This window comes from Lissotriton helveticus, chromosome 5_1 (assembly GCF_964261635.1).
Source record: "Lissotriton helveticus chromosome 5_1, aLisHel1.1, whole genome shotgun sequence".
Classification (NCBI taxonomy): domain Eukaryota; kingdom Metazoa; phylum Chordata; class Amphibia; order Caudata; family Salamandridae; genus Lissotriton; species Lissotriton helveticus.
The window spans coordinates 323,382,480-323,526,658 of NC_136065.1; the positions used below are offsets into that span (position 1 = coordinate 323,382,480).

Consider the following 144,179-nt stretch of genomic DNA (forward strand, 5'->3'; position numbering starts at 1 on the left):
TACCAAGGTTCACGCACTGTGCTGCCCTCAAAGGCTGCCAATTCTGATGACGGCATTCCTGGAATCTTCACCACTACGATTGAAGAGTAGTGAAGTTCAAGATGAAAGCAGCATCGAACAGGTACGACCTTCTGTCAGCAATGCAAATCAGAATGTCAATGGAGACAATCATGCGCACGAATGCATGGTTACCCCTATTTCCGACTTAGAGGAACTTTCCCATGAAGCTGTTGACAGTTTTTTCGAAAGCCTGAATGATATGATGTTCTCTCCGGAACAGAAATAGAGACTTTTGAGTAAACTCGCACACGGCGTTCCCTGAATTCGGCCTTCAACTTTAAAAATAAAGTCACATGAACAATTACAATCCAGTTCACGGACAGCAACTTTTTTCAGCAAGCCCTTAAAATATTTTTCTATATATTTTTTCCCCGGGACACTGATCTTCTGCTTAAAGTAAGAAAACTATTCCTAGAGAACTAAGATTTCTATTTTTAGATACTTTATAGAATTTATATAGACTTTAGCTGCCCGCTGGTATGTTCACAAAATATATTATGTGATGAAATGGTTTCGACTTTCCTTTCTGTATAGCTATATTAAGAGCCATTTCATGTGTATTTTTCATATACCAAAAAGCAATAATGCATAACAATGCGTGTTTTATTTTGCATTTAATTCATAGCTTAAGTGCATACAATATATATGACTGCAATTTTTCAGTATATTTGAAAATTTCAAAATGCATTTATGTATTTTGGGGTGGTAAGGTATACACTATACTCTATAGTATGTTGTACTATGTTATACTATGCATAGATTAGTAGATATGACCATAGTTAGCGTGGAGTGGGTGTCGTGTATTTCTATAGGTTCTGAATCGATCCCCCTATTCCTGACCCTATTCTGGTTAAACTACCTAGCTAGTTAACTAACAGTCAGCCCATGAGGCAAGAAAACCCCCATGATGCAGATACCGTTATCTGACGCAGTCACACTACGGCACAGGAACGTGTTATCTGATTAGGTCATAACGCTTGAGATCTAATTAGACAAGCGACATTCCTCCAGCCCCTGATAAGGCATACGACGTTCTCCTAACAAATCAAACCTATGACAACCTGGATAATCCGTGCGGCCATTGTTTTGATTTCACAGAGAACTTTAGTAAAGAATGTGCTAACGAGCAAGTCGTATGACATCTTTATTGACGTACCTATGTCCATCCTTACGTCAATCCCGGCACCTTTAAGGTATAAATATTGCCGACCTTGCCCTATGCAAACACACGCGTGGTGACAAGACGGAGCAGCCATACTTGCCGAAGCCGAGAGCAGAAGCAGACCCCGCAGGCAACAGCCCCGCCTTCCTGACGCGCTGAGAGACGCGCTGCTATCTCAAGCCGAGAGACCCAGCACCGGCGCTTCCGGGTAGCCCTCGCAGGCAGCCTGGAATATCGAGAGCAGAGAAAGAGATACCATTCCTCATTCATCCTAAATTCCAGGTACAGAACTGAATAACCCCTCACAGAGAATTCTTAAGTTATTCACTTGGCAAAAACAAACTTAACTTAAACTGTAACTTTCTATTCCCGCCCACGCATTAGACTTAGGTCAGGTACACGGGGTAGGCGTATTTAGAAACACCAGTTGAGTACGTTTAGTCAAAATGTATATGTGTATGTAAATATATTTTAATCATTTTAAACATCATATGGCTCAGAAACCATATCAATGTTTTTACAGTATTATTTTATACTATTGCTTTTAATGTATGCACTTTACTTAACTATAAGTATTGCAATAATATCGATCCATTTCTCTTGTACGAGAAAAGAGACTGATCAATAAATAACATCTTTTATTGAACACGCCCGTCTCTTCCTTTTCTCTACATTCTGATGAGACTAAGAATGCACGTACTGACTGAGTAAAATAATTGCCTTGTGCTCACACGACTCTTGAGATTGACTCTTGATTAGGGGAGAGCAAAGTTGTCATGTTCTATGGTTGTCAGAAACTAAATCCCTTCTTGTCTAATCAGGGGAGTTAATCCTTCCTTGAACATTCGAGAAAGTTTCTAGCGAACTCTGAGCTTAGCTGGCAAACCCAAAAATTAAGTCTAGTATCGACAGTAGTAGACCTAGTTAACGTCTGGCCTAGGCCTTTACTGCTGTAGGTACTATTCCAATGCGCAGAGCCTATTGGGAAAATAGGAACTACACTACAAAACACATGTGTTATTGGATTTGCTTCAGGGAAGACTATCCAAGAATAGAATACCTCTGTCTGGTGATATTCATGTGCCTCTATCACAAAAACTATCCTACCACCTCTCGATGTTAGGCCATGTTTTATACGTTTTATAGTGATGGCTTTCTTTAAATTTAGTGGAATGCATAAAGCATCCTCGTCGGTTACATTAAACCTGAAAAGTTAAGAGCTGCACCTGAAAAGTTAAGAGCTGCATCGGCTGGATCAGCCGCAGCTCCACCGGTTTCGGTGTTGTTGCCGTTATTCAACATTTTGTTGACTGAAAGTTTGCAGAGCAACTTTAAAGGAAACAAAATTTTGGAACACTGTATCCTTCAACGCTGAACATCCCAAAAACTTAATACATAGGATTTTCGTCCTACTCAGCTATGGCAGATATTATCCCTTTACCCACTCCAGAAGTCTATTGGAGTATTTACAGAAAAAGGGGGTCTCTGAGAAAAGCACGACAGAGTTACTTTAGTATCTAGCATTAAATTAGTGCCTTACCATAGGTTGGGCACCATGTAGTGTAGTTCCTATATTCCCAATAGGTTCTGCGCATTTGAATAATATATCCTATAGATGTGACATAGGACTTTGGTAAGTATGTCTCTATTGAATATACTAAACTTAATTGTGAGTGCCAGCTAGCTCAGAGGTCACTAGAAACTTTCTCGAATACACAAGAAGGGATTAGTTGCTGATAACCACATAAACATGACAACTTTGTTTCCCTAGGACTGGAACACATTTCTTCAGAGTCGTGGAAATAATAGATAACTATTTTACTCAGTCAATCGTGCATGCTTCGTTTCTACAGAGTTGCAGAGAAAATAGAGAGAAGGGCGTTTCAATAAAAGGGGTTTATTGAACAGTCTTCTTTCTCATGCAAGAGAGGTGAACTGATACAATCGTTAGACAGAATGCAAAGTGTAATGTGTACAGCGAGAATAGCATTATAAAATAATACTGAAATAGCATTGTCTAGTGTTATGACATATAAAAATACATACATACATAAGACAGGCTAAAATACTCAACTGGTGCTTCTAAAATACGCCTACCCCAATGTACCTAACCTAGGTCTAGTACAAGGGAAGAAGTAAGTATGGTCTTTAGCATAGGTTTAGTTTTTGCCAAGAACTGCCAAAGGTTTCTCTAGGTTCTAATCAGCTCCATACCTTAGAATGAAGGAGGTTGGTCTCTCTGTCACGGACTCGATTTCCCAACACCCCGCAAGGGGAGTCAGAAACCCCGGAGCTGGATTCCCAGCAGAGGAGGACAGCTTCTTGTTAGTGCGTCAGCTGGAGAGTCGGCTTCTTTCAGCACTTGCTGTAGCGAGCTGCATCGAGCAAGTAGGGAGTCGAACTGCACCGAACCACACCGTGCTTAGCTAGAGCAAGTGAAGGTATATTTATACCTTGAAGGTGTTTAGGAATGCCAGCTTTGATGTAAAGTCGGGCATATGAACGTCATGGATGAACCCCTAAGGAACAATTGTTCATGCATAATAATGAGTTTCTTGGAGAAATCAATATCCAGGCTAGAGGAAGTCCCTTACAGCTTAAGAGTCTGGTTTTCCAAGAAATCGTTGTGACGTTGATGAACGGATGGAAGTAGCCATGCCTGTATTTGGGTAGCATGGGCTATGCCTAAATAAGGGCCTGATTTCTATGCCTATATAAGGGTAATGCAAATTGAACCTATATAAGGGCATGAATCGGAAAAATTCATTCGGAATCTAAAACGCCACACAACACTGGATTCCAAGTACATGAGGGGGAGCCTGTGGTATTTAATCTCCTGGAAAGGGTACCTCCTCAGAGGATGATTCTTGCGAGCCCTGTGGCAATGTTCATGCTCCAGCCGCTGTGCGTTTCTTCCAATTACGCCATCTGGATAAACGTTGATCTAGGAGGTGCCTGGGAGGAGGGCGTACTGTTAGGGGTTAGGTCTGATTGCGCCTACCTTGCCATGCCTTACGGAAGGAAGAGGTGGGACTACAAGCCCCAGAATTCCCATATGAAGAGGAGTGTCGGGCATATTTAAACGAATGACGCATGCCGAACGGCATGCGTAATTCTTGTTCTGAAGACGGACGGAGGCTGTGCGGCTGCACGAGTCTCGTATTTGGTGGATTCCTTGTTCCTCTTGTGGTTCTTGCTGAATGGGGTATTTGTTGTTGCAGGAATTCTCCTTCGCTGTCTTGGATCCCAGACGCTGCACGGCTTCACTCGCGGCAGACAGCTGTCTATGCGCTTGCGCTGCTAGGATTCTGGTAGTCCGGAGGGTTGTTGATTGCTCGGCGAGGAGAGCGGATGGCAGCCTCTCCTTTAACCACGCTACTCGGGACTGAGTGGCATTTTCTGGGACATCTCAGGTTTGAGAACAATATTTACGGGGTGAGGAAGGCATTTTCACGTTCCCGCTCCAGTACTTTGGTTCTTCTTGCTGTTGAAATACTGATTAAGTAATTAGTATACTTGTTTTATTCCTATGTAACCTTGGAGGTTATATTACATTAACTTTGGCCAGACATCTAGTGGAAAATGTTTGCATCATCTGTGCTTATCATCTGTGCTTTATATGTTTTGTTCTACTTTTCTCTTATACACTGGAAGTATCCCTCTGACATTGTGGATTATCTTCTTACTTTGGGTAGCAAGAACTGTTTTAGTCAGGATTGGTGCTGTAGGTCATGATTATAACCAGTATCCATTTGGATTATTTTCTTTTGCTCTTTCCGGCTTGTCCATCTTTTGTCTTTTGAGAATGAGAGAAGATGGTATGTAGAATCAATGTTTGGTGTATGCATTTGTAGCCTTTGGATATGAATGGTGGTATAACGTGGTTGTGTTTTGTTGTTGTAGGAGTAGTCTTGTTTCGTGAGAGAGAAGTAGCTCTTCTGGTTTGAAAAGGAACATCGAGATTGGGTTAACCTGGCTCACGGTACTAAGCAATTTAGTGAGACTCTTTTGAGAATAGCCATTGTTTATGGACTTGTATTAACGGTAGGCTTTCTCTCTACGAACTGCTGTTCCCACCCTAATTCCCTTTCCCTCGCTTGATTACCTCAATACTCTGTGTTTAATCTTCGGAGTTGAGGATGTCAAGAGGTGGACCTTTTTGTGCATCGTCCAGATTCTGAGGAGCTCCTAGGATCATTACAAACTTCTGTTTGAGCCGGAAAAATATTTCTAAGCTTTGCGTTTCCAACCATACCAGATATTCACAACTCCAATCCAGAGTCTCATCAGCACTTCACATGTGGGCTTCTGTTTATGAAGGATGGTTCTCTGCATAGCTGCCTAAAGAGCCTTAAGATAGCCAGTGCCCGACCAGAGAGGTTCTTAAGATAAGACATAAACTTGGTAGCTTTCAATTATTAGATGTTTACACTGCTGTCCATCAAAGTGCCACTTGACAGGAAAGCAGTCTCTGGATTAATTTTGCTTGCCTAAGGAAAGTTTGTTTCTAGGGTGTTATTTGCTATGTTAGCGTCTGCTCTGTTATTGGGGTAGAAGGGGAGCAGCACAAATCATTGACACTGGCTTTGTGTGAAAAAGGCTGTCTTATTGAAACAGGTGCACATCACATATAATCTGTGAGCCTTTCACCTTACAAAACTAAAACCTTACTATACAGATACGTTCACCTATATTAAACTATCCCGACCCTAAATGTCCCCCTCTCCCTACAAAACTTAAACCTGCAAGTCCCTACCTTTTACTGGGCTGATCTTCAGCAATTGAGACCTTTAATATTCTACACAATATCAGCCACTATATCACCTAATAACAAAATGGTGTCTGGCAAACTTAATGGCCACTCATCTGGGGGCTAGAAAGTGGCCCAAAACCAGCTCAAGACCCTGTAGCAGTCATTGGACTGCACCAACTCACCCAATGTTCCCGGGAGGCAAACCTCCCTCCAGTCGACTGCCCCCCAAAACTCACCTGCCATAAGCATTCTTAGTGGCATTAATGGCTAGAGTGGTCAACTTTAAAGCTGGGGAATAGGTTTCGAGTCTAGGCAGGAGGCAAATCAATCTCTCCTTCCCTAAAAATGAATGTGTCCGTCTGTAATGCAACCGGTGCTCATATAGAGCGCTCCTATACCTACACAAAAATACAGGGTGTTTTCCCACTATAAACCCCTGAAACATATTTGGGAATATACTGGTTTAGATATGAGGGATTTTGTGGTAGCTTTTCAGGAGCATAGTTTAATTTGTCAACCAACTTTAAACTAATTTAAACTCGTATTCTTACCAACCTGAATAAAATTGTCACAGGAGTGGCCTTGTTCAAATTATGCTCAGAAAACAAATTACTTTTGTGATAGAATTAACTTTACACATATATTAAACATGTAAATGCAGTGGTGTTATGACAGCCAACCATAATCGTGAATAGTTGAAACTGCTAATTCAGACAGCTATTTCCATTCACAAATTTCATCTATCAAAAAACTAAGGAGACTTCCTTATGTTTACATTGTGGTGTTCAGCTGGCGACTACTACCAACAAGCATTTACAATGCAACGGTCTCGCCTTTGCAAAAGTTAGAGCTATTGGCATTGTTAATGACAACATTTTTATTTATGTGGTGGTTTTGAAAACAGATAAATAAATGGCATTGTCATTTACAATGCTAATAGCTTACTCTCGCAGCCTACACAATGGATACATTCTACGTACAACCTCCAGATGTGTCTGCAATGCATACCTTCACACCACCCAGTACCACCTTCACACCAAAATCAATTCAACAGGTGAGCAACATGCCATCCAGAACTCTCTGCAAAGCTTCCTCACACCATCTAAAGCCATGTGCATACCCTCACCTTTACCAGAGGAGGAGTACATCCCCCAGAAGCTTTGTACGGCCCCACACACCTTCTAGTGCCCTGTGCACACCCTCTTACATACCCAACAAGGGATACAGCCTTCAGAACCCCGTGCGCGCCCAGTTCACAATATCTAGTGCACTTTGCGCGCGCACACACACACACTAGACCTGGGGTACAGCCCTCAGAACCCTTTGCATGGCCTACTCACACCATCTAGTGAAATGCGCACACACACACCAGACTAGGGGCAAAGCCTCAAAAACTCACCACAGGGCACCCTGTGCACACCCTCTCACGCGCCAGATGAGGGATAGACCGTGCTAAATTTGTAAAAGAAATAAGTTCCAGGGCCTTCATCAGGAGGCCACTGCAGCTTGCACCTCCCGTTGCCCCTGCCTGCTCTTTCAGTGACGGATAGGGAATGGGAGCAAGTCTTAGCCAGCACTACGCACATACCACGCATTGCAGAGTTGGGTTGATATGTTCAAAATTCTTACACGTTCCAACGCAACACTGCGAGCACCTCCTGCACAGCAGGCGGAACCTGCCGCCCGACGTGTCACCCAGGCATAGAGAGCACGCTTTACCCATGTGTTATCCTAACTATGACCGTTGTATTAGGCGCAGACCTCAAGTTCCTTAAAGATACCACACAGTCGGAGCTCTTGTCACACGATACCCTAACGTCCTTGCAGCCGTATAGAACGCAGAAGTAGCGGCCCGCGTTCACTGTTTGCATCTTAGCCTACTCGTAACTACACCCAGATGACACGCCGGACATTACTTACATGCTCCCTCAGTCAACGGATATCTCTTTTGTTTTGATTTATGATTTGTCTTTATTAGATGTGGTTGGATTGTTTTAAGGAAAGGTATCTAATAGGCAGATACAGCATTTACATATATATTGCTTTTGTTTGCCGATGAAATTTTATATGTTGCGAGCTAACAGTTGAGTCACGCATAAATAGCATACTTCTGTAAACATCAATGTATTAGCACATTATCAACCACTGTCATGAAGGGGCGTATTTAGCGGACTCACTCTGGCCCCTGTTTGTAGATGACAGTATGTTCAGGCCGTTGGTTATTTTTAAGAATATTGAGTTTGAGTGAGGGGGAGGCGATTTGATTTAGCCCCCATCCCGATATACTAAATATAATTGTTCAAAGGTCTACTTGCAGTTAGATGAAATGTCTTTTAACTCTGTTCAATTAGTTATTGCTGTAACCGAGCAGCATTTCATCAATGTGCTGGCAACTCGTGCGGTTTCTAGAAATTGTATTTTTCCAATTCTCAAGCCTACTTTTCCCGGTCCTTTGTGTGCAGTTTTGCAACAGGGAAGGAAGCGTGAGGAGTTTCAGAGTACCGCAGGGGAGGGGAGCTGACCTGAAGGAAAGATTTCTGAGTAATGTCATCCCCAGTAGGGCGCGCCTGCCATAGTGAGGGCAGAATGAGGCATCTCGATCCTAATTAATCCCTGCTCAGGATCCACCCACGCATGGTCCCACGCGGCCCAGGCAACGTGAGGGAGCGTGTGCAGCAGGATGGGAGAGTACGCAAATCATTTCGAGTGTTCCTGCCTCTTTTTACCTTACGATTATCAGACACCTTTTATTTTCATTTTACAACTTTACGTCTCCAGTCAAGCTGGGGCATCTTTATTTGTATGAAATCTTCGCCAACAGCCACGTCACGCCGCATAAAGGCCGAATCTGGGGCCCGCTAATCGTTTCCAGAAGCGGATCGGGCAAACAATGAGGCGTACTTCTGCACAGCGACTGACAGGAAACACTATGCAGCCAGTTCCCCTGGGAAGAGAGCACAACAAACCCCGTCTCAGCAGCAGCCAGGACAACCGCAGCTGCACTCTTGGGCCACAGCGGCCACAGTGTGTAGAACGCAGAGTATATCGACGCACAAGGGGGTTTGTTTCTTAAAATAGATCATTGCCTGTACCCGCAGCATCAAAGGCTGTGCACGCCGCACCCCGGATAGTCAGAGACCATCACAAAACAAGCCAAGGTGCCGTGACAGCGGGAGGGGGGCGGGAACGTGCACACGGACAGCGGGAGAGGGTGCGGGAACGGGCACACGAACAGCGGGAGGGGGCGGGAACGGGCACATGGACAGCGGGAGGGGGCGGGAACTGGCACACGCTGGTTCAAGACGGCACGGCGGAGCTTCTCAAGTAAGCTACTGCCCGGCCGCCATCTTCGGACAAATGACCAAAACAAACCTTCAAAAAAAAAAAAAAAACACCGCCGCAATGACGTTCTAAAAGGGGCGGGATGAGTAAAAATCTACGGAACGCCCACGAATCTGCTCCGACAATGATGGACAGATCTCTCTTCCAATGGCTAGCCTCCATTTATGGAGCTAGCCAATGGAAGAGAGAGGCAGGACAAAGCCCCATATTGTTCTAACATAAGATTTCGCCTGCACGAGCACTGCTGCGCAGTGCTACGCCAGGCGAAACCTAAGAACGAATTGTACCAAGTGAAACAAAAATAAAATTGCCCTTCTTATTGGAGTCTTATAAGCCCAATTTAAAGTGTATGTTTCTTTGGTGTTTAAATTCACTTGGGAGGGTCTTCTCGTCAAATGTTGAATGCTCTTCATATGTTCCATGAATTTCTATGCTCGCGATGGAGAGTTTGCCAGCATTTGTTGGTTAGCTCTAGTTGCTGATCTGTGATTCTCATGGGTAGTAGCTTTTCTCTAGGGACACTCTTATGGTAGGAAACTGCGATAGGTGAAGGTGAACGACACTCATGATAATACAATGGATATTCGAATATAGCATGCCTCAAACTCACATGCTTTGCTTACTAAAGCTTTATTCTACCACAATCCTCAGGTACGTGATGGGTGCACGATGTGCCTAGCGCCAAGAGACCTCCCCAGTGATCGTGCGCTCTATAAATAGCCAATAACATAACATAACAATCAATCCAGACGTCTAATAACACCGTCAGAAACATGTAAATATTGTGGCAATAGTGTTAGTGAATTTGCAAGTGCATGTGCACGCCTGTGTTCGTTTGTGTAATGTGGGTGCGTCTTTGTGTGGTGTATGACTGCCGTTTGTCTATACATGTATGTATAGCGTGTGCTTTCTGCGATGTAGCTCCTGAGTGTGAGGCATTGTGTTTGCTTGTGTGCGTGTTTTTTCTTTTGTTTGCAGAGAGCGTGTGTGTTTCATATATAAAAGTATGCGGTTACATTTGCATAAAATGTGTCCTACTGTGTGCATTTACAATATATGTCACATGACTAAGACACAGGGAAATTGAAAAATCGTGGAATCTTATTTCCAGTGATTGATTACAATATGCCATTTTTATTTCCTTGCAATTCAATGGATGTGTATGGTAGGTGTCTTCTTTTTTGATTTGTGCATACATAATTTTGTCACTGTGTTTTGTAAAGATGCTTCACAACAGTGCTAGCTTCTGTACAACATGGCTTCAATGTTTAAAAAAAAGTGCTGTGACATGGGCAAGGCTGACTGCGTCATAGCACTTTTAAAAAAAACTTTAAGCCATGCTGCACATCAGCTCGCGCTGCTGAGTATCATGTCTAAAAACATTGACAAATTTTTGCAGGCCAGATTGGGCCCCAAAGTCCCTAATGTTGGGAATTTGTTGGTTCGGTCTGAATGACACACATTGCCCCAGCGCTATTCCCCCATCATTCCTGCACCATATAGGGGAAGCTTGCTGTCGCTTCTGCACCCAGCCACCGTCTCCCCTGTTGCTATTCCTCCCCGCCTTCTGTCGTTTGTTTCACTCCCCACCCCCACCCTCTTCTCACTGCCTGTTTTGCTCCACCCCAATCCTGCTGCCCACTCATCCATGCGCCTCTCAATGTAGCCACTATAACTAGGCTGAGTCAACTAAGCACTATATGCACAGGCATTAGCAACAATAGTCACTTACACTTAGATTGATGACAGATTCATAGTCTCAATCACACAGAAGTACAACTGGCTACGTCAAAACGGAGGAAGAATAAGAGAGTGGGCATCTTATGGAGTAATCCTATCCATTTCTTGTTTTAATTATGTCGCTGTGACCACCAAATAAAGTTTCAGTGGACCCCGACAGACCTTTTTGGATCACACCCTTCACACCCTTTTGCACTCTGACCCTCATTCACAACGTCTCTACGCTCGTCTTCGGAGATAAAACACTTCAGCTACTCCCCCAGGGGAGTCAATGCTCACACTTCGGTGTGAGGAGGGAACCCAAATGATGAAGCATGTCACCTAACGGTGAGTGAGGGTTCTGCTCCTGAGGGAATCTCTCCTTTTAGGTCTCCATAGGACACCCTCTCGCTTATTCTTCCTCCTTTTTGCCGTAGCCAGTTGTACTTCTGTGTGATTGATAATTCCTTTGAGGGATCAGTACTTCCTGGCTTTCACAGATCCCTTTTGATCACAAGTGTGTAGAAGATTAATTGTCTCTGCAGCAGGAATAATGACCTGATTAACTACCCTGTGTAAGTGATCTGACTGTATCAATGGAAGACTCAATTTACCACCATGTTTCCTAGATGTGCAGCGTTTACATTCTGGACTTTTTCTTCATGAATACATTCACTCTACGCAGTTGTGATGATACATGTTTGATTCGTTTACAAAATACCAAGCGTGATTTACTAATACGATCATCAGTGGCCCTCACTCCTCCTCTCCATGTAACATAATCCTGTCAATGTAAGTGTTAACTTGTTGGTGATCAGAACAGAAGAGGATATTTAAAATTGCACATTGGTTTTATGTGTGTCCTTCCACTTAGCTAAGCGTCTCTTGGTGAGTGGGAGGTTCGTGGCGTAGCGCACGGCAGTGCAAACAATTCTGCATGGCAGCGCACGAGCTGTAAGCATGCAGCTGGCCTTTGGACTCACTCTCAAACCCCCTGGAGCTCCCATGCAGCCCTTTTGTTTGCTATTAAATTGCTCCTCTGTTCATGGGTTTTGTAACGTTCTTCCACTTCCGTGGAAATGCCTTGCACAAGTTGTTTTGCGCAATTTTCCATCCGAATTAATGTTTGACTTTCTAAGATCACATGGGTTAATGCAGCCATGTAGATGCTGGTGAAGCTTCTGTGAGATTATGAGAAAAGCACCAGGTCCAGTCATTCCCCGTTTAGCCTGCTTTTTGGAATTCAGTGGCGCATTGGATTATCCGCAGACTTCAATTTCTTGCAGCAAGCCATGATAAGATACATTTGGGGTTTCTCTGCAATAAAGATTCTCATCTGCCTTCTGAAATGACATTAGTCAATTTTGCATTATGAGGATCGGATTTGTGAGATGAATCGGGAGGTCAAGAGCAGGGCCGGCTTTAGCACTGGTGGCGCCCTTTGCAACAATGTTTGTTGGCACCCCCCCCAACGACCACAGCTGCCATAGATTCTCTCACTGCCACCATTTAACAGTGGCCCCTCAAATCTCCATACCAATCTCTCAGGTTCATTTAGTTTTATAGCGTCACTCATACCAGTGTGAGGTGTCAGAGCACTTTACATTATACACACATTTAACAGAGACAATCACATGTTAAAACAGGAACCCATCAGTGTATGAGAAATGTTTCATAAGACAGAGGACTACAAGATGTAGGAGTCGCAGGTCATCCATACTGGTGGACAGTACAGTTTAAGAATCTTTGGTCTGTAATAATTCTTTCTACCCCAATTAACCCTTTTTGCAAGATTAGGTTAAGGAAAGACCGGGCAAAAAACATGTAGGTCTACTATGAACCTTGCAGTTTGCATACAGCTCTTTGAAGACAGTTAATAGCTCATTGTTCTATATAAGGATTTTAACTTCTAAACTGCCAGTAACAAAAAAATCTCTCTGACAAAAGCAGTAACCCATTGACCTATTTACATTATATGCACTTTGTGATCTGCTTGACACACATTCTTAGCAGCAGCCATATTAACCCTCTGAGCCACCTTACGAGGAGTCAAACTTTCCTGAGACAAAACTCCATCTCTCTACAGGAAGAACGTTAATCACCGGAGTTATCTTGACATTTTTATTGATGTCTGAAAATTGCCGGAGGCAAGTAACATGGCAGCAGGTGGCTTTCAAGCCATAATATATTTGCAAACAGGGCACCCCCACCCCACTCAACTCCCGGTGTGGTGGAATCGATCACACCGCCCTAAAGCCGGCCCTGGTCAAGGGTCAAGAGAGCAGCGAGGCCCCTTATCAATGCTATATAAAGTGCTTTAGATCTTGGCTATAGGCTTTGTTAATGTTTTTTTAAAGATGTGTAAAAGTGCCAAAGTATGAATATCAACTTACCTTTTCCAAACTTTTGTTAAACCCCATGAACACTATGGTTTACTTTACATGAACATTAGCTACAATTGTCTTTGTGAGTTAAGAGTTAACACCTTTCTAGCCCCGAGCATGCTCTAAATCTAATTGCATTTATATAGCGCTTACTACCCCTGACAAGACGTTGAATCGCTTTTCGGCAAGTAGCATGCTACTTTGGAATCCAAAAAGGATCAGTGGTGAATTAGTATTGGAAAATATGAGATTAATTAGAGCAGTGGACACGTGAGTCTGTTAGTTGGACTGAAAAGAATAGTGGAAGGATAGAAGAGGGAAGGGTTTGCATTTATATAGCGCTGTATAAGACATGTGCACACTGGGTGTGTGTCTGTAAGCGTGTACTGGCCAAGCGTGCACACTGAAAATATGCCTGAGTGTGAACAGAGCCAGAAGATAGGCGACAACTATTGGCTTTGCCAATGCTTGTTTTACATTTGAAACGGGTTGGTAGTGAAGATAGTTCAGAAGACTTACCTACTAGTGAAGCAGAGGCCTTCGGCTGGGAGGCAGAGGCGAACACCTGTTATAAATGGTAAGCAGTTTTCATTCTACAGAAATAATAGGTGATAAATAAGGATACGAAAAGGAAGTGGTGAGGATGGGGGGGGGGCGGGGTGTCCAGGGTTTAGGAAGGCCGCCTGTTTAGTGGCTAGAAGCCGATGGTTAGGTGAGGCGCCTCCTGTGCAAGAGTCCCGCCGGATCTACACAGCCCCTTCCCCTCTCAGCAGGCTCAGAATGAGCACGTCGGGGGGCTATCCTTGAAATCGGTAGCCTCCCGCCTGAATCGGGAGGGTTGTCCTGCATGAACCGCTCCCCACTCCCTGTTCAGCATCCATCGCGCGGTCTCCAGGTCTGCGGGTGTGGAGTCCTCCGGTACCTGAGAGGGAAGCCGCGGCTCCGTCATAGTTTCTGCACGCCAATCCCGCAGTATCCTTGCGAGGACGACCGGGAAGTGCCCCTGGCTAAGGAGGACTGCGAGCCGGAACGCAGGCCTGCCTGCCCCAAGCATGCCCTTCTGCTGCCGGGGACGGTACCACTGGGGCAGAGGCCGAGTGCTGTTCCCTCTGACTCACTGTTGGCTCAGATGCTGTTCCTGACAGACGTCTTTACACACCACTTGGACACCGTCCAATCTTTCCAGGTTTATATAGGGAAGCGTGCCTCTGCGTGACTGAGAGCTGAAGGTACTACACCTGCTGCAGGTGAGCACTGCAGACTCCGCACCGGCTCAGTGCAACAAGAGGCATTAATGGCAGGTACTAACAACAAAGCATAAACCCCAGGGCAGCATCTTCCGAGCAATATCTCCCGAGGACAGGCCTGTGCTCTTCGAAGGAGCAGCATTTAACTCATAAGCGAAGGAGGCGCCCATCTGAACCTGCCCTCACCGACAGCTCCTGCATACATTGCTGATGGGAGTAGGCGTGGAAGCTACCAACACCCCAAAGGAAGGCATCTGTTAGCACAGGTGTCTACAAAGAACAGGTGCTGTCTGGTGGACAGCGGTCTGCTAGCTCCCCAAGGATACCAAATAATACAGCCGTGGCCCCCGAGAAGGAAGCGGGCACGAGCCCCCAGGTGAGCTGGCATTCTATCCCCCACGGTAAGGATAACAAGGCCAGGGTGTAATGCTAGTGTGTTTTCTTAGGGACCACATCCTACCACGTGAACACCCTTCCTTTCCTAAGATTGTTTGACAACTGATGTACAACAAGCATGGACAACTCGTGGCAACAGAGCTCGCTCTGAAAGAAATCAGAAGGTGACACTTGAGTGCCCTGCATTATGTGGGACAAAATTCACCCCATCTGCACACACTTGCTAAGAAGGGTGGTTTACTGGTGTCAAACTTATTATATGCTAGAAAAACATACGTGTGTGTGTGTGTGAGGTTTGTGTGTGTATGTATGTATGTATATATATATATATATATATCATGTGATCAAGGGCGGGATCGCCCAAAACTCGTAGTGGCAGAGCTGGCCAAAGAGAAATAAAAATATCTGCACATATTTGGGTCCACGCTCGTCTTTGCTAGGTGAGTGCAATTGCTGAGTTCGAGCAATATATGTATATATATGTATGTGTATATATATATATATATATATATATATATAACCTACTGGCGGTCGCCAGTAGGTATATATAGTTAGGATTTTTTCTCTATGGGATTTTTGAAAATTCTATGTCAAATAACGTTGGCGTTTGTGGATGGAATTGGCTGAAATTTTCAGGAAAATGGCACATTTTGTTTCTGAGCAGCCCCTGAAAATTGGGGGGGGGTTCGTCCAGGGGGGTCGAGAAAAAAGGGGGGTCCCAAAACGTGTTTTTAACATTGAGTTTTCCATAGGGCGGTTGGCCTCACTTTTAGCCCGAACGGCTGAATGGATTTGCACGAAACTTGGCAAAATTGTAGGGAATGGTAGCCCGATGTGCCTTTTGTAGGTCTCAATATATGTGCTACAGTGGATTTTGAGAAATTAACGTTTAAAAAAAGATATATATCTGTAACAGCGGACCGGGCAGCGCTCCAGTACGCGTACTTTTCGCGCAACGGAGCTTTGTGAAGCGAAGCTGATTGGTTCTCCGGCGTCTGTAAACATTCCAAACAGTCCGTAGCGGCCGCCATCTTGTCTCTCGGTAGGATCGAGAGACAAGAGGAGGCCAAAGCGAAGGGGCAAATGACCATAAGGGGGCATAGTAGATCCTCGCTGACCCCCTAGGTTTGATGTGGAGGTTTTAAAAGGGCCCCGCGGGGCAAAAAAAAAAAAATAATAATAATAATCGAACGGCTGAATGGATTTGCACGAAACTTGGTAAAATATTAGGGACTGGTAGCCCGATGTGCCTTTGCTAGTTCTCAATATATGTGCTCCAGTGGATTTTGAGAAATTAACGTTCAAAAAAAGATATATATCTGTAACAGCGCTCCGCTTCGCGTAACGGAGGTTTGCGAAGCTGATTGGTCATTCTGTCACTGGGCTATAGTTGGGCTACATCTGGCTGATATTTGGGCTACATTTGTTTTTTTTGTCTCTGGCGGCCATCTTTGGGCTACATTGGGCTACATTGGGCTTCATTGGGCTTCATTGGGCTACATTGGGCTACATTTGGGCTCCAACATATATATAGGCCAATGTAGCCCAATATATATTTTTCAAAGTTAATTTTCGTAAAAACCACTGGAGCATATATCTTGAGACATAGCAAAGGCACATCGGGCTACCAGTCCCTACAATTTTGCCAAGTTTCGTGGAAATCCATTCAGCCGTTCGAGCTAAAAGTGAGTCCAACCGCCCTATGGAAATGAAGGAAATGAATGGGTAATTTGTAATTAGCAAATAGCTCATCGCAAACTAGGAATGGTAAAGAATCGCTATTTATTCCTTAAAGTTCGCTATTTAGGAAATGCAAAAAACTTTGATGATACATATGGCGGTTCATCTCTAACAAGATAAGAAGCATAGGGATAGATTTATGATGACTGGCGCATCACCAGGGATGTGTTAGTCATTCTGTGCCGCTGTTCCGTCACCTATGGTGTGCTGCATTTACAATGCGGCGCATCATGGGGCAAAAACAGCACAGATGCGTGATGTATCTGTGCCGTAAAGGTGGCGCATTGCTGGAGTTGTATCGCAAGTGTGATGAAGCTCCAGCAAGGGTCGGGGGTGCCCCTGTCGCAGGGTTTCTGTTCTCACACAGAACTGTGGACAGAGGATTGGAACCTCGGCGAATTAGGGTGTCCCAAAACTCACCTTAGTAATCAAAAACCCCTTAGCAAGCTAGGTACAGTGTCACATTGGATATAACAAACTCTCAATGTTTAGACAATCCAGAATATGAACTTATAGTACCTCAGCATACGTGGAACTCATGAACAGTCGGTCGTTATATATTTCTTAGAAACCAGAACATGGAGTTAAGAAGAACACATGTGTATTTGAAATGTTTATTTACTAATGCCGTCTTCTCAGGCGTAGTATCTTAGATAATACAAGTACACATATTATCAGTAGCAAAATTACCAGCATAGTTACTAGTACATAAAAAGCGAATGGTGACAGTATGTTAACATGCTGTAAATGAATAAGAGTTAGCAACACTTATAAGCAGCCACGGGCCGTGGAGGGAGTTATGGTGGGGCAGGGAGGCGGGGAGGGGGAGGGGCAGGGTGGAGAGGGCTCCACCCTGCCCCTCCCCCTCCCCGCCTCCCTGCCCCACCGTAACTCCCTCCACGGCCCGCGGCTGCTTATATCTCACCCTCCCTAATACACATATTATATTATTTGCTAAGAAGGTCTGTTTGTGTTGGTTTAGGGCGTGCCCATACTTTAGTGTCTTAGATTTGAAGGAATCACATCAGCATACACCAGCTCTCTCTTCATGTGAACCGCATCAAGTGTTGTGTATGTGTGTTCGGCAAAGCAATATAAAACCCGCCTCATGCCCAGAATTGGCAGAAGCTGCACTTATGTTATGAGTATGAAGTCGTGGAGATCAGACCTCATAACAATTCTGTATCGTGTTGTTCTTGAAACTTCAGCACTCGCTGTACAGATATAGTTTAACAAGCAAAGCAGATAGTAGAGCAATAACATATTATTCTCATGTAAACCACGATGAACTACTAGGTTGAAAGCTAAAGCAACAACTAAGTGTCGTGTGCAGAAGTTGCAAAAAAGGAAAAATGGCGTTTAAACCGGTAATGAGCCCATGCTAACTTAACACGGTGTAAAGATATCCAGGACCTAGATGACACCTCCCCATGATCCGGAAACGAACTGAATAAGATAATAGAAGTGCCATCTCATGAGAGCAGATTGCAACTTTATATGTGGACGGTCCGCAAGGTAAAACATTAAAAACTAGGAAAATGTAATGCTAAAGAAAAATAAAACAGCCAAGTACTTTATTGAGTCTTAAGCCAATAGGCAAGCTAAATAATAAAAACTTGACAAATAAGTCAATGAATTGTCAATGAAATGCTAGTACTCAGCATATCAAACATGAAAAAGGTCTATGACATAACTGTGTATGCAAAATAAGCTGCAACAGCCTCCAATAGGAAGTCACCGTCTTCATCCGAAAAGAGTTCAGCCATCCAATTTAAAAGCGGAAAAGAACATACGTGCTCTCCCAGCACCGGATCCTCTATCACCATCAGAGGACAGCTCGGTGGGTTTTCAAGAAAGCTCTGTTCCAAGAAAGACTGTGTTGCCGCCAGTAAATTCCAGGGACCAATTAGTCCATGCATCAATGCCACAGCCATAATCCTTTCGCCAGGACAAACCAACTCGTGAGTAATGATAGGAGTCATCAGCTGATTAAAGTCGACGTCAGGAGAAACCGGTCCGCAGAGACACAAATCAATGGCCCAATCGAAATCACAGGTCAGGCAGTGAAATACAGGCTGGACACAGGTGAAGTAGGAGAATCGAAAAGATAATCCATATGCCGTGCTTAATATCGCCAACGGCATTGTGCCATAATATTCTAGCATGCGATTGCGGAACAGTGTCAGCAGCTGCAGGGCGGGAGCTTGCACAGGAGGGACATCCATATTTAAAAATGTAAAAAAGCACAAGAGCGTCCGCTGGTAATGCAAGTAAAAATGGGAATCCACGAAGCAGAGTGGAAAAAATAGAATGAAAGAAAGCAGGGATGACTCCAAAGATTTTCTCAAATGAAGTCACGAGACCACTGGTAACAACTTTAAAAAAGTGCGCCAGGGCCTTTGTGGAGGACGCGTTAAAGATAGTCCGAACCATGTCGCTGAAATGCATAGGCGAATCAGTATTTAAAAGGGTCTGCACCTCTGTACGGGTGTTCGCTATGTGAAGCACGAAAGTTTCACGGGCCGAACTCAAGGCCACCTCTCTCTGAGACAAAAGAGCTCTTATTCTTGCCATGCCGTTGAAATGTGCTCCCAAGGTTGGTATTTGTGGCCAGATTGAAAACTCCCTATGTTCATGTGTGGGAGGAAATAGAACATTTCTGCAGCAAATAACCCGTTCACTTACTGTTACGATAAAAGGAATACTTTTAATTAACCCAGAACAATCTTCATTATTGAGCATCAAATAACTACCATTTTCCAACAACTTGAACGTGGGGATGATAGCAGGAACTGGCGTGCCTTGCAACACGCAAGCCATATTTGGTCGGTGTTTGTTGCATGAACCGTGTAACTGTATGTGCCTACACATTAGTGAATGATCTGGCGTCTCAGTGCATTCCTCTCCATTCAGATAAACTTCTTGATCATCTTTGAAACATCTGTATGTGTATGGAAGTGACCAGACCTCATGAAGAAAAGCACTACCTAAAGGTTCATAACGACCTATTGGTATATATTTCATACAATTTGAAAACTTATATAAAGCAAAAGGCAGCGTTATTAAACCGTGGATAAGGCACGTTGCCAAAAAACCCGCAATCCTCTGCTGATGATGTCACTGAGCATGTCATTAATGATGTAATATGTGACATCATCAGCAGTGGATTACGGGTAATAGTATCTCTAGTTTACTCCCCTATAGCTGTCTTTCTTTTAACATAAGTGTCTGTTTCCTTCCCTTATACTTACTGTTCTTTTTTTTAAAAAAAATTTTGGGTTCACGTCCGGTTCGCGTACCGGCGAGCGAACTGGGAAGCGAACTACGAGAAATAGAGGTTGGCACAGTTCCAAATATTGTACCAATTTTTTAATAACGGGGAGGTAGTTCTGAAAAGAACTTTTTTTTTATTGTTTTTGTTGTTTTATATTTTTTTTATTATTTTTCTGAACTTTTTTTACTTTTTTTGAATTTTTCTGAACAGTTTTATATTTTGGGGGGTTTTTCTTGCAGGGGGCAATGAAAACGATTCATTGTAAAGGGCTCAACAGGAGCAACAAAACAAAAAAAAAGTATTTATTATTTGGGGCGTTTCGTACAAACTTGCATATGATAGTCAATAGCTCTGTTGATCAGAGTGATGCTTCTTTCTCCGTAGCAAATGAATCCATTGCAATGTACGCAGACGTGTTTTACTTCATGAAATCTCGTTTGAATATTTGGCACCATCTCCCTGCCCTCTGGTCCCGTTACTTCCGGTACAACAGATCTTCTGGCCATAATAGGGAGATTATCTAGGTCGTTACGAAACTGTGCAGCACTGTAGTTGTTAGGATGCCACCTAGTCATATGGCGATGCATTGTGTAGTTTCCGAAACTGTATTTTTTGTCGGTCCCTCTGGACAGTCTATCTTGACATATAAGGCAAGTTACATATCTTGCATTTACTTTTTTCTGACCTTTGGGAATTTAAAAAAATTGCCAAATGAAGTTTTCTTTCCGGTGAGACGTCCTGGGCTCCTCAGGCAAAAAGTGCCTCTCTTCGTGCTCGTCGTCCTGTTCCTCTTCTTCCTCTTCTTGCTGAATTATAACTTGAGCAGGTGGTCCACTCTTCCTTGGATGTGGTGGAGGTGGTGGGGAAGCACCAGCTGAAGCTACTAAAGAAGCCATTGCTCACTGGTAACAAAGGGTCTTTCTCTCACAATGATGAAAGTCAGAGTGAGGAAAGAAGGAGGGATTTTCATCATTTGGGAAAAACAATAGTTCTCAACCAATGAAAAGTGTTCATTTTAGATTATATGACCTAGTCTTACATCATTAGGAAACCAAAAGTGAAATGAACCAATGAAAAGTGTTATTACCAAGTCACATGACCTGCTGTGTTTACGTTAAGCGCTTTGCAGGGCCTCCCGGTTTGCTTCCAGAAACCTATGCTTTGCGACTCGGTAAGCGTACCAGTTCGCTAACGTAGCACGTCATATGACGTATCACGCGACAACGCGAAACATCATGCGGACGGGAGGCGTCACGATGTTGTTTTCTAACGCGGCAGTTGCGGTAAAGAAACGTTTACCGGCTCGCGGTCTATTTCGCGGCATCAAGGTCAGCTAACGGGAAGCTTCCCGATTCGCGAAGCGGGAACGAAGAAAAAAAAATATTTAAAAAAAAAATTATTAATAAACATATAAAATATATTTTTGGATTTAAAGAAGAATACATTTTACAGCTACAGATATTAGCTGTTAAAAAACCAATGAAATTCACTGAAAAAACCATAGGTTATAGACCATATATAGTTAGGAATTAGCATTTACAAAACCTTGAAAATTCACTGAAAAAACCATAGGTTATAGACCATATATAGTTAGGAATTAGCATTTAGAAAACCTTATTTTACTCACACAAAACCATTGAAATTCCATATATAGTTAGTTGCACTAACTATATATCGCGCACCCGCAATCCACTGCTGATGATGTCACATATTACATCATTCATGACATGGTCAGTGACATCACTGATGACATCACTGATGACATCTCAAATGACATCACTGATGACATCACTGATGACATCTCATTTGACATCAATGACCACATCACTGATGATATCATTCATGTGACAATACAATGCATCTCCTCATATTTTAATATAACCTCTGTTTCACCCAGTGTTAAATACAGAGTATAATTTTTGAAACCATTGACACACCAATACTAGTTACTACATATGTACTCACTGATTCCTACGTCTACTCACATTCACTCATTCACCCATACAATCATTCATACATACAATCACTCATCTTTACAACACTATCATATGCACTCATACACCTATACAGACACTCACACTCTGCCACTCATCCATTGGAGTTACTCACACACCTAGTCAGTCCTGTAAAGAATCAATCACACTTCCATTTTCTTGTCTATATAGTTAAACATAGAGCACCTTATATTTTCAAACATATACTAACACATACTTACCTTGTTATACAATCATTGATATAAGTACACATTGATCTGCACAGAGTCACACACCTCCCAGCCAGCCACACACACACTCAGTCTCCCATACAAATACTTGGACAATCAATCAATAACCCATATAGTTACTCATATAGCTATTGATCAACACATGCAACAGTTTACAGAACAACAGACATAATGATGCACAAATTAAGACAGTTTAGTCACTAACCCATGCACTCAGTGAGACACATTTAATCACTCACTCATACAGTCAGTCATGCACCTACTAAATCCTTCGTCCAGACACTTATACATCCACTCATTCTTCAATATGTAAGACATATTTAAACTTTACAGAAACATAAAATCACTGGATGTTGTTATCAGTGATGTCATCAGTGATGTCATTTGAGATGTCATCAGTGATGTCATCAGTGATGTCACTGACCATGTCATGAATGATGTAATATGTGACATCATCAGCAGTGGATTGCGGGTGCGCGATATATAGTTAGTGCAACTAACTATATATGGAATTTCAATGGTTTTGTGTGAGTAAAATAAGGTTTTCTAAATGCTAATTCCTAACTATATATGGTCTATAACCTATGGTTTTTTCAGTGAATATATATATATATATATATTTTGTTTTTAACAAAGGAACACCACACTCAGAAATCCTTCTTAAGTGTTTATTCAAACAGAGCCAGTCTGTCTCACCGACGCGGTTCGGCCTCACAGGGCCTGTGAAGCCGAAACGTGTCGGTGAGACAGATTGGCTCTGTTTGAATAATACTAAAGAAAGGATTTCTGAATCAAGGCCATTGGTTCGGCCTTACGTCGGCACCCTCTGCTTTGCGCGCCGGTGGGAACCACATTGCTTTATCCATATATATATATGTATATATATATATATATATATACACACACACACACAAATACACGTTTTGGGGTAATATATTTCCAACAAAGTTGTGAAGTTGAATAAGCACAGCACGTCAGCATCGTTCATCAAATTATAGAACCAGTTTATTTTAAGTCTCCTGATATTTGGGTGGTCTTTTGAGGCTTAACCTAATATGGGAATGCCACCATTTGGGTCCAGCAACAGAAAAGGTTTTTTTCCAATAGAGGCTTTCTTCTAGTGTCTGTGATGTGTTGGTGACGTGCACAGTTCTGCTGACCTAAGCTTTTGTTTCGCTGTGTGTGGCATGGACCTCTTATAGCTGTTGGATTGACAGTATTTGGCGTACATGATTTTAAGGGCGCTCAAAGCAATTTAGGATTCAAGTTTTGAGCATACAAAAAGCTGGTGTTTTTAAGTATAACAATAACTTTGGATTTTCTTGCTTCCTTCTCACACTTTTTTGTTTTATATCATTTGTTGGCTCCTCGTTTGGTTTTGGGAAGTTCAGACATAGTTGGTTGTCCTGCTATAATTGTTAGGGTGTCACTGACCCTTTCTTTTCATTCAGAAGATTCTATACATTTTGTTGAATCCAGCTATAGTAGTGGGTTTTGCTCTTGGTGTTATCCAGAAACACCTAGCAACTTCTGGATTTTACGTTTCTAAAACAAAATCATTCAGTTTTCCAATCTGACTTGGAAAAAGACAAGCTATTAGAGGTGGCAAAATTAAGATGTGTCCTCTTCTGTACAGAGTTAAATAAGGAATCACCCTCTTCCCCTACCCTGGTAAGTATAGGGACATTGGTAAACTCCTGTCTGACATGACTGGTAAAATTTGGAAAAATCCATCCTGCACGTTATGAGCAGGGATAATACACATGTTCTTGATGATGTCATCCAGAACATAAAGGCATTTATCAATAGTATAAACCAGAAAAATCCATTATTTCCACGTAGTATATACAATGTGGAAAAAGACCCCTTGATGATCAAAAAAATTCCCCCTATTACAGATTGTCATAGCAAATTTTCAATATTCTATACAGACTGACCTGTAAAATATCCACTTTTGTGGATACCGTGTTTATGAAAAATACACTCTATTTAGGAGGTCTGGGTTTTAAAACAAGCATTACATTCAGGATTGCATGAGCTGCAAACACCCAACCTATTTTGGACAGTGTCTATCTACTCTTGTGATGTCTTCCCAATGAGGCAGGCAATGGCAGCCAACGCGAGGAGGCACCTTATGCAGGAGCTGCTAACAAATGCTTCTCTGACATTGTTTCTATCTTGAACATGGTGCTCCTGCAGACAGAAAACCAAGGAAAGAAGGCTTCTGCAAGAAGCTTGCGACTGAGGCCCCGCAAAAACGTCTGACAGGCCTGCTCTTCCATCCCTCCCAGTAAGTTTCATCCATCCACTATCTAGCGTTTCACCATCCTCCTTACTACTACAGTCCTTTATATGTAGATGCATTTACAGCTCATCCATTTCACTCTTGAAAACACAGTTTCAGGTGCTGTGAGCAGAACAGCTTTACAATCACATTCACAATGAAGCAGGGAATGCTATCGCGGATAGGCCATCGGAAGAGGATTTCTGTGGCTTGGCCAGCGGAATCTCATTGGTTCCCCTACATTTAAATTAGGTAGGAAAATCAAAAGTTTGTCTGAAGGGAACATCTGTCAATTTACAGTGTATTCTACTTTAGTCATATTCTAATTGACCCCCTTAGCCTTCAAGAAATTTTAAGTGACAGTGCTTTAGAAATCTGATGCTTACTCACCATTAAATATCCTCTTTCTACCTGCAGGTCTCTAAGATGGCTGCGGACAAGGCGGAAAAGGAGGAGGGGCTCATTGACTTCTATGACTCTTTCAAAGACATGTTCCAGTTCTTTTGCGACAACACCACCATTCACGGCAGCATTCGCCTGGCCTGTACCAGCCAGAACAAAATGAAGACCACATTCTGGTTCTTGCTTTTCTTCTCCAGCTTTGCGATGCTGTACTGGCAAATTGGTATCTTGACTTCCCAGTACTGGAGCTATCCCGTCACCATTAACATCAGCATGAGCACGAACCACGATGGCAAGACCTTCCCCGCGGTCACAATCTGCAATATGAACCCCTACAGGTACTGGGTCTGACTTTGGCTTTAATAGTGGGATTATGGGCAGAAATTTGAGACTCAATAGTTGTGTTCGGGTGCAAGCAAAAGGGATATATTTCACAATTGGTGATTGTCTCAAACTTACTGAATTCAGGTCGTTTGGAGTTTCAAAAATCTGAATCAGGGTTTTTTATCCTAAGTGAAAAATTCTAAAATTGCAATCACACCTTTGTAAGATCTATTTAGTGTTGCCACCTTCCAAGTGTGTCTGCACTGGCACTCAATGTTAGGAACTTGAAACTTGTTTTTAATCATCAACCTTTCATCCAGATTAAGAGAGAGAGATGCAAGGAGAAGAGAGAAAAGGAAGGAGAAAGAGAGGATAGGAAAACAATAAAGTAATGTGAGAGAGGGATTACAACAAGGGATTAAGAAGAACGTGTAAGAGTAAGATCAAGAGGCAGGAAGTGGAAGGCGGTGGAAGAAAGAGGCATTGTTGGAATGAGATGGTTTCAAGTATAGGAAGGGTTGGAATATCACAGCACTTGTGGTCGGCACAGGTAGTCGCAGCTTCCTAAAAAAACTTTGGCCCCTGCACATATTTTTTGTATAAATTAAGTAGTAGTATCAGGATACTCAGTACAAAAAAGAGAAAGTAGGAAACAGTTACTCCAACACTGCATTAATTGAAAAGAGGCAGAGTTCCAGCACCGAGTATGGTCCAGATATGAGGAGAGATCTTTGCCTTGCTTTCTGACAGTTGCATCCTCCATTCTCAGACTCCATGCTGCTATTTGTTTCAAGTTAGTTTTTGTTCTGATCAGTGGCTAAACATCTACCTCACGTTGTTTGCTGCAGTCTTCTGATACTGAAGGTAGGTTGTCAGGTCTTGAGAATGGTAATTGTTGAGATATTGTCTACCAAGATATTCATGTCATCGAGGAAAGAATTGTGATGCATTAGGGGACAGGAGGTGAAGGGAGTGGCTCAAACTCTGAAGTTCAGGATTAATAATATCAAATAGCATGCATATCAGTTTGCAAATCTGTGAATAGTATAATTTCTGTTTTATGAAGGAGTTTCTTTTTTTTTGACGATCAATTTTATTGTTTTGAGAAAGAACAAGCACCAGCAATGTGGCATTAGATAGCGACAGTATTGACACACATCCAACTGAAAGACCAAAAACATTACAATTGACCCCACCACGTAGCATTGAATACAAGCATTGTGTACAGAGTTCAGGTTACTCCTCAGCCCCCAGCCATTTACTACATTCCCGCCGATATTTCTTAGGACATCCCCGCGCCTCATTCATGGGTTTTTCTTGTGCCGCGCACCAATCCACCCCCTTCGGCCACTTCTCAGGACATGGTGGTGTGGGAAGCTTCCATGAGGCGACTATGTCCCGCTTGGCCACAACCATAGCTGTATTGAAAAGTAGTTTCTCGTTCCTGGACCCGTCGCGCCCATCTGTAATCCCAAGAAGTAAATGTCATGGATTGTGGGGAACCCGCAGTTTCACCGCAGATCTACCACAGTGAATCCGTGGATCTACAAGATCAAGTGCTTGTTGAGATAAGATAGCCGCAAAGTGAAGAAAAAGGGCTCCCTACCCAAGTCCTACAAAATACATTAAATTAAGATATAAGGGGGCAGGTTAATTATGATACCAGTTGAGAGGTATTATATCTAAGCCCACCCAACACTTACTAATTGCAGTGTACAGGGCATAGACACAGGCCTGACGAATGCCTCAGACCCACTCCTGATTAGAGACAGAAACATGTTGGCATAATTATTTGTACAGTGACACATACAGGTCATTACACCTAAATATTCCTCCTGTATTTCCCCTTTGGTAATCTGTTAATCAACCAGGGATACCACCATATTAAAGGATACTTAAGTGGATTATCCCATGTTTTATTAAAGTCACAAACTGGACCTAAATCATTGTCCTGAGAAGAAACATCTAAGAACTCCATCAGAAAAGCCCAAAACTGAGGTTGATTCCACTCTGGTAATAACATCTTACCAGGGTGGGACGAGGTGGCAAATGATGAAGCATGTCACATTAAGAGAGTGAGCCATCCTCGTTGAATTCTTGGAATAGCCTTGAATTTAGGTAACAAACAACTAGCAGCACACAGCAAACTCATTAGGTCTCTGGTACTAACCTGCTGATTTCATGATTAAGCAAACAGCATTTCTCTGAGGGTATCACACCAATTTTTGTGTTTGATTTGGCAGGGTGGGGATAACCTGATCCCCTTGGGTCATGCGGTCCAGGCTTCTTTTGTTGTTCTGTGGATCCCCAGATCCAATGAGGCCAGATGCAGCCACCTGGGAGAACTGCAACAGATCAATGGAACTGTGGCACAACAAAATAAAGAAAAGGGGGTTGGACACGCACGGGGGGTGCGGGGTGGTTGGGTGCATCAAGATCTATATATGTGGAATGAAGCAAAGTAAACCTATATTTACCTGTATTTATTAACCGTGTCAATATTTTGGTTCTCAATATTTTGATCATGATATCTTGGAATTCATATTAAGGTGGAATGCCACAATGTTTGCTCCAATCATGTGTTCCTCTTCAGAATTTGTCTCTATCTCAAACCTCTCAATATGTTAAGAGTTGAGTTAGTGAGATTTCTGGATCAACATCTCATAGAATAATTCAAGAGTGAACTGACGTGTTGGTAGAAAAGGAGTGTGATACCCTCTGGTTGTCTTCGTTGCCCTGCTTGTGAGCATAATTGTCTCTCAAAGATGAGCGGAGCTCATATATCTCTTTTAATCTTATACCAGGTTCGATGTGGTCAACAAACATTTAGTCGAGTTGGATCAATTGGCACGGAAAGCTCTCTCTGATTTCTATGGTTTCAATGCTACTGGGAGCTATGACAGTAAGCCTGAAGTAACAGCATTAGCGGAACTACTGGGAGAAGGGAGCGGCCACTTCAATTCTAGCTTCAGCTTGGAGGACAGCATCAAACTGGTGCGACTGACGGACGATGGCACCAGGCCAGCCCCGTCAGGGGCCATTAGTACCAGAGTGGGCTTTCGGCTTGTAAGTATAACACCCAGACTAAATACAAATACCCTTTCTTCCTTGCTGGCCCAGGGTAAATGGAAGGCCCCAGGACGTTAGTCTGCCCATGAGACCATAGAGCACAAAAAGGTCAATGAACTGGTAAATGCTAAGCAAATTTAAACCACTTAACATAATTTAAGTTTTTAGTCACCACTGTAAATGACATCATCCACTTGACTTCATACTCAAATAAATTCAAAAACAGTGTTCAGAAACACTCTACAACCCCCAGACTTTGCACATATGCTCCCAGCAGAATCCATGGGTTTTTACTCCTAATTGTGTTTCAAATTAAGGTTCCTTATCCCTGCTGATGTGATATATTTATCCTTAAGCTAAATTAAAGGCAATAATAAAATGCAAGTGTGCAGTCCTACAACACTGACTGACCAATTTGTCAGAATGATTGACATCACTGAAAATCTGAAGTGGATGCACACTTAATATACCCCCACATGACAGAATCATCGATATATCAATCGTTTCATCTGAATCAACCCTTTGTTCCTATTTGGGAAACTCTCCCCCTCTGAAGGTGCTTTTATGTTCTTTGGCCACTAGGATCGTCCAGACCATGGCCCTGATTCACAAAGGGGCTCCGCACTCGCGGCGGAGGTCCCACAATGTTGGGGGAGTCTCCACACTAGGGTTTCTGCCCGAGTGCAGAGACTCCCCAATGACTGTGGAGACCCTTGTTGAATCAGGCCACATGTGTGTGCCAGATATTCCTGTGACTATTCCTAAAATGCAAAACTCATGTAAATGAAATGTAGATTTGCATCATCAGTCTCATATTGGTCCTCTCCCAATAGGATTCAGTGGTTGTGCAATGAGTCCTCACAGGCTGTACAGCTGTGATTAATTCCCCAAACATCATGTCCAGAGCTCTCAGAAAAGAAAAGGGCATACGGGCAGTTCAAAAAGAGAAATAACTCAGTTTCATTGTTCTTTCACCTTCTTGAGTAACACCTATAGCGATTAAGCCCATGATCTTGTATGAAGGCTCATCCTCATAATCAGCCGTAAATTACCATTCATGCAATGTCTTTGTGACTATTGATTGTTTAACTTTATAGAGCTTCAATCTATTCGTTGGTGTATTACACTTGGTTCAACATTGAATATACTTTAATTTATATAAATATAGTTGTTTAACTTCAGGTTGATTTCTTCCAGAAAATCCCCATATTCTGCACAGCATAAAGTTTGGTCCAGTTATAAAGAACTTCCCCCTGCCCTTAGTTCATTTGAGTATATTTTCAGGTTGGCAGGAGTAAGAAATTGACAATGAAGAGCTGGCCACGGTCTTTGTTTTGGTTCCTAAGAGTGATCTAGGGGGCATATTATCAAGGACCGGTGTTAAAATTATCGCCATTTTATCGGCAGGAAACTGCTGATAAAACGGCGATAATGGGCTTGATAATACGCCCTTGTAAATTCCCATAGAAGCCCATGTTAACATCAGAACATGGGCTTCTATGGGAATTAACAAGGGCGTATTATCAAGCCCATTATCGCCGTTTTATCGGCAGTTTCCTGCAGATAAAACGGCGATAATTTTAACACCGGTCCTTGATAATATGCCCCTAGATTCTTACAGCTACATGTCTTGGTCTTACGCCCACACCATTCAATATTTTGATTGAGGCTATGGTGTCCAGTGTTCTTATTGTAATAGTAAGTATAAGACATTACCTTAGCCCCTTAATATGTTTATTGTGTGGAAATAAAAATAAACTCAGCCATATCATCTGCCCACCGAACATCACCCCTCAACCCTCTATCAAGCAATGGCCCCCCAGCAACAGACGTCAGAAAAAGAAACTTTGGAAATGCAAATGATCAAAGGAAAACGCTACGGGGCTTATTACGAGTCAAGCGGTCCAGGGACTGCCAGACTCACAGGGCTCGGCGGTGGTGGCCTTCTGACTGCCCCATTATGACTGTGGCGGTCCTGGGGCAAGCATATTACAACTTTCCTCACTACCACACTTTTCATGGCGGTGCGACCACCATGAAAAGTATGGTGGTGAGGAAATAAAGGGGACCCTACAGGGTCCCCTTGTGCCTCTGCACCAAATCAGATGCACACAGGAGGGCACAACATGTGCTCCCTGTGTACATGACCCCAGTACCTGCACGGCATGGACTGCAGCAGTCCATGCCGTGCAGGCACTGTTTTTGACATTAAATATAAATGTCACATAAAGTACATCTGGAAGTACTAAGGATAAAGAGTGACTGTCCACAACATTGTAGCAATCTAGGTGTTGACCAAAATGTTTCAACTATTTCTCTTTCAGAACAACAACCCTCACTCACCCGAAGGTGACATGCTTCATCATTGGGTTCCCTCCTCACACCAATCCGCAAGGTTATTGCTGTGGGCTTCAACTCTTCAAGGTTAAAGTGGAGCTGAGGTGTTTTAAGGAAATTTACATGAGAAGGTGAAGGAAATGAGGGTCAGAGTGCAATAAGGGAAAGGATGAAGAATAAATATCTACTGAAGACCAAATTACCTTTATTCTGTGGTCTCTTGGGACAGGGTTAAAAGAAGGGAGTACTAAGGGTTATCAACAAATATACCACTACAGTAAGTCAACATGTTTCTGCCCTTAAATGACCCCGCTAAGGGTTCTGGGGCATTCCTCAGGACCAACTAAATAGTCACTCTGCACAGAAGTCAACAAAATCTGAAAGTAACATGTAATTATACTGGCCACCGAATTCAGTAGCCTGTCAGATGCGGCGATGGCCTTTGTTTCTTGTGGGTCCATCGTCTATCTCTGTGGTAACGTACAGATTCCACTCTCCAAGCATAAAAGTGACACCACGTGTTGCACAGCTCTTAGGAGTCCGTGTCCAAGGTTTGGGTGTACCAGCAAGAGTGCTTTTGAAGTTTCACAGGTACCGCTGTGGGAACACCATAGGACCGCCTGCCAGTCAGAAGAAAACTGCTAATCTGGTGGGCGGTTCAAACATAGGTTTGGCTGTGCGGTTGCGGGCGGTCCCAATCCTGCACCTCCAACCTCATATTAACGCTGTAACTGTTTTGGTCCAGACATCCAAGCAAACACTGGGAATAGCAACAAAATCTGAAGACAGTCACTTTAACTGTAGTTGTCGGGCAGAAGTTGACCTCTGCCAAAGATTTTCAGACATTCACAATTTTGGGGTTTCAGCAGGATAAAGCTTCTGACAGCTGCAAGGGAAATGTAGCTCAAATAGTAAATGCCAAGAAATCCTCAAAGCAGCAGCATGTACCCATAAAATGGGTGCGAAATGTAATTATATAGACCCAGTCCATGCCCTGCAGGGTGGTGTTATCGATGATGGGGTCGATGGGGGTCACTTCGTATGCAAGTTCCTCGTGGAAGTATTCTCCCTAATGCATTGCCCTTGGACACATGATCTAATAATACACAGACCGAAAATCCCTGGAGTCTAATCCGGAGTCTTGGTGGGAATGAGACGTAAAAATCATTGGGGAGGTGAGACATGGACCAGGTAGGTGAATATGAGACATTCAAAATAAACTCCAAGCACTCCAAGATTAAATCACAAGTTTGTTTTCATATGTTGATGTTCAATGTCTTTTATTCAGACATAAGATTTCTCATTCCTTGAACAAAAGTCTTTCGTAACGGACTACACGTTCATGCCCCATATTTGTAACTAAAAGGTCCAAAGGGGTCAAAAGATCATGGCGGCCATCTTGAAATATGATTGAAGTTGCGAAGTGTTCACATAACTTATTGAAAATAAATAAAAGGTCTGGCGCTCTAAAACCCACGATATTTATTGGAACCATATGAATAGTTCAATGGGTAAACTACATACTGTCTCTCGTAACGGACTACGCGTTCCCGCGCCAAGTTCGTAACTAAATGGTCCAAAGGATTCATGGGACCATGGCGGCCATCTTGTAATATAATCTAAGTTGCACAGTACTCACATTACTTATAAAAAATCTTACGCTCTAAAACCCATGTTTTTTTTTTAACCTTACTAGTAGTGCAATGGATAAATTAACCAACAATTGTCACAATCGTGATTCATAGCAATCATATACTATATTGTCTAATATTTCATACATGGTCATAGGAGAGTGAAATGCTGCTCAGTGAAAAGTTGCAAATTAACTATTAGTAGTGATGAGATTTCCCAAGGAGAGTGAAAGAAAAGAAAGTAGTGCTGCCTTAGTGGCAATAGAAGAAGCATTTGTAAAGTGTAAGCTAGTATTTGAAACAAGTGTACTCATCAGTCTGCTTCCATTGTACATGTAAACAATTACAGAAATACATTTCTAGCTACACATCACTCCTGTTGTAACAAGTATCAATATACATTTGTGCTGAAATTTACATTTGCAATTCCCAGTGGAGCTCAAGAACAATGTCACAGACCTGCATTTCTTATTCTACTTCCAAATTACTAATTCCGGTAGAACATATGATATACAGTACATGTTGCAGTAAATTCAATGGTCTCACACATGATATTGAAGTAACACATTATCCATCTGTATATCATTCTCCCAAAAAATAATGTAGCTCACTGTCCAAATTCAGGCCCTCCTCGACTGCCCTGAGGCGCATAATCCAGACTGCCTCTTTACGCCGCAGTCTGAGTTCTCTATTTCCCCCTATCCAGTGGTGGTACCATTTCTATACCATGGAAACGGAAGGTCCTATGGTGATCCTGCTGTTCGTAGCTCATTGTGTGTATTGCAAATGGGTACCTGGGGTCACCTTGTTTTATTGCCCTAAAGTGTTCTTGGATGCTCTCTTTGAGCATTCTAAGGGTGCTCCCCACATAGATTTGTTCACATTTACAAATTAGAACATAAACTACAAACCATGTATAACAGTTGATATTAGTATTTATCAAAAACTTGGGGCTCCGATTATAGGAGAATTCCTTCACGTCCCTAGAGAATCTATACATTGAACAATTCCCACATTTGTGCGAACCTCTATTTCGGGCTGTAAGCCAATCTTCTTTCCTTGTTTGTGTAGGATAGCTGGGGCTGATCAGTCATCCCAGTCTCCTCCCTTTACGGAATGTTATGCTGGGGTTCTTGGGAATAAATGGTGCATTTTTATCCCCCATAAGTATATACCAGTGTCTCTTGAGTATTTTACTTATATCCCCTGTGTTGCTCCCAAGTGACATTGTGGGTCTTATTGAATACTGATGTTTTGTGAGCTTTTTTTGATTATCACAGAGTGCATCCGCTCGATTTAGTCTCATGGCTTTGTTAGAAGCTCTATTTATATAGTGTTCATCATAGCCTCTAATTTTAAACCTCATCCTGATTTCTTTTCCCTTAATCTTAAATTCCTCATTAGAACTACAGTTTCTCCTCGCCCTAACAATCTCGTCAACAGGTATTGCTGAGATCTGATAGTTAGGGTGGGAGCTAGTCGCACGTGACACCGAGTTACACGATGTTTCCTTTCTGTACATCCTACTGCTTAACTGGTGGTCACTTATATATAGTTCCACATCTAAGAATATAATTCTCTGTTTGCTGTGATACATGATAAATGACATAATATATGGATTGCTTTTCCGGTGTTGTTTGAAAGTGTTCAGTTGTTCCACTGTCCCTGTTCATATCAACAGAATATCGTTGATATACCTGCCCCAAAAGTATATAAACTGTATCCAATTTGCTCTTTTTCTTCCCCAGATTCACTCCCTCTCAAACCAACCCATAAAAAGGTTGGCATAGGAAGGAGCGAATCTGGAGCCCATGGCTGTCCCGCTAGTTTGGTGATACCATCTGCCTTCAAACAAAAATACGTTATTCTGGAGAATAATCTCAATCATCTTTATGATCATCTCAGTATGTAATAGCAACTCAGCAGGTCTTTTGTGTAAATAGTGTTTGATAGCCGTTATTCCAAATTCAGAGGTAATATTCGTATACAAAGATACGACATCCAAAGTAACTAGAGTCATCTGATCATCTCACAGTATATCGTTCATCATATTTAAAACATGCTTCTTATCCCTAATGTACGATGGTAATAGTGGCACTTAAGGTTTTAGAAATGTATCTACAAAGTGGGACAGGTGTTCAGTTGGTCCCCCTATACCGGACACAATTGGCCTCCCCGGTGGAAAGGGGGCAGGTTTATGAATCTTAGGTAGGGTGTACAGACATGGGAATCTTGGTCTGTCAATTTTTTGATATGTGTATTCTTCAAGAGTAAGCAACCCTATCTCATACCAGTTTTTGAAATCCTTATTCACTATATTTGTAATACGTGCTATTGGATTCCAATCCAGCGCTGTGTAACAAGCTGTATTCCTAAGTTGTGAGTATATCTCATTATTGTAGTCAGATCTATTCATGACTACTATACAGCCACCTTTGTCAACCTCCCTAATAATCAGAGTCTCGTTATCGTTCAGCAGAGTTAATGCATTCCTTTCCTGTATGGTAAGATTGTCTGTACCTCAATGTTTCCTTATAATCTTTCTATTGGACACGTGATCCAAGTTATCACAAACATTTTTTTAAAATACGTCCCAACAGTTATCTGGTGGGCAATTCGGGGTCCACTTTGATTTAGGTTTCAACCCGCTCTCCTTAGTATGACCAATATCAATTCCCAATTGGTGTAATAATCCACTCTAATCCAAAGAGATGCCCTTTTCGGGTCCAGTGATAACAGTAAAACAGTATCCAATGTGTCTTGTATGAACATTGGGCTGTAAGATGTTACTCTACTCACTTCATCAGTATTGCTTGGGTGTGTGGAAAAATACTTCTTCAATTTCAGTTTTCTAACAAACTTATACATATCAACTTTCAATTGTTCAGTATTCACCACAGTAGATGGACAAAACACAAAACCTTTCTGTAACACTATAATCATATATTTCGTCAATACTTGATTTGACAGGGGGGGCGTGGCTTGGACGCCGGGGAGAATGGCGGCATAGTTCTGACCTCCTCCAGGCGACTGCTCCTTTAACGACCATAGAGGGCTGCTATCTGACCCCCAGCTCCTGAAGGGCGAGGGATTCGACTGTCGTGGTCTTTCTGCAACATGTCCTGAATTTTGGGCTGATTCCGAGCGCGGAATGCTAAAGAAATGGAACCGTCTGCTCTGACCGCTGTAGACTGAAGAGCGGGACGGAGACTGATGCCGGGTACAACAGCGCGGCTCTCCGGAGCACCAGGTCCGCTCGCCACAGTCAGCGACAGGAGCCTAAAGAGTCCAGAAATGGCCCCCCTACCCAGCGGTGTGACCAGCGATATGACCAGCCCCCGGAGCCGTGAGTAAAAAGAATGCTTTTTGCCGCATTTTGACCGATCAACACGGAAGGGTGATAAAGGCGCGAAACACCGGCAGCTTAATGGCGGTCTGATCAAGCTCCCGACTGTGACTCCCGACTGCGATCTGGAAAAACCCAGCGACCTCCATTGTTATAATCTGCGCAGTTTGTGGGCAACAATACGAACTGCTGGGGTAAACTGTACTATTTGTGTTATCGGCTCGATCATAACTGCTCAATGTCTCTGAAGGTCCGTGAGCAAACAGCGCGGCATCTGTAAACACAAGACGCGCTTCAACAAAATGGCGGCGGACAGAGTATTGTGACTGGCTTAATGCGCAGCGACACAGGAGAATGCCCTCATAGTGTCCATTTTCATTCATAAACACAGCGCACGTGTGCATTCTGTGAATCTACACGGTCTCCTCTCCACGCTAAGGCACACTGACGAACTGTCTGAAAAACGGAAGTACAGAATTCATCACTTTATGTAAGCAGCCTGAAATGGTGGCTCCCCGACACGTCTGACGTCGCGCTGATATCGCAGCTAGGTCATCCTGCTACTGGCTTCATCTATTGCTCTGCTCAGTGTTTTGAGACTGTGTATATGGTTTGGTCATATGTAGTGGTGTAAAACGCCTGAAAATTCTACATGCATGCAAATAAGTGCAAATAAGTGCAGTGAAAGTGAAGTGTAAAACGCCTGAAAAAATTCTACATGCATGCAAATAAGTGCAAATAGGTGCAGTGAAAGTGAAGTGAAAGCTCCATGCAGCATTGGATAGAGAACAACACCACAAGACAAACTAGAGGGGGGGAGTTTGCTAATGCTGTAATTACCTTCACTAATTGATATTTACAAGGATATTTACAAGGAGTGATATTTCAAATTATACAAAATAGCGACGCAAACCGAGTGCTTTAAAGGGAATGCAACACATAAGCTGGTAATGCATACATAGCTCTCTAATGTAAATTCAACTTCAAAACGGGAGAAGTGTATAATCTGCTGGCCTGCACGATCAAACAGAGATTGCTTCTCAGCTTTTCGGCGCTACATGCCTACATGCCTGGGAAACATCAAGGCATCTACACAACCCATCGCCTCACACATCTAAAGTATGGGAGACAAGGAAAATGGTACAGCTTCTAAATGCCTGAAATCTAACCCACCGACACCGATCAAAGGGAACAAAGGAAGCAAGAAAATGGAGGAAGCTATGGAAACAATCTTGAGCAGGCTAGAAGAAGTTAGAGACTTGGCCAAGTCCACCAAAGATGAGGTTGTTGCTGTCCGCCAAGATATTAAAGACATTAACTCAAGATTAGCGGAGACTGAAACCAGGATAAGCAAACTGGAAGGCTTTGAAAATAAGACATGTGGAGCTATCAAGAACCTTTCCTTATGCTCTGACCATCTAGTGAGGAAGGTTGCAGAGTTGGAGGACAGAAACAGGAGGTGGAATCTAAGAATTTTTGGTATGCCGGAGAAGTCGGAAGAAAAACATGACTCATGCATACCCTTCCTTGAGGAGTGGTTCACTCAGGCAACAAATCTAACCTTGACTCAACCTCTGGAGTTTGACAGAGCACATAGAGTGCCAGGACGAATCTCAAAGGACCAAAAGGGCCCAAGAGCAATTGTGTGCAAACCACTGAGGTACCAACACACAGAGCAGATACTCACCTTCGCTCGCAAAAACAACCACGTGCTATGGAAAGGCCAGAAGATCTTCATCTCACAGGACTTCAGTAAGGAAACAATGGAGATCAGGAAAGCCTTCCTTGCATTGAGACCCCAACTAAAATCACTTGGTCACCTGTATGGCTTTATTGGTCCAACAAAGTTTAGAGTAACTATACAAGGCGTGTCTCATGTGTTCTCGGACCCGCGAAAACTGCGACAGCTCCTGTTCGATCATGGAGATGGCAATATGGAAGTCTCCCCTCCAGCTCAACAATGAGCCTCTGCTTCTGGCCTAGGATAAACTATGGGTTGGAGATTTTGCACTGCCACTCTCAGACTCCAGGATCCATGTAACAGTGCCTAGCCGGACTGGATCTGCTAGGAGGGTCTCCTTCTTGGACTTGTCACCTAGTTGGTGAGCGCAACTGGGTTTTGGCCGATAATGACATGGTAATGTACTCTGTACTCTGTACCCTTGGGCCAGTGAATCAACTGATTCCGGACCTATCTTAGAACGATCCCTTGAACAATCGCATGAATCCTTAACTTGAATGCTCTGTCATTAAAACCTACATCATTATGGTGCTATCCATGCTACCATATCCACGTTAAGATACATACATCACTATGATATCATGCTGCCATGATATTGCTCGTGTCCCCTATAGACCTCGAATAGGCGCTATGCTGTACTGTTGACATGTAGTACTCCTCCCCGTTGTCGAATGCGCTTACGATGATTCTGTTGCAGGTACTGATATATTTGATCACGACACTGAAGCCAATGCAGTGATTTTCCAGTGTTTAACGTTCTGAAACCGTAGTTGTTTATTGCTTATTGTTGCCTACACAATTGGGCTGTTTTTCTTTTTTTCTCTCAGAATTGGGTTGCAGCCCATATAACTGCTAGTTAAGAGTAAGTTGCTTGGAGTCGGCCGCTTGGTCGTCATTCCCGAGTCGCCATGTTCTGTTGTTTCTACTATTGGGGAGGGAGGGGTGGGTTGTGGGTGAGGGAGGAGGGAGGAGGGAGGTTGACAGGGGTAGTGGGGGGGTTGTTTTGACATTTTGCTTATGGTTTTGTTTAGTTATGTCCATCTTGCATACTAGCTTGCATCCAATGTACCACATTACGTTCCGAAGCTTATACTCTGTCCTTCTGTTTCCTGCATACTGTGCTGGCCGCACATTGTACGTGTTAAAAGATGCTGCTGACTCCTTAAGGAGTATGAGACTGCTCCCACGACCTAATACTTATGCATACACATGTACTGTGACACGATATTACTGGCTGCATAATTGATGGCTCCTGTTATAGATACTCCTATAGGGACGACAATTATAGCTAACCTTAGAATACTATCACTGAATGTGAAAGGGCTTAACCAGCCGGTTAAACGCCAAAAGACACTTGACTATCTACGAAGGCAGCGTGGAGATATAGCTTTATTGCAGGAAACAAAATTAGAAGCAAAGCAATTTCACACACTACGTAATAAGTACTATACTGAAGTGGTAGGCTCTGAGGCAGTCTCAAAGAAGAATGGTGTGGTGATACTAGTGGCCAAGAATGCAAATGTGGAAATAGTCTCTAGTGCAACAGATACGAAAGGTAGATGGGTTTCAGCGAGACTACTCAAGGATGACACTGAATTCTTTGTCACGAATATCTATGCCCCAAACACACATGATCCGTCCTTCTGGGTAGGCCTAACGAAGCAGATAAACTCCATCCCCGACACGGCAGTCCATATTCTGGCGGGTGACTTCAATCTCCCATACGACCCAATACTAGATAGAGATTCTAAATGCGTCTTTCGCCCGGGAAGAGCCCATAAGGCGTTCATGAAACTATGCAATAGATTTCATATGGTGGACACGTGGTGTTTGATGCATCCTGATGACAGAGACTACTCATTCTATTCCCCACCACATGACTCGTTTTCGAGAATCGACTACATACTCATATCCAACAACGCGGTGGCAAGAGTTGAGGACACGGACATTGCTCCCAGATTAGTCTCTGATCATTCCTGCATCTCACTTACGTTGTCTAATATTAGACCGACCACCCGTCAATCTATGTGGCGATTCAATGACACCATTATTAATGACACAAAACACAAAGAAACCCTTGACACTGCCATTAAAGACTTTTTATTATTAAATAAGAGGGGGGACACTTCAGACACCACCCGTTGGGAGGCACTGAAATCCACCATAAGGGGACTTATCATAAAAATATCGTCTGCAATTAATAAGAACCGCACTGCAGCCCTATTGAAACTGGAGGAGGACATTTCAAAACTCCAGCACACATACTTGAGGAGTAGAAACCCTGAGGTCCTAACTGAACTGTCCAATCAGAAATACACCTATAATAAACTTATTAGTGAAAAGGCGGGAGTTTGGCTAGACAGGAGGAAGCGTTTCAAAATTTGCGACTCGAACAAAGCGGGGAAAGGGCTAGCGGCTTATCTTAAATTTAAAATTCAAAAGAATACCATAGCATCCTTGCTCGATGAAAAGGGGACTCCTAACTCTGATCCCACTAAGATTGCGAATATCTTCAAGGACTTTTACGAGAAACTTTATGCTAAGAACATACACGTAGACAGCGAAAAAATGAAGAAATACCTCTCCAATTGCACACTCCCAACGCCTACGGCCGCAGAAAGAGACTCCTTGAATGAGCCGATCTCTGAGTCGGAGGTTATTAACGCGATCAAATCCCTCAAAAAGGGGAAAGCCCCTGGCCCTGACGGCTATACAGCCCAATTTTATAAAACCTTTGCCCATGTTCTTTCAACTCCTCTCCTAGAGGTCTTCCACAAAATTGGCAATACAGGTAAAGTTACGGGGACTATGGCAGAGGCTGTAATTGCGGTAATACCCAAAGAAGGCAAAGACCACAAACTCCCCAAAAACTACAGGCCTATCTCACTGATAAATTTAGATTGTAAGCTCCTAGCATCAATTTTAGCAAATCGCATTCAAAAAGTCCTGCCGTCTCTAATACATCCCTCGCAAGCGGGTTTTCTGAAGAACAGGCTCTCGAGCGATAACACGAGAATCCTGGCTCATGTCATTGAAAAAGCGAAACTCTTATCCACACCTACCGTCGCCATTACACTAGACGCTGAAAAAGCGTTTGACAAAGTAGACTGGGCTTACTTAAATGCTGTACTACATAAATTTGACCTGGGCCCCGTATTTACTAAATTAGTCATGTCCCTCTATGCCTGTCCCTCTGCTAGAGTACGAGCTGGCGGCGCTTTTTCCTCCCCATTTGGTCTAGAACAGGGTACTAGACAGGGATGTCCATTATCCCCGTCCTTATTCCTCCTGGCTATTGAGCCTTTTCTATACTACATAAGGGAAAACCCTGACATCGCTGGAATCCGGTTCGCTGATTGTACCATCAAACTCACGGCTTATGCAGATGACGTGTTGGTTATGAGTGAACAAGCTGACAAGGCTATCCCAGCGCTAATGTCCACAATAGAAGAATTCTCAGTTGTCTCTGGATACTCCTTGAACAAGGATAAAACTGAGGTGAAGTCATTGAATAACCTATGTGATAAAACAATCCTGGGCGACTCCGGGCTTACCTGGCAGTCGAAGAGTTTTAAATATTTAGGACTGGAATTTGAAAAGGACTTGATATCCACCTTAAAGATTAATGAAGAGCTGCTCTACAAAAAAATACAAAAGCTATTAGACGGCTGGTCTCCTAAATTCCTTTCGTGGTGGGGTAGGGCTGAAACACTAAAGATGATGATCAGTCCTATGGTAAATTACATGGCGTGTATGCTCCCCATGACCTTCTCGGAAGACTTTTTACATAAAATTGAGAAATTGATCTCGAGTTTCTTGTGGAAAGGGAAGAAACCGAGAATTGCCATGAAAAAACTGCAACTCCCAAAGCTTAAAGGGGGATTAGGATTACCAAATTTCAGAAACTACCAGTCCGCCTTTCTCTGCAAGCAGGGAGCCTCCTGGTTTATCGAAGACCCTGTTTACACGCCCTTATGGGTCAATATTGAAAAATCCATTATAGGCTACGCTGTCCTAACAATGGACCTCTCACACCTCACGAACTCTAAATACATCATGCTCAATACTAAGAGAGCTCTTCTGCGGATAGATCGCGTTCACGCCTCTGGTCAACAAATCCACAATTCCTCCTCTGCGTCTTTATGGCGTAACCCGTCTATTAAAATTGGCGGATCACCCATCATATGGGACCATTGGTCTGATAAAGGTATTAACGTGGTCTCTGACCTATATGAAAATAATATGCCACTGCCATTCTCGACTCTACAGGCTAGACACTCCCTGTTACCGATCGACTTTTATGCTTTCTTAAAGCTAAAGTCAGCCTTATCCACTAGAGCATTCAAGCTAGTGACGCCTTGGCTAAAAGCTATGCTACCACACTTTCAATCCTCTGGACATTTTGTCTCAAAAATATATAAACTACTCGCGCCAACGGCCAACAAGTCGATGAGGCGCAATGAGGTAAAATGGGAATCAGAAACAAACAACACTGGAATAAGTATAGACTGGGTCAGGATACATGCATCAGCACTCACACACAAGGTATCACCGATACTATCACAGACCAAATATATGATTATTAACAGGGCGTTTTGGACCCCACAGAGACTATTTAAGGTTGGCCTGCGGGACACACCGACGTGCTGGAACTGCTCCTCTGGTATTGGTGACCTCCCACACATGTTGTTCGATTGCCCCATGCTTCACACCTTTTGGACAAAAATCTTTGACTACATTGGACACACGTTTGACATACATCCCACAAGGGAATTCATCTACATTCTCATAGGAGCCTTAGATCCATCACTAAAGGGGGACCATGACCGCCAGCTCTTGGACCTTCTACTTACATTAGCATGTAAGGTGATCCTATGCAATTGGAAATCAACAGGTGAGGTCTCCTTCAATGCATGGAAGGAGTGGCTGTCCTGCATTAGGGGCACTGACAATCCCGCTTTACACTCATCACCATGGCAGGTCACCAACAAAAAATTATGGTCTTCATTGGACCAGGCCTCCTTCACCTTTGACCCACCCTGAAGGTCTAAATGTTGAGGTCTTTACTCAGTGAACTGTAGGGTGCATGCTGCATGAACTGTAATGGCTATATCTTGTGCTCACAGACTTGACAATCCTATAACCACAAAGCAGGAACGATGAAGTGTAAAAGGTACTATATGACTTGATTTAGACGGAGGGCTCTATGGAACTATATACAAATGTGAGTATGCAATGTTGGTACTTTATTTTCCTTTAATGTATACGTATTGTTTTATGTATAATCCATGTCTGATTGCGGTATCTTTGTAACATGACTGTAACTCTTATGATGCCTTCTTGCCGCTATCACTTCTGCTACCATTTATGTTATTTTTCAATAAAAATATGATTTGAAGTAAAAAAAAAAAAAAATACTTGATTTGACAGGTTAATCACATTCACATTCATGTGTTTCTCATTTAAATCAGTACATGTTACTTCTTTTTGGTCCATGACCTGTTATGCATGCCTGCACTGTCGTTTGACTGATCCCTTGGATCTCTTGCCTCGTCTGGTTTTCCTGTTCTTGGTGCGCGAGTATTGCCCTTCCGGTTCCCTATTCTGATTCGCCTCATTTCTTCTAAAAAACTATTGTTACCAGAAACCGAAGTGACCTCATCATGCTCAGTATTGCTCTCATTATCGCTTGAGACTATACTACAGGAAGTATTACTACCTCTATCAATACCTCCTTCTGCCTCATTGGTTGTCTCCTTATTAATCAAATGATCAAATTTGCTAGCAAATGTAAAGACTCTCCCTGATAAATAATCTCGCTCATCTCTTTTGAGTTTCCTAGTTTTACGAATCTTAATGCCTTCTTGGTGTTTGTCAAGTATATATTTTAGTATTTCATAATTCTTTTCAGTTGCCTCTTTCAGATTCAAATCTAGAATCTTCTTTTCCACATCAGCAATCTCACTTTGCAATTTGGTAACCTTCCTTTCAAGCATTATTTATCAGATTCTCCATCAGATTCATGGAGTTGCTAGTGAGTTATTTCTCCCATCTTAACAAAAGATCGGGCTCTAAATGTTTGCATCCCATCATTTTGATTGTTCGGTGACCTTGAGTCTTTCTAGTTTCAAAAACTTTTCTTTTAACCCTTCACTCCTTACTGACCTAGGTTGTGTTGTTAGACCCGAACTCAGGTTGCTGAAAAGATCTTCAGCAACCTTTTCTCTTTCTGCCAAATCCGACATACTTTTCACACGAAACAGTAGCCAAATAAACAGTAGACACCAGGTGGTGCTGCACAGCTCAGACAAAGACTTTTTGTCTGTCTTTTTCCTTTTTGAGGGAGATTAGGTGGCTCTCACTCCTCCTGAAGCACCACATCTAAATATTTGCACTTTCTATGGACAATGTTGAACCAGATTGTAGTGTGCGCCATTTACCCAGCCACCCGGTTTAAAATATTGAATATGAGACATGTTACCGTTGACGAATGTGTGACTACAGGGGCATACCCTGCTTTCCTCCCATGGAGACTATTGACTATATATAAGATGGAATCCAAGAAAGGAACACAATCAAAATAAGGGCACTTCTGTCCTTTTTTGCATGCCAGATATATGTTGCATGTTGTGTTTTGTCCTGACCAAGTAGAGTTACGGTTGCCTGACAGATAAAGACATCATTCCAGGGCATTGCTTCCAAGTCCTCATGAAAGCCCTGGACCCGATGGTCACCTTGACGTAAGGCTGAAATATGTTGATTTTTTTAAATTGGGTGTAGGATCATTACTTCCATAGACATCCCCCTATTCTTATTTTAATCATACCAGGAACATCATAAATAAACGGGATACCTTGGTGTTTCAAGAGGTATATTCTCTTGATTTTTTTCTACAAGACAAGAGAACGTGTACTGGACTTCAAACGTCTCTGTGTCCTCCAACGATTAAGATATTAGAGTTTTCGCGCCTGTGCTTAATTTGAAAAAGAATAAAAACAGGGTCGCAAAGTTTTGCTCCGATGCCTATGACTGTCGCAATTTGAATGAAGGAGTGCCAAATACCAAAGCTTAATATTGATTCTGGCTCATGCACCTTTAATTCCCCACCAGACACTCCCTGTCCCTTTATCACTTTGTTGCTGGTTTTTTCTGGCCCTGCTTTTTCTTTTTGTCACATTTGTCGTGTCGTTCTCTTCTTACTTTTTTTCTCCGTCTTTGGTTTTCTCTCTCTTGCTCTGGGTCAACGTCTAATAATATCAAATAAGTGCGGGTGCCAAAAACGAGTGCTGATGAGCCCCACTTTCAACCTGCGGCTCAAATGAAGCACAGATTATGACTACCCGATGCAAGGCTTAATTTGTAAGTGCCAAAGCACTCGCCAGGAGCACTGCAGCTTGCACCGCCCAATAACCCTGCTAGTGCTGTCAGTGACAGCACCAACACAGCTACTAACCATCACACTCCTACATGTATGAAAATTCAGACTATTCCAGGTCCCCAAAACTACAAACATTGCTTTGTTGGCATGTATTTATAATGTTCAAGTATTTTGAGTTAGTCTACCAAATGGTAGTAATTACAAAAAGGGGGTGGTGATGGACAGAGTATCTGAGTTAATCAGCACACTCCTACCCAGTCAACAGATCAGGGCTTGATCCATCACCGTTTTTTAGCTCACTGCACCATCCCAGTTCAGAACCTGGCTATATGCAAATTAGTCTGTCCCTGGCCCAGTGTATCATGGGAACAGGGCAGACCAAACTACCAAGCCAATTCTTCACTGGAAAGGAAACAAGCTTCCGGGGACCGGTTTCTGGCATTACAGCCGTCTTCGGCCCGGCTTGCTTGAATCCTGATGGTGCAATGAGCAAGGGACTTGTCGTGTATTTCTATAGGTTCTGAATCGATCCCCCTATTCCTGACCCTCTTCTGGTTAAACTAACTAGCTAGTTAACTAACAGTCAGCCCATGAGGCAAGAACAGCCCACATGATGCAGATACCGTTATCTGACGCAGTCACACTACGGCACAGGAACGTGTTATCTGATTAGGTCATAACGCTTGAGATCTAATTAGACAAGCGACATTCCTCCAGCCCCTGATAAGGCATACGACGTTCTCATAACAAATCAAACCTATGACAACCTGGATAATCCGTGCGGCCATTGTTTTGATTTCACAGAGAACTTTTGCAAAAGAATGTGCTAACGAGCAAGTCGTATGACATCTTTATTGACGTACCTATGTCCATCCTTACGTCAATCTCGGCACCTTTAAGGTATAAATATTGCCGACCTTGCCCTATGCAAACACACGCGTGGTGACAAGACGGAGCAGCCACACTTGCCGAAGCCGAGAGCAGAAGCAGACCCCGCTGGCAGCAGCCCCGCCTTCCTGACGCGCTGAGAGACGCGCTGCTATCTCAAGCCGAGAGACCCAGCACCGGCGCTTTCGGGCAGCCCTCGCAGGCAGCCTGGAATATCGAGAGCAGAGAAAGAGATACCATTCCTCATTCATCCTAACTTCCAGGTACAGAACTGAATAACCCCTCACAGAGAATTCTTTAGTTATTCACTTGGCAAAAACAAACTTAACTTAAACTGTAACTTTCTATTCCCGCCCACGCATTAGACTTAGGTCAGGTACACGGGGTAGGCGTATTTAGAAACACCAGTTGAGTACGTTTAGTCAAATGTATATGTGTATGTAAATATATTTTAATCATTTTAAACATCATATGGCTCAGAAACCATATCAATGTTTTTACAGTATTATTTCATACTATTGCTTTTAATGTATGCACTTTACTTAACTATAAGTATTGCAATAATATCGATCCATTTCTCATGTATGAGAAAAGAGACTGATCAATAAATAACACCTTTTTATTGAACACGCCCGTCTCTTCCTTTTCTCTACATTCTGATGAGACTAAGAATGCACGTACTGACTGAGTAAAATAATTGCCTTATGCTCACACGACTCTCGAGATTGACTCTTGATTAGGGGAGAGCAAAGTTGTCATGTTCTATGGTTGTCAGCAACTAAATCCCTTCTTGTCTAATCAGGGGAGGTAATTCTTTCCTGAACATTCAAGAAAGTTTCTAGCGAACTCTGAGCTTAGCTGGCAAACCCAAAAATTAAGTCTAGTATCGACAGTAGTAGACCTAGTTAACGTCTGGCCTAGGCCTTTACTGCTGTAGGTACTATTCCAATGCGCAGAGCCTATTGGGAAGATAGGAACTACACTACATGGCGCCCAACGCGTTTGGAAAGGGCGATAAAACTAACGTAAGACATTTAGAGTAACTCAGTCGTGCTTTCTCACTCAGACCCCTTTTCCCAAATACTCCAAAGACGTCTGGAGTGGGTGAAAGGTTATATCCTCCAAAACCTCGCAGGAGGGAACTCCTATGTATGGTTCTTGGTCTAGTCAACGTTGAAGGATAAACAGTTCCAAAATATTGTGCATCTAATCTCTGTTTCCATAAAGAAACCTGATCTGCAAACAAACATAATACCATTATGTCTGTAAAATGGGAGACAGTGATGAAGAAAGAGAGGCAGTTAGATTAGCTACTGAACTCGCAGATGCTGATGCTACCATGCAAGCAGCAGACCCGAATATAACACTCATTCCGGTCATAAAAAGGAGATCTATAACCTTAAAACTTATAGAAAATGGACTGACACCTAGAGGTGGCACAGTCATATTCGTAATTGAGGCACACGAATATCGGCAGACAGAGGTATACTATTCATGGATACATTTCCCAGCAGCAAATGCTGTAACAAAGTACTTCCACTATTACAAAGTAGAGGAACCTCCTGAAACGTACACTCCTTTCGAGGAGGTGGAAGTACCACTCAAATTCCAAGAGCATTTGCTCTTATTTGATGGCGCCCTAAAACACAATAATCACATTACAAGGCTCGGTCCTTTAGGTAGACCAGGAGCAACGTGGCCGGTCTTAGCCGGATACACACCACATCCAGACATCGAAAGAATGCCTGCAGCAGAGCTGTTAATACAGCTAAAACAACTACTAAAAATTCATAGACAATTAGTTCAGTATGTAATGCGGACTTCAACAATTCAGCCAGCGATTAAACTTCCACAGCTGACCCCTCACCAGGGGAACACAAATAAAATTACACCACAGAACATCCAATCCTGCCTAGGTAAAGTTCCAGCTAAACGGGAACAAATACCATTCTGGTTGGCACAGAAAATCACCCAAATAGAGGCGGTGTTTCCTGACACCACCCCATTAGAAAAACACAGGATTCTGACTATATGTCTCCCAATGGGAATCGCACCACACATTGAGGACTGTGACACTTGGGGTACAGTCTTTACTTCCATCTACACAAAAACGCACGGTGTTCCATCCATTTCGGTAATACCAGATGTGCTAAAGCAAATTCAAGATGAATACGGTCCAGAACCTGCTTTAACCCTTGGTATGAAATTACTAAAAGACTTCAAGCAGGTCTCGGCTATATTATTAGCCAACATAAAAGGTGAAGCAGCAAACGTGGCGATCCGCCAGAGGTTAAAAGAGACAGATATAGCAGACCAACCAGCTGAAATTGCCAGAATCATAGAAAAATCCTATGAAGAACTAGGCAGAGATAGTCTAGGTGGAATACCAGTAAAACCGCAACTGACTACAAGTCCAGAAAAAATATTTTTTAATAATAATAATTCACCAAAAAAGAACTGGGATGGAAACAAACAATCCAATCCTAAAGAAAAGAAATTCCAGTCCCGAGGGAGGTCTCCTAGGCGAAGAGAGAAATCTCCGAACCAAAGACAGAGGTCACCGCAGAGTGACCCCTCTGGGAATAGATATAACCTTAGAAATAGGGATAATATTAAAAAACCTGATAGATATCAAGACATTGATACACGTCCCTCTCAATCTTTTCAGAATTCCTCGCAGAAATCGGAAAGAAGAGGACGATCAGAAGAGCACGCCAAGTCCAAAGACAAGGAACCTGCTCAGCTAAAAAAGAAATTACAATTTCCAAAAAAGAAGGTAGCCAGTATCAAGGTAGTTAACAATGCCGAGAATACTGAGGACACAACTGAAAAACGGAGAGTGGGCTCAGACAATGCTAGACAGCGCAGCAGAGGTGAGCATAGCTCGCAAAGTCCTTATGAATCATCTGGAGACAGTGGACACGAATGAATATCTTCAAGTGGAAACTGCAGACACCAGAGTTAGCAAGCCCCACAAGATATACGAGATAACATTACGTATAGAGGGAGATAAGACTAGGAAAATTAGGGGACTATTTTGGGATAACCTCTCCAAAGGCTATGACATCCTTCTAGCTGAAAAAGACTGGCCACCAGAGTTTGTCAGGGAGTGCCCTCATGGCGAAGAAGTAATTATGCCTGCCTTCTCGAATCAAATACCGATTCATAAAAAATACACACTTGCTAGAAAGTGGGCAGTGGCCTTAGCACCTGCTTTATATAAAAATCACGTAGGATGGGATGAGGATTCTCCTCCTCACAAAATCCAGTTAAAATCACAACCTACTGCACAAAGGCAGTACCCAATTAAGCAAGAAGCTAAAAAACAAGTAAATGAAATACTAGATCAGCTAGAATACCAGGGGGTGATTGAAACTTGCACCTCACAAATGAACAACCCTTTGTTTCCGGTCTCCAAACCAGACAATTCATATCGTCTAGTTTTGGATTACCGACACCTTAACACATGTTGCAAAACCTTTGCAGTGCAAAACTCACACAGTGCTGCACTAATGAATAACATAGTGCGCAAAAAATACAAAACAACCTTGGACATCTCCAATGGATTCTTTTGTCAAAACATAGCACCAGAGAGCAGATATTTAACTGCATTCTCAGTAAATGGCACTCAAAAGCAATTCTGTCGGTTAGCCCAGGGGTACAAGAACAGCCCGGGGGTATTCTCAGCGAGAGTAACAGAATTACTACAACTATATGATGATGAAGCATTATCTTATGTCGATGACATTTACTTAACAGATGATGACTTGGAGACTCACTTGAAAAGAGTGAACACCATAATACTTTGGTTCGCTGCAGAGGGTTACAAATTCAACTTCAAAAAGTCCAGAATTGCCCATCTGACAGTCCTATTCTTAGGATATGAGTTATCAAGTGAAGGCAAAAGCCTGGCAGACAATTTCCTAGAGAAATGTGCCGTAATCCAAGCCCCTAAAACACTAAAAAACCTACAGTCAATTCTAGGCTTCCTAAATTTCGGAAGAACATACATTGCAAATTACGCAGAAAGGGTCAAACCCCTTTATGATCTAATTAAACCAGACTTTAAAAGATCCAATTGGACTCAAACACACACAGAAATTTTGAGATCCTTACAAACAGACATGCTAATTAAAACAAAATTAGAAACACGTGATAACACACGCAACCTTGTGATTCGAGTCATCCCAGGGAGATGCGGATTCACATACCTGACCTCTAATGAGGGAGAAAAGGTACCAATTGCATTCAAATCACACTTGTACACTAAGGCTGAAATGAAATTTAGCCCAACGGAAAAAATTCTTACAGCAACACAGACAGCTATAGCAAAAGAACGAGCCCTGGCACAAGGTAAACGAATAATAATCGTGACACCAATACCAGCCTTAGAGGCGGTAACAAAGGCAAGCATTCCAAATGCTAAAGCACTCCATCCAAGATGGATACAATGGGCTAACTCTCTTGCTGCAACAGACGTGGTGTACGAATTTGATCCTTATTTAAAAACACAAGAATTTCTCCAATATGAATTTGAATGTCCTCCGCCAACCGAAATTCTGCCTCTAGATCACTACGGCTGTATAATATATACAGACGGATCAGCACAACCCGCAGTAGAGGGTAAACAAGCTTACAGTGCTGCGTGCGCGATTGTTAAAGGTCGTTGGCACGAAGGGAAATTTAAACCAACCCTCACTAAAACACAATCCCTAGGAGATTGTACAGCTCAGCGAGCTGAACTACTAGCATTCAAGATGGCGCTTGAAAATACCGATCGAGAATTCCCCACACTCATAGTGTGCGATTCGTATTATTGCGTTCAGTCTTATAATGAATACTTGCAGATCTGGCTTCAGAACGGTTTCAAGGATGCGAAAGGTGGCACAATCAAGCATAAAATGCTCTGGGAACAAGTAGCTCTTTTACAAAAAGAACTACCAAAGACTCACGTGATACATACACTGAGTCATCAACGTGATGGCGTTCACGTTGCAGGGAATTCATTGCCTGATGAGGCCGCGAAGGCAGCTGTGCAAACGGCTTCCGTAGCTGCCGTCACCCGGTCAAAAACAAAAATAGACAGCGAAATATTACAAGCTGTCAGCGCTTCAGAAAAGGATTCGATAGAACCACTCCCTAAAGGCTTTCCAGTAAAATACTCATACATAACTGATGCAAACAATGTTCCTTTTGCTCGAATCCCTGGAGTGGGGGATAGGGCAATTCCAAACATGGAACATAGGTTAGGACTAATAATAGCGGCACACGAGGGGCTTGCTTCTATCCATGCTGGCGTCTCAGCCACAGTATCATTATTAAAACAGAGATACTGGTGGCCACAAATGAGAAGACAAACAAGGAACTATGTTCTAGAATGTGAAATATGTCAAAAAATGAAAGTATCAACGGTGAGACGTCCAGCGCAGACGCCCCTTCTAATCTCGGATAAACCATTAGCCTGTGTTTATCTAGACCACTGCGGTCCCTTACAAAGGGATGGTAACTATAAATATATCTTGGTCGCAGTGGATTCATGCACGAGATTCATATGGATGTGGCCCCAGCGAACGGCTGACGCCAGAACTGTTATAAAAGATTTGCGAGTCTTTATCGGCACATACGCAATTGGCATGCTGCATTCGGACAATGGTCCTGCTTTTAGCTCTCGGGCTTATAAGGAGGCCATGGTCAGCATGGGCGTGCAATTGCGGTACTCTTGTCCATTTCACCCTGAGGGGAACGGAATTGTTGAAAGAAAAAACCGTGACATAAAGCAATCTATAACGGCAAAGGTATTAGGTTCGGGAGCTGGGTGGGTCAAACATCTAATAAGTGTCCAACGTAGTCTAAATAACTTGCCAAGAAATTCTCTGAAGGGATTCAGTCCGTACGAATTATTATTCGGAACTAGGATGTTAATCTCTGACCTTGATAGTCAGACTTCAGTGGTAATAGAAAAAACCTTTGATGTCAAAGACCGTTTGGCTATTTTACAGGACTTAAACAAAACAAGAAAAGACCTGAGCAACATACAGTTGAAACAACAGCCAACAACCACTGAAGAATCACCACCTGTCCCAGCAAGACCTGTCTGGATTCCAAAAGTCGGGGATCTAGTCAGGGAGAAGATCGCGGTAAAGAAGGAATTTGGGCCTTCTTACAGAAAAGCAGTTCCTGTCTTGTCTGTCAACGGGACAAGATCAGTTGTACTACCGCCACTTGCTGGAAAAAAGGAGAACAGAGTTGTATCCATCGACCTGGTAAAACCACAACATGTGGCCGATAACAAACAGTAGGCCAAGAGGACTCCCAATAAGTAGCAGAACACCAAGGTTTGCTACCAGTACAGAGGTCCTAACAAAAAGGCTCATCACATTCGAAACGCCTACAGAAGAACAAGAAGGACTATGCAACAATGCAATAGAACTCAGACCTCTTAAAACCCAAATAAAGACATTTAGCAGAGACACACCAATCTATACTGAAGTACCAAGTGAAAATGCAAAAAACAAAAATCCTGAACCAATTGGAACAATTGACAGAACTGCATCCGGTTACTTCATCAACTTCGATGATTCCTCTGACGGCTTCAGTGAATCAAAGACACAGCCATCATCAAAATCCTTTAAAGACAAAGCTAAGGAACTTTTGAAACAACTGAAAGAAACATATCTGGTTTCTCCATGGATTGAATTTTGGGTGGGTTTTGGTGCATTTATCCTCATACTTTGGCTCATCATGGTATTTACTTTGGGACGCTTCATTGAGGGAAAATATGCTAAAATGGACACAGCAAGTCAGAACATCAACTTGGTCCTCAAACCACACACATCTTCACACGTCGAGAAAAGAGAACTCTCTCCAGAACTTTCTTCAGCCAACTTCACAGCCAATCCGATACCTGGTGGGGTAGCCTGGGACAACACTGACTATGAAATTTATGGTCCGGTCGAGATCCTGAAATATCCACACCAAATCAAGATCTCCTTGAGTGACTTTGCAAAACCAAACTCATTTGCTGATGATTGGGACTTCGAAAGTATTAACAACATGATGTCTGACTTAGTAATGTCTGCTAAATTTACAAAACATGATTATTTGCAAGGTTCTACAAATTATGATAGTATGTATTGCTATAACCATTATGGTAACCATTTTTTACATAAATCTGCACAACCTAGAAATGTTTTAAGTTATAATCAATGGGAACATTGTGCTACACCTCCAAAAGGAAGCTCTAGAACCGTGTATGACAAATATTCATATTTTTCAGGTTTTAACATAAGTAATGCTGAAACATTTTATTTTAAATTGTCAAACAAGACAGGGATGAAAACCACGATAACCAACACAAAATTGATATATTCAGATTCATTCTTTGAAAAAATGAATACTTTTGGATTTGATTATTGGGACAAAAATGTTGATTTGAAAAGTGTTTGGGGTACAAAAGAATGGCAAGTACAGGGTATAGAAGCTTTGTTTAGAGCCTGCTTGATCCCAGAACAAATGATATTTTTAAATGACACTGTTCAACAAACCACCTGTCTTGGCTTAGCCAAAATCAAAGATTTAAATAATCCGTCTATTCCAAAGCCAACAATGTTTAGCAATAGCTCTAATACAGATGAAGAGATAGACGTAAACCATATATTAAACCAAAACAGAACACATCCTGATTGGAAACAATGGTTGATCTGGCCCACAGATACAAATTACTGTCAAGATAGATTCCTGAATAAAACACAGGGTTTCAAAATGACCAGGCCAGACCCTAGATATCCCCAAAGACATCACCCAGGGATAATTACAACCTACAGTGTGGGCAAATTATGCCTTCAATGGCTACAGACTTCCACACTGCCTGAAATTAAGCAACACCTAACTTTACTTACTGATGGTGCTGACTTGCGTGATTTCATAATGGGACCACGCAAACAGCGTCAAAAGCGTTTCATAGCAGCCTCTGTATATGCAGCATACAATGAGGCCTGGAAGGTTACTCAAATTGAAACAGCAGAGAGAATACGTGAAATTGATCGTATTAATTTGGAAAAATCACTTTCTGTAGTGGACAATGGGTTAATGACTCTGTCCTCCAGAATTTTTTCATTGGACAGCATTGTGTCTTCAGCAATCGATATATTATCACAAGACTTACTGTTATTACAACATGGTCAGTCACAATTGCGTTCTATTGTACAGCTTGGCTGGACGTTACAAAATCTGCGTTCAGGCTATGTGCCTTGGCGTTTAATCAACACAACGTCACTATTCCAAATCTTTAACCTTACTGATAGACAAATCGGTATGGCGCAAAAGGGTGCTGATTATACAATCTTGAGCATTGAAAAACTAGAAAGATTACCAATGACAATGTCAGAACGACCTGTCAGCGAATGGATAATCCACGGAATCATAAATATTCCAATCTCAACCTTCAGGTTTCAATACTGCCAAAAATATATACAGGCTGGCATGTACGAGAAATTGGGAAAGGGGTACCTTAAAACAACATGGAACCTGCCCTATTCACATGCATGTGTCAGTAATAAAGGACAGAAAGTGTTTCTTAGTGGCAACAATTGTGCTATGTCACTAAGCGGCACGCTTCTGTGTAACGGAATTAGTTTGCATGGAGCCTGTGAAGGGAATTCATACAACCTTTCATGTCACCAGCAAGGCGCACCTGCAACTGAAATAGAACCATTCTTTCAAAGACTCTATAATGGGAGTTACATTCTTATTGTAGACCGCAGATGTTGTAGTCTTATGCCCGGGACTCCTTATCTAGTAACTACAACGGCGAAGGTCAAGTGCTGTGGACGCTCTTTTCCCCAGCTCCTTTCCAGACAGGGAGGCAAGGGCATGGCCCAGTTTGAAAATTACTTCTATTCGAATAGATACTTTAAGCAGAATGAAAACAGTGCTTCTTCAGACGCCTACAAGGCTCACGTCATCAAAAGAAACGTATGATCTACAAGTCGCAAGGACGACTGCAGAGATACATACATTATTATCAACTAATTCCCCCGTACATTTCGCGGAAATCCTGAGCGAAATCTTAAATATTTCTGATACCAATGGGATCTCAGGGGTATTTAAGAAAGTATTTTCGATGGCATTAACACCATTCACAGCCATACTGGGTATTTTTCCAGATTTCGTCCATTCGATTTTTGGCGGACTTCCCCTGATCCTGGGACTAATTGCAGGAATCCTATTCCTAGTCCTTATTTTTCGTTATGGCAACCCATGTCACAGATCAAACTCTCGCGACAATGGAAGATACAATCCTAGCCATTGGATACCGGGACCGGATATCAAAAATCCTGGGACTCTCCCGGCTTAGAGACCTAAACATGACTTGGTTTCTATCATTTCGACCAATGTGGCAAAGGTGTGTTTTACCTGTACTAAGGTGTCTGCTATGCGGAGAAGAATGCGTGTTAGACACCTGTCTGACGCTACAATCGGATGCGCCAGTGGATGCAGATACACTGTTGGTTCCTACCAAGGTTCACGCTTTGTGCTGCCCTCAAAGGCTGCCAATCCTGATGACGGCATTCCTGGAATCTTCACCACTGCGATTGAAGAGTAGTGAAGTTCAAGATGAAAGCAGCATCGAACAGGTACGACCTTCTGTCAGCAATGCGAATCAGAATGTCAATGCAGACAATCATGCGCACGAATGCATGGTTACCCCTATTTCCGACTTAGTGGAACTTTCCCATGAAGCTGTTGACAGTTTTTTCGAAAGCCTGAATGATATGATGTTCTCTCCAGAACAGAAATAGAGACTTTTGAGTAAACTCGCACACGGCGTTCCCTGAATTCGGCCTTCAACTTTAAAAATAAAGTCGCATGAACAATTTCACTCCAGCTCACGGACAGTAATTTTTTCAGCAAGCCCCTAAAATATTTTTCTATATATTTTTTTTCCGGGACACTGATCTTCTGCTTAAAGTAAGGAACTATTCCTAGAGAACTAAAATTTATATTTTTAGATACTTTATAGACTTTAGCTGCCCGCTGGTATGTTCATAAATATTTTATTATGTGATGAAATGGTCTCGGACTTCCTTTCTGTATAGCCATATTAAGAGCCATTTCATGTGTATTTCTCATATACCAATAAGCAATAATGCATAAAAATGCGTGTTTAATTTTGCATTTAATTCATAGCTTAAGTGCATACAATATATATGACTGCAATTTTTCAGTATATTTGAAAATTTCAAAATGCATTTATGTATTTTGGGGTGGTAAGGTATACACTATACTCTATAGTATGTTGTACTATGTTATACTATGCATAGATTAGTAAATATGACCATAGTTAGCGTGGAGTGGGTGTCGTGTATTTCTATAGGTTCTGAATCGATCCCCCTATTCCTGACCCTCTTCTGGTTAAACTAACTAGCTAGTTAACTAACAGTCAGCCCATGAGGCAAGAACAGCCCACATGATGCAGATACCGTTATCTGACGCAGTCACACTACGGCACAGGAACGTGTTATCTGATTAGGTCATAACGCTTGAGATCTAATTAGACAAGCGACATTCCTCCAGCCCCTGATAAGGCATACAACGTTCTCATAACAAATCAAACCTATGACAACCTGGATAATCCGTGCGGCCATTGTTTTGATTTCACAGAGAACTTTTGCAAAAGAATGTGCTAACGAGCAAGTCGTATGACATCTTTATTGACGTACCTATGTCCATCCTTACGTCAATCTCGGCACCTTTAAGGTATAAATATTGCCGACCTTGCCCTATGCAAACACACGCGTGGTGACAAGACGGAGCAGCCACACTTGCCGAAGCCGAGAGCAGAAGCAGACCCCGCTGGCAGCAGCCCCGCCTTCCTGACGCGCTGAGAGACGCGCTGCTATCTCAAGCCGAGAGACCCAGCACCGGCGCTTTCGGGCAGCCCTCGCAGGCAGCCTGGAATATCGAGAGCAGAGAAAGAGATACCATTCCTCATTCATCCTAACTTCCAGGTACAGAACTGAATAACCCCTCACAGAGAATTCTTTAGTTATTCACTTGGCAAAAACAAACTTAACTTAAACTGTAACTTTCTATTCCCGCCCACGCATTAGACTTAGGTCAGGTACACGGGGTAGGCGTATTTAGAAACACCAGTTGAGTACGTTTAGTCAAATGTATATGTGTATGTAAATATATTTTAATCATTTTAAACATCATATGGCTCAGAAACCATATCAATGTTTTTACAGTATTATTTCATACTATTGCTTTTAATGTATGCACTTTACTTAACTATAAGTATTGCAATAATATCGATCCATTTCTCATGTATGAGAAAAGAGACTGATCAATAAATAACACCTTTTTATTGAACACGCCCGTCTCTTCCTTTTCTCTACATTCTGATGAGACTAAGAATGCACGTACTGACTGAGTAAAATAATTGCCTTATGCTCACACGACTCTCGAGATTGACTCTTGATTAGGGGAGAGCAAAGTTGTCATGTTCTATGGTTGTCAGAAACTAAATCCCTTCTTGTCTAATCAGGGGAGGTAATTCTTTCCTGAACATTCGAGAAAGTTTCTAGCGAACTCTGAGCTTAGCTGGCAAACCCAAAAATTAAGTCTAGTATCGACAGTAGTAGACCTAGTTAACGTCTGGCCTAGGCCTTTACTGCTGTAGGTACTATTCCAATGCGCAGAGCCTATTGGGAAGATAGGAACTACACTACAGACTCATGTCTGAGCATACCCTTCCACACTCATGGTGGCCAAAATAAATGGTAGTGGTTTCTCCAATGTAAAAATTAGCTCAACAACAGATGTCTACCATCATGTGGCAGACTGTCATAAGTGTGGGCGTCATCAGTTAAGTGCCCCTGCCCAGTACCAGAAACCACTGGCTCAAATTAACCACAGCCGATTGTTGGTAGCTTAAAAACAGGTGAAGATGTTTATCTGTCCACCAGGTTATAATGGGTTGATATGTTCTTAAGGAACCTTACAATTTAGAATATTAATGGCCGAATGTTACCCCATGTTCCACTCGAACTGCTTGAATTCCCACCCTTTTCCGCACTGCGCCTCAGTGAGTTAATTAAATCTTTTCACTTACTTTGTGTGATATTATATGTTCTTTTTTAATCTTCCAGTTGCTATAATTTGTTATTTAAACTTACATTTGGGGTGCAAAAGGTATATTTAATTTTTTTTACAAATATTACAGTTATACATTTTAAAATGTGCTCAATATTTTTACTTATATATTTGATTTTGTGTTGTCCCACATGTAAGGATTATTTATCCCTCAAATTATTGGTAGGTGGTCTCGCATTGAGTCTAGAATTTCCATGATGCTGGTGATTTCGAAGGGGACCTGGCAAATGTTTGTGGTTATAGTATTGGATTTTTTACGTTGCCCAGAGTTACTTGGACTGTTATAAGCGTTTAACATTGAATAAATGAATACATTGTGCACTCAGTATATTAAAAGTTCCTCTGCTCTCTCTCTTACAGTGTGACGCTAGGGGCGGGGACTGTTACTACAAGTCCTACTGGTCCGGTGTGGACGCCATGAGGGAGTGGTACCTCTACCATTACATAAACATCATGTCCCAGATTCCCGTCACCCTCAACATCCCAGACGACGAGGACCACCAGACCTTGGCATACAGCTGCCAGTTCAATGGGAAAAAGTGCAGCGAAAGGTAGGAGTCAAACCAGGAACATTTGTGAGGCAAGGGATAGATGGGCAAACTAGTGTACATTCGAGATTGACAGCCAGCTGATAGACTTTGTTAATGCTTGTTTTGGCTTTTGTTAAACTTTATTTTTGATTTGCTACCAGGCGCACACCAAATGAAATATAAATATTAGCTGAAAGCAAAAAAAAATTTATACACATACAGAGGCTTTTGAGATGTCGTTTTAATAAGGAGGTCACTAACAATGAATTCACCCAAAAGCTGAAGTGGGCTGTCCCATTGTCCCATACTGTATGTGGGAGGAAGAAAAGTTTTATTGGCACACCACTAAGTGGATGAAGAGGACTGACTGAAAGTCCATGTTAGCAAGTGTAATTAAAATTCTAATTAAACGCAAGTCCTGAGATCTAGCACCGTCTGCACTCTGTTTGAGTTTTACCCCCTGCATGTTGGGCAGGTGTTGGATTTTGGTCAAAATGTTGGAATTATTGTGATCTTATGTAATATTCTCCTAACATTGTAGGGCTTTCGCCCATTTTTTTAACGAAAAACCAAATAAATGTGTTATTAAAAAAAGTTTAATTATAAAGAAAAGTTGCATAAATAGGGACATGAGGGAGCAGGGTATTGGTACCCTGACTCCCTTTCCCTAGGGGAGTGGGGGTCCCATCTGTAAATATATATATATATATAATATTGTCACTCTCCCATGGGATTCCAGCCGTATTCAGTGCGACCCCCATGTGGTCATGCAGTAATCCTGAGGGATAATAAAAGAACGACAAACGCTACCATGTATAGCCTTCGTCCTTCATAGAGATCTTTGCCCAGAGTTCAGTCCTTCACCAAACCCTATTAGGCACAGCCAGAAAAACACGTCCATGTACAGCCGTCACCCTGAATTGAGGTGTTTGAGGAGAGGCTAGTCCCTTACCAAACCCATACTACACAACACCTTCACCCTACTGAGGTGGTTGCCCATGGACAATTGGATGCAGGGCCTGGCCAAAAGCTGTGTGTGGTGGGATGCCAACCGGGTGTGGGGGGTTGGACACAAGCACTATCACTTATAGCGTATAACTAGTAAGGTTGTCACAGTGTTAGTCATGTGTTCAAGGCTGCTGTAGGGTGAAACATGTCAGGAGATGCTGTTTTATAATGACACTTCAGCACATTTCGACTGGTCCTGACAGAGCATCTTAGTTCGTAGATTTTGTTATTGTATTGCACTGTCATGCTCGTCCAGCAGCCCGCATCACGCCCCTCAGAATGAGGGTTTCTGGAGTTACTGATAAATTAATAATGGCAAAAGGCTTTGTCACTTTCTAGCTCGGCATGTATGGGACTGTGCTAATAGTATGTTTAAAAACTCTGCTAGAAAAACAGACATTTGTGGAGAGCAGAATCAGAGTGTCGGTGTTGTAGGTTGCTCCATATAAAGGAGCTGCTCTGTGCCTAAACTGTAGAACTACCCAGAGTTCCCTGCTTCCTTTTTAACATAATTTATGGACCATGCTAAGCCTGAAAGGGTATTTTGACTTATACTGGGTACTGTCATGTGTGAGAGAGCGCAAACTGACTTAAATGTATGAGTGCACCACACTTACCTGTAGTAAGCACAAATCATGAGGAGAAATGCCATGAGTGCTAATAGTACCTGCAATTATATTCTAAATGTATAGCTAATGTAGAGATTTAAGTAGAAGTGGAACTAATACAGAAATGTGTGACATTATATGATTTTAGTAGACGTGATTATTTCTGAATCCATGTCGTGTAGCTGTTAAAACATAAGATGGTATGTGGTTAAACGCAGAATGTGGTAGGCCTCAGGGCCAGAGCTGGAGCTAAGAGGGAAGGTGTTTCTTTTCACGACACAGATTGTATTAATGTTTTGGTCATCGTATTAAATGGGCCATGATTTATAAAATGTTTACTGAATAATAGAATAAGAGTATTAACATGCTTTAATTAATGAAGAAGTTGAATGCTATAGTCATAATGAGAAATATTGTAGGCCTGAAATGTTTTAACGATTGATTTACACGTACATGTCTGGGCTGAGAAATGTTGCAAGCCTTTTTAGAAGTCTATGAGAGTTGGGTTCTTGGCGGCAGATATCTGTCTGCAACAGGAAAGGGGGGATCCAATTATAAATGAATGAATAGAGGTCTGTTCAGTAGACGGCCCAGACATGGAGGAGGGTTCTGGAATGTTTAAGGGGTATCAGCGGGCCGGAGAAGAGCCTGAGAAGCAAGGTCAACTCTAACGTCTGAGGCCCAATACAAAGCATCATGGAAAAAGCCTGAAGCTACACCACGTGAGAGGCGTTTCGCAAGGGGCGTCTCAAATGTTGTTGACTGTTTTGTATTAGGGACAGCACCCCTGGGTGGAGTTAGAGCAGATACCTGAGGACCCTTTAGAGAGCGGATGGGTAGGCAGAGAGGGGTCATGACTGGAGAACTATAGGTTTTCACCAAGAGACTTAGAGTGGGTGACTTCCCTTGGGGGTCATTCACTGCTGACACCTTTGTTAGGTTGGGATTTGGTTAAGTAGGGATACCATCTAGAGCAGGGTAGGGACAGCCTAACCTTTGCGTTTTCCTCCAACCTAAATGAAGGAGAGATATGCGTCCATGCTGATAGCTTTATTATTCTTAGAACTTGTGTTAGTGATTTCTGTTGCTCGTCTGAGGGCTTTCCGAGAGCACATGTATGTAATTGGACCTGTGTATCTCGTGAATCTCATTTTGAGATGCCTGTATTTGCAGCTTATCATATCTTTACAATAAACCTTTGAAAGCTAGAAGTTGTTTGTGATCTTTGGGAGCAGAGTCCTTTATTGGGTGAACTAACTTGCAGATGGGTGTACTGTTTTCCTCCAAGACAGGCAACAAAGGTTCAGTCGACCAGATCGAGGTTTAGATCAATAGATATAAGGTATCGATCAAAATCTCGCCCTTTCAGTTGGTAGCTATAGAGGATGGTTGCCTTCTTGAGGACGGTAACCTAGGCCAGGTTAGCTTACCCCAAGGCCCCTAGAATTAGATGATTGGAAGAACAGCCCGCCGAAGAAGATCCGGATGACGTGAGACGTGAGACAGAAACAGCAGCAGTATCGGTCGAGAGTGAGTATAAAGGGTTATGCGTGTTAGATTGCGGTGTTTTGTATTGTATCTATGTTGTAATGTTTGGCGGAGTTGAATGTCTGTAGAGTGACTGTGGAACAGGTTGTGAGCGCGCGCAACCGGTGGAAATCTTAAGTTCAAGGAGAGCTTAAGTGGTTCGGGTGTATCGGACACCCAGAGTAATTGTCAACTAGTGTGAAGGGGGTCATGAGGTACCATTGATCACCCGAGAGACCGAGATAGGGGGAACGTAAGAGTGAGTGCGTGAGTAACGGACGCTGGTCGGAAGTTACTGTGTGTGTAAGCAACCTATCAGAGAGACGATAGACATCTCGTCAGTTGTGTTGACAATTACAGATAGACTGTGGACGTACAGTCGAGAGAAGTGACCGCTTGGTCGGAAGTAGTCATTTCTCGGTGTATGAATGGGACGCATGCATAACCGGGAGACGAGTTGAGAAAGGAGGGGTGCTGCTGCGAAGCGGAGAAAAGTGACGTCAGGTGGTGTCGCGCAGTGATTGGCCGACCGGAGAAAGACCGCGCTGTGATAGGCCAGCTAGCGAAGACGTCAGACAGGGTCGCGACGTGATTGGCCGACTGGAGAAAGACCGCGCTGCGATAGGCCAAGCTAGCAAAGCCGCGACAGGATTGGTGGATTGTCATCAGGAAGTAAACAGAATAGCGAGGCTGGATTTTGTGCGCATAATTATGAAGTGTTTTAAATGGCTGAAAGCAGTGTTTAAAAAAGAGAAGCGGGGATCGTATGAAGGGGAAGAAGCCCCGCCGGAGGGTACGCCAGCTCGTTATATGGCAGTGAATGTTGGGCTGCATACGATCCTTTGGATATCAGAGTGGAGTAAGATTACTGAAGGAAATGAGGAACTGACGTTCCCGAAGTACGGGACGTTCAGATTAGAGGTGTTACATCGATTAAAATCAGTCATGACCTCAATGAGACCCTTGCCTAGACCAACCCAGTTTGAAGCTCTTGATGCATGGATTAGGGCAGCGCATGAAAAGAATATGAACAGACGACAGGAAAGGGTGAAACGATCGGTAAGGGCAGTACAGGATGCCAGGTGGGATGCGGATGCTAAAAGATGGAGAGTGCATAACATGGAAGTAAATAAACTGTACCCAGTGTTAGAGGCGCCAGTAAATAAAAGTCCCCTAGAAGAAGATGAAGAGAGCGAAACAGAGGACAGCCTGATAAACAGATTATTGACAGACAGGCCACCCCCGTATAATAGAGCAGGGGGGGAGGTCGAGAATAATGAAGGAGAAAAGGGGGGCAATGCAGGAGAGCACAGACCGCTTCCCAGTTCAGAGTGGGATCCTGAGCCAAAGAAAGAGCTGTCCCAGCCTAGTCAGGTGCAACAGGTAGTCGGGAGGTTTGTGGTACAAAGAGCGCCGGAAACGGAAAGCGCCACATCCTACCCATTGCCAGATGCACTGCAGGTACCTGTTACCATAGGTCCTATAATATCGATATATGACCAAGAGAGAGCAAGAGGGGAAGAACGGGTACGGAAAGACAGAGAAAGAGCAGAGATGGCAAGGAGGAACGATACGATTAATTCCCCAAGTCAGATGCCGATACCCAGAGAGTGGAGTACCCCGATGCATACAGAAGGGGACCCAGGAGGAGATCCTGGGGGTCCTAGATGGCCAATGGATCTGAGGGGATCTGGACGAAAATCCTTTCAAGAGCTAAATGAGTACATGAAGCAGTGGGATGAGGCAGTGAAGGCTCAAAAGAGCATCAATGCTGCGGAAGCTGAAAGAGAAAGTCAGGACAGCAGAGCACGGACTCACTGCGGGGCTGGGGAGAGTAGCCCGGAGTGGGACTGTAGAGGGAGTAGGGGAGTCACCCATTGGGCCCGGAGTGGAGGTAGAACAGACCTGGAAAACGGGGGCCCCGGGAGTGGAGGGGTGGCGCGCCCAATACTCAGTGAAGGGGAGAGGAGAGCGCAAGAGTACAGAAACAGCTTTAAGTGTCCACACTGTGTACCTGGCACCAGAGAACTGAATGGGAGTTGTGAGAGGTCGCATCATAGTCCCTGTGATGACGGAAATGAGCGCAGCCCAGGGAATATGGGGAACCAGGAAGGATCGTATCAGATACTGAGCGATACTAGGCAAAGAGAGAGTAGAGAGCAGAGGGAAAATAATAGAGAGGTGTGCGGGGAGAGGAGAGAAGAAGAGAGTGGGCAGAGCAAGAGTGGGGGTAACAGGCCCGTGTTCCATCACCTTCCAAGATCGGATGGCCGAGCATGGGACCTGGAGAGATGGGAGCAAGGGAGGGCACCCATTAACTCTCCCGAACCCAAACGTAGAGCTCGAAGTTGGGATGGTAGGGAGACCAGTGAGCCCCCTTCGAAAGACATATTGCGAGCTGAAATAAAAGCCAAGAGACTTGATGTCACCAGCTTAAGGTCAGACCTGGATGACATGGTAGATGGTACCCTGCCTTTAGAAAGAATGGAAATGTATGAACAGGATGAAATACTGTATATGGCAAAGGACATCACTCGAAAGGCGAGAGCAGTCCATGAGAGGTTGGTCGAACTGGCAGGCAAATATATGGTGGATCTGTCAAGAACCAAAGCATTACAGGGTAACCACAGGCTACATTATACAGATCGAGACCTAGATGAGAGGAGAACGATTGGGCTGAAAACACACATAAGGGAACTGATTACTGGAATAAGGACATGGAGAGCACTAGATAAGTGGGAAGAGAGGTGGTCCAAGAAAGGGACCGGCAGGAGAAGCATGATTGGTATGACACCAGGACAGCAGGGAATAGAAGCTTACCCTTTGCGTGAAGTTGCAAATGGGAACTATGTACATGTCCCTTGGAGTAGGGGAGATTTAGCTGCTTTTACCACCTCCTTCCCCAAATTGCGGGAAAACCCTGTGGAGTGGTACAAGCAAGTCGAGAGATTTGTAAAAATCTCAAAGGTCCTTTGGATAGATCTGAACACGCTGTTTGACATTGTAGTACCAGGCGATCTGTGGACAGCATGCAAGGTTAGCGCTGAGTGGCCCACAACGGAGCCAGAGAGAGATGCCAAGACTAATGGGCCGTCCGAGATTGTGATGGCAAAATTCGAGAGAGTGATGACTTGGCTGAAAGAGAAAGTGCCAATGCAAGACATAGATTGGGTCAGAATAGACCGAACAAGACAGGAACCCAAAGAGACAGTTCATGAATATTACGAGAGATTGCTGAAGGCGTTTAAACAGTATAGCGGCTTGGATGTAATGGATCCAAAAGACATAGGGCAATTTGTGTCCAAGTTCGTCCTGGGACTGAGACCGGATATTAGTTTAATGATTCAGCAACACTCGATTTGTTGGCAAACTAAACCCCTAGATGAAATACTGAGATATGCCAGGTACTGCTGTGATGAGATAGACTCTAAGGCTAAGAAACTAAAAGAAAAGTTGATGGTGGTACAGATGCAGGCAGCAGGAAAGGGGGGACAACAGCAACAGCAGCAAGGGACAGGTACAGGAGGAAAGAAGCAGTACAGCCAGAACAAGGGCAATGAGGAGAGTTCCACCTTTAGACCCAGAATAGATATAGCTGCCTTGAAGAAAACGACAAGGTGCCACCAGTGTAACGAGGTGGGGCATTGGAAACGCGAGTGCCCCTACAATGTAGAGATAGGAGAACAAGAGATAGAGGAGGAAGAGGTCCAGAGCGCGCCTACAAGAGGGGTAACGCCATACCAAGGAAAGGTGCTCAAAGGGGGGGGGGCTCCTCCCCGAGCCCAGTTCCCGCAACCTCCTCGAGTAGGGAGTATGGGTAAGACCTATAGACAAATGCCCCTGTTTGTGGAAGGGGAAGAGTGCTATTATGTGGACCCATTAACCGGACAGAGAGTGGAAAGAGAAGACTGCACCCTCGGGGCAGCCTTGGAGGTGGATCAGAGGGGACCCTATGTTGAAGCAGAAGTAGCAGGGTGCCCTACGACATTTCTGGTGGACACAGGAGCCACTAGATCCACGATCAGATCAGCTGCAGTTCCAGACCTGCCCATGTCTGGAGAGACCATACAGGTGGTAGGGGTCGCAAATAGAAGAATAACCAGCCAATTGACAGAACCGGTACAGGTGAAAATAGGGAAGTACAGCGATGAGCACCAGTTTGTGGTTTGCGATTCAAGTCCTGTGTGTCTGCTAGGAAGAGACCTGTTGTGTAAATTGAATTGTACTATATATTGTACACCTCAGGGAGTGGAGGTATTGACCAATGATGATGATGCAGATTTCAAAGTTGCAAACTCCAGAATATGCGTGGAGCTGTACCCTACTTTGACAGTAGATGAGCTCCCCTGGGACTTGAGAGAGACAGTGGCATCAGAAGTATGGGATTTCACTGGGGAAGAGATTGGATTGGTCAAAGGGGTGGACCCAGTGAAAATTGTAGTGAAACCGCATGCTGAGTTCCCAAGAACACCCCAATATAAATTGACTCCAGAAACGATTGCAGGCATAAAACCCGTGATCGAGTCCATGATTAAACAGGGAATACTGAAAGAAATCGTGGGTAGTCCATGCAACTCCCCGATTATGGGTCTGCAGAAGCCAAATGGGAAATTTCGGATAGTGCAGGACCTTCGAAAGATTAATAACATAGTCGTTTCGTGTTGTCCAGTGGTACCGAATCCATCCGTGATACTGTTTCAGATTCCATTCCAAGCTGAGTGGTTCACTGTGATCGATCTTTGTCAGGCCTTCTTTTCGATCCCTCTGGACGAAGAAAGCCATTTTCTTTTCGCATTTAAGCTGGAAAATCGCGTCCTAACATGGTGTCGTATCCCTCAGGGGTATACAGAGAGCCCATCGATCTTTAACCAGCTTTTAAAGAAAAATCTTGAAAGTCTAGTGCTGCCCCAGAAGTCAGTTCTGGTCCAGTACATAGACGACCTCCTTGTGGCGTCAGAAACAGAAGAAGCTTGCAGGGAAGACTCCATTGCTTTGTTAAATCACCTAGCTGCCAATGGGCACAAGGTGTCCCCGGGAAAATTGCAGTACTGCCTGACAGAGGTGCAGTACTTGGGACACAGAATAGAGAAAGGCAAACGAAAAGTGTCACCAGACAGGATAGAGGCGATCATGAAAATGAATGCGCCTAGGACACAGAGAGAGGTCAGGATGTTCCTAGGGATGGTGGGTTATTGCCGACAGTGGATCGTAAACTTTTCACTGAAAGCAAAACCCTTGCAAAAACTGACGCACAAGGAGGTGAGTGATCCGGTACCATGGGACAAAGACTGTTTGATGGCATTCCTACAGCTGCGAGAGGACCTGTGTCGTGCTCCGGCATTGGGAATGCCTGATTACAATAAACAATTTTTTCTTTACTGTTGTGAGAGAGAAGGTTGCGCGTTGTCTGTGTTGGTCCAAATCCATGGGAATGCCCGTAGACCAGTTGCTTATTTCTCGGCTACTTTAGATCCAGTAGCCGCAGCGTTGCCCGGATGTCTCAAATCCGTTGCTGCAACAGGTGTCAGCATTGAGAGATGTGAAAATATCGTCATGGGACACCCGTTAGAGGTGTGCGTGCCCCATTCTGTTGAACTGTTGATGACCAGGACCAAAACACAGCATCTGACCAACAGCAGGCTCACGCGCTATGAGCAAGTTATTCTTGCTGCAGAGAATGTGACCCTCAAGAGATGCTCTGTTTTGAACCCTGCTACCTTGATGCCACTTCCAAATGATATCGATGATGATGATGAATATACAGACCATGACTGCCTTGATGTGACTGAACTATGCACCAAACCCAGACCCGACATCGTAGATGAGCCACTGACTGACCCAGATGAAATTTTCTTTGTCGATGGCTCATGTGTAAGAGACGAAGTTGGGCAGTTGAGAGCAGCTTATGCTGTTTGTACAATTACGGGAGTTGTGGAAGCTGGGTGCCTGGAAGGAGTACACTCCGCTCAGGTAGCCGAGATTATTGCCCTGACACGTGCTTGCTTGGCAAGCAATCAGATTCGAGTCACCATATACACCGACAGCCAATATGGGTATGGGGTAGTTCATGATTACGGGCAGTTATGGTCTCAAAGAGGTTTCATGACCTCTTCAGGCTCTCCCATTCGCAATGGAGAGTTTGTGCGCCTGTTGTTAGAGGCATTGCAATGCCCAGCAGGTATCGCAGTTGTAAAGTGCACCGCACATACCAGAAATGAGGACTTCGTTTCGAAAGGCAATAGATATGCAGATGAAGTTGCACGGTATTGCGCGGAGCAAGGATACTCTTTCACAGAGGTGGATGTGGGTGGAATAAATGTAAGAACTGAATTAGCCATGATACTGGAAACTGTTGATACTTGGGATGAACTGTCAACCATGCAAGAAAATGCTCCTGATTCTGAAAAAGAAACATGGGAAAAGGCAGGATGTGTAATGGGTGAGACCCATTTTTGGGTCTCAGCAGACGGCAGAGCAGTGTTGCCCAATGAGATGGTGAGTCCAATGGCTAGACTCATACATGGTCCCGTACACTTAGGGAGAGATGCTATGCTGAGAGTGTTTAGACAAACTTGGTACAATCCTAAGTTTAGAATAGCCGCAGAAGCAGTGTGCCAGCGTTGTGTGACCTGCCAGCAGCTGAACGTAGGAAAAAGAACACCAGTTGCACTAAGTCACATAGGAAGGTCTGGAGGTCCATTCAACAGAATGCAGATAGATTTCATTGAAATGCCAAGGTGCAACCGCCTCCGCTATGTCCTGGTGATTGTTTGTGTGTTCTCCAGATGGGTTGAGGCATACCCTACACGTAGGTGCGACACCCTCACAGTGGCCAAGTTACTGCTCAGGGAACTCATTCCTCGCTTCGGGGTGCCGGCCTTTTTGGAATCAGATAGGGGAACACATTTTAACAGCGAGCTTGTGAAGATGATTTGTGTTGCGCTAAATATTGACCAGAAGTTGCATTGCAGTTACCGACCAGAAGCCTCAGGGATTGTGGAGCAGATCAATGGCACGATCAAGAGCAGGATAGCAAAAGTGTGCTCCTCAACGACCCTGAGTTGGCCTGATGCCCTGCCATTGGTTCTCATGAGCCTTCGTAGTACCCCAGACAGAAGAACGGGGTTATCACCACATGAGGTGTTAATGGGGAGAGCAATGAGGCTGCCATCTGTCCCAGCTACTGCACTGTTAAATATCACAGATGATATGATCCTGGACTATTGTAAGGGGCTGTCTGACGCCATGCGTTCTGTGTCCCTTCAGGTGCAGGCTGCCGAGGTTCCAGCGTGCCAGGGCCCGTGCCATGACCTGTATCCTGGGGACTGGGTCCTGGTGAAGAAACACGTGAGAAGAAGCTGTCTGGATGTTCGTTGGCGTGGGCCCTTCCAGATCATCCTGATCACGAACACAGCTGTGAAGGTGGGAGGCCTGCCCAATTGGATCCACGCGTCACATACGCGAAGGGTTCCAGCACCTCTGGAAGAAACAGCTCCTCTCTCGGATAGACGTCCAGCAGAGGACCGAGAAGCCATAGAGGGGGCTAGCCAAGCTGTAGAGGTGCCAGCGGAAGCAGGGAACGAGTCTGACCAAGCTGAGGACGGTCAGTACAACAGCGAAACAGAAGACGCTACAGAAGGAGAAAGCAGCTGGGAGTACGAGTCTGACCCTGACAGGTCTGAGAGAGAGCGAGAACAGACAAGAAGGAGAAGGAGTAGAAGGGCACGTGGAGAAGCTAATTGGCCGCAAAGAAGGAGCTCTAGCCTGAGGTCAACTCCAGAAGTAACCCTTCCTCCGATATCAGAAGACTCAGACCCGGAAGAAGGTGCTCAGGGCGCTGAAGCACCGGACCGAAGAAGGTCAAGAAGAGTGCGTGTGCCTAACAGAAGATACTCCACACCTGAGTGGACATATCTGGCGACAAATGTCTGTGAAACCGGAGACAGGGAGGATCCGAGCGGTGGTGGTGTCCAGTTCTGAGCCCATTATCACCGTGGAAATAAGACTGTTGGTACCCGGTGTCGAACAAGAAGGGTCACTAACATTCATGCTCCCCAGACCTCCCCGCCTCAGCAAGTTAAAACACATGTTCCTTTCAGAATTGCAATTCCCCGACTTTGGTACAACGATAACAGCACATGAAGAGCACAATCTTCGTTTGGAAATACTGAACTATGCTATTGAAGCTGCAACCACAAACCTGATAGTAGACTGTTAAAGAACTTTGTAAATAAAGCAAGCAGAAAAAAAAGAAGATTACCTAGCGCCCAGGAAGCAGAGAATTTTAGGGAACTTCCCTTGAGTTGATGGAGAAGGGCTAGGGTTGTCTTTATTGAACTGTTAAAGGACTTTTGCGAAGAAGGTTGTCAGCCTCCAGTTGTGTGGATTCTAAAGACAAAAGGATTGAAAAGAGACTGTAAAGGAACGAGAGGAAAAGAACTTTTTTCTAAGATAAGAGAGAGCCATATTGTCTGACGAAATGGAGGCCGGCACCCCGAACCGCAGAGCTAAATGTATAATAGGTACACTAATAGTAGGAGTGATAATATTAATAGCTTTAGTGGTAACTATTTCTTATGTAAAGGGACATGAGGAAGAGGTAAAGGTAACTGATGTGAATTCTGTAGTGACGCTTACACCTACTGTTGCTGGTGAGAAAAGGGAAAACACTCAAGAGAAAGCGTTATTGGCTGCAGAAGCCCGCAGGTTACACGTAGACGAGTCCCAAGGAGACTTTAGGTCAAATGCTTATGCTAAACTCTTATATGAATACGTGGATGCCATGGAGGTTAAGGATTGTTATGTCTGCATGCAATTGCCGGCATCTGTGGATGAGGGTATTAGATACCATCACCTCCCTCTGACATATGGCATTACATGTAGCTTATTGCTTAGTATATTTTATGAGAGAGATAGTTTTGAATACTATTTCTCCAATTATGATTCAGTGTTGCCAGAAGTCCCAAATTATAAGCAGATGAACAAATGGGATTACTGGAAGAGTGAAGACAGATTGGCCAAGTTCTTCATTCCTTGGATTACCTTAGATACTTCACATGCCCGTAGAAATAACCTGACATGTAAGGTGTCAGAAGTCGAGAAGAAGTTCATAGGGCAGGTGGATGATCGTTACAGGAGACAAAAGATTTTGAAAAAATCAGGACAATGGAAAACAGATTGGACCGAGGAAGAGAAGTCACACCAGAGAAAGGGTAGTAGTGGTCCAATAGCTTTAGATAAAGCGCAGAGAGGAAAGCTATGTCTTCACCGAGCCAAAACGTATTATGAAAATGTATACGTGGGTGAAGTAGACTGTGAACATGCTTTCAATCTAGAGTACTATACTAAAGATTTCCTGAAGGGAATGCAAGTGATTCCAAATGTGTATTTTGTATGTGGAAGAAATGCTTACGTGAGACTACCTGACAACTGGTATGGATCATGTTATCTAGCAATTGTCTTCCCCAAAATATATCATGCACAAGACTTAGTGATCATTGAGGGCAAGACATCTTCGAGGGGAAGGAGAGATGTAGGCGATGCAGAAATGGTTGGAGATGTCTTTGGAGCTATGTTCCCTCTTTTGGGAGTAATCCTTAATGATGTTAAAATTAGACGACTGGCAACAGTTGTCGACAGGTTGTCTGCCAGCACTGCTCAGTCCTTAATGCTGGTAGAAGGAGAGATGCAATCGATAAGGGCTATGGTTCTTCAAAATCGTCTTGCATTAGATGTCCTACTAGCAAAAGAGGGCGGAGTCTGTAAGGCTTTGAAGGTCCAGGAATGCTGCACTTACATTCCAGACAATTCGAAGCCCCTTGAGAAGGTTATTAGGAACATAACTGATATTCACAAGGAGATCGAAGACTTGAGTAGAGAAAATGTCTGGGAAAAGGTGGGCCACGGAATGAGTGCAGTTGGTGGGTGGTTTTCCACCTTAGGCAAAAGCTTTGTTTGGTATATTCTAAAGCCTATCATCATAATATTGATCTGTGGGATTATATTGTGGGGATTGGTGAGGGTATTCAAATGGTACAGAGCAAGAAGGTCAGAAAGGGCCCAAAGAGAACAGCTGCAGAGATTGGCTGCCATACAAGATAATCAGTACAGGAGTCTGAGGGCTCTGGAAGCGCAGAGAATGCCAGCAATAACGTCAGTTTAAATGTTAGTGATGACCCCGAGAGGTCATCAAAGGGGGGAACTGAGAGAGCGCAAACTGACTTAAATGTATGAGTGCACCACACTTACCTGTAGTAAGCACAAATCATGAGGAGAAATGCCATGAGTGCTAATAGTACCTGCAATTATATTCTAAATGTATAGCTAATGTAGAGATTTAAGTAGAAGTGGAACTAATACAGAAATGTGTGACATTATATGATTTTAGTAGACGTGATTATTTCTGAATCCATGTCGTGTAGCTGTTAAAACATAAGATGGTATGTGGTTAAACGCAGAATGTGGTAGGCCTCAGGGCCAGAGCTGGAGCTAAGAGGGAAGGTGTTTCTTTTCACGACACAGATTGTATTAATGTTTTGGTCATCGTATTAAATGGGCCATGATTTATAAAATGTTTACTGAATAATAGAATAAGAGTATTAACATGCTTTAATTAATGAAGAAGTTGAATGCTATAGTCATAATGAGAAATATTGTAGGCCTGAAATGTTTTAACGATTGATTTACACGTACATGTCTGGGCTGAGAAATGTTGCAAGCCTTTTTAGAAGTCTATGAGAGTTGGGTTCTTGGCGGCAGATATCTGTCTGCAACAGGAAAGGGGGGATCCAATTATAAATGAATGAATAGAGGTCTGTTCAGTAGACGGCCCAGACATGGAGGAGGGTTCTGGAATGTTTAAGGGGTATCAGCGGGCCGGAGAAGAGCCTGAGAAGCAAGGTCAACTCTAACGTCTGAGGCCCAATACAAAGCATCATGGAAAAAGCCTGAAGCTACACCACGTGAGAGGCGTTTCGCAAGGGGCGTCTCAAATGTTGTTGACTGTTTTGTATTAGGGACAGCACCCCTGGGTGGAGTTAGAGCAGATACCTGAGGACCCTTTAGAGAGCGGATGGGTAGGCAGAGAGGGGTCATGACTGGAGAACTATAGGTTTTCACCAAGAGACTTAGAGTGGGTGACTTCCCTTGGGGGTCATTCACTGCTGACACCTTTGTTAGGTTGGGATTTGGTTAAGTAGGGATACCATCTAGAGCAGGGTAGGGACAGCCTAACCTTTGCGTTTTCCTCCAACCTAAATGAAGGAGAGATATGCGTCCATGCTGATAGCTTTATTATTCTTAGAACTTGTGTTAGTGATTTCTGTTGCTCGTCTGAGGGCTTTCCGAGAGCACATGTATGTAATTGGACCTGTGTATCTCGTGAATCTCATTTTGAGATGCCTGTATTTGCAGCTTATCATATCTTTACAATAAACCTTTGAAAGCTAGAAGTTGTTTGTGATCTTTGGGAGCAGAGTCCTTTATTGGGTGAACTAACTTGCAGATGGGTGTACTGTTTTCCTCCAAGACAGGCAACAAAGGTTCAGTCGACCAGATCGAGGTTTAGATCAATAGATATAAGGTATCGATCAAAATCTCGCCCTTTCATGTGTCTGGACAAAGCTATACCTCTCTAATGAGCTTTATCTAAAGCGAAACGGGGTGGAGAGGTTGCCTTTATTCATTCCAGGATGCTTGGATTTTACCCATCCAAAGCTGTAATACTGTGCCAGGGAGTGGTAAAAAGCTTTTGTCATTTTTCATCTTGGCGTAGATGGCACTGTGCTAATCCTATGCTTAAAAGCTTTGCTAGCAAAACAGACATTTGATGTGAGGAGATCCAGATTGTTGTTGTGTTTTAGGGTGCTAGAGGACTTGCTCTCCGCCTAAACTTGGGAACTACACAGAGTTTCTTGCTTCCTTGTTTGCATTATTTTTGCAGCACTTTGAGCCTGGAGAGTATTGTCTTGATTGAGAGATTTATATATACATTATTTATACACTCCTAAAACACATAACTGATTACTTTTCATTATTACTATGGAGTTTTTGATGCACTTCATCTGTAAATTCATCTGCATTTTATCTATTTGGTACTTGAGCTGTGCACAGCATGGGTTAACCACAGGACACAACCTTCTGCCTGGCTCAGCCTCTTACCTGTCGCGGGCATCCAACCCAGCCTTTAGCAAGTTAGAGTGCCAAGCTGGGCAGCTAAACCCTGCTGCACACTGCCTTTGTCCATGTGTATTGGTGGGTGAGTGCAAGGCGTAACCTATGACAAAATTCTATACCCAAACTTTTGTGGGCAGCTAACCCCTGCTGCATTCATCCTTCCTTCAGCCGTACACAGCTGGGTTGGCTGCAGGGCCAGCCATTTGACCAGACCCTGCACCCAATCCTCGTGCTCTCGGACACTGAGAATATTAAGCGTCTGCATTCCCTTTGGACACAAGCAATGGGAGTTTGATGCAGGGCCTGGCCTCTGGCCAGGCACTGCTTTTAACCCTCTACAAGCAGGTGTACAGGACCTAAGAGGTAATAGAGATAAGCTCTTTGACTGCTTTTGTTGGTGATTCTCAAAATAATTGTTATGTTTGTGGGTATTGTTTTGTTCTTCATACCATATTTGGACCCTATACAGTAGATAATTAACACTTGTAGGTGCAGATTTAATTCCTCTATTTTCATCTGAGCACCTCTTTAGAAACACTTTGCGGATGTATACCCTCCTCCACCTCTGTACTCGACCTCTTCTACTGGTGCTGCAAATACTCCCTCTCATTCTTCGATCAGAGGTGCCATCTCATGCTTGATGTCCTGAAGGAGTCTGTCTCTGTGTTTGCCCACACTAAGATCATAGAAAGTAAAGAGTCCACCAGCCAACATTATGAAGCCTGGTACAAGTAGCCGGAATGTCCTCACATTCAACCCAGTACCTGCTGCTTTAGGATTTTTTAAAGATATCGTTGGCATGCACTCATTTTTCATTCGGTTACCCAAAGGTGGCAGTATAATGAATCGTCTTCATCCAGTTTGAAATTTAATACGTTACTATTTACTTCTGATTGGTTAATCTGTCCTCTTTATCACATCTTACTGCTGACACCATCTGGGTTACTACTCAAGATTGGGAAAACACATTTCAATCTCTTTTTCCTTTCAGCGAATACGTGATGTTTCACCATGCCATCCATGGGAGATGTTACACCTTCAAAAACAATTGGAATGAGGCCTTCCCGAAAGCTTCAAAACCTGGAATTAAATATGGTAAGACCTTTGGTCCTAAGAAGGGCTGTTCCAGGCATAAAAAAGTCAGGTCCACTGGAAGAACTACTTTAGCATCAGTTATGGAATAGCAGGGGGTGGGCACTGCTGGTAACGTTTAATGTACATTGTCAGAACAGTTCCTAGGTCTCTTGACTATTTGGTTTCAACCCTGAAGTTTCAGATGGTGCTGTTGGCCAGGACTGACATATTTTGTCTGCTGTGTTTGTGGGTCCTAATACTGGAGTAGAAATGAGTGCCACATGTATAAAATCGTGTAGAAACCTTGAGTGTGAATGATTATTTTGCCTTCAGATTGAGGTTTACAAGAAACCCTGCATTGGGTCCAACATCACAACCTCGACTCTGAACTTGGATCATTACTCTTGCCCTCCTCTTTTTCACACTCTTTCTATTGACCCTGTTTAGTATACTTAGATCTCTTTCTATATATGGTAAAGAGGCTGTTGTGCCCTTATTTTTGACGTGTTTAGTGATACCCCTAGTTCTAAAAGAGCTTGGAAGTGCTCTAATCCAGATATTTTGGATGGTGTCTCTACTTTAACTATATGGAATGGTGCAACTGATATAGTAGACGGAGCTCTCATTGCTGATATAATGGACGATTCCTCTAGTAGTTCTTTAACTGACAATACCCGTATACCTGATATTTAGGATAGGCCCCATTCCTGATATATCCGATGTTCCCTGCACCATGTTACTGACATAATCGTTGGCGCATGTATTGGGCCACCATTCTCAGTATTATGTCAGACGGTGTCCATATTCCAGGTGGGTCAGATGATGCCTTTATTCTTAATATGTAGATGGCATTCCCACTCCAAATATGCCAGATGATGTTATTATCCTTGCTAAATGAGATGGTGCTTTTTTTGCTGAAATGTTAGATGGTGCTCCTAACCGTGACATTCGAATGAATATCCTTATTATTGTTTATTTGATGGTAGCCCTATTCTTTTAACACGGGATGGTGTTGCTATCCATGGTTTTAGATTTCATCCACTAATCCTGATGCATATAATGCTTATTTTAACTGATATTTAATTCTTTCAGGCCTCTCTCTAATTGTGCGAGCAGAGCAAAAGACACATCTTCCACTGCTTTCCTACACTGGGGGCCCGAGAGTCGTAATCCACAAGGACAACCAGCCAGCAATCGTGGAGCATGGTGGCTTCAATATCATGCCGGGCACAGAGACATCTATTGGCATCCAGAAGGTGAGCTGATCCTATGGACGACCAGTTGCCATGTCACCTCAGGACTTTGCACTTAGTAGGCAACTGTTATTGGGCCTCCTATTTTTTCTTTTGGCCCAACACCTTTTTCACCTTGACAAATTCCATTGTTTCCCAAACACCTTACTTGGGTCACAGTCACCTCCGCTTTCGCCTCTCAAAACATGATGGTACTCTTGACAAATTTTGTTGCCATCCTCGTCCTTCCTGACACATTCTGTCATAAACATAGCACCTTAAACACTCAATATCTTACCTCTTGCTACATTCACCTGTATTTGATTCCTCAAACTTTCTCTTGCACTCTACCATATGCCTTTTCATTGGACCTCAGTGCCCTTGATTTGACACTGGCTTGAAGTAAACAACAAAATGATGAGTGGAATGCTTGATTTCATCTCAGTCACTGCTAATTACTCAGAGCTGCATTACCAGTTCACCTTTTTTCCCCCAGACTTTTTTTTTCTCAGATTAGAATGCTCATCAGCATTGGTCTTGCTCTAATAGAAACAGTCCCGCCCAAATTGCCAAGTTAGGTTCTCTCTGACCCGGAAAATCAGCAACCCAAGACTGGTTTTGCCCAAGTTGGGGATCTTCAGTTAGGTGCAGCTTGGTTCTAGTGACACAGTGAGTACGTGACTCACATCTGGGCATTCCTGTCACACTTATGGCATTGCACTGAAGAAACACAAAAATTTGGGGTAGAATTCTTGAGTTAATCTCAGTCATAGATAACTGTTTGGGGTCCAACACATTCCTAGTGGCCTAAAACATTCCCTACGAAACAAATGATGGACGGAATGCTGAATAAATCATACATTCACCCCAGTCAAGAGATCTGGGTTAAACCCATTGTTCTTTTGCTCACCATGCCACCCCAGTTTAGACCCAGCCATATGCACATCAGTATTGACCCTTTGCCTCATGGGAACAGTCCAGACCGAACTGACAAGCAGGTCCTCCCTAGACCGGAAGCAAGCATCCTGGGACCGGTTTCTGGGTATTACCCTTCATCAGCCAGGCTAGCTTGAATCCAGTGGCACAGTGAGCAAGACGCCCACGTCTGGGCATACCCATCCCACTTAGGGTGAAAAGTGCTACACAAACAAATGATGGACGGAATGCTGAATAAATCATATATTCACCCCCAGTCAAGAGATCTGGGTTAAATCCATCGTTATTTTGCTCACCATCTGTGTCTTTTGTTTTCTCGCCCTAAGTGCACCGGGTATGCCCAGACGTGGGTCTCGGGCTCACTGTGCCACTGGATTCATGCTATCCTGGCTGATAAGGGGTGAAACCCTGAAACCGGTCCTAGGATGCTTGTTTCCGGTCCAGGGAGGACCTGGCTTGGCAGTTCAGGCTGGACTGTTCCCATGAGGCACAGAGTCAAGACTGATTTGCACATGGCCAGGTATAAAGTGAAGAGGCATGGTGAGCAAAAGAATAATGGATTTAACCCAGATCTCTTGACTGGGGGTGAGTGGTGTGATTTGTTCTGCATTCCATCCATCAATTGTTTGTCTTTCACTATCTCGTCTTAAGTGCTCTGGGTATGCCCAGACATGGGTCCTGGGCTCACTGTGCCACTGGATTCATGCCATCCTGGCTGATGAGGGGTGAAACCCCAAAACCGTCCTAGGATGCTTGTTTCCAATTCAGGGAGGACCTGGCTTGGCAGTTTGGGCTGGATTGTTCCCATGAGGCACAGGGTCAAGACTGATTTGCAAATGGCCAGGTCTAAATTGGGGTGGCATGGTGAGCAAAAGAATGATGGATTTAACCCATATCTCTTGACTGGGGGTGAATGTTTTGATTTGTTCTACATTCCGTCCATCAATTGTGTGTCTTTTGCTAAAAAATTCCATAGGCTCAGGACTTTCAATAGAATTCCAACATCTTGAATTAAGCTCCTCCATACAGTTTTTGCATCCTTTACACTTTCGATTGGGCTCTCACGTAACATTTTGTGTTTGTCTGCTACCTTCTATTGTCTATTTTGACGCCTTAACCCTCGATATCGTTTGTTCCTATAGACACCTTTTTTTACAATCCCCTTGAAAATGTCCATTGGGAACTAGTCACCTTCTATTTGTACTCAGGCATCTTCCAGTGTATTCTGCAACTTCCTCATTGTCACACCACCTTCTTTTGGACCATGAACACATTGTACTGAAACCTTGCTATGCTTATGACTCTTACATGTCTCATTGGGCCCTGACAACTCTAGGTCGAGCCTTAAATATCTTCATTTGAATGCCCACTCATTGCTTTTCATTTCACTTGGTCTCACTGTCCAGACAGTTTTATTGTAACTTCTAGAGAAGTTTAGACCTTTATATCCTTGACCCCTCCTTTCCGGTCTCAACACCTTCCACAGGAACATTCTTCTTTGTTCACATCTACCCCCTTTACAGCGTGGGCATCAGTGCAGATCCTGTTTGTGTTTGTGAGAGTTTAAGCCTCCGGTCAAGTATTAGAGTATGGTCCTCAGGTTATGCACTCACGTGAACACGTGTGGAAATGCATCACATGTTTACATTTCAGTATCTGTGCACATGTGCTTCTGGGACACATGCACATGCATGTCTGTTGTATCTCTGCGTATCATGTCTCCGTACATGTTCGTGGGTCATGACTCATGGTGAATTTATATTCAATTGGAGGAGCTACGACAGCAAACGAGATGGCCGCTTAGTCTCCCGGCTCCGCCGACCTCCGTCTTTCGCTCGCAGTTCCTGTCGTCATTCCTGATTTTCCGCCACATATCCGTGTCAATGAAATGATCTGCAGTCCGATGGAGCAATCCCAAGACTTTTCCGACATTGTGGAGTGGAGTAATGTTGAGGTTTGACTTGAGGCCTAACCCAGTCTGAAAGCCGGGGTCTTGAGTGCTGGTCCTGCCGGGGTCCCAGTTGAACAACAGCGGACTGGTGAGGGCGGCAGGGTCCGGTCCGTGGAACTTTCAACATCTTTTGGACTGCTTTGCTGCCGATCTGCTGCCTGGTCTCGTCTCGAAGGTGAGGAGACGTGTGACGCCCGAGGCGGAGTGGCGGTGGTCCCTGACCCGGAGGCCTAGTGCTCGCCTCGCCGGTGCCTTTGGGACTTGGCGCGCAAGAACGCATGTTGACGATCTGTCCCTCACGGTTCATCCCTGCTCCGCCTAATCTTCCCCCGGGGAGAGCGGGCTCTCCGAGGGGATCACTATGCCTGATGTCGTGCGAGACCTGGCGGAGCGGGCTGAGTGCGGCCCGCCGCTGTGGTCTGTGCTGGCAGCCCTCGAGGCACTTCAGGTGACTATGGAGGCCCGGGTCTGTAAACTGATGTCGGCAGCAGACGGAATTAGGCAATCGGGACCGGACCCTGATTCATCGCACGGGACTCGACGGCCAGCTCTACTCCAGATAGACACCCCAGCGGTGCATTCGGACCCTGTGCATGGAGATGTGCCTGCCCCTACTGAAGTGGAATTGATCGAATATGCTGCGATCTGTGTATCGACTGTATGGCTGGAATTCTTGGTTTCACTACCAGTGGAACATTTAACTGCTGTCCCCACTCTGGTAACTTTTGGTTGAGACTGTGTACTGCGTTGGATTGCGTTGCACCCCCTTCCCAGCTGGTTCATCAAGATGGCTGAGGAAACAGTGTGGGGCCTTGAAGTCGGGGAGGGGTATCGTCGGAACCGGCCATGTACTTTGGGGTTTGCCATCTTTTCTCCATCTAGCAGTCTATATTCCGGCAACTTCTATGTATATTTTGACAATTTGAGGATGAAGTTCTACTTACCAGAGGGAGTCAACGAGTTTGATCGATGGGGTCAAGGCTGAGACTGTTGTTTTGGGTTTACTATTGTGGTTTAATCGGTAACGGGATTTGCTTTATTAGGTTAACGGAGACCGGGCGGGGTTTATAGTTTCCTCCAGTGTAATCTTCTATTGTGTTTTGCTCGATTGCGTCTGCTTTGTGGGGGATTCTTTGTTAAGGCGGGGGGGGGGAACGGGAATGTGTACGACAACGCCCTCCTCCATTTCTACTTTTAGTGTCGGGGTTTAGTTACTCTTTTATATTTCTTCGTTCTCTCTATATTTCGTGTTTCAGTTATTTGGGGCGACAGGCACGCTGCTGGGGGGGTAGGCCGTAGTCATCTGCAGGGGTGCAGGGTGGGAGGTTCGGGGAGGGGATTTTTTGTTTTGCCTTTCTTTGTTGCTATGGCCTTTTTTTTTTTCTCTTCGTTTCCTTTCTATTGCCTTTCTTTCGTTTCTTTTTTTTTTCGGGTCAGCATAGTGGGTCCACTCTTGTGTCTATTATCGATCTTTCTTTATCTGTGCCTATTCTTCCTACAGTATTATCAGTATCAATGGACGGGCGCTTAACTGGTGCGAACTGTGACTGTATGCTTGTTTATCCTCAATCATATGCTTTAGCGCCACTGTTTTAACTGTGATCGTTCCAACTGTGGATGTTTTATTATTTTGCCCGCGCTTTGTGTGACTCTGTGTTATTGTATGGCACCATATCCTTTCATTTTTACATTATAAAATGGAGCCTTTTGAATCCTGTAATTTAGTTGGTGCGCTCAATAACAAGTTTTAACCGAATCTATGGTACCTCCGATTCACGGGCTGCCGAGTCGTGTCATAACTGACTTGCTGTGATGAAAACTAATTAGCGGCCGGCCCTGGTGGTTGTGGGCCCATACTTGTAATCGTTTGAAGTAACAATAAAGGTCTTCCAAAAAAAAAAAAATGATATTCAATTTTCTGGCCATTGAAGGAAGCATATCAGTATGTGAGGGTTTGTAAGCCTACTCTTGTAATCCATCATCAATTCCATTTGTGCTGGTCACTGTGTGCCCATGCGCATATCTGTATCTCGGAGAATGTGGGTATGGGCATCATTGTGCCCCTGCATGTCTGGGCCAATGAGCCTCAGGGACAGTCTTAAGTGACTAGACTTCAATTTGCATGCATTTATCTGTGCATATTCATGAATTTGGAGCACCTTTGGTTGTGCATTTCTAGGTGTACATGTGTGTAGATCAGTGCATGTGTGAATACATGGTGATCATAAGTGTTGTACACCTTTACTGAAGAAAGTACTAAGTAGTGCCTGACCTGCAACTTTTCTTGTCCTAGGATGACATGAACTGGTTGGGAGAACCCTATGGAAGCTGCACAGAGGACGGGAGCGACGTGGAGATAAAACTACTCGACAGCAACTCCTACACTTTGCAGGTATATAACTGCAAAGGGTAAAGCCAGGCAAGGATGTTGCAGGCGATAAAGCTGTTACTCCCTGTTCTTAAGAGTGTAATAGAGTGCTGCTGGACAGAACTGGCCATAACAGCCATCTACACCTCTTACAAGTGGTGCACTGTAATACTGAAGGTGTTAATGGTGAACATTTCTCTTGAGAACAGTAAAGTGATGTAGGCCACAGAAGTTGACTGTGACAACTGATCTCTCTTATAGCAGTATAAAGGGATGGTGTGGGTCGTGGTGATGGCAGTGTGTGATACCTGTAACCCTTGTTTCTGCTGGGCATCTCAGTATGCAAGCTTCGGGGTTACTATGGTGACCAGTGTAGAGGGCGATGATCGATGATCCTGCTTGGGTCTGTCATAGTGCTTGGGTAGGTCATAGTCAATAGGGTTGAGAGTCCCCTGTCAACACCTCCTTCCACCACAGCCACTCTCTAAGTCCTCTGTCCCATTAAAAGCACATTGTATATCTGGAAACCCTGGATAATGTGCTTTCTTAAGCCATCTTCTATCGGCCTCCATGAAGGGTGCTAAATATCCGGTCGCATGCACGGTTGCCCACTCTCCCAGATCTGCTGCGATATAATGATGTTGAAATAGGGAGACCACAGTGGAGAACTGTCAGTGATAACTGATCTTTCTCCCATATCCTAATGTTGTAGGGCTTTGGGTGACAGTAGTTGACATAGGTTATGTTCGCTCTTCCCCATCCCCGTATAGTCAGCGTTATAGTGGTGCTGCTAAAGAGTGCTGTAGTGGACAGTTCTAGAAGGTTTCCCTCTAAATAAAGCCACGTCTCTACAAGGTGCCTGGTATGGGTTATGGTGATAAACAAAGGGTGATACCTGCCTTCTGGGCCTATTACGTTGTTTACAGGAGAGCTGATTTAAGCCCTAATGGTGTGAGGTGGATGGTGTTTCTTCTATTATCTTGTATGTAAACTCTGCCTGGAGTTGTGTGGTATAGGAAGTGCTACTTGTAGGTTGTAGCCTGGTGTATGAAATATGGAATATAATTTTACCTTACTATCATTGTCAAAATATCAAGAAGAAACATTTCGAAAAGCAAGTACATATAGGGAAGAATACATTTACTATTCTTAACTTCACATCTACGTGCCTTTAATGCATATATATATATATATATATTGTCAAAGTATACGTATAGAGTAAGGTATAGAAAATCTATACATATTGATATTTTAATCCTTCATATTTTAGCTCAATTATTAAGGTATAACAATATTCCATACACGATATTCAGGGCCCATTCCTTGATGGTCCCACCTGTCAATTTATGCTTTCCTCGTGAACACATTGGAGATGAAGTTCGGCGTCTCTCTTTTCCCACCCTCCTCTCACAAGCTTATTGCTGCTCAGTGCTGGATATGTGTGTGTGGTGGTGGTTGGTGGGGGTTGTACAGAGTATCCCAGCTGCCATTTTCTTTTGTCCTTTTGTACACACCATGAGTGTGGATCGCAGTAGTTATTAGTTCCATCCAAGTGGTAAAACAAAATGGCCACCATTTCCACCATAACTCTATCTTTTTCATGGGCATTGGGTGTTGACACCTGAATCACAGCCAAATTAACTAAAGGGGTGTGTGTCAGTCTTATAAGGCAAGGGCACCCCAGTAGCCTCTCTCTGCACATGAGCAGTGCACAGGGCAAGCCAAATATTTCCCGCTCACCTATGTTCCTCCTTGTATAGGCAGGTTGCAAAAGGAATCTGCAGCAGAAAGTCTGAAAAATAGACATGATATAGAAGTGCTTAGCACCTTGTCGAGAGTTTTAAAATATGGTCTGAAAGGATTGGTGATGGGGTTTTAGGTTGGTTGAAGGGAAAGGCAGGTCTGCATTTTGCCTTTACCTAGTACCTCCACCCCAGAGGTCCCCACATTCGGATGTCTACATTAGTGGTAAGGGAGGGTCTTGCTCGATTAGGGGTACCTCTCCTTGGTATACGTCATCAAGGGCTAAGACTTATCAGTACGTCGCTGAGTAAATTATGTTGAGGTAAAAGTTCCTAGAATATGTATGTTATGAATGGGGAAAGAACAATACCATTTTGAGAGAAGATAATTATCCATGAGTACAGTTTATCAGTTTATCTTCTCTCTTCGCAGGCCTGCGTCCACTCTTGCTTCCAGTACACAATGATCCAGCTTTGTGGTTGTGGATACTATTATTACCCTCTGCCCCCTGGGGCTGAATACTGCAACTACAAAAAACATCCTGGCTGGGGTGAGTGACAAAATAGTAACTCCCACAGGGTGTTATAGGGGGCAAAGCTTTGGTTGACTCAGCTAAATCTCCACTGAATGTTTAAGTTCCTCGTCCAACGGGATCTTTCAAGAACCACAGCACAGATGGACCGCTACCCAGGGGGAGAAGGTGACCCTTCCTGCACATAAACAATCAAAAAACAAATAACGTTTTGCAACTTCTATGTGTGCTGCATTAAGCAGCACACATAGAAGTTTCGATACGCCATGAATGATTGTTTATGTGCAGGAAGGGAGACCTTGCTGCTCATAAACAATCATTTCCCCCAACGCAGACACCCTTGCACTATGATGTAAGGGTGCCTGCATTGGGGCTAGGCAGCTGAGCTCAACACCAGTGCAAGGGCATATTCAGGGGTGCGCCGTATGCTTGTGAATACGATGCATCCCTGTGTTTTCAGAATAGAGAAACGTGTTGTTAGCCATTTTGCTTAACACCACGCTTCTCCATTCTGCTGTAAATATGCCCCTAAATTTTTTATTTTTTTTTGTTGGCCCTAGTCTGCGTGGGAGAGTGGCACCATATCTCAGTAAAAATAAACGAAATTTGCTCATCTTTATTTTACATGCCCTACAAAACTCTAAGGTGTGTGTTATAGGTTAAACACAAGCAGGTATATTGTGTCCGATCATGAAACTTGCAAACGTGTACTTCTGTAATACTTTCAGAAATACATTCTCTGGGTTGTTTATCACAATGTAAAATAAAAAAAACTATCTTCTGGACTAATAATGTGTCACAGATGGCCAGCCAAACCGCCATGCACACTTAAGCGCCCCAACCACTCCACCCCTGCTGGCTGTGAAGACAGCCAAGCCCCACCCTGCCCAGTAAACCTACCTGACAGCAGAAAAATAAAATCACAAAAACATAGTGTTATTATCATTTTATTTTTCAGTTTTTCACTGCTCAAAATGCAGTGGGCTGGCGCTCCTTCGCCTTAGCGGAGAAGCCGCCGCTGCAGGTTACAGTTGCGAATGGTGACCACCTGCCTTCCAACCCATGCACCATCTTAGTAGTGCTGCTGCACAGGCCCATGATATGTTTAGTAGGAAACTGCCACCACTTCATACACAGCAGCTATATTTGTCATTGAAGACACCCACACTTCCTGGAATGGCTATTCTTTCAGTGCAACATTATGGGCCTTATTATGGAGGGCTGGTGTGCAATACATTAGTAGCTCCCAGTACAGCTGCTATTCTTTTACCGAAATCAATGTACTTCTCAAGAGAGTTTCTGTGCTTTATATCTGGCAGTGTGATGGTTCTTATTGACAGTCCCCTAATGGGGCAGGTGCAACAGTTTTCATCTAGGCTGCTGTATTTTGTAAACAACAGTACTGGTGCTTCCAAGAAAGGCTAGATTATGTATATTATAGGACTAACATACGTCTCTATAAGTCTGTTTGTATTTAGTTTATAAAGAGAAAAAATACCATATATTTTTGCTGCTGCAAAGTAGGACTCTCTTGTGTTAAAAAAAAAGAAATGCCACAAAAATAGCTCTCTCCTACATTTTGAAATATGGTGATCAATATTACTCGCCTATGCAAAAAAAAGAAATGGCGCAAAAAATAGCAGAACCCCACAACGTGTAATACGGTAATAATTAGCACGCACCTATGTAATGTTATATTGCACTTTTTTATAAAGCGCACCGCTGCCCCGGTAAAGGGGCGTCCCAGTGCTGATAGCAGAAATTAGGAGGCTACTAACAAAAAGCAGGATCTATAACGGAGGGAAGAGGTGCGTTTTAATTACCCACAAAGTAAAAATAGCACAGGTCTACGATTTGAAATATGATGATACATAGCACCTAATTGCAACATTTGCTATAATTCATGTAACTGCACCCTAAAGAGCTGCATATAAAGTGAGAGTGCACAAGACATGCATAGTCCGGTATGGAGAAATACAAACTGGGTGAAGAGTGCAAAGCTTTTGTAGAATAAAGTGAAAAATGCACTTTCCTGTTAGCAGTAATGGTGCCCTTGATCTGCTACCCACAACATTATGGATGGTTACTTTCTGTGAGGTGTCTATTGTACACCAAGGGCTGCAACACGTTAGAAGGGGTTAAAGTGTGAAAGGCTCCCTTTGCCCGCTCCAACATTCTGTGCCATCCACCCACAGGACAGACGGTATATGCCTGTGCAGATCCTCTGTGCAGTCGAGGTCTATATACGCAGGACCGTATATTCCTGTCGGTCCGCTTGGCCATCACAAGATATTATTCTTGTGCCACTCTCTCGAGTCATATGTTAGCCCTCTACTGGTCCCCTGTGTAATCCAGTCCTAGCTAGAGAAGGTCCAATATCTCTATGCAGACTGCCTAGGCCGTACCTTTCTGCAAGTGGTAACCCTTCATACTTGTGTCAGCCCCAGAGGTAATCTATTCCTAGTGATGGCAGGCTTGCATCATTCGCAGCAGGCTATCCAGTCCTGAGAAGACAAGCTCCAATCCATGTGTCAATCCCTGAACTCAGCCATCCCTAGGCATGCATGGATGTTTAACCCCTTCACTGCGGCGGCTATTCCGCCGCAGTGCTATGGGGGCGGGGCGGTCGCATGCTGGTGACGGAACCGCTCCGTCACCAGCCGTGGTTGAGCTGTGCCGATGACGGAGCGGTTCCGTCATGGCCCTGCCCGCTCAATAGAACGCCCAGCGCAGGCGCGGAATCCGCACCGCACAGGCGCGGCGGCAGGGCCATGACGGAACCGCTCCGTCATTAGCACAGCGCCACCGCAGCTGATGACCGAGCGGTTCCGTCATCAGCATGCAACGGGTTAAAGCAATGACCAGAGCCTTTAGGTCCAAAGGGTAACAGGCTTTGTATCCCTGTACCAATCCCAAGAGACAATTGGTCTTAGAGGTGCCAGGCTCTGTCTCCATGAGCCACTGCCTGAGACATATCATCATATGTGTAGGATACTCCTCATCCACATACGGATCCCCAACCTATCCAATCTGGGACCTGGAAGGTTCTGCGTCCATGTACTAAAGTTCAGAGCCACCAAACCCCAGAATAAACTGGTGTTGTGTCCTTGCAGTAATCACATGAGTCAACCAGTACTTACATTAGGTAGGTTCTGTATCCAGGTGACAGTCCCAGAGTTCATCTCGCCATTCTCCTAGCATCCTTTGTATCCATATGTAAATCCCCCCTCCTATCCAAACTGAGATTAGGCACATTCTGGATCCATGTGCTGAACACCTGAACCCCTCAGCCCGCATAACAGCTGTTGTGTCCTTGCAGTAGTCACACGAGTCAACCAGCACTTAAATGAGGTGGGCCCTGTATCCAGGTGGCAGTCCCTGGACTCATCATCAGTGCCACCGAGTCCTAGAAGCGACGGGTGTATTATCCCCATGGCACTCCCCTGTATCTTTCAGAATATCCCAGTGCCTGTCTCGTGCCCCATCATTTACTTGTGCCACAGCCGAAAGTCTCAGGAGTCCCTGTGCCAGTCCCACAGATGAAAAGCAAAGTGTCCAAGTGTCAGTCTGACAAATCCTCCTGTCCATTAGATGAAAAGCCCAGTATCCCTGTGCCAATCCCCTGGGCCACCCAGATCTGTGTTTCATGCCTGTGCTGAGCTACAGCTCTTTCCTGTTGTAATTATTTGCCCCATCTCTTTCCTCAGGACACTGTTTCTACAAATTACATGAGAAGCTCATGGGACGGAAACTCGATTGCTATGCAAGGTGCCCAAAACCGTGCCAGTAAGTACACCCCTTCAAAATAGGGTCTTTCTTCCAAGAGTGAATATTATGGAACGCTTTATATTATATGATAGTCACTGTCACTGGACTAATACAACTCTACAGCCTCTGGGTTGTCAGCATAATTTTGAATTTACTGGACCTCTCACATAGTCTGTCTGCTGCAAAATTGGAGAGTTCAAGAAAAAAATATTTCTTGATGAAATGAATTACATTAATAACAAACACCAAACATAGAGCAAAAAAAGGTGCATACCAGCCAGTCATAAATACTTTATTTGGCTTAATGAGCCATGAGAGTCAATTTTCCAGGCACAGACCTCTAAATATGGCCGGCTGTGGTCAGCCAAGGGCTAATTAAGCCACCTATCTCGAACTACAAATCTAACACGTAGGTTATCTTTCATAGAATCATCTGGGACGGAGAAGCTCTTTCAAGGCTGATATATCAGAGCTGAAGAGCCCTTACAGATATCTTACTATAGAGAAAACACTGGGTTCATCACTGCTGACATGGCAACCTTGACCAGGAAACAACCCATTACTGAATGACAAATTACTAATCATGGGATTTTTTTCATAGTACTTTTAAGTCTCATCTATTCTGCATGGCAATAGTAGAGAATTCTGACATAGGTGCCTTAGTGACCAATGTTAACCATGGCCACAGAATCTTTTAAAAATGAAACCTCAGATCTTTACTGTCGGGGCAGTGATATAGAAATAGGCCTGGGGAGCACTAAACAAAGATCTTGATGACCTGGTAATACAGTATTCTTGTTAGAGAAACACGAACATGGGTGACTTTGTAACATCTGAAGGTTCTTAAATGTTTACTATTTTTCTCCCTTTCCCTTTTCTCAATGTTGACCTTGCTCTTAGTTAACTGGCATAGGTAAAGCGCCTACACATCTTTTTTGGTCCTGATCACACTTTATAAATACATAATATTAATAATAACTATAATAGTAAAATGTGAGGACGGTGACCAGGTTCTCAGATAGAACCATGTCGAGTTAGATTAAATCCTGATCATATCCACTGTGAAACCATGTACAGCAAGATGGAAAATCCTCAGTGGAGATTAATGAATCCTAGTTCCAGACTGAGGAGTCGCAGTGGATGCTGGTTTGCATCCGACAGGGCAACAAGGATTAAAGAAAGAGAGAGTTGCTTTGACTAAGCGTGAGGAATGTGGTTGACCATAGGGGCAGAGTGAAACGTGGTTGCAGACCAATCAGAATAGGTGGATCTTCAGCCGCATGTGGACCTTGACGAGCTTTCCTTTGTGCAGGGAGGGCGTTGTAGATTGGAGCCCCGAACATAAATGGTACTGCTTCCAACTCTTTGGAATATGTTGTGTAAGTGACAAGTATGTTTTGGGAGTCTGCTATCACGTATTTGGAAGATGACTCGACTGGATGACTTTAGAAAGTTATTCTGACAGTAGCCAAGAAGTTCCTTGTGGGTAAAGCGGATAGCCTTGAACTGGCTTACTCTCTTTGGTTGCTCTCCAGGGATGGGTCTGCAGAGCTGGTATGATGTTAACCCAGTGTTTCTGAGTAAAGATGAACTGAACCGTGTTTTTAATGTGCATGGTCTTAATGCAATCTAACTGAATTGTGACAGTGTTTATTGGAAAGCAAAAGGACCTGTGTAGCATATAATGGATAATAAATCACATTGTACCCTTTCAACCCTCTTCATCGGACACTTGGCTGCCCACAGCTAACCAAATCTGTGTTCATCTGCCTGTATCAAATCATCTGGCACCAGTCAGTGAATGGATCAACAGCTTGACAAGTGCTTGTCCACCCCCAGGGGCAGACTCGCACAATGCTGACGTGCTTTCATAGTGTAAAATATGTAACTAGTCTAAATCCATACTGAAACTAAATGCATACTCCAAAGTTGATATTCAGAATGTAATCATTACTTCTGTGCAACAGATGACTCATTCTACTGATCTGTAACTATCAGCTTAAAGTTATACAAAAAAATCAGGGAAGTAAGATGTGTGAGGGAAGACATAACGTGCTAATGTGGGACCATTCCACCAATCCAATCCCCCCAAAACAATTCTTAAAACTTTCTGTTTGTGTTTTACTTTTGCAGTGAGACCTGGTATGGGCTGTCTGCCGGAACAGCAAAGTGGACAAAGAGTTCATCTGAGGTAAGAAACTTTGAAAATGGTATTCATAAAGCACATGCTTACCCAGGTCACATCAAAAGGCTGCACAAGGAAGGAATATTCTTGGTTCAAAATAAGAGAGTGTGTTTGCTGACAGGCATAGGACCTTGCAGCGTGAAAGTACCTTAACACAACTTGATGAGGTAGCCCTTGATAAGGTGAGAGATCAGTTCTGAACTGCATGAGGGATATTGCAAGTCTGGTGGCGGAGGGACTATCCTGTTGCCATTTACGAGATAGGTCACAACTTTGTTGATGCAATAAAGACCTCTAGACCGAGCCAATTCTTTATTCTGTCTTTTTATTTGCAGAACAATTTTTATTCAGTTTAGTGCCAGCACCACAAGAAACACAGGTCGACAAAAAAGAATATATGTTGATCACTCTCTGTGTAGTCAAAGATCCGGTTTACAATAGCACCCCACAGTTCATTATATAGCACTTTAAAAAATTAAGAAAAGATAAGTCTAATGAATCAACGTGGAACATTTCAGTATAACCTCCCCATGCCATGTTGGGCTGCAGAGTTGCTTCCACTGCCTTGCAGCAGTCATCTTAGCAATTAGTAGAGACTGGAAGACCAGTTTTGATAACCTGGGGGTAATCTTCTCCCCACAGCAGATGGCGTAGTGCCAGGATAGTGGCGGGTGGGTCGGCATTTATTTATTTCAAACTAATTATGTATTTAATCAATGGCGGAGATCAACACCTTAATTCAGTCAAACAATGTAAAGTAGTTTTTCTCCCTGAGTCAGAAGTCTTATAAGTGACACTCTAATCCTCAACTGCAGCTTCCTAAACACCGAACATTAATTTACATTCTCAAACATACTCATGTGTACCTTGATAAACATAATTCTACAATTGGTTTCCTGCCTTCTCTGAAAATTTGAACTTACGTTAGCAGTTTTGAACTCCAGGTCATCATGGATGGTGTTAAGGGAATGGAAATGTTGCGATTTAATACTTCAGTGCAATTATGTCTCACACGCCTAGTAAAGTGCTGGCAATATGGCTACAATAAACTTTTTGTGGACTATGTTTCCTAGACAACCAGCTCAAGTCCTAGAGGATCTCCCATTACAGATCTTTCCATGTGTACCCAGGCTTATCTGACTCTCCTAGGTCTTTCTCCAAAGATGTTATTGCTGGGCCTCTGTGTAGTAGTCTAGGTTTGCCTATCTAGGCTTTCAGTAGTCTGGTAGATAATTATGGGAGTTTTCATTGCCACACAAATTCTACTAGATGGATTTGAAGATTGTCTAGAGTCCTATTTCCCTACCTGGGATAGAAGTGCCATGGAATATATGTAACAGAATGAGTATAATTGGCATCTAAACTGACAACGGACATCTAATTGCTACTATACGGAAAACATTGTTTACAATGCACGCGTTACAATGCGTGTCATTACAACAAATGTTTTACAATGCGAAATCCATTACAACGCATGTCATTACACCACATAATCCATTACAACGCATTCCCCAAAGTGACGCCCCAGCGGAGTTAGAATAGTGCCCACACCATCAGTGCTTACTCCGCCCTGCGCACATACACTTACATACCAAGGAAACCATGAGACATATTTGTGGGAAAGCAGTGATGCAGGTTTATTTCGTACAACACAGGTACTGGTAGGTGGGTCATCTTACAGGCGATCCAATGCGGCAGCCTCTCGCTGCCCCGCATGCCCAAGGAGCCATCTTGCACGGCAAGGCGATGCTCAGACGGTGCAGTACATTATCACTTTATTTTGTTAGACTCCCGCCCCCCCTGTCAGGGCGGGGAGATGAGGCACACCCCCGGTCGGTTCAGGCCCCCCGACCGCCCGAAGGACTAACGGGGCGCCGACGCTGTTTCCTGGAACCCCCTCGGCTCCAGGTTCTTGGCTCGGGCACCCTACTGTGCCAGGCAGAGGTATTTAGACTGTATCCTTCTGCCGCAGAGGTACCCCTACTGTCCATCTGCTTCCAGATCGCCCTGTGACTCCGCCTGCAACATAAAACATGATCATTAAGGTATTAAAAAAAAATAACTGTGCCAGCCGCTCTGCAGCTGGGTCAGGGTTCAGGGTGGGTTACAGCGCAGAGCAGCCTCGGACTCGGCGCGGGAAAGAAAGGCCGAGCCTAGATGCTGGCCAGGTCATATACCCTTGGACACGCCCCCCCCCCCGTCCCCAGGAGAGCCCTCCCCATTGGCTGTTGGCCGGGGGGGCGGCTCAGGGGGGCGCGCTGCAGGCTACGCTCGCCCGACGTGTGGGACTAGGGCGCTGTCCACCCATGCTCCCCTTCGTGTCGTGGTGCCAGCGGCATAGTGCCCACACCATCAGTGCTTACTCCGCCCTGCGCACATACACTTACATACCAAGGAAACCATGAGACATATTTGTGGGAAAGCAGTGATGCAGGTTTATTTCGTACAACACAGGTACTGGTAGGTGGGTCATCTTACAGGCAATCCAATGTGGCAGCCTCTCGCTGATCCGCATGCCCAAGGAGCCATCTTGCACGGCGAGGCGATGCTCAGACGGTGCAGTACATTATCACTTTATTTTGTTAGACTCCCGCCCCCCCTGTCAGGGCGGGGAGATGAGGCACACCCCCGGTCGGTTCAGGCCCCCCGACCGCCCGAAGGACTAACGGGGCGCTGACGCTGTTTCCTAGAACCCCCTCGGCTCCAGGTTCTTGGCTCGGGCACCCTACTGCGCCAGGCAGAGGTATTTAGACTGTATCCTTCTGCCGCAGAGGTACCCCTACTGTCCATCTGCTTCCAGATCGCCCTGTACTCCGCCACAGCTCTGGAGGAGGCCCCCGTCGATGACAGAGCCCCCCACCTACCCAGTTACCGGCACCCTGCCGCCGACAGGGCTTCATGTAAGTCTAGGAGAAAGACATCCATTCCCAGCCCAGACAAATGTACTCCGTCGCTTTCATAATATCCTTCAGTCCTTTCCTGTATCAGCGCATACCTAATGAACCCCAGGCCCCTCCTTTCCATGAATTTCTGCATGGACCTGTTGACCCTCTTCCGGCCTTGCTCTATTGCAACTACCGACCGTGCTCCCCTCCAGGCCTTGCGGGGCACAATCTCAGACCATATTACCTCCGTGGCTCCCAATTGGTTAGTTATAGCTGTCACATCCCTCTGCATGGCTTCCATTAAGGCTCTCCTCCCCACCTTGACCAGGTCATTCCCCCCTAGATGGATAATCAGGATGCTGGGAGGACCGCCCCGTGCTGCTAGACATTGCTGAAGTCTGCACTTCAGCTGACCCCATCTCATTCCCGGGAAACCCAGCCATAGAATTCGAGTCCTCGCTAAGGTCAGATCCCATCTCTTGCGCATCGCCCACTGCTCCAGCCTGGTAACGTAAGAATGGCCCATCACCCACACGCAACAATCAGCTGCAAGAAAAGACACCATTGGCATTACTGTTTTATTTATAAGTTGACACTGCACTCCAAACAAAATAATTTTCTTTTTTTTTTTTCCTTTTTTTTTCTCACATCTACAAATGAATTGCTGCACTGCAAACAAAATCGTTATTGAATAAATACTGACAACACTCCAAAATCTCTACTTCTGACGCGTTTTTCGTGAAAACATGCCTGCTGCCCTAAAGGCTCCTCTTCCCTACCCACGTGGAAAGGCACGGCCTTCTGAGGCCACCGGAACTCAGAGGCGGACATAGCGCTGATAGCAAGAGGATGACCACCTACCCACCCTCTTGACACCTTCCTCACCCAGCCCAGCCCTGTAAGCAGCAGTGGCCGCCCCTATCCTAAAGGAATGGCTTGAAAATTTTTGACCTGTGTTGGTGGCTGACAACCCTGCTCTGGCCATCACTGAGGCCATCACTCGCTCCAACTGGAATTTGGTCAATGGTGTGCCGTCTGCATGAATTAAAAAGGTGCCTGCTAACAGAGGCCTGATTTTCAGGTATTCCCTAACCAAGGTGACCGGGCAATACCTGGGATCCTCAAATGCATGTAAAGTGATGGACACGCCCTTCCCCACTTGATCTGTTTTGGATTTTCGTAGCCACAGTACCAATGGATCCCTGGCGCAGACGTCCATCATGTCTAAAGCCCTCCCTGATCTGTCAGATTTGGATTTGGCCACTAGCTCGCTGGCCCTAAAGGCCCCAAAGAATGCTAAGCAAAAGGCTGTCGAGAAGAGCTGAGCCTCGAATGCCGAATTCGTGACAGACGGTACTGTGTCCAACATGCGCTGGAGAGCCGGGAATTCGACTCCCGCCCTTTTGTCGGGAATCCTCACTTCCTCCCTGGCCCACCCTTTCAGTGCTGCCCCAATCTTGAATGAGCACGTTGGATCCTGTTCACCATTTAATTGAGTCTCATGTTTCAGTGCTGCCAGGTGGCCGCACACCCAGGAGTGTGACTTGCCAGCCTCCCTTGCCCATACTACAAAAGTCTCGACTTGTTCCGCTGTACTCAATGCTGATGCTCCCAGGGACAGGATCACATCGCTGAAAGTTGTCTGTTGGGCCGCATATCTTCTCCTGGTCGTATGGGCCAGGGAACGTTGCCCCATCCTCTTCAACCGTTCCCCCACTGAAGGAGCCGCCATAGGGTAGTCGGGAATGGTGTCATCTCCTCCCCCGCCTGCGGCCAGGCCTCCCGGAATCGTGACAGCTGAAAGCGAGAGAGAGCGTCAGCTGCCACATTCTTGACACCTTCGACATGCCTAGCCCTGAACTCAATGTTACTTCGCAACCCTGCCCTCACTAACTCCCTCAGCAGACTTAAGACTAACGGGCAGTTGGCACTCAGGCCATTGATGGCTTGGACCACCGCTAAGTTATCAGACCAGAACACCACCTTCTTGTTGGCCAATTCACCTGGCCATAAATGCAGTGCCACCACAATGGGGAATTGTTCCAGGACCGTTATATTTGCAGTCACTCCCTTCTTGCGCCACGCATCCTGCCACTTCATGGCACACCATTTTTCTCCAAAAATCACCACAAATCCTACTCGACCGGATGCGTCTGAAAATAGACATAAGCCCTGGCTACTTTCCCAGGGGGCCCTCCATATCACTGTGCCATTGAAACTCTTCAGGAACTCGTCCCACATTCGTAGATCTGCTTGCAACCCCGGCCCCAGCCTTACAAAATAATGCCTCTTCCTCACGCTGGCCGTCGCCTTTGCCAACCTGCGGGAAAACACCTTGCCAGCCGGTATGACCCTCGCTGCGAAGTTCAATTTGCCCAACAGCCTTTGGACCTCCTCGAGCGTTGTCCTACCCTTGCCAATCATTGCACTAATGTCCTGCCTCAGGTCACCCACTTTCTCCGCTGGGAGTCTGGATTCTCCTTTCATTGTGTCAAGTTCTATGCCCAGGAATGTCAGTGTCTGAGCAGGCCCTTCAGTTTTTCCAGGTGCTAATGGAACACCTAAATGTTCCGACATGACTTCAAAGGCCTGTAGGGCCTCTGCGCATTCCTGAGAACCCTCCCTGCCAAAAAAGAGGAAGTCGTCTAGATAGTGGGTGACTTGGTGAATACCATGCCTGGCCGTGAGGGCCCATTGGAGAAAAGAACTGAATGCCTCAAAGTAGGCGCATGAGACCGCGCAACCCATGGGCATGCAACGATCGAAAAAGAATGCCCCCTCCCACTTGAAACCCAGCAAGTGTTGACTGTCTGGGTGAACTGGTAGGAGGCGGAACGCTGACTCGATGTCTGCCTTGGCTAACTACGCTCCCTTGCCTGTTCTCCTGATCAAGTCAATGGCCATATCCAGCGAGCAATGGGAGACCGAACATGCCCCTTCCTCTAACCAATGATTGACTGAACTGCCCTCCTGGTAAGATAGATGGTGGATCAACCTGTATGCCCCCTGCTGCTTCTTTGGAACCACACCTAGTGGTGAAACTAAGAAATTGTTTAATGGGGTGAAGGAAATGGTCCTGCCACCCTCCCCATGTCAACCTCCTTCCTGATCTTGTCACTGACCACCTGTGGTAAGTCCCTGGCCGATTTCAAATTCAAGGCGTCCCTGGGTCCCAGAGGGCCTTTGTACGGAATTCTAAAGCCGTCAACAAACCCATCGACCAACAGCATTCGCTCTTTCACTAGCGGATACACTCTTAGCAATGGTAAGATGTTCTGCAACACAATGGGGGATGGACCTTTAGTATGCTCTGCCCCCCTCCCTGGCTTAGAAAATACGTCATTGCCAAACACCTTGCTGACTTCAGTTCGTCCTCTTTCCTGTAACTCTATGAAAAGGGGGCCTTTAGCGTGCTCTGACCGCTCTCTATGCTGTGAGGGGAAATTGGGGCCTATTTCGTTGGTATGATCAGTCTGTCCTGTGAAAAGTGGGCCTTTAACGTGACCTGACCGTTCTCTATGCTGTGAAGGGAAATTGAAGCCTATCTCGTTGTTATGCTCAGTCTGTCCTTTGTGCTGTTTGGGTAACTTATTGTCGCGCGCTGTCCGCTCCTTGGGACGTAGCGGGGGGGGGGGGGTGTTATGTCCGCTGGTGCAGGCAATTGCTGCATGTTGGGCACCGCATTTGCTGCATTCATGGGCAAACTTACAAGCCCTACCCCAGGTGCATACTCCATTATTGAACATTCTGCAGGTCCCCGAGTTAAAACGTCTTGGTTCAGTTCCGTGTCCCCTCCCCCGCCCCCCCCCGAAAGGGCTGTTGGAAGGACCTCCTTGGATACTGCTCCCACTTTTGCTCATGTTCCCACTTTTTTGTCTCGCCTTCGCTTTGCGCTTTATGCAATGTCTCCCTTTTGCTATTCCCAGTCCTGCACATATGCTTAAACCAGAGCTGGATGTCAGTGTGGTCCCACCCTATATCCGGGCAACTGGCCATTGACTTCCTGAATTCCTGATCGTAAGAAAACCAACCCATCCCTCCGGACTCCCTTGCCCCTTGCTGAATGGAGTTTGCATACTCCATCAGGGCCTCGCTCTGAGCTGGGTCCTTCTGTACAATGATAGCTGCCAATATGTTGAACGCCTCGGTCCAATTTTCAATAGTTTTTTCCGGCCAACGCTGAAATCTAACCTTATCCTCCTCTTTCTTACCCATCCTCCTGGTGTCTGCACCCGCATTGTCATGCATTAGCAAGGTCAATATGTCGATATATTCCCTCCTCCATATACCTTCTTTAGCAGCCTGTGGTACCTGTCTGGCCAGGGAACAACCGCCTTTTAACTTCGTGCCAGGTTTCCCCATGCCCACAGGTGGAGCTGAGGATGCCCCTCCCGATGTGGATTGAGCCGGCCCCCCTGACCCCGCCGCCCCCACTCGTAACCTTCGTCGTGCTAGGTGCTGCCCCCTCTCTGGCCGGCACTTGACCCGCAGCCGGCGGCATGGCAGGGGTGGCACCCTGATGTATGGTGGGGGTAGCACTTTGAGGGACGATGCTGGAGACACTTAGAGGACCAATGGGAGTGGCAATCTGTTGGGATACTGCTGGCACACTCGACGTGTTAATAGGGGCGACACTTTGAGGAACAAGGGTGGTTGCACTCTGTTGGGTGACTGGCAAGACACTCAGAGTGTTAAAGCTGCTGACGACCGGGTTGGCAGGCGGCAGCACTGGTGGACCGGCCAGCAATGGTGACCCTGCTAGCAGCGGCAACCATGCTGGCAAAGGCTAAGCCCATACTTGACTCACTGGATCCGCCACTGTCAGTACCGGAGGTGGGGCCAACCCTTGTGCTGCTGCCATGGCGTCTAAACGTCTTTGAAACATAGTCATTAAACCCAACATATCATCCACTGTCTTACCCATTTGGGCCAAGTTCGTAAATTCTGCCGCTGTCTCGTGTACCACGGCAGGTACCACGGGCATCTCCACTGGCAACTCCGCAGCGGGGGGTGGTGGTAAAGCCGGCCGACTGTTACGTGCTGCTACAGCAGCGGGGGGTGGTGGTAAAGCGCAGAGCAGCCTCGGACTCGGCGCGGGAAAGAAAGGCCGAGCCTCGATGCTGGCCAGGTCATATACCCTTGGACACGCCCCCCCCGTCCCCAGGAGAGCCCTCCCCATTGGTTGTTGGCCGGGGGGCGGCTCAGGGGGGCGCGCTGCAGGCTACGCTCGCCCGACGTGTGGGACTAGGGCGCTGTCCCCCCATGCTCCCCTTCGTGTCGTGGTGCCAGCGGCATAGTAATTGCGTTGTAATGGATTATGCGTTGTAATGACATGCGCTGTAATGACATGCATTGTAATGGATTTTGCGATGTTAACAATTTGTTGTAATTACACGCGTTGTAACACGATGTTGTAAAGTGTCATATTCCTACTATACGGTCCATCCTAAGTAAGCAGAAATGGTTTGACTTCCTCAGGTCACTTTGAATGTCATTAACTAGGATCGGCATGTTCACAGTATACAGTCCCCATAAAGATGAGGTTGTCTTAATGCCTAAATACATAATTATACCTAATGAGATTCTAAAGGCTTCTCTCAGTTCTAAGTCCCAGATATTCCCTGCTGTTAAGTTGATGCAGAGAATCTCTAACTTGTTTGCATATACCTTATATAAAAAAACAATGGCCCATATTCTTAGAACATATCTAGGAGGGGTGTGAAAGATGTTGCTGGGTCTCGCAATGAGATCATGACATCATCTGCAAAGTGGGATATTTTATGCTCCATTGTTCCAAAGGATATCCATTTAATGGCTCTGTTCAGATGTATCTATGTTCTATCACCAACACAAAGAGTAGGAAGTAGAAGGGCAACCCACCTTCTGTTACCCTTGTATATCATTCACCTCTCTGTTATATTATGTTATGTTGATTTGTATAGCTCGCTAATCACACAAGAGGGTATCCAGGCGCTTGGGCAGGTGTGTAGGTGTGTGTTCCCCAAGGTGCTTACATGAAGAGCCAGGTCTTCAGCTTCTTGTGAAACTCAAGAAGTGAAGAGGAAGCTCTGATGTGTTGCAGAGGAAGAAATTAGGAGAAATAAAGATATTTCTCCTCTTTATGCCTCACTTTCGGTGTCGAAGCATTTTTACACATTCCCAGATCTACCAGTAATAATAAATCTGGGAATGCACCAAAATCTATGGGTGGATGCATGGAATGCTCCCTGGGGGAGAGTAACCCCAGGCAGTGATTTGCGCAGCTTTGCGTTACTCTAGACGTATCAAGCCACACTAGGCTATGCAAGGTGTCCTTGAGTGGTTTGATAAATATAACTGAGCCCCTTCGATACGCCCGTCGGCCAACGGCCGTCTCGAGCACTACCTCCGTAGTGCTGCGCACGTCCGTTGGTTGACGTGGCCCCACCCACTCCATAAAACCGCCACACCACGGCGGAATTGCCGCCGCGGTTAAGTGGCTAAGAGTTGCGTAGCTCTTGCGTGGCGCAAAGGCAATGCAAGTCTTTGGTATATTTGGCCCGTAATCATTTGGGCGATTGAGATATTTTCAGAATGGCATGAAATATCCAAGGCAGCGGATTTTCCCCCGGCTGTTGCCCAATAAGCACCAAAACCATTGAACTTTGGAAGGTAAGCTGAATGTAGTCGAAGCACATCATGATTTCAGAAATGATTCTAGTTCCCTCCTTATCGCTAAGAATCTCATTTGGAAATCCTTTCCTAAAAATGCCTGGGAGTAAAACTGATACAAACTTAGCTGCTGTGAATGCACATGCGAACATCAGTCACTGGATAGCTGGTATCATTATCCAGAATCATCATGGCATGTTGGAATCCTTATTTACAGAGATGGATGGGCCTTATGAAGTCCGTTGATATGCGATCATAGGGAGTTTCGCTCATTGATAGAGGATGAGCCTGCACCCTTCCATACTTCCTCTGCTAAACTGTGCTTAACATACTACTCAGAGGCAACAATGTTTTAGTATGTACATCCGGTCAGAAGAATATTTGAAATATGTTTTTTATGACCTTGCCTGTCACTCTCTGTCTTCAGCCTTTGCACAGTGTTAAAACATTGTCCCCTGGAACTTGGGCACAACCATCTGTTGGCCAGACAATGTGTTGACTTCCCTCTGTGCTGTTCTGACGAAAGTTTTGGTATTCCTAACTTATGTTTTCTAAAAGCCATCAGGTGTCTCTTTTTTAATTTACTTTAGTTTTCGTTTTCATTAGTCTTGCTTTTTGGATGGATTCAGTCTTATTTAGAAAATATGGGATTTTCACCCACTATTTGAGGGATTGAGACGCGTGCAAGTAAGACCTTTATTAAAAAAGTGAAACACGAACTTAATATAACTTCCTTAAGGAGAATCGATATTATGGAAATTGGAAGGGGGTGGAATTCGCATGCCGGATTAGTTTAACATTAATCAAGGTGCACACCTCTGTGTAGCTGCGGCTCCTCTGGAGGCACAGAGATGTTTGCCGGGACGGTGTAGTCATCTAAATATCAAGCTATCGTGCACCAGTACAACAGAGTTCATGCCTTCCATGCCGTGTTGCAGTGGAGTGCAGCCCACCAAACCCTAAATAACCCCACTACTCCCTTCCCTGTTTTACCATGCTTAGCCATTGATCAAATGTGTATTTTACTTTGAATAAAACCAGAGTTGTATCAGCTGAGCCTACCTTCTCTGTGAGGGACTTCTTTCTTCCCTTGTTCAACGAGCACATCCACACGCAAAGCAGTTCCATTCAGTGCCATAGAGTACTTATGGCAATGTCTGCTTTTTAAGGCCAAAAATAGTTTTGCTTTTAGTCAATGGTTTTTTTTCTAGATTGACCAGGACCAGGCTGCTTCCCCAACAATGAAGTTTGCAGAAAACAAGCAAAATAAAACAAGAGGTGGCCAACGCCAGACCTATTTACTTTGCCAATGTTTGCTTTTTGATGGAGCCACACCCAGTTTTACAAATGTATTTCTAGACAAATTAGCCAGAAAGTGTCACACTGATGATAGCATGATTAAAATACATAGCAAGTTGGCTTTATAAAGCACAATACACTAATGTAGCACTTGAAAGATAATTTTGCGTACAGCGTGATACAATTATGTAAACCTAGAGGCACGAGGGGAGGAGATAATATACTTTGAGAGAATAATGTACGATTTGGATTCATGGGCTAAACTCTGCCAACCCACAGGGCCAAACTGTTTGAACCTGGACAAACCAATTTAACTTAGTATGCATCGTTTTTCTTAAAAGCAACATTTGAGTGCACCTGGAAATTATTCAGGTCAGCTTATGAGCTGTATAAAAACCTAAAATCAAATATGATTTGATAGATTGCGCTTAAAGTAGCATAGGAACGTAATCATAGTAGCGACCAATTATAAAGTGCATAACAAAAATGTTTTTTCTTGGTTCTCCTGTGGCAATATTGCCAGGGTATGCGTTCTTAAATATTGTTAAGTTTATGATTAGAATTTATGCATTTTAGTAAATTACATTCAGTGCAGTTAGGTATATAGCAAAACAAATATCCCAAAAGTAATAAAATATGTTCGAATGTGTAAGAGACGCGTCGCATATTTACAAATCATCGGAGACTAATTTGGCCTTCTTTCGACTCAAAGAGGCTCTGGAGTTGCCTCAGATCTCTCTCTGAATAGTTTTGCTAGTCTCTGCTTCTAGCCACTGAGTTGTAGGTGAGATCCTTGGCATGGTTCCTGTTGGAGCTGTTCTTTCAGCTGGCAGTCTCACCAATGAACTTACAAAAACATTTCTTGCTGAAGAGTTTATGCTTTCAGGAACACAGCGGGTTTCCCGTATAAAAAAGTGTTATTGACTTGTATTCGCTAATGGCAGTCTGTCAAAAATGGCTGACTTGGCCAAGATCCCCAGGTGCAATCCAAGCATGTTTGTACCTTACCCAGAGCCAATCATAGCTACATGTTCTTTCCCACTTCATTTTATTTAAACATTTGTTTCCAATAAACCTTTCTATTGGTACATAAGAGCAAAGGTCTGGTCTTACACTCTTAAGAGGAATCTTTCTTTCTTTCTTCATAATGAGATTGAAAATTATTTCAATCACAGCACACTGAGATTTTTTTTTTACTTCTAGGATACTGGCAACATATCTGTCTGATTGTTTACTTAGAATTAGTTCATAGCTCACATGAAGGATACAGAAGAGGAATATCTTATTAAAAATATAAGATAATGCGCAGTCTAATCAAAGTCCTAAGTGCACATCTCTCGGTACCAGGGAACGATTCTGCCTCAACTCCCGACTGTTCATATTAAAATATTTATTTGACAACAAATGGTGATGTCGAGGGTCGCCAAGATTGGTCACTTGGTTTTGTGCACTCTCAACGGAGATTTTCTGTGACCTGTAGCTCAAATGCCAATCCCACTCAGTATCACTTAGCCTTTCATCTTTTCAGGGTGAATAAAGCAGGTGTTACTAAATCGTATCTATCCTCTAAGTACCAAGAGTCAGTGATGTTTGTTGATATTTGTTTTTCTTCGTATCCCATGCCTTTATCAGTCTGCTCAAATACTGATACCACTGTTGTGTTTGCCACAGTTAAAGCCACTTGAATTGCGCAGTTCTGCAACGGTGGCATTTTTCTCCTGCAATTATGGGCTTGCATTTCCTGTATTGTCCACCCCGTGTGATGGATACAGGTGTCACTGCGGATTGTGGGCACATAGAAGAAGATGGCCTGTTGTCTTGGTTTTTCGTATTGTAATTTTTGTCTCCAGTCTAATTGTGTCCTGGCTTTGGATGTGATGAGAGCCACCAGAGGCATTGAACTTGACAGCTAGATAGATGGGGTTGCCAATTGTGATGGGATTGCAGATGACGCACCTGGTTTTGAAGATGGTGTGGGTCAGCAAGTAGAACAAGTGGAGATCCATCAGGGTGGGTGTTTGTGGTTATATTCGTTCAGGCCCTTGAAGAGGTGTAATGCTGCATGTAGAATTCCCTAAAGGATGACCAGTTTGGAAAGCCATGGAGCAGAATATTACTACCATCCAGATGCAAATGTATTAGAACATAAACAGGAGTTCTGATATCGCTTTCTGGGGGAATGGATTCACTTTTTTTAGTGGTGAGACCTGTTACTAGATTGTATTGTGTATCTAGGTGATGAGGTCCTTGATGGGGACATTGTTGTCCAGGGTGCATCTGAGTAACTTGGTGTTGGATGAAAGTTGGGGTTTGAATCTGTCCAGATTCATGACCTTGAGCCAGGTTTGGACTATACGCTGCTTGTTGTTAGTGAATAGCAGGACTTCAGTTTTTGTGGGCTTGAGATAGGTGTTAGGCATCCAGTTCTGGATGATGTGCAGACAGTGTTTAATATCTGAAGGGGATAAAGCTTTCAAGTAGAGTAGTGTATCATCAATATTGGTGTGTGGGTGACTTTTGATGCTGCTATTGGTGATTAGAATCCCAAAGGGCTCTTTGTAGAGCTTTAAGATTCCAGGAGACAAATGGAACTCTGGGGACTTTGAAGGTGATCGGAGTCTTATGGGACCTGGAACTGCAAGGTGAACAAACTGATGTTCAGTTGATAAGTGGGAGCAGAACCAGCGAAAGGCATCAGGAGTGAATTCCATTCAAGAATTCAGTGCTTGGATGATAGTGGCATTGTCAACAGAGGTGAAGGAAGCTGAGAGGTCCCTTCAATACCAGGAGTACGGGTCATCTTTATCTGTGTTGAGAAGGACATTGTCCATGATTTTTAAGGTAGCCGTTTCTCTGCTGCAGCATTATCCAAAACCATATTGGTAGTCATGCAGGAGATGGTTGTTGTTGATGGGATCTACTATTTGTAGCATAGGCTGCTGTTGTTGACGATGAAGGGTAAGAGAATGATAGTCTGTTATCTGGCGATGTGGGTTTCTTTAAGAGTGGGATAATCTGGCCTGCCCTGAGAGCTTCTGGGAAGACTACTTGAGTAAATGAGGCATTGATTATGGTAAGCAGGGGTATGATAACTTTCCTGCGAGGGCTTTGATGATCATCTTCCTAGAAGCAGGCTTTGAGGTTGTTGAGGATGTTGGCTAGGACTGAAAAGAGAGCAGTATAAAGGGTGATTATTGTGGGTTGCAGTGTGAGGGGGTGGATGTCAGAGAAGAGACAGAATTTGTGCTGTCTATTTGCTTTCAGAATATGTTTATTTTTCACTGAATAAGTGTTGGATGGCATAGCATTTTTCAGTGGAGGATAATCTGGCAGAGGGTTGAGGAAGTGCTTGTTTGTCAGGAATGTGTTCTCCTTTTGTTGGCAGTTTTATTGATGATGTTTATGATGTACTTGGAATTGGCTGATGTGATGAGTTGTCAGTGTGTTGTCTGGAGGGCCTAAAGTAGGGTAAGAGTGCTATGGGCTCTGTTTTACTTTCATTATCTTTCCAGCCTGGGGATGGAGTGTTACTGTTGGCATGGTCTTTGCTCAGGATACTGAAGATTTTGGCTTGTACTTGCATGTTTCGTTTGGTGAATGGGAGTTCACAAGGTTTTCCAGAAATATAATGAAGACATTTGTAAGCTTCTTGATGTCAGAAGTGGAGATGGCAGGCAAGAGATGAATTTCGGATTGGGTTTTTCTTTTGGGAAGTGCTTGAAGGCTTTGAAGGTTTGTTGCTCTTATTTTGATTGAACTTGGTGTGTTGGCTTGATGCTGAGCAAGCTGACGGGGAAGGTGAGGTTGTCAGTCCAGTCCGCGTTTATGGGGGGTTACCATTCAAAGGTTGGTGTTGTTGAGAAGACTAGTTAATAATTGTTAGCGAATAAAAGGATGAATAGTATCTGCTGAATGTGATGATTTTTGTCATTAGAAACCTCTGCACTTCATTGTGATCTATTTTGTATGAATGACTGCATGTTACAATGTCAGCTAGATAATATTGCCACAGATTGTGTCACAAAATTTGACTTTAATCACGTAATATTTCACTTACTTCACCTGCGTCTCAATTTGGTCCTACATTGTCTCCTAAATTCACTGCCCATGCCTTACCGCACACTGGATCTATAGATCTGGACACATGACCTTCTTTCTATTCTTGGTGACCTCTAATCTCCTATAAGTACAAGGATTCTCTGTCACCTCCTACTCCTTCACAACCTGCACTACTAATATTATAAGGCACTTCCTAGCCATTTCGTCCTGCCAGGGAATCCATTATTAACTGACCCTTAAATCTGATGTCTAAATGTTGTCATATTTCAGGAACGGATTCTACGACTGCTGCATTTACCTGAGCAATACAACGGGACAAGCTTAAGGTAAGAATGACAAGGTAGACCAGCAAAAAGTTGTCTTTACTTTAAGAGAGGCAGGCTGGTCTATTGGCAAATCTGATTAAGCCAGTTCTCCTGACAGGCTGTCAGTTCTTATGCTAATACCTTCTCAACCAGGATGCTGTGTCATACCTTGTTGGGTGCTCATATGTCTGGACTGATACAAATACCTTTCTCTTCACACAGGAAAGATTTGTCCAGGATCAATATCTTCTTCCTTGGGATCAGTGAGAAGGAAATCAACGAGACAGCTGCCATGACAGTAAGTATGCCCCACAATCGATTTCAGAGTGGCAGGGGGAAAGTTTTAGAAGTTATATGAATTTCACAATCTCATTCCTCATACAGCAGAGGCAGACAAACCTTACAGGCTGATAAAGCAATGATGCCACCCAACATGTTAAATAAACCTTATATGTTTAGACAAATTACAGTTTACGCCAATCATACTGTTCCATGCCTCAGACATCAGTAGTGATTATGGCATAAAAGCTATTTCAATGCAGATGATGAATTTATTCACACAATTCATATAGTAATCATGACGTACCAGCAAGTCCCCTCTGCCACCAAAGAGACCATTCAGCAAAATCGTTCTGAACTCAGCATGAATTATCAATTAAATATAAGTTTTACATTTATTTCCACTGGGCAGTCATTTTACACCCATATCAGCTTGCAAGTTTTTTTTTTAAACACTCACATTTTTTATTAAATAAAGAATTTTTATTTTTCATAAACCCAGTTGCCCAAAGGTAAAGGTTGCTATTGTAGTGAAAAAAACAAGATATTTGTCACGAAATGCTAATATTCTAGTTTTAATAAGTGGAATTTCTCTCGAACATTAATGTGCAGTTTTCATCATGTACTTACATATACTTCAGCCCTACATGGACAGGTTCTGCCTCGCATGCTCATGTATCATGATCACATGACAGACATGTCCATCGTTCCCTTATAATTACAGTCTGTTATGCAGAGATGGCAACAATTAAGACAACAATGTCCACAATCTGTCCAAATGGCCACCACTGTGCCATGGCCATCAGTAAACAAGAATGCATGCATTAATGCCATATATGACCACAATAAATCAAACAGCTCCAATAATATGCCAGAATGTGCACCATCATAATGCCAATGATGCCCACAGTATGCAAAGAGCCAGCATGAATTGTAGCTGGAGCAGGTATTGTCAAGTCAAGGATGCCTGCAGCATGCAAAACATGGCAACCATTATGCCAGGGAGGAGCCCTGTGATATGAAGTCATAGAAGTCCCTAGATATGGTGAGCAGCCACAAGATGTGAGGGGGAAAGTGCCACAGTTAGGCGTAGTTGGAATAATAGCACAAGTCCTGTACTAAAAGTGGGAACGGGCTGTTTCTCTTACTACTTCTTTGTCAACAAAAAGAGTGCATTATTCTGTTCTACCCTCTATCTACAAATATTCAGGATGCTGACACTTGTCAAGCCCTACAAGACTTAAAGGAAAACAACCAGGTGCCTTTAATAGATATGCATAATAATTACTTTCATGTAATAGGTAGGAACATAAGAAATGAATCTGCTTTGCAGTGGGAAAATAAGTCTACCAGTAGACTTCTTTTCCTACTTCGATGAAGCGCCTTGGCAACTCATCAATGGAGCTATCAGAGTCCACCTTGGCCTTGACTGTCATCTCCTAATTCAGGCTTTGGTTCTCTTTGAACTGCCAAAAACCTTCATGACACCTTCAACAGGTATCCATAACATCTTGGAGGTCTTGACTCTGGCATTCCAAATACCTTCCCCTCTCTGAAGACTGTATCAGTAATCTGCTAGGCTATTTTATTTGAAAAGGCCAGGGGACACTCTTCCCCAAACACATACTAGCTGGAAATTATGTTGTTTTGGGACCTGCAAGTGGAAACCTTACAGGTTTCCACATCAGTGGACTCCACAATAGAGATGACAACTTTTAACAGGTTTATCCTCTCCTTCCATGAGACGAACGTTCATGAATAAGCACTTAACAGGGTCTTTGAAGTCTGCCTGCACCCACCAACTGACACTTTTGCAAGCCACTGTACCTCCAGCTGCATCTGTGGGGTGAGCATGGGTCCTTCCTCCCTGAAGGTTGAACTGATGCTTGATTGAAGAAAGATGTTTGCACATGCCTTTGCTCTGGCAAGTCTGATTCAGAAAATTTCTGCAGGAAATCAAGAACGGTCCAAATTCTGCTGTCATTCAGGTGGCCCAGCTTAGCCAACCAGGTTCTTGGACAGCCTAAGTATTTTACTAAGTAAACACATCCAACTCCTCAAGAGAAGGAACCTCTTATTCATAGTCTAAAGTAACATTTAGCACTCCTTTCTACCGTGGCTCAATTTTGACCACCTTACCTCCATCTTGGTGTCTACTTGGAAGTTTTTTCCTGGCGGACAGTATAAGGCCTAGCTATTGAGGTTCTACTTTTAGGTCTGGCTGAAGGACTTCCATCCAATTTATTGCTTTGTCAGTCACCTCCTGTATTTCTTCCGGCATCTCGAACATCAGGTAGTCAGGTGCACATGTGTAAAACTTACTTTGAGGCCACTGGAGCGATGAGGAACAAGCTTGTGGAATAATTTTCAATAGGTCATTAAGCAACTGTCCTCCTACACCTTTTTCTCATTGTCAGGTATCCTATCACTATTTGTAATTTGAATCTGATGCTTTACTCCACTCTCTAGGCAGGTTACAGACTACCCTATTTAGAGATTCCCGCCTCCTTTGAAGGTATTTATAAAGCCTTTACCGCACCTACTGGTGTGGCATTTGCAGTAAAAGTTGACATTTCAAAACCGAGGAATTGGTGCTAAGCAAAACAAAATGGCTGTGGCAAAGGTTTCTCCCTCCGTTGGGTTTAATTGAAAGTATTCCCTGCCTGGGACCCCGATTCCTCACCCATGACAGCCCTGGGAAATCTAGTTATGGATACCCCATCGTAAATAGGGATGGGCGACCAACACTGTGACCTGGAGTCCCAGTGGTGGCTGGGCCGCCAGTCAAAGGTTCCCTACAGCAGATCTGGCTGTGGCTCCATCAATAGAAACAATACAGTTCCTCCTTCTCCAAATGTGACAGGGCAATTGTGAGTTTCGCAACTAGGAGCACTGCAATTTTTTTCTGCTTTCTGCACCCCAACCCTCTCTGTTTCACTGTTCTGAACTTAAATGTGCAAATAATATATCTTTCCACTTGTGAAAAAATGCTAATCCAGTTTGAAGCATGATTGTGTAATTCTTTTCATGACATCATCACACAGCACATACTAATCTCAAAGTAGTAATAAGCATAGGGGGCTGTGTTAGCCTATACATGTTATATTGCAGACATTATTTTCTTTGTTCCCCATTTCAGGTGGTCGATCTGTTGTCAAGCATGGGGTCCTTATGGGGCCTGTGGTTCGGCTCGTCTGTGCTGTCTGTGGCGGAGCTGATGGAGCTGGTCCTGGATGCTGCGGCTATGTGTCTCATCATGACTTTCCGGATCTGGCGTCACAGTGGGCCTGCAGCTGCAGCATGCAACTGCAACAGGACCCGCACGGTTCCACAAACTGATGACCGGAAACCCAGCGAAGAAGACACGGAAGAAAACAGAGCTGTGACCCCAATCAAAGATGGCAGCCGGGTCACTTGCCTCTGTGGCTCGCGGCCAGCAGAAGTATGCCTCCCGGACATCCTGCCTGCCGGAACAAGACTCAAGAGAGAGCATTTCCCAGAGTGCACCCCACACCACGGAATAAGTGTGCGTTGGACATGCGAGAAATGGGACACGGACCCTCATTTGTGAATATTATTTGTTACTGTTGATATTTATATGCATTCAACACCGCTGGTGTATGAAAGATGGACCTCCACCCATTTTTACAGTGCTTTGAGATGGCATAAGAATAAGTTTCACGCCACTCCATAACTGGCATTGAACAGACAGGGTGGTAAAATGGGTTTTCTCAGATTTTGTGTGTAGGTAGTTCTGAGCGATTACTGGTCCACAAAAGTTCAAAGAGTTACATAGGTCCTATAAAGGGAGAGTAACCCATAGTAACTCAAAGCAAATATGCCTGCTGTAAGAGCAGGAGCCTTATAGTATCACAAATCGTACAGGCCAGTGCTTAATTTGAGCTGGTAGTTTTCGGTGCTGAGCACAGGCACTTAATCTTCATCACCAGCACTTAATCATCAACACCGACACCTTTCATGAACACCAGTAAAGGACACATTAATTTACGGGGGGATTAAGTGATTTGCCCAGAATCACAGGATGTTGAGCCGACGCCAAGATTCGAACCTGTTTCACCCGCTCCGAAATTTGTAGCTCTGGCCATTATGCCACATCCTTACCCCACTTTCATGGTTAGTAGTTGGTTCTGTATTAGACTACGCTGACAGGAGAAATGGGCTGGTGCAAATTGCCACCTGACGAGAGCCCCAGCACTTATGTTTTTTACACATTAACCACTGTTACAGGCCAAAGGGTAAGACCAAGTTCATTGCTTACTTTGCAGCATCGCAAGTCATGCAGGCACAAGAGTGAGAGAGAGCATTGAGTACAGCTTATGGCAGTAGACGTCATACATGCTACCGATGTGAGATTGATCTTCACGTGTAGCTTACTGTTACTTATGTCATACAGTTCCAAGTGCGAAAGGGAGCTCCCAAAGACCGTACACTTACACTTCATAGGAGTCTAGCGGGGTAAGGGGGCACATGAGCTCTATGCAGGGACTTCGGTAGGCTTATTGAAGAGCTAAGCAAAATTACATTTTTACATTTTGCCATCCTTTCTCCTGGCAAGAGAGGAATTTCCAAGACTTATAAATGCAATCTGGCACCCCCTTGTCTCAAATCGTCTCCATAGTACCTCCTCGCCTGTTTTAACTCAGTCGGCTTTGTGTCTGGTCATTGAAGGGCACTTGCACCGCACCGTGCACCAGATGTTCTCTGTCACCTCGATTTGTCCTCCTGCACAGCTTGTTCCCTTGAGTTCATATGATGCACTTTCATTTCTTGGCACATATACACTTCTCATAAAACCAGTCAACCTTTCTCTTCCACCTGCTATATTATATTGGAACACACCAGGCTGGGTCTTTTATTGTTGATGTCAGACCTCATGCCAAGGTTTGTGTTTCAGTTCCAAGTTAAGGAGCAGATCATTCCGTCTCACAGCAGGCCCAGGGTACAGTTGTGCGGGAGGTAGGATGCCAAAGAGACCGGTAGTGTCTGTAGGGCAGGGGTAAGAGGGAAATCTGTGCCAGTTCTGTACTTGTTACAGAGGCGGACTGGCCTTTTGCCAAATTGGGAAACTTTATGACAGGTGTCTGTGAAAGACCAGTATTGCTGGGAGGGAGTCGGCCACATGTTAGTGCGTCAGCTCCTAAAGCAACATATCGGTGCGCCGATGCCGTCTCCTCAGCTGTATATGAAATTAATCTGAAGTTCTAGAAAACAGCTAAATAAATACCAGGATAAATCAGCATATGCCTAGCTTTTCCCTCCCTCAGAGTTCAATTAATTAGTGAACTATGGTCTCTACTGCAAGTGTAGGCGAATAGTGTATTCCTAATCTTCACCACTACTGCTTCGATCCTTGCGTGATTAGCGCATCACAGCCTTCTCCCCTACTTCCTTGATCGTGGGGTGATAAGTGCACCACAGTCTTCTATACTACTGCCTTGGTTATGGAGTGATTAGTGCACCCCGGCTACCTCCTCTAGTGCTTCAATCAAGGGGTATTTACTGCACCCCAAATATCTCCTCTAGGGTTTTGGTCATGCAGTGATTAGTGCACCCCAACTATCTCCTCTAGTGCTTCCATCAAGGGGTATTTACTGCACCCCAACTATCTCCTCTAGGGTGTTGGTCATGCAGTGATTAGTGCACCCTAATTAACTCCTCTAGAGCTTCAATCAAGGGGTATTTACTGCACCCCAACTATCTCCTCTAGAGTTTTGGTCATGCAGTGATTAGTGCATCCCAACTCTCACCTCTAGTGCTTCCATCAAGGGGTATTTACTGCACCCCAACTATCTCCTCTAGGGTTTTGGTCATGCAATGATTAGTGCACCCCAATTATCTCCTCTAGTGCTTCAATCAAGGGGTATTTACTGCACCCCAACTATCTCCTCTAGGGTTTTGGTCATGCAGTGATTAGTGCACCCCAACTATCTCCTCTAGTGCTTCCATCAAGGGGTATTTACTGCACCCCAACTATCTCCTCTAGGGTTTTGGTCATGCAGTGATTAGTGCATCCCAACTATCTCCTCTAGTGCTTCCATCAAGGGGTATTTACTGCACCCCAACTATCCCCTCTAGGGTTTTGGTCATGCAGTGATTAGTGCATCCCAACTATCTCCTCTAGTGCTTCCATCAAGGGGTATTTACTGCATCCCAACTATCTCCTCTAGCGTTTTGGTCATGCAGTGATTAGTGCACCCCAATTATCTCCTCTAGTGCTTCCATCAAGGGGTATTTACTGCACCCCAACTATCTCCTCTAGGGTTTTGGTCATCCAGTGATTAGTGCATCCCAACTATCTCCTCTAGTGCTTCCATCAAGGGGTATTTACTGCATCCCAATTATCTCCTCTAGCGTTTTGGTCATGCAGTGATTAGTGCACCCCAATTATCTCCTCTAGTGCTTCAATCAAGGGGTATTTACTGCACCCCAACTATCTCCTCTAGGGTTTTGGTCATCCAGTGATTAGTGCATCCCAACTATCTCCTCTAGTGCTTCCATCAAGGGGTATTTACTGCACCCCAACTATCTCCTCTAGCGTTTTGGTCATGCAGTGATTAGTGCACCCCAATTATCTCCTCTGGTGCTACAATCAAGGGGTATTTACTGCACCCCAACTATCTCCTCTAGGGTTTTGGTCATGCAGTGATTAGTGCATCCCAACTATCTCCTCTAGTGCTTCCATCAAGGGGTATTTACTGCACCCCAACTATCTCCTCTAGGGTTTTGGTCATGCAGTGATTAGTGCATCCCAACTATCTCCTCTAGTGCTTCCATCAAGGGGTATTTACTGCATCCCAACTATCTCCTCTAGCGTTTTGGTCATGCAGTGATTAGTGCACCCCAATTATCTCCTCTAGTGCTTCCATCAAGGGGTATTTACTGCACCCCAACTATCTCCTCTAGGGTTTTGGTCATCCAGTGATTAGTGCATCCCAACTATCTCCTCTAGTGCTTCCATCAAGGGGTATTTACTGCACCCCAACTATCTCCTCTAGCGTTTTGGTCATGCAGTGATTAGTGCACCCCAACTATCTCCTCTAGTGCTTCCATCAAGGGGTATTTACTGCACCCCAACTATCTCCTCTAGGGTTTTGGTCATGCAGTGATTAGTGCATCCCAACTATCTCCTCTAGTGCTTCCATCAAGGGGTATTTACTGCATCCCAATTATCTCCTCTAGCGTTTTGGTCATGCAGTGATTAGTGCACCCCAATTATCTCCTCTAGTGCTTCAATCAAGGGGTATTTACTGCACCCCAACTATCTCCTCTAGGGTTTTGGTCATCCAGTGATTAGTGCATCCCAACTATCTCCTCTAGTGCTTCCATCAAGGGGTATTTACTGCACCCCAACTATCTCCTCTAGCGTTTTGTTCATGCAGTGATTAGTGCACCCCAACTATCTCCTCTAGTGCTTCCATCAAGGGGTATTTACTGCACCCCAACTATCTCCTCTAGGGTTTTGGTCATGCAGTGATTAGTGCACCCCAATTATCTCCTCTGGTGCTACAATCAAGGGGTATTTACTGCACCCCAACTATCTCCTCTAGGGTTTTGGTCAAGCAGTGATTAGTGCATCCCAACTATCTCCTCTAGTGCTTCCATCAAGGGGTATTTACTGCACCCCAACTATCTCCTCTAGGGTTTTGGACATGCAGTGATTAGTGCATCCCAACTATCTCCTCTAGTGCTTCCATCAAGGGGTATTTACTGCACCCCAACTATCTCCTCTAGGGTTTTGGTCATGCAGTGATTAGTGCATCCCAACTATCTCCTCTAGTGCTTCCATCAAGGGGTATTTACTGCACCCCAACTATCTCCTCTAGGGTTTTGGTCATGCAGTGATTAGTGCACCCCAATTATCTCCTCTAGTGCTTCAATCAAGGGGTATTTACTGCACCCCAACTATCTCCTATAGGGTTTTGGTCATCCAGTGATAAGTGCATCCCAACTATGTCCTCTAGTGCTTCCATCAAGGGGTATTTACTGTACCACAACTATCTCCTCTAGGGTTTTGGTCATGCAGTGATTAGTGCACCCCAATTATCTCCTCTAGTGCTTCAATCAAGGGGTATTTACTGCACCCCAACTATCTCCTCTAGGGTTTTGGTCATCCAGTGATAAGTGCATCCCAACTATCTCCTCTAGTGCTTCCATCAAGGGGTATTTACTGCACCCAACTATCTCCTCTAGGGTTTTGGTCATGCAGTGATTAGTGCATCCCAACTATCTCCTCTAGTGCTTCCATCAAGGGGTATTTACTGCACCCCAACTATGTCCTCTAGGGTTTTGGTCATGCAGTGATTAGTGCACCCCAATTATCTCCTCTAGTGCTTCAATCAAGGGGTATTTACTGCACCCCAACTATCTCCTCTAGGGTTTTGGTCATGCAGTGATTAGTGCATCCCAACTATCTCCTCTAGTGCTTCCATCAAGGGGTATTTACTGCACCCCAACTATCTCCTCTAGCGTTTTGGTCATGCAGTGATTAGTGCACCCCAATTAGCTCCTCTAGTGCTTCAATCAAGGGGTATTTACTGCACCCCAACTATCTCCTCTAGGGTTTTGGTCATTCAGTGATTAGTGCATCCCAACTATCTCATCTAGTGCTTCCATCAAGGGGTATTTACTGCACCCCAACTATCTCCTCTAGGGTTTTGGTCATGCAGTGATTAGTGCACCCCAATTATCTCCTCTAGTGCTACAATCAAGGGGTATTTACTGCACCCCAACTATCTCCTCTAGGGTTTTGGTCAAGCAGTGATTAGTGCATCCCAACTATCTCCTCCAGTGCTTCCATCAAGGGGTATTTACTGCACCCCAACTATCTCCTCTAGGGTTTTGGACATGCAGTGATTGGTGCATCCCAACTATCTCCTCTAGTGCTTCCATCAAGGGGTATTTACTGCACCCCAACTATCTCCTCTAGGGTTTTGGTCATGCAGTGATTAGTGCATCCCAACTATCTCCTCTAGTGCTTCCATCAAGGGGTATTTACTGCACCCCAACTATCTCCTCTAGGGTTTTGGTCATGCAGTGATTAGTGCACCCCAATTATCTCCTCTAGTGCTTCAATCAAGGGGTATTTACTGCACCCCAACTATCTCCTCTAGGGTTTTGGTCATCCAGTGATAAGTGCATCCCAACTATCTCCTCTAGTGCTTCCATCAAGGGGTATTTACTGCACCGCAACTAGCTCCGCTAGGGCTTTGATCATGCAGTGATTAGTGCACCCCAACTATCTCCTCTAGTGCTTCCATCAAGGGGTATTTACTGCACCCCAACTATCTCCTCTAGGGTTTTGGTCATGCAGTGATTAGTGCACCCCAATTATCTCCTCTAGTGCTTCAATCAAGGGGTATTTACTGCACCCCAACTATCTCCTCTAGGGTTTTGGACATGCAGTGATTAGTGCATCCCAACTATCTCCTCTAGTGCTTCCATCAAGGGGTATTTACTGCACCCCAACTATCTCCTCTAGGGTTTTGGTCATGCAGTGATTAGTGCATCCCAACTATCTCCTCTAGTGCTTCCATCAAGGGGTATTTACTGCACCCCAACTATCTCCTCTAGGGTTTTGGTCATGCAGCGATTAGTGCACCCCAATTATCTCCTCTAGTGCTTCAATCAAGGGGTATTTACTGCACCCCAACTATCTCCTCTAGGGTTTTGGTCATCCAGTGATAAGTGCATCCCAACTATCTCCTCTAGTGCTTCCATCAAGGGGTATTTACTGCACCGCAACTAGCTCCGCTAGGGCTTTGATCATGCAGTGATTAGTGCACCCCAATTATCTCCTCTAGTGCTACAATCAAGGGGTATTTACTGCACCCAACTATCTCCTCTAGGATTTTGGTCATGCAGTGATTAGTGCATCTCAACTATCTCCTCTAGTGCTTCCATCACGGGGTATTTACTGCACCCCAACTATGTCCTCTAGGGTTTTGGTCATGCAGTGATTAGTGCATCCCAACTATCTTCCCTAGTGCTTCAATCAAGGGGTATTTACTGCACCCCAACTATCTCCTCTAGGGTTTTGGTCATGCAGTGATTAGTGCACCCCAATTATCTCCTCTAGTGCTTCAATCAAGGGGTATTTACTGCACGCCAACTATCTCCTCTAGGGTTTTGGTCATCCAGTGATTAGTGCATCCCAAAAATCTCATACCTTGATCAATAGGAGGATAGTGTTCCCCAACCTTCTATTCTGTCTTGGTCATAGGGTGCACCTCAGTAGTCTCCTCTAGTGCTTTGATCAAGGGGTATTGAGTGCACCTCCGCCATCTCTTCTAATGCCTTGATCAAGGTGTGAATAGCGTACCCCCTCCTTCTCCTCTATCTCCCAACTGTCTCCGCTTGACCAACGGGGAGAGTAGTGTTCCCCAGCCTTCTACTCTGTGCCTTGATTACGGGTTGATTAGTGCCTTAACCATCTCCAATAGTGCCTTGATCAAGGGTTGAATACTGCACCTTAACCGTCTCCACTAGTGCCTTGATCAGTGGGTGATTAGTGCTCCTTAACCGTCTCTACTAGTGGCTTGATCAAGGGGTTACTAGTGGACCTTAAGCGCCACCGCCAGTGCCTTGATCAAGGGGTTATTAGTGCACCTTTATTGCCATGCTAGTGCCTTAATCAGGTGGTTATTAGTACACCTTTATTGCCACGGCTAGTGCCTTGATCAATGGGTGATTAGTGCACCTTAACCATCTCCCCTTGTGCCTTGATCAATGGGTGATTAGTGCACGTTAACCTTCTCCACTAGTGCCTTGATCAAGGGGTTATTAGTGCACCTTAAGTGTCAACGCTTGTGCCATGATCAAGGTTTTTTTTTGTTTGTTTGTTTTTTGGGGGGTTTCTGAAGTTTTATATAGCACAAACTTAACCCAAAAATAGGTATCATGGCGCTTTACTTGAGCACCAGTTGCGTTACATGAGGACACCTTCATTTTTGTAAAGCACGGGGAGATTACGTGATTTTGCGAACCAGAATCACAGGATGTTGAGCATCGTTGCCGAGACTCGAACCCGTTCCCTAGATTTGAAGTTGACGGCCCTAACCGTTCGGCTACATCCTCTCCCCAAGGGTTCATTAGTGCACTTTAACCGTCTCCAATAGTGCCTTGATCAATGGATGATTAGTGCACCTTAACTGTCTACACTAGTGCCTTGATCAAGGGGTTACTAGTGCATCTTAAACGTCTCCACTAGTGTCTTGATCAAGGTGTTATTAGTGCACCTTATGCGTCACCGCTAGTGCCTTGATCAAGAGTTGAGTAGTGCGCCGTAACCGTCTCCAATAGTGCCTTGATCAATGGGTGAGTAGTCCTTTGATCAAGGCATTAGTAGTGCACCCCTAGATCAATGGGTGATTAGTGTGCCCCATCCTTCTAGATCATGATGCTGCTATAGCCATGAAGTGATTACGGCAACCTCAGCTTTCTCTGCAGCTGGATCATGGGGTTCTTAATGCGCCCAACCATTCTCCTCTGGTGCCTTGATCATGGAGTGACTACTGCACCCAGCCTCCTCCTCTGCCGCCTCATTCACAGGGTGATTAGTGCACCAATCCATCTGCTGTACTGCCTTGATCGTAGGGTGATTAGAGCACCCCAGCTTTCTCGTCTATTGTTTTGATTATGATCACCCTTACCTATAGTGCCTTGATTATACATTTTAGTGCACCTCAGCCTTCTCCGCTACTGCATTGACCATGAGGTGATTACTACACCCCAACCTTCTCTTCAAATCCCTCCAGTGCACACCATCCTTCCCAAAAGGGAAAAAAACCACAGCAAATGCTATTACTGGAGAGTCTCAAGAGGACAGGTATGTGATGGTAATGTGTGTATGGCCTGTGGCCTCTAGTGGAGAAATGTCAATGTCCAGGTGTGTGGGAGGTGATATATTGTGCAATGTGTCTCGGGCTATACAGCTGGCTCAGTGCACTGGGCACATGGTGAGGCACTCTCTTCCTCAGGCCTCTTATTCTCTTTTGTGTGGCTCATCATTGCTCGCCTGGGTCATCTTTCTGAACCCCCCTCCTCGCGGTCATCTGGATCAATCTGTTCTGGAGTTATGTCTCCCTCTGGGTCCTTCCAGTTCTCTAGTAGCTTCATCCATATGTCAGCTACATGGCACCTCCAAACCCCTATAGCTTCCTCTCAACGGAAAGCTGATTCCTCTGCCCTAGCCCATGTTGTAATATCTCTCGTCCATGTTTCAAGCACTGGCCCTTTCCCAGATTTCCAAGCCATTGCTAATCTACGTTTAACCACTGCAAGGGTCAGGTCTAAAAACCTAGGGGGATATTTACAAGGAAATGGCGCAGCGCAGCACTGCACACAATTTAGCAGGGCTGTGGTGCATCGTTTAAAAAAATGCAGGTATGCGTCGTTTTTACAAGAATACATTGCACCCCTGTGTTTTCCCTTGCACTGGTGCTAAAAATGTGTCCGTGCTAAAAATGTGGCCTGGCGCCAACACAGACACCCTTGCACCATAGTGCAAGGGATGATTGTTTATGTGCAGGAAGGGACACCTTCCTGCACATAAACAATCGTTAATGGCGATTTGCTCTTTCTATGTGTGCTGCAGAATGCAGTACACATAGAAAGAGCAAAAATTAGGAGAAATAAAAGTATTTCTCCTTGTTGCACCAATCTAACACCTGCTATTCAGTGGCATCATTTTATGGTGCTGCATCAGATTTACAGATCCTTGTAAATCTGAGGCAGTCACAAAGTAATGGGTGTTGCAGTGGAACACCCACAGCAACACCCATTGCATGCCCATGACGTTCCTGTGGTGCAATGTCCTTGTAAATATGCCCCCTAGTACCTATTGTTCATGCTTTGGGTCTGACAAACCACCCCAGAAGACAGGTTTCCACGGTGCAAGGAGGGGAGCTCCCCAGCGCCCAATGAAGGCAGAGGAGAACCACAGTCCAGACTAGCCAAAGCATAGAGCAACCCCATGACATATGACAGATGTCCGCATCCGAAAGCCAACACCTGGGCCCATTTTTGAGTTCTCTGCAACCTGTAGTCTATGGGGGGTGAGTTCATGTGTAGAAAATGACATGATATATATTTCGGGCTTGTATTGCAAGAGACTTTCCTAGGTAAGACCAGCATCCCGTCATATACACTGTCTGCAACATCACAGCCTAGAATTCCATCCCACTTGGCACTAAGGGTCCCCAGTGACCTCCTCCCCATCTCGTTCAATGACCAGTAAAACCATGTCAAAAATTGTCTTACTATGCTCATAGAAAGCAAGAGTTGGAGCACTGCATGGGTCGTAGGCTCTTCCCTCCCTGTCCCAGAGGTCAGCAAATGTCTGCACCAGTGCTTTATATGTCAGAAATTATCCCAAGGGCAACTTGTTTTGTTCTGATAGCACTTCTAGTGGTATAAGAGCACTCAGTAGGAAGCAATCCCCCACCGTCTGCAAGCCGGCCTTTGTCCAACCTGAGAATTGGGCAGCGGTAAAATAGGCAATAGGGTTTTCATGTGGGAGACACACCAGTGGAAAGGCAGGGGCATAAAGAAGGGCTCCTCGGGTGCTCACCACGCTGCTGTGCCAGCAATGCAGGGATACCTGTAAGAGTGGGCTTTGTCGAGGACGGCCACATCAGGACGTAGCAGTCGTGCCAGTAGGAGTCTCGATTAGGGGGCAAAGCCCATAAGGTCCAGCTCGCACCTTCTAGTTTCATCGAGCTATTTGACTACCCATTGCATTTGGCCTGTTAAATAAATAGTACAGCTCGAAGTCTGGAGCCCCTATGCATCCATCAACTGGTGGGCGTTTTCGGACCTCAAGTGACACTCTATGGCATGCTCCATCCCATATTAGTTCACAGAGCAGGACATCTAATTGTTTAAACCATGCAATGAGTATCTTAACCTGAAGAGTCGCAAAAAAGGTACACTAAGCGAGGGAGCATCACCATCCCTCCCTCTTTTGTCCTCCCATTTGTACCTGTTTCAAATTTCAAAGTCCACTACATTTCACCTCAATGTCCCCCAACATATTTATTTATCTCCCTCGGTCTGCTTCCATTTCAAGTAATGCCTGAAATGTGTGAATCTTTAATAAATACAAATGTAATGACACAAACTTATACGGTTGTTCACATATGTAAAAACAATGATGCCTACATTAGAAAATATTGGCTGCAGAAACATGGGAGAAAATGCTGTGGGATTTAAAGATACAAACAATTGAAACATAAAGAATTTGAATTATGGTTCGGAACCCAAATGGAATTACTTGAAATGTGTCTAAGTTGAAACTAGATCAAAATAGTTATACACTCGCACTCCTGGTTTATCAAATGTATGATTTGTTGCGTGCTCCTGGGTGTGCACTCTGTTGTGCACGTAATTAAATTAAATAAATGCGTACCCCTTCCTTGGGGAACGTCCCGTGGTCACTGCTATGACCCCAACCTAGGTTGTGTTAGTATCAGATTAATGTTCAATCAGTCGGTTTTTCAGAAATTCAATTCCATCTTTCTTTATTTCATTTATTAATTATGAGTTGTAATTCACTCATGGATCCAATTTTTTAATTCCCAAACAAATATAATTCAATCATCCAATGCATTTCGGCTATTAAATAACCTTCGTCAGTGACCAGAGGACGTTCCCCAAGGTAGGGGCACGCATTTATTTAAGTTGAAACTAGACCTTATTTGAAATTTGTCTGATCTGAAATTACATATGGATTTTTTTCAAGTTATTAAAAACTTTTATGTTTCATGGATGAACTAATTTGTTAGAATATACAATTATAGATTGATCCAATACAACTAAAGCCAAAAGTGCAACAATTAACTATCAGAAAGAAAAGACCGTGTTCGATGTTTGTTGTAGAAATATATTATCAGATATCTAAATAAAATGAAGTCAACACTTTTTGTATGAATTGCAGTACAAGGGCCTTGATTATGAGTGTCCGGAGGAGTAAGTGCTATATCTGCACCCAGTAAAAAATTATATCTCGGGTTCTAAATTTTAATGAGTGCAATAAATAAAACCTATGGAGAGCAATGCCCTCAAAAATGGGGTTTAACATGCAGATGTTGGGGCTTCTTCAAGAAAATCTGCATATCCCAGTATTTACTAGGCCTTCTCTACCATTAAATTCTGACAAGTTTGACCTGGGGGGTACAATTCGAGGGTGGTAACTACCAAATGCAATTGGGATCTCTACACAAACAGGTATTTGTGAAAGGATGTCAGAAATAGGAAGATACATCTCCGGAAAGTTACAAGTAAAACAAAGGTTCACTTCTCGATTGAGGATTTTACTTCCGGGGTGATAGGAGTGGTGCCAGTATTTAAGAGGCTTAACACAAAGCAGGTGACTTGCACGTTTTCATACATATTGATCACACGGCAACGCATTTCCACCGTTTGTTGTTTTTCTCCCTTTTCGGTTCCCTCTCCTCATCGCTTCTTCCTCCCACAACACTTGACTTTCCTTCTGCCTCACAAACATTCCCTTTTCCTCCCAATTCTCTCTCCCGTACTCTCTTTACCTTTCATTTTAGTCTCTCCTCCTTGCTTTCTACCAGCTGCTATCCTGCTTTCTTCATATATAACGGTTGCTAAATTTATCAGATTTGTTAGTCTAGTATTGTTTTAGGTACAAAGGTGAGCAAGTGGTGGTTCCATGAAGATCTGATGCTGCTGTTGGTGGCAGGCGAAACACGTTTCTCCTGGGTCTCCCTCGTCACCCACTTTCCACTCTTTCCTAAATGAGGATTGGTACACTGGAGAATTGGGATTATTGGCTCTATCCTTTGAGGATATTTATCTCTTCACAAAAATGCTGCCAAAGGATCATAATTTAGTAAAGACTTCATTATTGAGGCTAAAGTGCCTTAAAACATCTTAGTTATACATAAGAAAGGGAGGTGCAGTGACATTTTGAATGGTGCTTTTAAAATTTTAGAACATGAAAGCAGATTTGCTAAATATGAATACCATGAAGGTATTGGGTTGACTCAAACAAGCTAAATATTCTCATTAGGAGGTATACACCCTTGCATTCCAGAAAGATTTGGTCAATGTTATGGTCCTGTTTAAGAGCCTTCAAATTTAAAATATACTTTGACAGCAGAGATATAGGTTTCTATTTCCTCTGATTCAGCTGCTTGGAATCGTTATTTGGGGAATTAGTATGGACACTCTCTCTTTTTTTCCCAAATAACTTGATCATCATAATTTTCAGCTCTAAATGTTTGCAAAAATTGTTGTGTTTCTTATATAAAGATTAATCAAGAGCTGGCTCTTCCCTACATGACAACTATACTCACAACACAATAGTTTACCACTACAGTATACTCAAACATGAACCAGCTATATCTCTCACGATGTAGGTAATTCTTACTTACCACTTCTTAAATACCGAATTTTACCGATTCGGTATTTAAGAAGTGGTAAAATAGAGGAGGGGGGGATGTAGGTATTTCAGAATCGGTAAATACCGAATCGTTAAGATTCGGTATTTACCGATTCTGTAAATACCGATTCCGTAATGCCCATTGATTCCTATGGGCCTTGAAGCCCATAGGAATCAATGGGCAATACCGAATCGGTATTTACCGATTCGGTAAATACCTATTCCAGCAAAGGTGCATGGGGTGTCACTTTGACACCCTCTAGCACCCCAAAGACGGGCATGTGTGCCATGTGGCACACAGACATGCCCTAAGGGCATGTCTGTCTGTCACATGGCTAGGTGTGCATGCACACATGTGCATGCACACCTGGATTCGGTATTTTACCACCCAATTGGATTGGGTGGTAAAATACAGAATCTGTAAGGCCTTAGGGACTCTGAAGAGTCCCACCTACATCTGGTCGTTACCGAATCGGTAAAAATACCGATTCGGTATTTTACAGAATCGATAAATTTACCGAATCTGTAAAAATGGCCCCCTACATACCAAATACCCATTTACCGGTCGGTAACAGCCGAAATCGGCCGTTACCGGTCGGTTAATGGGCTCCTACATCTGGCCCTAAGTTGTTGTTATACATGTGTAATTGCACATTGAACTATGTTTCCTGTTACAAGCATATACATTCATGTAAGGAGAAAACAGGTATATTACACCACATGAGACTTCTGCATATCAGACATTGTCAAAATTGCTTCTTCTTTTATGTACATATAGCTATACAAATAAAACAATTTATGCCTGCCACTAAAACCCTAAGAACTGTCATGAGAAAATGTGTATACATATAACTATAAGATAATTGTGCACCCAATTGGATTGGGTGGTAAAATACCGAATCTGTAAGGCCTTTGGGACTCAGAAGAGTCCCACCTACATCTGGCAGTTACAGAATCGGTAAAAATACCGATTCTGTATTTTACCGATTCGGTAAATTTACAGAATCAGTAAAATTGGCCCCCTACATCACAAATACCCATTTACCGGTCGGTAACGGCCGAAATCGGCCGTTACCGGTCGGTAAATGGCCTCCTACATCTGCCCAATAGTCCCTAAGTGGCCACCTGGAGGCCTGCAATGGCTGGTTGGGCTAATGTCTGCGTTTGACATTGGCAACTGGAAAAGCCACTCCTTTGAAAAAGTAGGTTATATGTGCCTCTTGAATTTACTCTGGTATCGTTCCCTGATGAGAACCGTTAGGTCAATGTGGTGGACAGGGGATGTCAAACCTGAAAGTAACACAGTGACATAGTGCTACATGCACTCTAGACAATAGGGGTAAAATGTAGGAAAAAAGTCTTAACATTATATAAAAAGCTGTCAAGTGCTATTAGTAAACTACTATCTGACCTGAGGTCTAAGTCGAAGGAGACTTTCGGTAAAGAAATATCAAGCACTGGTACACGATGACAGCCTCTGCCGCAAAGTTCTCTAGAAACATCAGGCTTTAATTCAGTGTAAATACCGCCCTCAAATAAACATCAATCCTGGATATGTTGAACAGTTAACGCAGGATCAGTCAGTTGCCTTAGTTGTCAAGATGTAACTTCAGATTACACTCATATGGTTTGGGGTTATCCAGAGGCAACCCAGGGCCTTTATGATCTTTAATACTGCAAGACATAAATAAGGTGTAATGATGAGGCCATTCATGAGTATAAGATCCGGTTTATTTAGATATATATATAAGAGAATACAGGTGAGCGCCAGGGAGCAACTACCAGCAGACTTCTTTCTCCACAACCGCTTTACTCTCTACAAGATGCACACTCTACATTCTATAATGCATCACAGTATTCTAACCACGAGGAATACATCTTAAAGGTATACAACAAGGTACAACATAACACATCCCCCCTGCAACAATTAAAAATAGAAAAAAAACAATTTAAAATTAACAGAAGAGAAAATAAAAGATAAAAAAAACATACATGTGAACATGTGATAATCAATTCATGACATAGTCCTTGAATCTACAAGGTAAAGTAGAAGTTCTTTTACCACTACAACGTTCCATTAAACAGGGATCACTAGAATCACCAGTGGAATTACTGGAATCATTATTGATACCGCAATTGCTTTGACCCGTAACTCTTCCCCCTCTTCACAAAAAGATTTACTCACAGCAAGTGAATCGTGCATAGTCGCATCAGTGTCCCTTCCAGAATTAGCAAACTGAGCTTGTAGACAACCTTTCTCAAAATGGTCTTCCATCCAATCATACATGTTCTGATTACTTGTGATTTCTCCTTCACCCTCTACAGATTTATCCTGACTAAAAGCAATACTTTTCATATTCCATACTTTCCCATCACTTAACTTAACAGCATTCCTCAAGACTTCAATCACTTGTTTCTGTGGTTCAAAACGACTTTCGCCTTTTGGTACTTTAAAAGGTTTTTTAACACGTACCCAATCACCTACTTTAACATTCACACTTTTAGTGCCATAGTGTCTATCATAAAACTCCTTACTCTTAGAATGAAGTAACTCCAAGTCATTCTTTACTTTAGTAGGAGACCACTGCTTAACATTCCCCTCTAACAACCAACCTGGATTAAATTTGCTTCTTGGTAACCTCCCTCTCATCATGACAAAAGGTGACAATCCTGTACCAGTTTGTGCCGTAATCCTGTAAGACCAAACAGCTTTTTGTACTTGGACTTTCCATTTCCAAATTGTTGTTGACTGCTGCTTGAATAACATCCTTAATCACTCTATTGAACCTCTCAACAGTGCCATTCCCACTGGGATTGTATAATGCAGTTGTCTTGTGCTTAACACCTCATTTCTGAAAGTAATTACTAGCCATGTGTGACAAAAACTGTACCCCATTATCTGTAAGAACACAGACCGGTAAACCTTCCATAATGAAAACTTTATCTAAAAATTTCAACACACTACACGTATCAGCTTTCTCAACAAATCTCACAATAGGCCACTTTGTGAATAAATCAATAGCCACCAGTCCAAATTCTTTTATCTCACCAATAGGCCCAATGATATCCACTGCAATGGTTTCCCATGGAAGTTCTGGAATAAGTCCTTCACTCATGCAGGGTTTTAAAGTTCTCAGGGTCTTATCCGCAGAACTACATACTTCACAATTCCTGACAAATAACTCTGTGTCCTTGTCTACACCTGGCCACCAGAACATGCTTTTCACCACAATCTTACTTCTTCCAATACCAAAATGTCCTTCATGACATAATTCTAAAACTTTTGCCCTTAAGGAGGCCGGAGGAATAACTCTGTCGCCTCTAAAAAGTATATTCCTTTCCAAGGATAATTCCATCCTTACTTCCCAATAAGCTCTAAATTTATCTTCTATAAAACATTGCCTTGGCCATCCTTTGCAAATATACTTCCTGACCTCTTTAAGTTCTAAATCTTTGTCTTGTTCCTCCAACCACTCTTCATTACTAATAGCAGGAACACCTGAATCATGAATTAAAGCAATATTGACATTACCCCAGGGATCATCCACACACTCTTCAAATGGGGATGGCAACCTAGATAAGCAATCTGCAACTACATTGTCCCTTCCTGGCAAATAAACCATCTCATAAATAAACTCTTTCATTCGCATAGACAACCTCGCCATCCTAGCTGAAGCTCCAGAAATGCCATCTGATGACAAAATTTTTACTAATGGGCGATGGTCAGTCCTAATAGTCACTGGTTTGCCCCACACAAAGGCTCTAAAATGCTCCAGCGCCCACGCGCATGCTAACGCCTCCCTTTCAATAATAGGGTACCTGACCTTAGCTGGGGAAAGCGCCCTAGATGCAAAAATAATTATTACCTCTATTCCCATAGAATCTCTCTGGGACAAAACTGCACCTATGCCCTTGTCGCTCGCAGCAGTTGTCAATAGACATTCCACATTAGGATCAAAACTCGCCAAAGCATTAACATTCTGTAAATCCACTTTAATTTTGTCAAATTCCTCCTGGCATTCTTTCGTCCAAACAAACTTCACGTTTTTCTTAAGTAAACTCCGAATGTTAAACACCTTTGATGCAAAATTCTTTACGAATTTTGCGCAATACTCTGCCATTCCCAGGAACGCTCTTATCTCCTCCTTAGTGCTTGGTGCCCCTGAGTTTACAATATTTTCAATTAAAGCCGGTTTGGGTTTCACTCCTTCCTCACTTATAATGTGCCCTAAATAAGATACACTTCTTTTGCAGAACTTACACTTTGATAACTCTATTGTAAGTCCTGCCTTTTCTAGAACACTTAAAACCTGCCTTAATTTAGAGTCATGTTCCACTTTGTCTTTGGCTGCCACTAAAATATCATCCTGGAAGAATGCAATCATTTCCATGTTCCCCAATAATCTATACATCAATCTCTGAAATACCGCCGCTGCCGCCGCTAATCCAAATGGCATTCGTTTAAATTGATAACACCCGAAGGGTGTGATAAAACTTGTTAGATATCTAGACTCGCTTTCTAATTCTACCTGATGGTAAGCAGCCGATAAGTCTATGGTTGAAAACCATGTTGCACCTTTAAACGATGATACCATCTCATTGATCTTCGGTAAAGGAAATTTTTCTATAACAATTTTGTTGTTAAGATGGCGTAAATCTATGCACAAACGGATCTTTCCATTAGATTTCCGTGCGACGACAATTGGACTGATCCATTCAGAGGCTTCTATTTCTTCAATAATCCCTTTGTTCAAAAGTCCCTGTAATTCTCCCTTTACTTCTTCTCTAATTAACATTGGCACGGGTCTAACTTTGTGAACTTATGGTTGTGCATTGGCTTTGAGTCGTATTTTGTGTTCAAAACCCCTCAACTTCCCCAATACAGTACTAAACACTCCAGAAAATTCTTTGTACAAAACATCACTCAATTTACTTTCTTCATCTATGACCAACACTTTCTCTTCACTGTTGGGATCCAAAATAATACTTACATTTTTCTGATCCCACCATCCCAAAACTGATGGTCCCACTTTGGACACATATAACTTCCCCCTTGTGTCCCTCCCTTTAAATAAAAACGTGAGCCATCTGTGACCCAACATTTCAATTCTCTTCCCTGTGTACCCAACTGGACAAATATCTGACTCACTCAATTGATCTCCGATCTTTTCTACAAAATATTTTTTCCAAACCTCCTCATTTACAATAGTATAAGGAGATCCAGAATCTGCATATACTTCCACCACCACACCACCAAACGACACCTTACATAAAGGTTTCCCTTCTAACGCCTCATCAGATATGTTGATGACATAATTACCCCTTACATTCTTTACCCATTCCAAACCTTCATCATCCTCCTCAACAACCACCTCTTCTTCATCCCAAACATACTTTACATTGCTACATTTACGGCACATTTTTGAAAAATGTCCAACCAACCCACAGATTCCACATTTCTTATTAATAGCAGGGCAGGTCCTGCTAAAAGCTAAGTGTTCTTTGCTATCACAACGATAACATCTACTTTCCTCTCCTCCAGTATCTTTCTTATGAAACCTCGCTGGTTGGCTATTCCATCTTCCCTGTGGACTCTGTCGATAACCTGTTAGTCCCCTTGGACTCTGTTGATACCTTGTTTGGGTCTTGTTCTGTTGTAGAATTTTGCAAACCGCGCCTGTGGGTTTTTCATGTTCCGTTTCTTTAATTACTGTAAAACATCTACCCAACATCTCTGTTATAATGGCTAATACATCGTCTAGTGGCGCGTCACCATTCACCCATAGTCTATCCTGCAAGGTCGTATTATTATTATGCATAACCAGCTGATCCCAAATCAATTCATCGTTAATAGCGCCAAATTTACAATCAATTGCTAACTTCTTCAGGTCATCAATCCACTCATCAACTGTTTCAGTTTTACTCTGTTTCCTCTGAAAGAACTTGTGTCTGGTCACCCCCATGTATACTTTAGGTGCGAAATATTTATCAATGTTATTTATGCAGTTTTCAAAAACATTAAGGTTAGCATCTTCCACTTTACTCATACGAGAATGAGTCTTTAGACCAATTGCTCCCAAGGAATGTAACAAAATTCTTTTTTTTTGTTCCGGTTTCATGTTGTTCTCCTCATCAACAGCCTCTATGTAATTTATAAAGTATTCTTTCCACTCAATCCATTTTATTTCTGGTTGGTTACCAGTAGCCCAGAATGGTTGCAGAGCACTTATAGTGAAATTCTGTTGTGTCATCCTCCCTTCTGTATTCTCTGTGTTAATGTTTGTATCACTGCTACCACTCGAGTCTCCACTCTCCATAAACTTCCCCTTTTTAAAAAAAAAATTATATTATTTCTTTATATGTAATTTGTTACTCCCCGACAGCCTCACCTGTACATCCACTGTATTAAGGAATATATCTTCCCACAATATTAAATCCGGACAGTTATCTTCACTGTGTACCGACTTCTGTGCTTTTGTCGTGTACACGAAGGTGTCTTTGCCTCAATACTGTAATTTGCTTTCCAAAGGGAGCAACTACCAGCAGACTTCTTTCTCCACAACCGCTTTACTCTCTGCAAGATGCACACTCTACATTCTATAATGCATCACAGTATTCTAACCACGAGGAATACATCTTAAAGGTATACAACAAGGTACAACATAACATAAGGCAACATGAAAATCTCTCACATCAACTCCTAAGGTGTATCTCTTGCATATATTCCCACACTCGGGCAAAGTCAGATTCAATTGTAGCTTTGCAGATTTGAAGCTCTTATTGGCGGAAAGATCCACCGTATGATCACCAGTTGTATTATGGCAGGAGTGGTATACATGGTGTAACTATATAGGAGCACACTGTCAAGCAGATGAACTGCAACTACTGGACACCCAAATATATGTCTATCTCAAAAGGCTTACCATTCGTGACTAATATAGCTGCAAAATGTATTAACAAGAACAAATATTAGGGAAAGATACAACAAACAGTTGATGCCCTACATGCTGTTTCTGCAGCTGCATTATTTATAAATGTGAAAAGTTTGATAGTATCAGTCAAATATACGTTTATGAGGCTGCAAAGACTTAATATGAAAGGCAACCCCGAATTGTTGGAGGTAACAATTTCAAAGAAATACTTTGGCGCCTGCGACACAAACTGGTGCTTGTGTTCAAATTGGGATGTCAATTTGTGAAGACATTTCCGACTTACGCAACAGTTTTCCCCTCATACAAATTTTGTCAGGTAAGTGCTGGTAAAGTTTGAGCAAGGAAAAAAAATTATACTTCGAGTTTTTCTGCTTGCAGTAATGTATTATCCTATTATCAATAGCCCCACGTATTTTGCTGACGCCTCAGCAGTCTTGCGTAATTTCTAGTATTTTGCATTACGCTTGTCACAGTGCAAACGAACAGAGCACGAGCTGCGGCTTTTGCTGGTGTCATGTGCCATTTTGCTCTACTTTTCTATAGTGTAAACTACCAGACTGTGTAGTTTTTTAATTTTGTGAGTATTTCATATAATTTCCGCAAAGAAAGTTAGGCAAATTTCGACCAGGTTTAGTTACCACCAATTTTGGCATGAAGAACTTAAAATAGGGGTGTCATTGTGCCCAGAGGAGATATACTAAAACCTCGCCCCCTATCAGAATGAAGGCGGCACAAAGATGGGCTTTGCAAAATAATCTTTGTCATTGCAAACTGAGTGTGATGCAGTGGACGTTGGATATTGGAGCAGGCAGGGGTGGTGGGCCACAGATGGGAGCACACATACATGGTAACACTTACCTATCTACATACACTCTCACTCACAAGCACATACACATACACACACAAACGCCCATTCACAGTATGCACACACTTATACACATACATTCATACATAAACACAATCACGCACCTAAAATAAACAAGCATTTACAATGCAATGGTTTCGCCTTTTGAAAAGTTTGAGCTATTGGCATTGTAAATGACAAAATTTGTATTTATGTGTTGGTTTTGAAAACAGATCAATAAATGGCATTGTCATTTACAATGCCAATAGTTTAATCTCTGGCAAATGCCACACAAAAACACACAGACTAACACACACACAGACCAACACACAGACCCACCCACACCAACAAAGCCCCCCCACACACACACAGAGCCACACACACACACAGAGCCACACACACACAGCCACACACACAGACCCACACACACACAGACCCCCACACACACAGACCCACACACACACAGACCCAGACCCACACACACACAGACCCACACACACACAGACCCACACACACACACAGACCCACACACACACACAGAGAGCCACAGAGCCACGCACACACACCCAGAGCCACACACACACACACACACACACCCAGAGCCACACACACACACCCAGAGCCACACACACCAACCCAGAGCCACACACACCCACCCAGAGCCACACACACCCACCCAGAGCCACACACACACTCAGGAGAGCAAGCACAGCGAGGGGGCAGGGAAGCAAGCACAGCGAGGGGGCAGGGAAGCAAGCACAGCGAGGGGGCAGGGAAGCAAGCACAGCCAGGTGGCAGGGTAGCAAGCACAGCCAGGGGAAGGGGAACCAGGGGGCGGGGGAGCAAGCACAGCCAGGGGGCAGGGAATAATAAACCAATATAAAAAGTGTATTCAATATTATTTTACCTATTCGAAATCACATATTAGTTTTCCATATATTAAATGAATGTAGAGGGCCTGTGTCTCATCAGAGTAGGTCGCACCAGTGGTGGAAGTGAACTGTCCCGGGGTGGAAGTGGTCGGTAGTCTTCGAAGACAAATTCTGGGCACTTGCACTTTCTTCACCAAATCAAACACTGAGTGTGGACGTGCGCATTGGGGCATGAACTGTACCTCTGTGTGAGATGGGACCTGCGTTGCTGGTGCCCATGAGCTGCGTGTCCCCTGCATGCAAGTAAGGGGCTGCCCAAGCCCAATTGTTTCTAGTTGGGGAGAGTCTCGCACATCTGTGGTGATTGCGTGTGGCGGGGGGGACTGCACCGCTGCTGTTCACATGCAGTATGCCTTGCTAAAATTAAAAATATAAATCTTTACAAAATCCATAATAAAGGCTGGCTTTGCAGATGCTTGTGTATAAATGCAGTGGATGCAGAACACGCCTGCTGTACTTTTATTTTAGTAGTGTCGACACTTATCAGCGATAAATGTAAAACATTGAAGCCAGCCAGGCACTTGGATAAGTCCAGAGCTTGGGAAGGACAGGTAGTGCGTTCACGGTGGGTTAAGGTGGTGTGTGCCTCTTGCAGTCCACATTAAGGTCTGCAGGGCGCGTGCTACCAATGACTGCCACTGACTGTATTGCATAATACCCTAAACTAGAAGATGTCTGCGATTCTCAACACGAAATACCGAGGTCAAAGATCTAATCGCGGCTTTCCCACTTGACAGCGCTGTGTTATTCTTGTCAAATTAATGTCTCTGAGGTTTCCTTGCCAAAATCCAGAACGCTTAATTCAAGCTCCGGAATTAAACGCTTTAAGACAAAGAGGAGGTAGAATAACGGCCAAGAGTGCCTACCTTGTGAAGGTTCGAGCTCGTACGACCACCTCCTCCCTTGCAGACATAGCTGTACAAGTTGCTGCTCGGGACGGGCGAGCTTTTCCCCTTGAGGCCGCTTCCTGTGAGTTGAAATCTGGTCAGCAGACAAGCGCGAGGGCCTAAAGGGTCGCCAAGGGAGGTGGAACTTATTTATACCGGGTGCGTGGGGGCACCTCGTGTTGCTCTGAGGCCAGGGGCTGGGCGCATCTGGACAGATGACACTGCTGCACGGTCCCCAGAACTTTTTGTGATCGCTAGATCATCGTAGTGTGTGTGAGACAAAGCCAGGAGCGCTTATAAACAGGTATATTTGCACCACGGAATGTATTCAAAATGCACTTTACTCAATTCAGATTAGCGAAACACAAGAAAAGAAGCTATTGACGGAACACATAACTTGTGTGTCATTACTTACGGCGTTAATGAGAATAGTGTCTCAAACGCAAGAGTGTGTAAACAAATGTGTTATGGCAATAACTGTACATCTATCTAGTCATTCGACAGTAATGGGAATGGATTCACAAAGTCAGAGGTATGGTTTCCGCATTCCCCAAATAGAATCCATCCTGTCAAATACAAAACAAACCCACCTCTCCTTAATCAGCGATAGCGGCGCCCGCTCTGCCCATCTACAGAGGAGAGGGTCCAGCCTGCACCATCCCAAAAATCCCGATGCCCAAGAGCCGCCTGTGACAAAGGAGGCAGCGGCGGCCACATCCTGCAGCTGTCACCTCCCAAGCACAGCCCTCGGAGGGTTCCCAAGTTCCTTCCTCATTCCTTGCAGCCTTACCGATCTTAATCCGGACGCTCTGGAACACCCGCAGCCCCTCGTCCTCCACCGCCATGCCGATGCCCCTGGTCTACAGCTGCAGCCGCTGTTCTCCTCCGGTCCAGCCGCGGCTGCTCCCATGCGCGCGCGCCGCCCGCAAACACAACCTGAGCTCGCGGCACCAGACGGCTCCAGCAGCGGCAGCGGTGCTCGCGCCACAGAATCCCGTCCAATCCCCTTTTTCCTTACTTAAAATGCGCGATTGTGATGAAAACACTACATTCCCTATCAAACAGCCCTCTGTTGAGCAGGACTTCATTGCACGCAATCCAAGTCCGGATTATAAATGAATGCTCTTATTTACGCCAACTACAGCATACACAGAGTGCGATTCCTAGTTTGTTTGCCCTGGGCTGCGCCCTCGGGGCGGCACTTTCTACGGTTCACGGGAGTCAGGGGCGGGGGGGAGCGAACAAAGACACGGACAGCGGGAGGGGGGACGGACAGCGGGATACAACCATGCGGGACCAGGACGATCGAACAAATGCATGTAAAAGCCATGTAAAAAAAAAAAAAAAGTACACGCCCACAGTGGACACGTCTTCATGACGTTGGGAAAAGCCTAAAATTGCCGGAACGCCCACAAATCTGCTCCGGGATTGACTGACAGATCTCTGTTCCAATGGCTAGCCTCCATTTATGGAGCTAGCCAATGGAACAGAGGGGCGGTGACCAAGCCACATACTGTTGACATAAGAATTCGCCTGCGCCGAAAAGCTGCGCGGTGCGCAGCTTTCGACAGGCGAAACCTAAAAATAAAAATACTTACCAGTCCTCAGCAGTGATCTCGGGTGGCGGGAGGGAAGCCTCTGAGGTTCCTGGTGGGTTGGGGTTGCCACTTCCTTTGATTGGCCAGTGAGAGGAGACAGCAGTCCCTTACTCGTCATAGAGTGGGGTGTGGTCAGTGAGACTGCTGACCCCACTCCACTATGTGACGGGGCATCACTGATGGACCCACGGCCCTGAGCACTTTCGGGCTTAAAACTGAAGCGCCCAGGTCCAAGTCTATCAGTGATGCACCCTCTAATCATAAGGGGGGACATCAATGCACTTCACTGTGATGAGGAGGTCATGCCCACAGAGCTGTGAAATTCCGAGCTGTGAAATTCTAAGCCCGGTAAAGTGCAGGCTCAGGCAGATAGGCATCCACGCATTTAGCGCATGTTTAGTGCTTGGATCCTGACCTGAACATGAAGAGTGTCTTCTCAAGCTTTGCTCACACTTCATGTTGGCAAAAATGTGGGGGGGGGGGAGGTGGTCACTCTGACCTTAAGGAAGGGCTGTGCCAGATGTGGTGTGATCCTACAATTTTTTGCTGTTTATCTTCTGCTACCATGGTTCGGGGAACTCCACAGTGTCTGTCCTACACATTTGATTTTTACAGGAAGCGAGCTCATGTTCAACCTTTGCATCTGAAAACAAATGTTAATCTGTATCCCAATACAGAGTAAGATTTTACAGCTGTCCCTAACTGAAAACATTTACGAGTGAGGGACGGGAGGGTATTAAAAACAGAAGACAAGAGAAAGACCGGTCATACCAATTGTAAATGCCCGAAAGACCCAGTCGTCTGATTTAAATTACGAAAGAGTAAAAGGTCTAAAGGTGAGCAAAGGGAGGCTTGGACCGGTCAGGACAGACAGAGTACTTATATACTGCAGAACATAGCACACTCATAAAACATGGTATTTTAACAGTCAACCAACGCCAGAAGTAGATTTTTATAAGACAACAAGGGAATCCAAGATAAACAAAGTGTTCTAAGATTGGAGCTCTCGACGTGAGGAAATTTGGGACACAATGTCCTCATGTGTGTCCTTTTACTTTACTTGTGCCAGGCCACTTCTAGTTTCACTATTATATTGCTAAACTTTACATATCTACTAGTTTTGCGTCTCCCTCGTATATTTTTATGCATAAGACAAATATATCTATGCAAATATTATAGGGAAGGCATGTGTAAGTTTTTAATTTTATATATATTACCTACTGGCGATAGCCAGTAGGTATATATAGTTAGGATTGTTTTCCATAGGGAAATCGCAACATTCTGTTGGGAATAACTTTGGCGCCGGTTGAGGAATCTTCCTGAAATTGTCCTTAACTTTGCCTCGCGGCGCTCCGCTCCTGGCTTCCCTGAAAGTTTGGGGGGGATTCGTCAAGCGGGGGCCGAGATAAAAGGGGGGTCCCAAAACGTGTTTTCCCCATGTTATTTCCATAGGGCGGTTGGACTCACTTTTAACCCAAACGGCTGAATGGTTTTCCACCAAACTTGGCAAAATTGTAGGGACTGGTAGCCCGATGTGCCTTTGCTATGTCTCAAGATATGTGCTCCAGTGGTTTTTACGAAAATTAACTTTGAAAAAATATATATTGGGCTACATTGGGCTATATATATGTTAGAGCCCAAATGTAGCCCAATGTAGCCCAATGTAGCCCAATGTAGCCCAATGTAGCCCAAAGATGGCCACCGGAGACAAAAAAAAACAAATGTAGCCCAAATATCAGCCAGATGTAGCCCAACCTTAGCCCAATGACAGAATGTCCCAGAGTGTTCTAAAGAACAACTAGAGTGCTAACAGTCTTACTTATGACAAAAGTATGGCACACCTGAAGTCATCTTGATTGGAATAAAGTGTTAACACTTAAAACATTTAATTTGCAAAGGAACAAAATGAGGGGGTTTATTTGCCATAGAAATTATGATTAGTGCTGAAGAAAGAAAAATTAGGGCACATTTTGAGTGACTTCTCAAATCCTCTTATATTTCATTAAAAAAATTCTGATATGCAGTCTCCCAAGATGGCCACCAGAGACAAAAGAGCCCAAATGTAGCCCAAATATCAGCCAGATGTAGCCCAACTATAGCCCAATGACAGAATGTCCCAGAGTGTTCTAAAGAACAACTAGAACGCTAACAGTCTTACTTATGTATCAGTATCAAAGACTTAATTCGATTATATTTCATAACCATAAAAGTACGTCAAATTACATCTTCAGAGAAAGAATTGACATTACTAATAAAGACAATATACACAATATGTACATAAGCCAAGGGTTAAAATTGCCAGAAAAATCACATAATCATTGTCTTACGTAGGAAAAATATGTTTTTAAGAAAAGCCACAACGGACGCAACGGAAAAAATTTCCTCTAAAATTTATATGGCTAAGAACGCTTGGCGACACTGTCTCAAATTCAAGTATTTTAAAATTGGCATTATCCATTTCTTCCTAGATACCACATAAAATCTGCAGAAAAACAAAATGTGTATATCAGATTGGGCAGAGACATTGTCACAGGGGCATTTGCAGATAACCTTGGACCTGTCATTTATAACAGGGAAGCTCAATAATCTAAACAAAATCCCAAACCTAAATCTGGTCAGTAAGAACCTTTCTTGTTCTTTCATTTGTAGGTTTAGATAAGGCTGGATAATCCTTGTTTTGGTTATCATTTGATGAGAGATCACAGTCTTTTTTAAAAATTCAGTTTGTTGTCTTTGATTCGCAAGGAAATTTAGGCACAGATATTTCAATGCTTTCTTGGTTATATCTAACATACAATCTGGCTCGTTAAAAAACTCCGGATGCTTGATGTTATTGCAGACAGTTTTTATATAAGATAACCATTTTATCTTTTTTACCCCATCTAATTTTAATGCGTCCCCTATAATAAGTCTGTTTAGATGGCATTTCTCATTAGTCCATACCCGATGCCATAGTAGTATCGGTTGAATCCTGATTAAGTCTTCCAAATAGGGGATGCCCAATTCTGTATGACAGTTATAATTGGACATACTCTTTGGGAGTGCCAAAAGATATCGTAAAAAGCCATTTTCGGTGACCTGTAGGCTGCTAACATTTAAATTTCCCCATATGCCTGCCCCATATAGTGCCACCGAAACACAACTGGCCCTATATATATATATATAAGAGCTCTTTGACTGGCTTTTTACCCATCTTTTTACTGAAAGACTTAAGGGCCATTATGGATTTGGAAAATAATAAGTTCCTAGCCTGTATTGCGCTATACCATTTACTAGTATGATCAAACAAAATCCCCAAATAAGGGAAGGTTGGGGTGTGCTGTAGGGGGGTTGATCCTAAGAACATGGTTTTATTCTTTTGGTGCACGTTACCGCCACAGATCATTGTAAAAGTCTTAGTGCAATTAATTTGAAGTTCAAGTTTAGCCATAAAAGCACTAAAAGATGAAATCATGGCCTGCATGGCTAGAGGGGTTCTTGCCATGAGGACAGTATCTTCTGCATAAATGAGTGCAGGTATACAGCGGGCTGAGGCTACTAGCATATCATTGTAATCCTGTAAAAGTATATCCTCTAGATTATTTATATAAATAGAAAATAAGAATGGGGCAAGGACACACCCCTGCCTCACGCCTCTTACTACCCTGAATTCCCTTGTGCACTCCCCATATTTGCCATATCTGACCATTGCACTAGCCCCGTTATACAATTCTCTTAAAAAACTGATAATGTTTGTTTCTACTCCCAATCTGGTAAGAATAGCCCATAGTTTCCCATGATTTACAAAATAAAAAGCCGAAGTAAGATCTAGAAAGGTTAAGAAAAATCTACCACCCTTGGCCGTTGTGTATTTCTCTATCAGTAGTGATAGATTGAGTGCTTGCTCTATAGTACCGACTCCTTCTCGAAACCCATATTGAAGGTCACTGATGATATGATGTTCCTCTGCCCATTTCTGCAGTCTACCTAAAATGACCCTACCAATTATTTTAATGGAAGAGTCAAGCAATGATATGGGCCGATAACAAGCACAACTTGACCTATCTCCTTTTTTAAAAATTGGAATTATAATCGATTTATACCAGGTATCAAGTAAACCTATAGAACTAGCAGCATTAAAAGTTCTAGTAAGCAAGGGAGCCCAAAGAAAAATGTTTTTCTTAAAAACATCTACTGGGACACCATCGGGGCCTGGTGCCTTACCCCCAAGACTAGAATTGATACCCTTAATTACCTCCTCCAGTAAGAAGTTAAGTTACAGCCCAACTGGACCTTTTCTCTTAATCATGGGTGCACTTCTTGCGTCAGTGGTAGCTGCTGCTGAGTTGTAAAGAGTTTCGAAGTGCTTTACCCAGTCTTCTTCATTTACGGCTATCTCCATACGGGCCTTTGAGCTATCTTTAAAAATGGGGCATTGACTGCTTTCCAAAACGCCGTCATATCCCTTAGTTCTGAAGCCTCCCTGATGGCTTTCCAAGCTTCGTTTTTCATCAGCTGTCTTTGAGTTTTTAGTGCGAATTTATAATCCTTACGTAGGGTCCTCATCAATGATTGGTTTATATCATGCTTGTGCAAGGCCAATTTGAGTTGTTTGTGAGCCTTGCTACATGCAGGTGTAAACCAGCCTCTCGTTTTGCTTTGGGACTTCTTTGCTTTGGTATTTACCCATAAGCCCTTTTTTATGCTAGCAGTTATCTCCCTAAAATTTCTTACAATTTCAGCATCCTCTGTTGCCAAGTCCAAGCAGGCATCAAAGTTTGTACTACAAACATTTATTAGATTACTCAAAAACACCTCTGGTACCACCCTAGTCCATTTTAAGGCATATCCATTTTGCCTATTTATATCTAAGTCGTCCGAGAAAACCTCAGCTTTGTTATGCACTGTCAGTTGTGGGTCCAATAATTCAATCCTTAACGGAAAATGGTCGCTTAAAGGGGAACTTAAAACATTATGGCTAACAATACTATCCCTAGAACATGATGAAATAAGGATAAAATCAATAGTAGATGATAAGCCTCTACCATTAAAAGTTGGGGAAAATGGGGTCTTGATATAACATAGCTCATTTGCAAACCCAAGATCATAAGTAAACATAATCTCATTTAGTGCATTTCCCATTATTGTATGCTCAAAATGTGATGGGATAGTATCCCTGTCTATTGTTAGTCCACAGTTTCCTGTTCCAGATCTTTCACACAGGGAAGTGTTAAAATCCCCACCCCATACAACCGTGAACAATTTGTTAGAGTTTTTAATTATAGAGCTCAATTTCATGTTCAAGGTTTTGAGCACCGTCAATATATCTGCAGCTGGAATATTGTTATAGAAGTTAACTATTAATGTGCAGACAGAGCTGTTAAAATGTACCCCAACAATATGGAAGAAGTAGGTATGGAAATACAATTCTAGTTTTTTACATTTTAGGCAATTGGAGATATACATACATAGTCCCCCTTTTGCTCGACCATGTGCCGAACCTACAGCAGGGATAGAGACAGTTTTGAAGCCACATATGTGATATTCTTTCTCTGCCCATGTTTCCTGGAGGCATATAACATCATAATTTCCAGTGAAATGTTTCCAATTTGGATTATGTATTTTTGCCTTCAGACCAGCTATGTTCCAGAATATAATAGACCATAGTTCACTGGGGCCTTTTATTTAATCCTAGGTTTTCGCGCATCCCACTGTCTGTTGTGGTTTCAGGGAAACCTCCCCCCAAAGTTTCCTTACCTATAATAAGTTCATGTTGCTTATTAATTGAACTACCCTCCTTGTGTGGCCTTGCAGGTTTAACACTATTACCAATGCTTGTCCCATTTGGGGTGACCTCCCCTGTAGTTGTGTCACTAAGATTGATTATACTATATTTCCCCAGATCGGGTTTGCTTGTCTCTGCTAGGAATTGACGGTTAGGCATATGCCCGCATAGACATTTTCCGTCTGAGGGAGGTGCAGTAAGTCATTCATTTTCGTCCATGCCAGACAAAGGATGAAATAGATTATCTAGCGGTATATTCCAATATTCCCTTGGGTTGCTAGGGTGGTAAATGTTGTCAAACAGTGGGCGGTATGAATTTAGGAACTTAGTTTGAAGAAAAGGGGTGTCATGTTTTCTGTGATATCTAGGGACCACAGGGTTCGGGATTTGATTTAATCGATGTGGTGCCTCATATTTGTGCATCCTAGAGGGATAATCTGGGGCCAACATTGGAGGTTTTATTGAGGGCATCATCAGAGTTTCGGGGTAAAAATAACTCAGATTTCGCGTTGATACACCTCCCTCGCTTCTCCCTGGGAACCAGTCACTAATGTATGTAACTAATCTATGATCTTTAAAGTTAACTATTATCACATCCCCTTCAATGTCCTTGGGTCGTATACCCTCCCAATTGCACCGTCTCACTGAGACTATATCTCCATTTAAATGCAGAGGAAGTGGTCTATTATTGCGCAACCAATGGATGACTTTGTTTTTTAGACTAGAATTATGTTCTATGCTACCGACTGGCATCACCGGGACGCCTGTAAGGATGATGACATAATTTGACGATTCCGGGGGCAAGTCTGCTACATCTGTATGGGTAGTTTTTGGTCTAATCATATGAGCAGCTTTACTGGGGGGGTCATTTCTAGTATGACCATTTTTTAAAGTGCCTAAGTGTAACTTTTCTTTACTATTTCCTTTACTGGCTGTAGCAGTTTTAGTGACCACTAGTTCTTTTAGGTTAGATACAACTGGCATATTTTTAGGTAGAGTGGTAGCTATTTGTTGCCTGGGTAGCTTATCGGTGTGCTGATTAACTACGGGACACATTTTGCATTGGTTGTTAAGTTTAGAGTATTCTATCGAGTTGTGCGCCGGCATGATCTGGTCCATTATTTCCCCCAACCTTTTAACTCTCTCAATAAGTGGGAGTATGAGAGCTTTCAGTAGGCATTCAATGTCCTCAAGTAACCCTTTATTAATGATAGATTTTGAGGTTTCACTTGATTGCCCTATTAAATCTTCCTTCCCTACATCTTTAGGTATATTATGTGAAGAGTGTAAGTTGCTGGTGGCCATAGATAGAATACTGTTCCCCTTTTTAGACCCACCCTTTCTTCTTCGCTTTCTCGGCGGGGAGCGAAATACACATGTATTTCCCTTGGTAGAAGGTTTTTTGAGCACTTTATCGGTTGCCATGGTTGCCATGGCCGGGAGATGCTCTACGCCTATTGGTGTAAACACAGGGGAAGGTACATTTGTATTATGAAGGGGGGCCACATCTATGGGTAGGGGTGTGCTTAGGTCGATTAGAGAGTTGAAAATTTCTGTTTGTTCGATAATATTAGAATCGGAACTAACTACCATGTCATCTGGGGCTGGTTGAAAATCTTGAAATATTAGAGGAATATTTTCTGTGCTAAAAAGCTCAGCATCAGTTTTCATGTGTATGGTGTTATCTGGTAAAGTGCTCGTATAGGCCATTTTCAGGACAGGAAGTGGCTGTTTTTTAAGAAGTTCAATTGAGAGGCGACCCTCAGCCCGTTTCTCAGCCAACGTAATCTCTCTGTCAATTTCTCTTTTGGCTCTGGCGAAATATTTGTCCAAAGGGCCGAGAATAGATATCCCTACGCTGCCAGGTAAGGGGTTCAAGTCAGGCACAGACATCCTTAATATAATGGGCAATTAAAAAGAATAAAATATGTGGATAATAACCCTTAATTAGAAATACAAAATAACAACTAGCAATAAAATAAATGTAAAAAAGTTCATGTATAGTATGGCTTACTAACATGCAGGTCCTACAAGGAGCAAAGTCCAAGATGTTACCACGGAGCGAGAGGTCCAATGTTAGGGGGGTGGCCCAGCCCAGCCACCTTCGGCCTCTGACGGCCACAGACGGTCCCGCCCTTGTCCCGTGCTTCTCCCGGCAACGCTCCCGCGCAGCGGGGATTATATCAGCCTTTAATAGGAGTAGAGGTGAGCAGGGGGCGTGTCCTGCAGGGAGAGCGGCCCTGGTGTAATCTGTTGGGCGCACAGGGACTCCTGGGATACGGAGTCCCTGTCTCACGCTCGCAGCCCTGCACCACGCCAATTCAGCCCTGGAGGGTCCTCGTAGTCACTCAAGACCCCCGGTGACTCCCGCTGATGAAAATACGCTGCGGGACCCGCGCAGAGGGTCCGGCAAGCCGTGGAGGTAACAACGTGCGAAAGCACAGAAAGGCAGAAAGCTAAGTCCAGCAAGCAGTTCTGGTGTCGTGTAGAGAATCCCAAACGGTGGAAAACAGGCAGCCGGTTTTGAGTCTGAGGGCGGGGGGCGTGTCCTGCAGGGAGAGCGGCCCAGGTGTAATCTGTTGGGCGCACAGGGACTCCTGGGATACGGAGTCCCTGTCTCACGCTCGCAGCCCTGCACCACGCCAATTCAGCCCTGGAGGGTCCTCGTAGTCACTCAAGACCCCCGGTGACTCCCGCTGATGAAAATACGCTGCGGGACCCGCGCAGAGGGTCCGGCAAGCCGTGGAGGTAACAACGTGCGAAAGCACAGAAAGGCAGCAAGCTAAGTCCAGCAAGCAGTTCTGGTGTCGTGTAGAGAATCCCAAACGGTGGAAAACAGGCAGCCGGTTTTGAGTCTGAGGGCGGGGGCGTGTCCTGCATGGAGAGCGGCCCAGGTGTAATCAGTCTTACTTATGACAAAAGTATGGCACACCTGAAGTCATCTTGATTGGAATAAAGTGGTAACACTTAATACATTTAATTTGAAAAGGAACAAAATGAAGGGTTTCATTTTGCCATAGAAATTTTATATTTATATATATTCACTGAAAAAACCATAGGTTACACACCAGTTATAGTTAGGAATTAGCATTTAAAAAACCTTTGAAATTTACTGAAAAAACCACAGGTTTCACACCAGTTATAGTAAGCTGGAAATTTTACTCGCATAAAACCATTGAAATTCCCACGTTATAGTTAGTTGGACTCACTATAACTTGCACGTCTGCAATGCACTGCTGATGACGTCGCATATTAAATCACTCATGCATATATTTAAATATTTAAACATTACTCGCTAATATATGTATTCACTAAGATACACTTAATAAGCCAGTTAACCAATCATTTTTTTTTTAAAACACTGAGAAAACCATAGGTTTCAGGCCTTGTATAGTTAGGAATTAGCATTTAAACAATCTTTGAAATTCACTGAAAAAACCATAGGTTTCAGGCCTTATATAGTTAGGAATTAGCATTTAAAAAACCTTTGAAATTCACTGAAAAAACCACAGGTTTCAGGCCCTATATAGTTAGGATTCAGCATTTAAAAAACCTTTGAAATTCACTCAAAAAACTATAAGTTTTAGAGGTGTTATAGTTAGCTGGACATTTTACTCATACAAAACCAATGAAATTGCTCCTATATAGTTAGTTGTACTAACTATATTTCGCGCACCCGCAATCCACTGATGATGATGTCACATATTAGATCATTTATGACATGGTCAGTGACATCACTGATGACATCTCAAATGACATCACTGATGACATCACTGATGACATCATCCACGTGACAATCACATACACCTTTTCATACACTATTACAATTTTTCATCACTGTTTGTAAAATACAGAGTATCATATTTAAATCCATTGTCACAGCAATACAAGTATCTAAAAATCCACTCAGTGATTCATAGATGTATACACACATCTAATCACTTACCTATGGATTCACTCATACATGCTGTCAATGAACAATAGAACACTATCAAAAATACTTATACATCTATATCGACATTAAACAACAGCACGCATCCTATTCACATATGAAGTCATCCTACTCACTTATGCAAACAATGGATCAGGCTTACATATTTACTTAGCAAAACACTTATACAAACACCATTTCTTCTATTCATTTAGATAGTAAGTCATACTTAGTGAATTATAAAATCATTATTACAAGTATACAGTTATCCATACAGTCCCTCACACAATCATTGTGTCTTATGTATACTTATTTATACACAACAACTGACACATACACTGCCTTTTATTTTTCTAGTTTGTTGGACCTGTACCTTTGAGAAATATATTTGCTCATCACCACACCCATAAAGAGATTCCCTAACCCAAACTGTTAGAACATGTAGTTTTAACTTCATATATCTACTGAATCAACTATTCACACATCTTTGGACAGTCACACACCCCCCACCAAACCACACACACTTTCACACTCCCATGCAAATACTCAGTTAACTAATCAATAACTAATATAGACTTTCACATAGCTAGTAACCAACTGTAGAATCAGTTTACACAACAACTGACAAAGTGATACAGATATTCACACAGTTTAGTCACTATCCACTATATTTAGTGAGACATTATAAATTGGTCAAGTAAACAGTTAATTACACTGCTACTAAATCCTCCATCCAAATATTTATTTATATATATCCACTCATTCTTCAATGTAAATTGCTATATATATAATGCATATTTAAATAACGAAGCAAACCACATTCACTGGATGATGTCATCAGTGATGTCATCAGTGATGTCATTTGAGATGTCATCAGTGATGTCACTGACCATGTCATGAATGATCTAATATGTGACATCATCAGCAGTGGATTGCGGGTGCGCGAAATATAGTTAGTACAACTAACTATATAGGAGCAATTTCATTGGTTTTGTATGAGTAAAATGTCCAGCTAACTATAACACCACTAAAACTTATAGTTTTTTGAGTGAATTTCAAAGGTTTTTTAAAAACGAATTCCTAACTATATAACTCCTGAAACCTATGGTTTTTTCAGTGAATTTCAAAGGTTTTTTTAAATGCTAATTCCTAACTATATAAGGCCTGAAACCTATGGTTTTTTCAGTGAATATATATCTATATATGTATGTATGTATGTATGTATATATATATATATATATATATATATATATATATATGTATGTATGTATGTATGTATGTATGTATGTATATATATATATATATGTATGTATGTATGTATGTATGTATATATATATATATATATATATATATACATATATATATATATATATATATATTTGTGTGTGTGTCTTTTTCTACACAACAGATACATGGAAATGTCTGACATGTAGCTATTACTACATGTATTTATATATGGTTGTTTATATCTTGTAAGGCAGAACTGCAGACAGTGGACCACTCAAGTTTCAAGCACCAACCCCAATATCTCCAATGTAATATACATGCAACAATACTAGCGTGCAATTTTCAAATGCCCCCTGTCCCCAAGGGCATATCCAAAAAAATTGGAAATGATCTATATTTTTTATAGATGAAAGAGCACCGCTATGAAATTAAATGTCCATTAATTCGTTGGAGAGTATTAACTCGTTAGGCCACATTCATATAGACGCTGAATCATAAATGCTGTTGGATAGATATGTGGAATTCAATGTTCCTTTATTAGTCCATACAAACACCAGCCAACGCGTTTCGTTCCGTGACCGGAACTTCTTCAGGGCTAAATTATTTCCCAGACGCTAGGTGATATTAATCCAAAATCCTCCTGAGTTATGATTTCCTGGCTATT

At 43.7% G+C, this 144,179-nt stretch overlaps 1 protein-coding gene across 1 annotated transcript; it reads left to right on the forward strand.

Moving 5' to 3' along the window:
• Positions 1–25,011: 25,011 nt before the first annotated feature.
• SCNN1D (sodium channel epithelial 1 subunit delta) lies at positions 25,012–108,542 on the forward strand. Its single transcript, XM_078640377.1, has 12 exons — positions 25,012–25,325; positions 28,116–28,377; positions 58,218–58,408; positions 74,696–74,799; positions 75,871–76,034; positions 81,191–81,289; positions 83,441–83,558; positions 87,248–87,326; positions 89,442–89,499; positions 104,658–104,713; positions 104,915–104,990; positions 108,111–108,542. The coding sequence occupies exons 1-12, from the start codon at positions 25,012–25,014 to the stop codon at positions 108,540–108,542; spliced, it is 1,953 nt and encodes a 650-aa protein (XP_078496503.1).
• Positions 108,543–144,179: the final 35,637 nt, after the last annotated feature.

What these genes read in the sequence shown, in the direction of transcription:
- SCNN1D (XM_078640377.1), top strand. Translation starts at nt 25,012, where the DNA reads ATGGCTGCGGACAAGGCGGAAAAGGAGGAGGGGCTCATTGACTTCTAT. An exon ending in TGCAATATGAACCCCTACAG is followed by an intron (nt 25,326 to 28,115) that starts GTACTGGGTCTG and finishes ATCTTATACCAG; the next exon opens with GTTCGATGTGGTCAACAAAC. An exon ending in GGACAAAGAGTTCATCTGAG is followed by an intron (nt 89,500 to 104,657) that starts GTAAGAAACTTT and finishes GTCATATTTCAG; the next exon opens with GAACGGATTCTACGACTGCT.